The 144,179-nt window shown below is 39.7% G+C and overlaps 4 protein-coding genes, 2 long non-coding RNA genes and 1 pseudogene across 11 annotated transcripts; 6 read left to right on the top strand and 1 right to left on the bottom strand.

The window, feature by feature from the left end:
• The first annotated feature begins 7,324 nt into the window (after nucleotides 1-7,324).
• On the top strand, nucleotides 7,325-9,474 carry LOC137180580 (uncharacterized). Its single transcript, XR_010928005.1, has 2 exons — nucleotides 7,325-7,471; nucleotides 8,858-9,474. It is a non-coding gene; the product is annotated as an uncharacterized lncRNA (long non-coding RNA).
• Nucleotides 9,475-11,425: 1,951 nt separating this feature from the next.
• Nucleotides 11,426-48,123, top strand: hhip (hedgehog interacting protein). 3 transcript variants are annotated; one of them, XM_067584947.1, is made up of 13 exons: nucleotides 11,426-12,188; nucleotides 16,166-16,358; nucleotides 21,301-21,442; nucleotides 23,779-23,980; nucleotides 30,747-30,898; nucleotides 32,412-32,585; nucleotides 33,388-33,531; nucleotides 33,683-33,801; nucleotides 35,184-35,307; nucleotides 36,212-36,357; nucleotides 37,714-37,795; nucleotides 45,011-45,156; nucleotides 45,420-48,123. In XM_067584947.1, exons 1-13 carry the CDS (start codon nucleotides 11,919-11,921, stop codon nucleotides 45,614-45,616), a joined length of 2,091 nt encoding a protein of 696 aa, XP_067441048.1. In that variant the 5' UTR covers nucleotides 11,426-11,918; the 3' UTR covers nucleotides 45,617-48,123. The 3 variants fall into 3 exon arrangements, with proteins under 3 accessions (XP_067441048.1, XP_067441049.1, XP_067441050.1); XM_067584948.1 differs by lacking the exon at nucleotides 11,426-12,188 and adding an exon at nucleotides 12,765-12,871; XM_067584949.1 differs by lacking the exon at nucleotides 11,426-12,188 and adding an exon at nucleotides 14,527-14,573.
• Nucleotides 38,581-57,587, bottom strand: LOC137179894 (uncharacterized). The gene is made up of 3 exons (XR_010927880.1): nucleotides 57,047-57,587; nucleotides 55,970-56,095; nucleotides 38,581-40,231 (listed from the first exon to the last, which is right to left on the bottom strand). It is a non-coding gene; the product is annotated as an uncharacterized lncRNA (long non-coding RNA).
• Nucleotides 57,588-64,778: 7,191 nt separating this feature from the next.
• Nucleotides 64,779-86,821, top strand: si:ch211-194g2.4 (nephronectin). 2 transcript variants are annotated; one of them, XM_067585965.1, is made up of 9 exons: nucleotides 64,779-65,514; nucleotides 66,681-66,820; nucleotides 72,962-73,141; nucleotides 81,369-81,493; nucleotides 82,245-82,337; nucleotides 82,468-82,590; nucleotides 83,098-83,220; nucleotides 85,265-85,399; nucleotides 86,153-86,821. In XM_067585965.1, exons 4-9 carry the CDS (start codon nucleotides 81,445-81,447, stop codon nucleotides 86,359-86,361), a joined length of 732 nt encoding a protein of 243 aa, XP_067442066.1. In that variant the 5' UTR covers nucleotides 64,779-65,514; nucleotides 66,681-66,820; nucleotides 72,962-73,141; nucleotides 81,369-81,444; the 3' UTR covers nucleotides 86,362-86,821. The 2 variants fall into 2 exon arrangements, with proteins under 2 accessions (XP_067442066.1, XP_067442065.1); XM_067585964.1 differs by lacking the exons at nucleotides 64,779-65,514; nucleotides 66,681-66,820; nucleotides 72,962-73,141 and having other exon boundaries at nucleotides 80,394-81,493.
• A 2,999-nt stretch (nucleotides 86,822-89,820) lies between these two features.
• Nucleotides 89,821-97,414, top strand: LOC137173425 (ATP-binding cassette sub-family E member 1-like; annotated as a pseudogene).
• Nucleotides 97,415-110,627: 13,213 nt separating this feature from the next.
• On the top strand, nucleotides 110,628-129,244 carry smad1 (SMAD family member 1). Of its 2 annotated transcripts, none has more exons than XM_067584951.1 (7): nucleotides 110,628-110,777; nucleotides 119,236-119,810; nucleotides 123,130-123,393; nucleotides 123,496-123,612; nucleotides 125,832-126,053; nucleotides 126,293-126,549; nucleotides 127,599-129,244. In XM_067584951.1, exons 2-7 carry the CDS (start codon nucleotides 119,411-119,413, stop codon nucleotides 127,740-127,742), a joined length of 1,404 nt encoding a protein of 467 aa, XP_067441052.1. In that variant the 5' UTR covers nucleotides 110,628-110,777; nucleotides 119,236-119,410; the 3' UTR covers nucleotides 127,743-129,244. The 2 variants fall into 2 exon arrangements, with proteins under 2 accessions (XP_067441052.1, XP_067441053.1); XM_067584952.1 differs by lacking the exon at nucleotides 110,628-110,777 and adding an exon at nucleotides 111,435-111,455.
• A 2,693-nt stretch (nucleotides 129,245-131,937) lies between these two features.
• On the top strand, nucleotides 131,938-143,707 carry mmaa (metabolism of cobalamin associated A). Of its 2 annotated transcripts, none has more exons than XM_067584957.1 (7): nucleotides 131,938-132,039; nucleotides 132,394-132,823; nucleotides 134,272-134,394; nucleotides 134,645-134,815; nucleotides 136,082-136,167; nucleotides 138,896-139,045; nucleotides 142,598-143,707. In XM_067584957.1, the coding sequence occupies exons 2-7, from the start codon at nucleotides 132,394-132,396 to the stop codon at nucleotides 142,889-142,891; spliced, it is 1,254 nt and encodes a 417-aa protein (XP_067441058.1). In that variant the 5' UTR covers nucleotides 131,938-132,039; the 3' UTR covers nucleotides 142,892-143,707. The 2 variants fall into 2 exon arrangements, with proteins under 2 accessions (XP_067441058.1, XP_067441057.1); XM_067584956.1 differs by having other exon boundaries at nucleotides 131,944-132,032.
• Nucleotides 143,708-144,179: the final 472 nt, after the last annotated feature.

Genomic DNA, 144,179 nt, shown 5'->3' on the forward strand with positions numbered 1-144,179 from the left:
TCATGAAGATGCATATGACACAAGTACACAGGTAACGAGGTAATACCAATTTCTAAAAAATACAGAGGGCAGTAAAAGAGAGAAGAGGAGAAAAAGAAGACAGCAAGCCAACATAAACAATTTCAAAACATATAAAAATGTGATGTATATTACATACAATACGTTTGTTAGGCCTTAAGGACACACAACAAAACCTCCAAAGGGTTGTGGTGCTGTTGCCAAGTACTTGCTCATGGGAGAATTGTTGGGTCTCAATAAATTGAATTGAATTTAAAGCTGCACTAATAACTCTTATTATTATAACAATGAGACAATTCAATATGTGCTCATTTTATGAACCTTCAGAGAATTATCACCCAAATTTTCAGTCCTCCTTGGATCTATGGAGTTTTTAAGCATCTTTCATATCATCATTTTATCCCTCAACTTTACTGTTTTGATTCAATATCAGTGTTTCCTGTCACTTCCTGTCAAGAGTTGGTGGAGACCAAAACAGAGGTAATAATAAAATATGAATATTGTACATACATTCATGAGATGGTCAAACAAAAAGTGGTGTGTTTAGCTTTTCCACTGCCAAAAAAAGTAGTCAACAAAAGTGGATTGATGCTGCTTTATCATAATCCTAATAATATGGTGTATTTATATAATCCTAATCACTACAGATCTTACTTGCTTCTTTCTGCATTGGGATATGGTCTGGATTCTGAGGCAAAAAACCCCCAAAAACTTTAAAGTCTGTGAAGTAATAAATGTCTTCTACTAATGGCTATTAGAGAGGCTGGAAATAAAGTGTTCAATTATTTCAAGGGACACAGGAGATGGGGTCTTTAGATTTATTAAAAACCTATGTACTCCATTTTTAATTTCAGCCCTTTAAACTTGAGACACTGACCTTTATTCACCTCTATCAGACACCAATATTGCAAACGCATCCATAGAAAAAAATCCCTTCCGCCATAAACCTGTAGGGTATTCTCTCTTTTAGTCATGGAGACCTTTGATTGACACAAGTACTAAAGTCCAAATTTCACAACAGGGATAATAAGATGACAATAGAGAAAAGATTATGTAGATAAGTAAATGATGCAAACGAGAAAGAAAGGACTCATTTGTCAATGAGGTTGATGGATGATTGATGTGTCCTGAAATGTATGTTGAAACTTATTTTTTCCAATACAGGCTACTAACTTAAAAGTGACTTCTAACAATTTAAAATCTCAGTATGAGTCAAAGTAATTGCTAAGTCATTTAGATTGATTACAGCCTGATCAGACCTTATAGATGTACAGTATTATTGGCATTTCTATCTATGAAACAATGACACTTGCCCGTTCGAGTGTTAAGCAAAGCAGTGTTGCAAATGTTCCTGCTGCTCAGTGCTCAGTTAGGACAGGACTACAGAATGACATCTCCTCCTTTGAATAACTGCCAAATTTTATTCATTGTCTAACAAAACAAATGCGGAACACTTGAACAGCACAGTGTAAAACCTGAAGCGAGTTCAAGAGTGTTTTAACATCACTGATGGGATCCAACCGCAACAGCACTGTCCAGTTGACCACACAAATATTTGGAGTACGCAGTGATACTTGGCAGTTTCCTTCTCCTTGAAACTGTATGCAAGCCACAGGTTGTGAAAGACTGGTAGGAAAAAATTCACTTTCCCATGGAAAGACAAGTGTTGAAATGCATCTGAATGTTGCACTGTGGTGTACAAATGATTTATTATCAATCTCTCCTCCTCTTGGTTTTTAAATCTCTATTGAGATTATTATTTGAGCGCTGGTTTATCTCACTAGCATTGTCTAGTTCGGTCAACTCTCCCCTGGATATCAGAATTCACTGAGCTCTTCTGGTGGGCCGAATATACCACAAGAACATAAAGGTTCAGTTCATTTAGCATCTTAATAAAAAACATGCCATATGGCTTCTATGTCTTGGCCTGTAAAATCATAACAACCTTACTAATCAAAGACATTGTGTCAAAGGAATACTGATTCCAGTTGCGGCCTAGTGTTGGCAAACCACCCCATTTCCTTCTTTATATTCCTCTGCCAAAGGCTGAATAAAACCTCAGCATTTTACAATGTATTACCAGACTGTACATCTATGAGCATCAACGTCAAACACCTGCTCATACAGGCCACTATTCAGCTAACAACCTTGCTGTTCGCAATTATGTCAGCATTTGTACTAAAAACAGGCCCCTATATGAAAGGGTAGGTTTACCCATATTACAAAAAACATATTTTCTTCTTTACCACTAGTGGTATCAAGCCTTGCAGATAGTTTTGGTTCTATTTGTCGAGGTTTTGAGATATAATTAGCTGAGATTTTTACATCCACCCCAGTTCAGTGAAGGTGAATGGAATTTTGTCCGTGATGCTCACGAATGTTTTTATTTTAAAAAATTAAATATTTGCAGAAAGCAATCTATCACATTCAGTCTGGTTCTGTCACACACTGGCAGGATACTGGTGGGACATTTTTGCCTGGTACACCAATAAGGCTTATGGGAAAGACATTAAGCCTAAACCTCCTACATTGCATCTGCCTGCAGCCATACAAGAATCTCTGATGCTCCAATTGATCACAGCCAAGAGACTCATTTTAATGGACTGGAAAATGCTCCACACACCCATGTTTTCAAAGGTGGATGCCTGAAATAGTTTTGATCATACAAAAGTTTATGAATACTAAATCTACCCAATTATTTGCCCATCTGGTCACAGGGAGTATAAACTGAAAGTTTGACACAGTATACATGTTGTTTGCCATTTTGTCGTGTGTGAATGTGTGTTTATACATGTTGCGAATATGAATTTTATCACGCTTTTTTACTTCTGTTTTCAAAATAGAATATATATAAAACATTCAACAGTAGTGTATCTTTCCAGAAATTCATTGCAGCTACTTTCTACTGAAGAAATCCCTATAAAACTACTAACTACTAGCAGTGTGCTCTGTGGATCATTCAGAGTAACAGGGACACTCATACATTAAGTTTTGTTTTTGTTTTTTGTTTTTAATTTTGGTTATAGTCTGTAGTCTTTCAGGCCAGGGACACGCACAGAATTTAAACTTCTGCTTATAGACTTGCTAAATAAAAGACGCCACTTTGCAGACAAAACAGTGCTTCTCTGACATGGAGAGGATGGATACGCAGCAGAGGGAAACATTTTATCAGAGCCTTTGTACATCTCAAGTCATGTAAGTATACTTAAAGTCCTTGGTGGTCCAATACTGCTATCAGCATCTGGAATGTAGCACAGTGGGGATTGCACCCAAAAAAGTTCTGTTCTGTGTCTTTGCAATTAGGCGAAGATAAACTTGGGTTTTGCGCTGTTCTGATTTATCCTTTGTTTCTTAAATTATTTACAAAATGATCTTTCCCACAAGAAAGTACAAACATGTAGCCTGTGTTTATGGTCACTGACTCTCCTTAAGTTGTTGTCTGCTTTAAATGGCTGCGAGGGGAGTATGAAGATAATGAAGCAGTGTTTATGTTCTCGAGTGTGTAGTGGTAATAGGCCTGCAACTGTTTGCATGTTGTGTGTTATTGTGCGAATGGGTCTACGAACATGTATGGAGGACATCTGCAGGTTTATGTGATGTAGCCTGTCCGTCCAAGTGTCAATATGACGGAGTGTTTGAGGAATGGGAGGGGGACATACAGTGGCAGACAGGGCAGTGACCCCATCGTCTGAGATGAACCCTGCTGAGAGAGGTCTGAGGCCTGGGACGCAACTGCTCAATCACACTCAGTGCATTTACATGCACTTTGGCAACTGGATTATGGTGACATATCTGCATTAACTTGATTTTTTTTAAGTTATTAAGATTTTTTTATTACTTATTATTACTTTATTAGGTTTAGAGAAAACTTAGAGAAACAAAAGAGAAAAAATTAAGAGAAAAAAATACCTAGATTTCACTTGAGAAACCAGACTTTTTTTTTTTTTTTGGTCACTTAATTGGGTTTCTAATATGTATTTTATGTGAGTGCATGTGTATGATGAAGATTTCAAGGATAATATTGCTGTGGCAGCAATGTGGCCGTCGTTATTTGTTGTGGTGCATCCTTGCATCCAAAATAATTAAATCCAAAATCCAACTAAAACTAAAATGGATATTTAATTAGTCTGAACAAGTCTGTTTCTACAGCTGACCTGTAAACTATTTGTAAAACTTAGACACACTTGCACAAAAAAGCAGAGCTATAGATCAGGTGTAGATTGATCACTGAACCCCAAATGGCTCCCAATGTGTGCACTTAAGAAAAGAAAAAAAGTTGTCAAACTGATACAATAGCTGATGAATGTATGCCACGTTTGGGTACAGAATGGTAAGGAAGGTACTTAGGAGAGAAATCGGATTACTGATTAGTTGCATATAAACACAGACTATATGTTATTTCAGTGTATTGAAACTCATTCTCTGACTTCTTTCTTCACCCTTAATTCTCTCAGTAACCTGTTTGCATGTAAATTTTGTGACTGACTCAAACCTGCAGTCAGTGGAGCCAACATGGAGACCACCTTCTGACACAACACTCACTCCGCTGCTAATGAGAACCTTAAGGCTGCGAGGAGCCAAAACACATCTGACTAACACCCAGTTGTGCATGACCAATTCTGAGACTTTGTAGCTATTAAAATGTTAGGTGATACATAAAGAATAATAATAGAGGCAAGGTGGAAATGCACCTGGACATAAATAATGAAACATGTTGATGTCACACTGAGTTTAGAGCAAGTGAGACTAACCAAAGCAGTAGCAAATCTGGTTTATTATAATTTTTAGGCTGTTGCATCAAAGCTACCACCAAATACCTTCCATGGCTAGTATGAACCAAAAGCACAAAGGGAACCACAGTTTGAATTACATTTAGGGAGGCAATATGAAAATGTATACTGTAATAACTGGGCAGTGTTTTCTAGCAGACGTACCTTGGACTAACTGAAAGGGATTAGAACAAAAACATCCTGACAGGAGAGGCTGGCACATTATAAAAATGACTCATGGTTGGTAATCAGATCCCAGACAAAGGGGAAGTTTTCACTTCGGCTTTTTGATATAAAAGAACAAGGGCCAGACGGGGAAATATTACTCTGAAATGAGACCTCAAAACAATTCCTTGGGACAATAAAACACAGTGGGTTCCCAAAAAGTGACCTTTGTACAGGAGGATGAAAGGGAAAAATCTCAAACTGATTCCACACCACACCTAAGTACCTTCACGGGAGCGTCTGTTCCATTCGCCTCTTTCCTTTTCTGTTGTAAAACGATCTCAACGCAAAGAGACTGTGTAAACTGGGATTGCACAATTGACCACAAGCCCTGGGAAAACCATATAATGTCCATTTTTGAGAGAAGTTGTACAGCGCTGCACTATCACCCCTACATACTCATGCTGAGGACCACCAGCACTACTTTTCCAAATAATGGAAGTAAAATACTTTCCATTTGCTTAATATAAATAAGGGTGGAATTGACTAATCTGTCCGGCGTGTGTGCTAGCCTTTTTGTTTGAATGATAAAAGTTCAATATACAGTATTTGGCAGTAAAGCAACACTGCAGGCAAGTCTCCTCAAATGGTATGTTCAAATTAAGAGTGAGAATTGATGCCTTCCATATTCACCAAGCCGACAAGAATTTGGAGCATAAACTTGCTGGTGTGGCCCTTAATAAAGGCACAAATTGTTTAGAAAGGGAGTGACACTGCTTAGATTATAAACATTTACAAAATAATGTCGTAACAAGCAAATCTAAAAAAGGGAAAACTGCATTAAAATGGCATGTTTTTGAAATCACATGATCTTCTTACCTTTCTGTATTTGAAAGAATAACATGGGTACAGCACACACTTTTAACGCTAAATATTTTTCAACTTGACTTCATCTGATCTGCCCAAAGGCAAGTGGATCAAGACAATGTAAACACAAAAAAGTAAAACTGATACCCAGCTAATGACACTGTGTGGCCCTCATTTATCATACGTTTTAGACAGTGCATTTAAAAAAAACAACATAGTCTTGCAGGTGCACATGTGCGTGCGTGCACACACACACACACACACTCCTCTGCCTGGCTTATTCAGATGCCATGAGACGCGAGGAGCACTCAATAGCTCGGGCCTACCTGATGGAGAGCCTGAGAGGCCAAGCAGGAACAGATGGGATGAGGACGGCGGGGTACTGGGAATGAGGGAGTAAAGGGAGGGAAAGAAGGGAGAGCATCGAGAGTCAGGGACCACCATCATTGCTGCCCACACCAGACTACACTTACCACCACCCGCCCGCTGCCCCCATCCCATCCCACCAAATTCATTTGCAGCTCAGTGATTCTCGACTGTAATGAATCTGCAATTTGCACACATATGTACGGTGCCTAACATGGTACTACTTTGGGATCTGTTTAACCCTGATGGAAACATTTACAAACAACTGACCACAAAGAGTCATCAATCTGCACATTAACCTCTTACTTGCCTTTGGGGGATTGTGCTATTCTCTATTATAGGGTTCAGAGAGGACCAAAGAAACTGAAACAGGGAGGACATGGAAATAGTCCCTTTCAAAGCAAACTACAGATGCAATTAGCCAAGTACTAACAGGACCTAACTATGGTCACTTCAATCCTTGTCGTCTCTCTGCTTCAAGATTAGAAAAAAAAAGCATGATCAAAGTGAAGTGAGAGATTTGAGACCCCTTGAAAGGTAGAATGACCACCTCTATGCTCGCTGAGTCTGAAACATCTGGGCAGGCATCTCTGTGAAGCAAATGACTGATCAGTTTCCTACATTTCCTGTAAGGAGCAGTGCAAGTCTGTGCTGCTGTATTTATCTCCCTGGAGCTATGTAATTGTAGTGGTGTGTATTTGTATGCATCAGGCATTGAGTATCATGTAAACAGTTACAGAAAACTTCGTCTTCTCAACTTGTGCAACCCGGTATGTGTCTCGTGCCACCGCGCCAGGGAGCCCTGGGTGGCTTCGGTTACTCATGCCATGTGTATCCAAACAAGGCCTAAGGACACTCCAGGGTGGTACAGAGGAAGGAGGGGCGAGGAAGCTAAAGGTGAGGTAGTGTGGTCCGATGGTTGAAGCCAGTGATTTAGAGGCTGTTGATACCGGGCAGACAGCCCAGGCTCTGTCACTGACTCACTGTAGATGACGCTGCGTAAGTCACTACACTTAAAATGTCCTCATGTGTTTAGATCTGTTCAAGTGGAAATCAGGCGCGCTCACACAGCTGGAAATCGCTACTGGATCTGATTTTCTTGTTTCTCTCTTGCTTTTCCCTGCAGATTTCATAAACAGATGGCAGAGGCTCATTAAGCTGTTGTCAGGACTATTAATGACATTGTGAACACTTTCCGAGCTCTGTATGCCTTGGGGCGTATGATTGCCAAAGCTGAGCCATTAAAGAAGGTGTGAGAGAAACACAATGCTGCTGTGTGCTTCAAGGTGAGGGATGGATGCCATGAAAGAAAAGTACACTCATGGTTGAATGGCTGTTAGCAGTGGGCTGACGTTAATGATTTCATGTTAGTGGTGGAGTTGAGAAAAATGGTATAATGTAATGTGAGTTTAGCACTGCAGAAGTGGAGTGTTAGAAGAATTTGGACTTGATCTGGCTTTGATCCAGCAATGCTACATTGCATGCATACATAGTGTATGCATTATATCTGTTACAATTGTATAGTAGAGTGGAATATACTGCAGTCATACTGTAGTACTGTCAGATAACACCTTCTTGATCCTTTCCTATGCAGGTTTACAAAATGTTAGTGTCAAACTCTTAACAAGACTAAGAGTCTACAGCCACGCTAACGGGTCTGGGAGGCTATATGAGGCAGCATGCTAACAGTGTGCACAATGACAATGCTAACATGCTGCTATTAAGCAGGTATAATATTTACCATATTCAACATATTTGTTTAGAGGGATATCATGCTAACACTTGCTAATTAGCACAAATCCCTTAGTACACCTGAGTCTGATAGAAACGTAATTAGTTTTCAGGTATTTGCTCCAGACGCGCCAGATGTTTTGTTACACAGAGCCATCTAAGAAGTTGTCCTTGGAAACTGAAAAGGGCAGGCAACTTCAAAAGATACTTGGCAGGTGATTGGTTGAACCATCTGTCTACCACCATCTTACCTTGCGAGGCAGCTGGATTCGCGGGATAACGAGATCACACGAGAATCCTCATAGGACACTGATTGGTCCGAACCACCGGTGCTTTGGACAAAAACGCATAAACTGAAGCCTGACAAGATGGATTGTCACATGATCTCATAATGTTTTGATCTCGTGAATCCAGCTGCCTCCCAAGGTAACCAAAGTATTGGACATATTGAAATTCTGACCTAATGATAGAGCAAGATGAAAAGTCAGGGGACCACCAAAGTGATTACAGTTAACTCTGAGGGAGGCATGAATGTATGTACGAAGTTTCATTGCAATCCATCCAATAGTTGTTGAGGAATTTCACTCAATGCTACAAATGTGAACCTCATGGTGGCGCTAGTAGAAAAGTCAGGGAAGTCATTAGTACTAAATTTCTTTGCAATCCATCCAGTAATTGTTGAGATATTTCAATCTGGACCAAAGTGGTTCAACAGACCAACATTGCGATGCATAGAGTCATGCCGCTAGCATGGCTGAACAGCCCTTCACTTGAACAAAATCAAAGATCGAATTTCTAATTCAAACATATTTAATAATCACAGCAAAATCACAATAGTAGAAAACAGACTGATTCTAATGTTTACAGCTATTTGGAAAAAGACATTCTGTTCTTTTCATTGATTATTACTGAGTTATATAAAAGTTATACTTTTCTTGCAGCTCTACAGATGAACCCTGCTGGACCCACAGCTAAGTGTTGGCCACCTCTAACAACAGTCGGAGACAACTTTAGGTGGACTTATGAACTGTGAGGTGTGAGGTAGTGGTTTCGCCTGCTTGGAATGGAAAAACTGAAAAGCACAAATGGAGTTCTGTCATCAGTCCTGTTGTGTATGCTCATGATTACGATACTGAGTTATGAGGCAAACAATGCAAAAAAACAGAATGGACAGAAAGAACAGAGTAAACTTTCAACATCTCCTCAGTCTGGGAAACAGCGGAGGCGGCAATGAGAGCTCGCAGAGCTCCAGACTCATGTTGTTGATCCTTATGTGGTCACACGCAAACCTAACCATCATCCTCTGGGATATCCTCTCAGAGGGTCAGACGCAGAGTGCATGAGAATTTCCCCACTGACCCTGCAGAAATAAAAGGGCAAAGCAGGTGATATCTATGCAGGGAATTATTATGCCTGTTATTACGTCTTAATATTTCATTTATATCAGCATTAGTTGCAAGCAGGATCCTTACAAGCCAAATTAAAGGAAAGGAAGCTTCAGCATTCACTTCTACACATAAAATATAATTCAGTAATAGTAATAAAACTATGAAATCAAGAGACTAAATTTGTTTTTAATAATGTAGAGAGCAAGTTTTGCAAGAGAAGACACTTTAAATGGCTGTTCACTTATTTCTTCATGTGTATGTATGTGTGTGTGTGTGTGTCTGCTCTGAGCCTGTGCCTCAGTAGGACTGTGTCAGCTTAGAACTGCGGTCTGTCGAACTGTGATTCTCTCTAATGGTCTATCTCTCTCAGCAGATGTACTCTTCTCTGCTCCACAGCTGCATCCCACATGTTTTCACGCTGTTCGACAATGCAGTTATATTCCTTCTCTCTGCTTGCAGCTCTTGTGTTGGTGGTGGCAGATTCCTTCTCTGCATATGGTCCTGTTCCTACCCTCCTTTACATCCAGAATACTGCAGTAGCACTTTGGCTATACTTGGTCCTGAAATGTCTCCAGTTGGGTAACGTAAAGAATGTAGAGGGTGGGGGGTCAGATCTGGCAGGGTCTGCCACGGCTTCATAGCACACACAGTCATTTCCATAATTGCCCACAATCAAACCAACCCCTCCTGGATTCCACCCGCTCCAGATTCCTGTAGATAAGCTGAGCTGGGGCTCTGGTGAGTGCTGGAGACCCCCAAGTAAGAACAGGTGCCGCTAATGTGACTGATTTCAGATTCTCTGAGTATCTAAAAAGGTGGTGGTGGTGCTGGTGGGGGGGGGTGGTGTTTGTCCAGTAATTACCATGGATGGACATTCCCTTTCGGATCGCTATCGAGTGATTTTTCTGAAGAAGGGAATGAAAGGAGGATTTGTCCCACATTTGGTTCGGTATTATCAGGAGACTTTAGCCAAATTAAGATGCCTTACAGTGTGTACTGTAGGGCAACAAGCTGCCGGGCATCGGGTAATTGTGATTGATTCACGTTGTAGCAGATTTTCCACATCTAATTCTTCATTCTGCGGCTACCAGAATAAACCTTTTAGACAATATTTAGAAACAAAGTCAAACAGCCATGACACAGTTTTGTGATGTAACATAATATTACCCATTTTCATAATTTTGGTGTCTCGAGGAAATCTCTGTTGCCTCTCTTAAAAGCTCAGCTATTTAAGAATAGAGAAAAACATATAGGAATGTAAATGTAGTGAGTAGGAAGTATTTAGATTCCTTACTTATATTACCACAGTGTAATAGCCTTACATTTAAATATTACCTAAAAGTACAGAAGTATTATCAAAAAAATGTACTTAAAACATACTCAATATGCAACACAATACCTTCATTACATAATGGTATTATTGTTATTAATGCATGGTTGCGTAAGAAGCATTTTGATTTTGTGTATAGTTATTCTAACTATTTTATATACTGTAAATCTATAAAAGGCATCATATCGTATAAGATTAGCCTACAACATGATTTGTATGTGAAATGTTAATCTGCATTGTAACTATAGTTGTCAAAATATGTAGGGGAGTAAAAAGTGATGTAATGGAAGTGGAATAGATATGGAAGACAACCACAACTAAATCTTATATTTATTGAATTCAGGTGAAGGTTACTGTATCATGTTTCCCTTATCCATTGTCAGCTCCCATTAAAAAATATGTTATATTTTGTTTACATCATAAATTTAAGAATGAAGTAGACTTGAGTAATAACTTTCTCAACTTTTTTTCAGTCGTTTGAGCCCCACAAGGAGACTCCCACTTGTCTGCGCTCTCGGGTGCTGCGCTCTTCCAGGTAAACGTCTACCTCGACGTGGACGCGACTGCTGGCCACATGCGCGCACCCGCGAAGTCATACGTCACCGTGCTCGCTCCTCTTCTCGCGCGCTGGTTAAAAAGAAGGAGGAAAGAGCACGAGAAAACATGTGAGCGCTCTGAGGACTTTAGTGAGAGAGAACTTTTATTTCTTATAGGCCTGTGTGTGAGTGTGTGTGTGCGTCTGTGTGTGTGTGTGTGTGAGTGTGTGTGTGTGTATTTTTTTTTTTTTTTTTTTTTTTTTTTTTTTTTTTTTTTGACTCCGTGCATGCACAAACCGCCTTGCTGCGCTCAAAAGGAATTACATCTGAAAGGAACGTCACGGCTCTTTTGCAGTTCATGGTGTTTTGGGGGTTTGACTTTTGGTGTTCATCAGGATAAATTGTGTTATTATTTTTGCTTTTATTTTATTTTTTTTCTATTTCCGAGTTTTATTGTATGATCAGAAGCAACAATAATTTATTTTTAAAACATATTTCTCAACAAAAGTGAATCAAATTTAAGACACCTGCTTTTGCAAACAGCATATTTGTAATTTTCTTGAAGTAATTGGCTTCTGGGTGGAAAAATATAGCCCCCAAATCAAAAATAGATATATTACATTGGAGGTTTACCCCACTTTTTTGAAATAGAGGGAGCAAATCCTGTGTCTTTTTTTTTTTTTTTTTTTTAGATTGTATTTTCATATATTTTGGTTAATTTTTTTAAGATTTTTTTTTTTTTTTAACAATGAAGCATTTGCAATTTGTGCTCGTCCTGGCCATCGCGGTCAACGTGTGGGAATGTGGAGACGCAAAATTCGGCGAGAGGGGAGAAATTAGCCCCAGGAGGAGAAGATGTTACGACGGAAGCTTGCCCAAGCGGCTGAAGAAAAGGGAGAGAAAAGTGTTGCTTGACGGCAGCAGCAGCGGAGAAGTTTGCCACAGGTTGTATCCTCGTGTGTCCTGCTGTCCCACCAGGAGAGCCGCCTATCAGATCCTGCACCGCAGGGACGCCAGGGTAGGTTAATGTCCATCCACCACGTTGCCTTTTCTTTTTTTTATACTTTAAATTAAAGGACTGGGTTTTTTACTGCCAAAACGCCTCGGGGGACGCATTTACAACCCGCGTGTATTGTCATTCTGCCTCTTAATGCCGACAGCTGAATTTGGGGATGGTCAGGAGAAATTGCCCTGGGCTACATTTAATTCTGCTTCCGAGAAAATGTGCTATTTTAACACTTCTAGAGGGTTCTCGTAACGTGTCCATGTAGTGGTATGAGATTTACCATAGCCTAGCCTATATGTTTTTTTTAAATTATCACCTATATCCCCCCTTTGTAAAAGAAACTGTCTGTTTATGTCTTTAATCTGTTAAAATGCCGCTAATCTTCTAATTACAGTTTATTTTGCCGGTAGCTATAAGGTCTGTCTTTCTTTTCCGTCAGGATCTACCTGTTTCTTTTCTTTTTTGTGCTTACCTGGTCTGAAATGAATTAAATTTTCAGTTTTCTCAGTTAAATTATGATTTTTCTTGGTGTCTTGCTTCACACAATCGGGTGCAACTGTAAATTCAGCGTGTCCAATGCGCTCCGGCGTTACCATGGTAATCACTCGCCGATTTACGTTACTTCTCGCAACAGCCAGCTACGCTGTCAGCGAAGAGGGTACTAGCTAAACCGTTGTACCGTTTTACCCGAAAAGGTAGGAGCTCGGTTGCACCTTATTTTGTTTTATCAACCATCGACCTTTTAACCACAGCTGGGAGCTGATAGTGAACTGTTTACACTCTTCTGTTTAACAGCCATTCACTCTCCGCAGTTTTGGGGAGTTAACGTACAGCAATTTGTCTGCCGAACGTATTTTAACGTTGAGGGGAAGAGTTCCACGAAATCGCGCTTTTACGTAACTTACCGTTAAGTGTTAAAATGTCAGTGTAGTTAGGGTTTTAAACCGCTATTGAGTTTCTGTGGGGAAGGGGGGCAAATAAAGGCAAAGAAGAAAGAAGGCAAAGAAAAAAGCGACTGTATGCACCAAACTTGTAGCGGATTCCGTTGGATCCTCACCGGGCCATTCTCATGTAAACCACTCCTCGAATCATTCAGTGGCTGGGTGGTATCTCACTTTGTGTTGCGACAAAAAAGCCATATTGCATCATTTAATTTGCTCAAGTCATGCAAATAAGAGGGGGGAAACTGAATAGGACGAACTCGACTTCTCCTCCTCCCCACTACACTGCCCACACACGGAGCCCTTTCTGATTATGGCAAAAGAATAACAACAACACCATTGTGTTTGTTGGTTTCACTAATGGGAGAAGCTGGAGAACATCACTCTCCCCCAGTCATCAGCCCTGTCCAAGTGTTAATGCCTTTGAGAGGGTGTGTGTCCTTCACTATATCCCCCTGCCAACCAACTTACACCTATTCCCTGAGGACAAGTGTTTTGTTAAAGCTTAGTGTTGCCTACATCAGTGCTCTCCCCCTCTCTCTCTATCTCTGACCATATGAGGTTTGCAGATAGTCACAGATTTCTTGCAATTGAATGACAAGTATTCTTTTCAAAGTGTAGGCATTGTGTATTAATATGTTTGTTCCGGCAATTTCGCTGGCAAAAGCCATTATGCAGATGCTATCATAGAAAGAAGTAATCCTGTAACAGCTGTTCTCCCCCACATGAAGTTATACATTGAATTGACAGGCTTGGTGTGAAGCCAGCTTTGGAAAATGCAATGTAAACATCCGAAATAGCCTGGGAATACGTTTAATGACAATTTTATTTTCTTACGCTTTTATAGCTCCATGTTTCTGATTATGACTCAGTTCTTGACCTGCTTTAAGCGTCTCCTCAGCAAGAGTGCCACAGCTGAGCCTCATTGCCGTTTTCTCCCTGCTTTTGAGGAACGTACTCACTGAGATTCAGCAAAAGACAACAAACAAAGGTCCACTTGTTCTGGTTTGGATGATGGCAACATTGGAGCCCATCCCAGCAACATATGGACACAGGGCATGGCTGAGAGCACACAAATGCTACTCTCTGTGGACCTTGTGCCAGCCCATGGCACACAGAATCAATGGGCAATTTAGAGCAGGAGGGCAGGCATGCCCACAACACTACATGGCATGAGTGTAGAGGGCACAGGGACAGAGGAACACACCATACATGCAGGGTCATAGCCAGCCTGGAGCTCCCTTTTTGAGGAAAACGTCAACAATTAGATAAAATATAGAACATGAATGTGATTCAGATCAGAGTTTAATTATAGAATCTCCAATGGGCTGGATTTTGTTTTCCCTTTTCATTTCACCTTTTATAATGCCTTTTGTGATGAGAGATTTATTATATATGTTAGTATACTTTTCAGGTCGACCCTCAAGGTTTTGCCAGAGGTTCTGCCACCTGTTGGGTAAATAAAACTCTGTATAACTTTTAAACAGAAAATCTTTTCCTCAGTTGCAGTTTGTTCTGCAGTCAGGGGGAAGTGTAAGGCATCCTTATGTTGGCCTTGGGTCCTCTGGTCTAATTGACTTCGACAGACTGCTAATTTGTTGATACCAGAGTGGGAATGATGTGCCTGTCTATCTCTAAATTGGTGTTTACACATGGACCTCACACAGAGCAAAGCACTACCAGCCTGCCTGCCTGCCTGGCTGCCCAAGCAGCACCACTCTTGACCTAAAACAGATTACATTGTGTTTTATTACAGCTAATTTGTTATGTAAATAATCCTGCTAATTTCTTTTGGATTAACTCTTTGTGTACTTTTGTGTAATGACCCCAAGTCAGGCTTTGAGGCTCTTATTTGGGTTCATTCATTTCATGCCCTGAGATCTGTCAGACATTGGGATTGTAATTTGACTTTAACAGTTTGTGAACTTGGGTAAGCAGACAGTGACTGACAGGATTTTGTTGTTTATTTCTCCGAACACACACGGTGATCCGATTGTAATGTTAAATGAGTGCTTTAAAGGATATAGAATTAAATGTGATTGAAACTGTATTTAGAGTAGGATAGAAAATGTTGTAGAAGCTGTGTTTTTTTTTCCGATTGTGTACACAAGATTGTAAAAACTCTAAAGAAATATTTTAGTGAGGAAATGAGTAAATAGTGAGAATTTGGAGTGCCTTTGCAGTGTGAATGGTGGCGCGCTCATGCAGATTGTGGCAGAGATGCTGTAGAATTTCACACTGTGCAAGTGACTGTTTGGCTCCCTCCTCTTCTTCAGACGCAATGAAAAAAACAAAATCACTTTGTGAACTATTCAGAAGGAGACCAAATTCTAACATTAACATTACAAAACTTTAACACATATCAACTCTTCAAATTCTGACTTCATGATAATGTTGACGTTTAACACAAGATGTGGCATGTAAGGTAATGTCCTGGGCAGTCAGAACTAGGTTTATGACATCCAGTCCTGCTTCACACCCTGTTGCCAAAAGAGTATCTTTATCTGCATGTGTCATATGGGAGAAAGGTGTTGTTAACATACAGTTGTTATCTGAATGTGTTGCCGTATCTAGATCACTGACTTTCTGTGTGATACCTGGGGTGGGATTGGCTAATTTAAGGCTGTTAAATGGGAGAGTCTGGTGAGAGTTGGAAAGTGCAATCTGGCAAATGTGTTTTTTATTATAGGAACAATCCAAACATTTAATTAAAACCACCCTTTTTACAAATCACACATGCATATCTAACATTTAAAAAGTTAGGTAAAAACCTTTAAGAGCTTTTATTTGTCTTAAAACGTAATTTGGACTCATTTGGAAAACATCTACTCATTTTGTATAGTTCTAGCTGTTGAAAATCTCAAACATGGACCCTAGAATCTAAACTCTCCCTACTCTACAGTGTAATGTTTATGATGTTGATATCACCAAATGTCCAGCTAATCCTAAACTACGTGTTGGCTTGCCTGTGCAATGTGAAGTAAAGGGCAAAAGTTAACAGCCCACCATTTTAATCAGGCATTGGCCCTTTTTGCGTGTGGTCTCCAGATTTTCTCCACCAATAACACCGAATGTGGACGTCTCCTGGAGGAGATCAAGTGTGCTCGCTGCTCCCCCAATGCCCAGGTGTTGTTCCACTCCTTGGACATGGATAAGATGCCACACAGGGAGCCAGACCTGCCACGGCTCTGCCAGGACTTCTGCCGCGAGTTCTACTACACCTGCAGGGGGCACATACCAGGTAATTACACAGATAATAATGAACATGAAGGTGATGTGAATTATAGCCCCTGTGTGGTTACTTGGTGATACGCAAGCAAACACACACGCACTAGACTAGAGGAAGTGAAAGTAAGCATATATTACACTTGCTCATTTCAGCCTCTCCTGCATTTGAAATGAATCTGACACGTCTGATTGTGATGAATTAAAATTCACCGCAGGCCTCATTTCTCATTGAGACACACGTAGAAGCTTTTTTTTCTGGCAGATTTTTGGACTTATGCAAGAACTGGTGCGTCAGTAGTCTGGTCTGAGAATATTTATTTATCCAACTCTTACCTCATCTGACCTCACCTCCATTTGTTGCTGAGCATGTCTTACCCGTTCGCTCGCTTGCTGCCTCACTCCTTGCTTTACTGTTGCACTTTAATGCATCAGTAAAATTCCTCACCACACACCGCCTATATAGACACAACACCATTTTGCTGATTAGACTCCATACTGGGTCTAACACACTGGTTCTAGCGATATTTGTGCTTTTTTGCGACGCAGTCTTCAAGTCTAGCTGTGTTTATGGCACCAGGTGCGGAAAGTTTTGTTCTCCTGTCTTTGTTTTGTTTGTTCGGATCATGTAAGTTTATTTTAATCAGCACAAATTTGCAAAACAACGGACTTTGTTGGAGGCCTTGAATGTAGTAACAATACACAGATTTGAGGCATACTGTATCCTGACATGTGAATGGAAAATATTAGATTTGCAATGGTGGGTAAGAAAACAAATTTCTCACAAGTATTAACAAAAGCAGGCCCAGTCTGACCAGTGTACCAAAGAACTGGAGCAAAATGAACTATTTTATGACCTGTTCCTGGATACTGCTCACCAGACTCAACTCCTGGGGTTGATTCTGTATTCGAGATGCATATGCACTCTAGCCGTGGTCTAGACATGACTACTCGGCACCTTGCCTTCCTCAGACATAAACTGTCACTCAAAAACCTGCCTCTAATTCTCTGCCACCAGTATGTTTTCATTGGGGTAGTAAGTTCACATGAATCTAAACATAGTTGAAGTGTTGCTTTACTGGACCCTGTCATCTATGAGTTCTAGTATGAGATGGCAGAATCGACTCCACAAGGGGGAAAAGAACTAATTGATGCAACAGTTTTCCTTGTGGATACGGTACTGTTAAATGATAGGAACCCTTCTGCCCCCTGAAAGCATTTGGTCCTCAGAAGAATTTCCTTTGAAGGGATGCAAGATCACAGGTACCTGTGCCTTCAGAGTGCATACCAAACATGATCAAACACTTTTTTGACTGTCTTTTCTCCTCCAGCCAAGTCTTCTTCCAATCTCTGTCGCCACAAACTGATTAGATCTGCTGAGATTCGCAAACAGAGAACAGTTTCAAACACACTTGTCTGCAACCCACCCACATGGTATGCTGCAGCTCAAGTCAAATATCAAACACATACATTCCATCTGAGTCCATCCTCGTCTGCATCTAATGGCCTGCTGGCATATCGTGTACAACACTTGAACTACAGTTGAAGTTGGCGAGAGCACAGACCACAGAGCATAGTAACAGGGAAGAAGAAGACTTGTCTGGAGTTACATTACTTGCTCATGAGCAGACACACATATGGGCTTAGGGAGTCAAACCAAAAAAGCTCAAGAGAGGAATCCAGAGAAGAATCCCCCCCCCCCCTCCCGTTCGCTGTCGTGCTCCCTCTCTTCACCCCCCCCCTTCACCCCCCCCACCACCCTCAGCCCTCCACAGATCAGCATATGTGGTGACGAATGACACATTTATTTTTCTACAAAGGTTGTGTGTATGTAAAACTGCTGAAGTGCATCAAGATGTCAAGTACTTTGGGTGGGCCACCCAGGTTGCCTTGGAAGATAACCAGATGGAAGTATAACTTTAGCGCTGGGGAGCCGGGAATATGGACAGAGTTCTGTCTCTCGCTCTCTCTCTCTCTCTCTCTCTCTATCTCTCTCTCTTCCCCTCCCTCTCCCTTTATCCCCCTCTCCTCCCTCTCTCTTTCTCTCTCGTCTTTTGTACGATTCTCTCTTCTCTTTTACTTTGTTCATGCTCTTTTAAAATTTCTTTTAGTGGGCGCAGTACAATAAAGACGGAACATATTTTCAATACCTCGCAAAACACATCTCTTATTAAATACAAACAGGTAAATTCAATTGAATTTTGTCGCATGGAGAACTTCTTCCGTAAGAGTTGTATGCATTTTTTGTATGAACAGTAGCAATCGTGTCTGCAGGTTAATCTTATGATGCGATGCAGTAACAGCAAACATTTCTAAAAAGTCCTAATTCTAAAGGACTGACCACAGGTATTAAAATGAAACAGTAGCCTTTACGGTATCCATAAATTTCGTCCTGCTCCCGTGAAACTTCCCACCGGCCCTTGATTAGGCCGTGTACTTAGCCCCCATTTCTCCATAAAGACATTTACTGGCTGGACTCTCACTTCTGCCTCCAGGCCTCCCACCTTCCCTGTACTCCTCTTCTTTCATATCTTCTTCCCCTGTTCACTCATCCCCCCACCCTGCACCCGAGGTCCCCAACCAGCATGGTTAAGATAACTGCAGACACAAGTGGGTGGGTGGTATAGCCAGAGCTGTGTGTGTGTGTGTGTATGTATGTGTGTGTTTCTATGTGTGTTTGATCTTCATGTTGTGTTTAGATGTTTGAGGGGATATCCTATCACCTCCAGTATTTGGTGCGGTCAGGTCTTGTGGTCGGTGTGTGGCAGGAGAGGGAGATGAAAGGAGGGACAGGGAGAGTCCTGTTTGTGTTTTTATCACTGGTGTATTTGCTATCCTCTGTCCTCTGAGGGTTTTACTAAAGGAAACAATATTGGCAAGATTGTTTTTAGGTCACAAAGGGCCGCTGAGATCCACTGCACACTTTGCTTTTTGCTGGGAATAATGTTGTGACTGTGCTGGCAGGAGGGCTGGCTGTGTGTGACTGCCGTGTTTATGCAGATCACTTTTTACTCTGGCATTGAAACACTTTAGGTAAAACCAGCAGGTCAAAAGGAAACAAGGAATGATGCGACGGCATTTTTAACTTGAGTTCACATGCTAAATCAGTCAGCATTTGGGAACATCATGTCTTCGCTTGGCAATGCAAGCAAATAATATCTCCCACCCTGAAAACATTTTGTTTATTTGTAATTACATGCCATATTTAACAGGTTGATTATTTCATTTCACATGCTGTGCCCATGTGCTGCTCAGTAATACAAAACAGTCCGACCTGTTTGAAGGATAGAACAAGTGCTTGGGTCTTATTTATTACAGATCAGTTAGAGCTCCTTATGAGCAAAGAATAATGAAATGTTTTAGCTACAGTGAGTTAAAACAGGGAAAAATGGTGTATCTCTCATTTTGTGTGCACATGGAGAATAAAATGAATACCCTTTGTCAATTTAAAACATTGTTGTACAAATTGCCTGCTAAAGTGACACCCCACTGGCTGTTTTGAGGTTATGAGATGTCATGAGATGAGATGTTAAATTTTGCTACCATTGCCACCATTATTTCATGTTTTGTGATCTTTTCAAGCAAATATGGTAGTTTGTGTTTGCTTTTTTGTCACATTCAGGATGTAATTTCATTACATGTAGAAAATATTTATCCCTCAGAGCTTGTATGTTAAACTGAGAGGCTTGCCTCTTTTCACATATAGGTCTAGATATCATTATTAGAAACATCAGTCAATATCAATTTTGTTTTTGGTGATAGTTTGACTGAGTTTGCGTTGGGGTGTGTTAAGGTTGTGTGAGCAAAACATCTGGACCAGCTGGATGATGGGAATATGATTTTATTCCTTGAAATAACAGTAAAAGAAATTAAACAAAAACAGTTTACAATGGATGTCCATAAACCACTCTGGTTGGCTTTTTTTGTACATTCAGTGTTTAGTTGCAGATCATAGGTTAAGGCTTTATGGTTCTTTTGTTTCAATCAATACATGTTTGTTACAATTCAGCGTAAATTTCACCCCAAAATTCACCGCCTTGGAGAATTACTGGTTGTACAGTAGCACAACACAGAATAAATACTTTTGGACAGTTAAAATGAGATGTCCATTTAAAAGGCTCTCATTGCTTTGTTTCTCAGATCTTGCCTGTTGAACTTATAATTGTGCCAAGGTATGTGTAGTTTATTCTAGCTGAAGTGTCTTTCTCAAGAACACTACATCGGGAATGTTTGCTGGCACATGGGCTCGCTAAACAACAAGACACCGAGCAAACTCACAAATGACCCATGAGCAAGTTGATATATGATGTTTTTAGTGTCAAGAGGAGATTACAGCTCTGATTTATAACCGATGACACAATACTACCTCATCTACTGACTGTTAAGCTGCTGAACAGACTTCAATGAAAGCTAGGCTCTGTGTCTTTTCTATAGGTATTAATTAAGGCTAGCGCACAAGCATCATTTCACAAACCAAAATAATGTCAGTGTAAATTAAAATTGAGAATGCAATGTTTTTTTTTCTCTCTGGAGGAGGCACAGTTCACTGCAGAGCCCTGTCTAATCTGTGATCCATTTGGTTTGGCCCACTTTCTCTTCACTTGTTCATTTCAGACCAGTCTAGCCAGGATTTGGTTTGGCTCATCAAGCATAACTCCAACCCTCCCCAACACAGAAGTACATCACATCCTTTCTCTCTTCCTCTGTCTCTCACTTACTTTTTCTTCCTCTCCTGCACACACACACGCATGCACGCACAAACAGTACAGCCACATGCACTGCCGAAATGTGCACACACAGAACTAGAACAGAAGTACCATAAAAAACTTTGAGAGAATGTTAAGTGGATATTCTTGCTGGCTACATGTGTCCAGTGTATGAAGTCTTTTTTTAAGTATGCTTTATCTACAGTAAGTATAAGACCCTCTGTCTATATCTTTATCTGTTTTGTTCGTTAGAACTGTTCCAAGCCGATGTGGATGAGTTCTGCCAATACTACGGGAGGAGAGATGCCAGTCTATGCTTTCCAGATTTTCAACGAAAGCAACCACAAGGGCAAGATTCCAACTACTTGGGAGATGAGAAAATAGAAGATATCAGGTTTGTAGCCGACTCTTACCATGTTTTATTCCATTTCGGTTTTGAGTTACACTATGGAATATGTGCATATTATTATTTTGAATAAGCTTTGGCTGGTTGTTAAATGTGTTTCTGCCAACTGAGGCAGAAACACACTTTTCAGGCTTCATTAGTACTCACAAGTTCAGATTTATGACATTCAATCGTGATTTTTATGTTTTTGTAGCAACAGGTGTAGCCTCAGTCACATGTGCCCTGTTCACTGGTCCATTTTGACATGGTCCATACTTTCAGACAGAAATGCCATGCCATCTCTCCTCTAATCCTAAAGTTTGTCCAGAGTGCTTTTGCTCAGCTTTGCTCAGATAATGAAAATGCTTATCCTGCGTCATTCTGGTTGCCTCCCTCACTGCAAAGGTCTTTACATCACAGAGGGCTTTGCCCTTTTGTCCATGGGGGGATGCCTTTCATCTGTTTTCCCTGAGGCAAGAAGACTAGGCAGCATGTGCACCTGAATAGCAGCAACCAACATTTAGTTAAATAACTTCCAAAAGTAGAGAGTCAGGGGCTGATTTGTCGCTTTTGCACCTTATTGTCTGAGAGGTTTACTTTGGTAAATCACAGTGAGCAGGACTTTCTTCCATTAGGAAAAGGAGAAAGTGCCAAAATTAAGTCACAGTTATTGGCTAACATTATGGACTTTGTTTTTAGGAATCAAGGCGCAGCCATGTGTTCTTTGCACAATGCACAGAGGGAACGGTCGTAAACTTTTTGGTATTTTCATGGCTGGTGGTGCATAGCTCACCCTGGGAGCACATAGAAAACAGGATAATAGGAAAAGTAAAAGTAAGAATCCATCATCATACATCAACAGTGGGTGTGTTACTTGGATAGTAGTTGTGGCCAGTCACATCAGCTTGTATCATCCTGCTTAATATCAATGCCCCTTGCTCCATGATCCACTGATTATATACTAGGTAATGGAGTTGAGAGTCCAGTACAGCTTCTCCTGAAAAGAAAATGAGATTGTTGTTGGGAGATGGAAAGTTGCAAATGTGAATTTAGAGCAGTCAAATGATATGAGAAATGAAATGAGATGATGAGAGATGAGTTTGCTCTTGCTAATTACCAAAAAACCACAGTGACCGGAGGGTTCTTTCCCGGTAGTGGTTCCCTTGAGGTTGGTCATGCGATCAAATGGCCCCAATTGGCCGTGTTCGAATGTGGGAGAACTGGCAGGGGGTCTGGATTGAGTCTCTACAGGTTTGTCTGGGCACCTCCAGAGTGAGCTATGTACATGGGTTTGTGTGGACCTCCTGCACTACTTTTGTCAGACACTTCAGAAAAGTCAGAGATTATGCACACAACGGGTGTCCTGACAATCTGGTATTTTTGGGTGAAGATGAGAAGATTGGTGGGAACCCTTTTTTTTAAAATATATTTTTCATTTTTACTGGCACTGAATAAAATATGTACGTGTCCAGTGGATCCTGAGGATGTTATAATTAGCAAAACCTCTGGCCGCACAGGAGTAAAGTGTAGAGTAGGAATATATGTGGAATTCTGAGTCATAACCAGCCAGATTGGTGTACAGAGAGGGCAGAGGTTTGTATGGTTAGTTTGCAACAGTATGGTGCTGTTGTACAAGATTTAATCAAGGGGATTTAATCTGGGGTAGAGATTTTGTCAATACAAGACTATCAGATTAGAGACTAAACAGTGAAAACACTGTTTACCTGGTGCCTTCCGATGGCTGTAGAGGGACATAATCAACAGAAAGCCTTCATACAGCACACAAGCTGTTGCGTTTGAAAGATGCATTGTGGTCTAAGCTAGATAGTAGATGGTGCAAAAAAATGTGTATCTTGATACTCAAATGGCAATGTGTTTGGATTGCCAGTGACATTCTTCCCTCTGTGCTTTTCCTCCCACCTTGGTGAACGACAAGTCACCAAATTAGTTCAAAAGCAAAGTTGAGAAAAAAGCTCATTGAGCCTTAGTAAAATGCATCACCTGACTGTAAAAAGGTAATGCAATGAAAGACTGAAAAAAAGAATGAAAGAAGAGCACCTGCTAGTTTTGTCAGTTGAGACAAATCTCAAGTACTTGATAACCTAGACAGGAGTAATATTTAATTAAATTAATTCAGATTTTTTTCAGATGGCTATCAATTAAGAAAGTGTCTGCCAATCATTGTCAGTGTCATAAAAAAGTAATTTTAGGTTAATCTTATTGCTGATTATTTTATGCTTCCTTCTTTATACTACTTCAAATTCTCCCATGCCCTTCTACCTTATAACTGGATTATTCACCACCACAATCAGTGTCTGACCTTTTGTATCTCCCATGTTACCCAGGAAACACAAACACAACTGCTACTGTGCCCAGGAGGTGTTGAGTGGTCTGAGGCAGCCGGTGGCTGTGGTGCACTGTGGGGATGGATCCCAGCGGCTCTTTGTCCTGGAGAGGGAGGGAATTGTCAGGATACTCACTCATGAGCTCCAGCTGCTCAAGGAGCCCTTCCTGGACATCCACAAGATAGTACAAAGCGGCCTGAAGGTAGGAATGAGAATGCCTTCATGTTGTTAACACTGGCAGGGTTAACAGTGTTGGAGGGGATAATATGGATAGAATTGGAGCACAGATGTAAATAGGAAAGAGAAAAAGAAAGAAACTTGGCTGACTGTATGACTGGTACTGTACATTTCTAGAATAAGGACTTAATGCAGTAGAACCTTAACACCAATCTCTACAACAGGATTGCTTTCACCTATGTGTTAAAGCTCTACCACATTAATACCTTATTCTAGAAAATGTACAATACCAGTGACCTATTTTGTTTGACTGAGAGGAACATCTCCAGCCAAGACAAATCCCTTAAAAGTGGTGCCTGCGCACTATTAGTATTGAATTGTATAATTACACCAAACAAGCAGTCATTCATCAAATGTGATCGCAGCTAATCATTACGCTATTATCTGCTAATTAACTGTACATACAGCACACATTGTGCTCACTGCTAATTTTCTGCTAATTCTCACAAGATGGGTTAATGGCTTTCTTAATCTCTCCCACATTGTTCCACACAGGATTCTAATATTCCACATGGTGACTTACCCAATACCGCACATGTTGACTGACTTTATACCTCACATGATGATTAGAATGACTCAGCCATGATTACATGTAGTAGCACCTCTTCAAGTGCCTCTCAGGTTTAAATTGTTACCTTGTCCACACTTTTTATTCACTTCACAAAGACAATGTTTTTTTTATCCAATGTCTACGATGTCTCTTTTGCTCCCTCAGTGTAAAGTAATGAGGGTTTAGTAACATATGTTGAGAGAGCGGCTGAAAATACTGATGTGTTTGTACTTCTGATAGGAATCAGTACTGTCTATCTGACCCCCTGCCATCATGAAAGTCTGCCTGCTAAAAGAGGGGACATGGGAGGATATTGGGGTGTCATTTAGAAATTGTTTATAATTGCTTAAAGGAATCTATCTGGGTATCTGACCTTGTTATTTTCCGGGTAATGTCTTGATGTTTATTTTTTATCCATAACCCTCACTGCATCTCAGATTTTGAATTTTATAATTGATCGGAAATTGTTCAGATGGCCCAAGGAGATGATGAAGCTGGGATGTTTGGGGGGCACACTCCCAGACAGGAAGTTTATCTATCACGCATGCCTCCTGCTCCTCCACTGACAAGACCCTTTGCTTACAAGGAGTCAAACGGAGCACAGCATTTGAATATGCAACTGCCCCCTGCGGGATGCTCTCCCCGCTCTGCTTTGCTCTCTTATCATCATTCAATCCCAACTGGTTGTGGATAAAGTGATCATTATGACAATTAGACGAGGCTCGATCCCCGGCAGGCCCCAGGAGTCCTATTCTGTGATGTTGGCTGCCAGAACGGGCTCCAAGCCACACGGGGTGGACAGGACCAGGGGAGGGCTAAGGTGTTTACTGGCAGCATCAACAGGATGGAGCTGCCTTTATACAGAGAGAGGAACCCAGGCCCTCAGGAGACAGGGTAGATAACGGGTTTATCATCAGCCCCATGCACATGCTTTGATTGTAATGTTCTGTGTTTCCTCCTGCTCTTCTATCCCCCTCCTTCCATGGATCCCCCCGGTGCCAATTAAGCTGAACTGCACAGAAACAATGCTGTGCTGTGGTGGTGTGGGCTCCTAGCTGCGCTGTGGGTGTTCGTCTCCTGAAATTCAATCTCTATACTCCAGTCCCCCCCACCCACCACGCACACACACACACACACACACACACACACACTACCCATGTCATCATCACAGTGGTTTCTCCAACTGGTTCACATTCGCACACCTCTAACACGATTGGTAAATTGTGGACAAACCTCCTGATTGGACAGAGGCTTGCTGCAGGATGCAGTTCAGAATTTTTGCATGTAACAGATTTTGACTGTTCTTATGAGAGCTTGACTAATAGTTTTGGGGTTTTTTTGAGTCAAATACCAATATGGATATTCTTTGTACATTTTTTTCACCAATTTTCAGGCACATAAAAAGAAAAAGAAAACGTTCTTGTCTGTGCCTCAAAATAGCAAATTATGGTCGTTTTGATTATGCTCAGATTTTATGGAAATCTCATGAGTTTGAGTACAAAATAGTACGTCTTTCATTCTACATGCCAAACAAACAAGCTTGTGGTTTAGGTAGTGTTCGACTCTCATATCCTTAGTTTCCATGTTTTATTGGAGAGCAGTGCCTCCAGCATACAAGAGTTACTGTATGTAAAGCTTTATAGAGTTGTAAGTGGCAAAGTTTTGAACATAATTAAACATGACAACAACTAGAATTATGCATGAACTTGTCTGGATTTGTTCTCAACGCAACCAGTTTTAAGATGCTATAGTTTGAAGCCAACAGTGATGCTTTTTGATTTAAAACCTCCTTATAGTCTGTGGTGTCTGGTGCTATTTGCAGACTCTGATGCTGAGCTGTAGCCTCTGTTCAAATAATGACGACATCTCGCACTGCAAAGCTTTAGAAAAGACACCCTGGAGTAGCGTGTGTGAAAGTGACAGTGAGTTTTATAAATGAAGACATCTGCGAGCAGTAATGCAAAGCTGACAGTCCACTGACATGTATTAGCCTTTGTAACAGGGCCCTGCAATAAAATATTTCACAGTTAAAACAAATAAGTCACAGCATGTTACTCTTTTTGTCCCTGCTCCGCTGACAGCTGCTCTGCATTCTCAGCGGCCATCAGAGGCTCAGGGCTGAAAATAAGTGGCCTTACTCATCTTTACTATTTACTCCGACTAGAGGCAACTCATGCTGATCTCACTATTATTCTCAAACAGTGGGATGTCTACTACTGAAAGCTGAAATCATCTTTCTATTAACTTTATGGCCAGATAATGGATTACGTTTGGATAGGAAAGAGTCTACTCTTGGGGTGGAAGGATTAATGTATTATGAGATTGTTGTGTGCTTTTCGCTGGATTTATATATCAACAGGTGGAGAGGCTGCACTGGAGATTTAACAGTACAATTTTCATTGCACAAGAGAAAAGTGAAACAAGAATACTACACAGGAGGCGTGTGTGAGGGAAGTGTGAGTGTAGATGCTTCAGGTAGTCTTTGAGTGAAGGGCGTAGACATTGTTTTGCTCCAATCAACTCATGTGGAATGTCTTTCGGTAGAGGAATGCCCACGAGCCAGAGAGGATCAAAAGGTTCAGGGCTAACAATGCATGAGCCAACACATGCGTCACTGGACTCAAAAGACAGCTGCCCCTGCAGAATTGGAAATCGTAGCGTTGTGTGTCACTGCCTCCACCACTCAGACAGGGTCAGCATTCCATGTAATGCACCGTGAGATGTGAGATAACAACCGCTCCTCATCCCTGCACCTCACTTTCCCAGCTTTCTGTGGAACGACGCCAAACCTTTGACAGTGCCAAAGCTGGAGCCCCAGAGAACAGAATTGGAGGGAAAAGAGGAATGCAGAGGCAGGTGTTTGTGAAAAATGAAGAGATAATACCTCATGAGAGATTCAATCAGAACCCCCTGCCTGGCTGTGGAAGAATGATGAATGATCATAATGATCATAAAAAAGACAAAGATGTTCAAGGGAAAATGGAGGGAATGTGTTTTAAGTTGACACAGCAGTCTGTACAGTTGGATAGATAGATAGAAACTTGGAGATGGCAGGCCCCTAAATCTAACTAAACCCACATCAAAAAGTAGCTTTGCCGCTGACAGTATGTGAAACCTGCAGTTTGTCCATTCTCTAAATTAGCTTGTTTGTACAGTACATTAGTTTTTGAGGCGTGCCAAGAATATCTTACCTACTGCAGCTTTGGCAGCAGTTTTACAATAATCAATGCTCAGGAGCCACAGGTTGGCACTTTGTCTTCTTTTAATCAACCATGGACTGGCTCTGCAGTGAAAGGCTTTCTGATGCAGTGTTTGTTTCTTATGGCTCTGGTGCCAGCTCTGCTGTTCGCCTGCTGCTGAAGGAGTTAGTCATTAGCAAGAGGGCTAATATTTCAGCTCATTTAAACACTGTGTATCTTGGTGGTCCCCTTTTGACTCCGGATCTAGGCCTTTTTGGAATTTGTTTTTTTTTTCTTTTTCGGGCATTTTTGCCTTTTATTGGACAGTCACAGTGACGTGGCAGACAGGAAACAAGAGAAGAGACATGGGTATGACATGCAACGAAGATCCCCAGCTAGAATCGAACTTAAGGGATGTGGATCACTGTATCCTCAAATCCAACATATGAATCCAGCATTTTAAGGTGAGGGCGAGAATTTCTCTCCCCAAGATGAAACCTTGTGACTTTCTTTGGCAAAGTGCAGTCACCTCTGCTCCGACTCACATCCAGCTGCACAGTGTGCTGCATCCTCTCCCACATAACTCCTGTTTTATTTGACTTCAATAATCTGACATTTAGTAGTATTCATAAATCTTTGCAGAGAAGCTCTGCCTTTTTGGGTGGAGATTTATTTGTCAACTTTCACAACATTTCACTTCATATTCAGATTGATTGAACCCGTGTGGCTTATCATGTGGGTTTCTGTTGTTGCTCATTGGTACTTCAAGTACATTCCTTTGCAAGGAGTCATGTCTTTTGCATTCGCATGTGGCCTGTGTCACTGCTGTTTTGACTGGGCCGGACCTGGCCCAGTCCAAACAGAACTGGGAGATCCAGTACACCAATTTATGATGTGTGTTACTTGGCCTGTCACATGGACTACACCTATCCAGAGCCCAAACCAAGACCTATTTTATTCTGAATTCCTTTGTAACTATTTTGAGAGGGAATTACGAGTGCACTGATGCACTGATCAGCCACTGATCGAAACTGGCCGATTTTCCGCCTGGTCGATTCCGCCAGTACGTTAACATGTAGACAAGAAACCTGATTATTGAGAGTAACCAGGCTATGTTACCTTACACGGATTATACTCAAAATCTCCATATATATGCACTTCTCCATAGTCAGGTTTCTCCCCCACCACGACCTCCCTCAGACGGTCACCATGCTGCAGCTGGCGCACCCATCTGCCAAAGAGAACAGGTCAGTCGGCCTCTTCACATAATCTCGGATAAAAATGGGAATTTCCCCGAGAGCTTTGCCAAACCCTGGGAAATCCCCAATTTCATTGTAGATAATTTTAACATAAAATTAAGCGTTCTTCAAGGAGCATGTAGAACATAAAGTTTTTACTCTCTCCAGCATTTCACAGTATGTTTTTATTGTATTTATCAGGTCAGTTTCCTTATTCGCTCTGTTCTTTTGCACATACCGCCGGTCAGAAATAGATTGTCTTCTGTGTGGGACTGTAAACTGTAAACTTCTGCATTTTAATTTCATTTGAAAAAGTAGAAAAAATGTCATAAGGTTATGGAACTTGGTACACTTTATTTTATTTTCATTTGGAGAAGTTGTTAAAGCTGTTTAGTGTTTTATATGCAGATCATTAAGTTTATTAAAAAACAGGTACATTTTTTAAATTAATTAATTAATTTGTTGTTGTAAACTGTTAAAATATATCAAACTAAAGAAAATCAGTATCAGCTGGGATCGGTATTGGCAGTTCAGGCTTTTTTAAAAATTGGCAATCAGAATTGGCCAAGAAAAATGCAATTGGTCCATCCCCAGAGGGAATACCTGACGGATGATGCAGCTGTGTTAATTGTGGACATGATGCTTGTTTGTTTGCCATGAGTAAGACATCATCTTCCCATGATGTTCTGTTTTCCTTTTTTAAACTTTCCTAGTGAAAAAAAAAGGAATCAAGGAAGAACATCAAGCTGTTTTGGAGGGATACAATCACATGGGGACCACGTTATAAACAGTCTTCACACCTAAGCCTAGCATTCTGTTCATTCTTTTGTCAAGAAAAAATAGTGAGGGAGAGTACAACATAAAAAAAAAGGGCCGACCTGGCTTGCTTTGCCTAGGGAATGAAATGCTATAGCTGATTATTACAGCTAACTATGATGGGAGGACCACCAGGGTAGTGACAACTGATGTAGCTGCCTCCGGGGTGAGACAAAGGTTTACATATTACACAAGCAATTTAGATGTTTTCTAAACATGTTGCCAAGACAGTGGGAGTTGGCAGCTCCTTCCTTGTTTAGGTTTTCATTTTTCCTTTTTTACGCTGTTTCCCCTCCCCCCTTCCAAGCCTCAAATTTTGCATGGATTTTGTGTAAACCAGGAAGGAACGAGGGGACAGGGAGCAAAAAGCACGGACTGAAGCACTCTGCACTTTTGTGCTCTCTATGAACTGTGAGTGAGCTAATAAATTCTTTCAGCCACTCAGCGTAGCATTCACGGATATCCCCCAAAGATTACACACACAAATCACTGCACAATGGAGGCCACCGGGAGGGCCTGGGCGTCACAGGGGCCCCCGACCCTGAGGACAAGCGCACATAACCAGGCTGCAGAGAAGACTGGGTAAAGGCGGGGGGTTGTAGAGGAGGTGCAGCTCTACCCAGAGTCAAATGCTTTATAATGGTTGGTAATGGTATATTCAAGGAGGTTGGTGAAGGTGTGAAGTGAAACAGGCGAGGGTAGAAAAAGAAAGAATGAGAGAATAGCAGGGGTGTGAAAGGGAATGTGATGGATAAATAAAAAAGGGGATTAGGGAGGTTGAAGAATTAAAGGAGGTAGGGGGTGATGGGTGTGTTGGGGTCTCATGTAGTGGTCTTGGTGATGATGAAGATGGCCGAGGGGGGTGATTCCAACCCCACACAGCCAAGCAGAAGCTGAGGAGGGACATAATTAACTCCTGGATCTTTTGTGTTTCTCATCTGACTGCAGGGTGGAGATGAAAGAGGCCTGCTAAGCCTGGCATTCCACCCCAATTACAAGAAGAATGGCAAGCTCTACGTCTCCTACACCACCAACCAAGAGCGCTGGGCCATAGGACCACACGACCACATTCTCCGTGTGGTTGAATACACCGTTTCAAGGTAATGGGAGAAGTGTGTGCCAAATCTACCTTAAATATAGGTTGCTTACTGCCTGAAAGGACACCAAAACCTCAGCTGCCTCACAGTCTACATAGCAACTTATTTATTTACCACTGTGGATTATCATAGCCTGGCCATGCATGTCTTCATACAAAGCCTACTTGTTTAAACAAGATTATTTTAAGGTATCTTTATTTAAAAAAAATACAAGGCAGTTTATAATGTCATCAGTTGTGATTAGAAGTGTTGTATGAAAATTGGTGAAAATCCCCACATTTTCAAAAGAAGCTTTAATTTGTATATTTATTGCTGAATACTTAAAATGATGTATGTTGTAAAAATTGTAAGCTTTTTTTTAATGTAATAAGATAAAATGTATAAAAATAGGACAAAACAGAAACTTCCTGATCATGAAATGCTGAAGGGATTGATTCTATCATTGACTATTAAAAGCCAACAACACTGATTTGACATATTTTTGTCAGTAGACACAGATACAGATACAGTATACACAATAAAAAGCTTGAAGGGCACACAAAGGATTTAGAAAGTAGGTCACACGTCTCACCAAACTAACTTTCTGTGTGTAGTGTTTTGCTGAATATGCTATGGTCATTCATTATGATGAAACCCTGTGATGAAAGCAGTGTTTTGCCTTTTGCTGTGTAGATACTTCACACTACTTTCACAATGACCTGTGATTAAGAGAACAATCTTTTCTCACGAACGTGTTTAAATGACACATTTTAATTTGCATAATCACAGGTGTATGTTTGATTTAATGATCTAATCTCAATTATAGTCTTGGCATGCAGTCTTGGTGACTGCAGCATATAGTCTGTAATTTGAGGGTCCAATAGAGAAATGACAGTATTTGAGTAGAGTATTTTTTTGTCTTTGGCAAGCTCCTTTTTTAAAAAATTGCAGGACTTTAAACACCCTACCCAAAACAACACATCATGAAATATTTGTTGCTGATACTGTGAAGCCAAATCCTCACTTTGCACTAGAAAATTGTGCAACATTTGGAAGTCTGTGTTACATCTCCCACCCACTGTATTTGCTTTAGATTTAGACTCAACGTCTTCAGACAACAAACTTTTAAAATTATTGGATTTGATTTGGTATGTCATGTCAGCGTTTATTGCCGTTACCATGGTATCATCCCACTAACAGAATTATTCTTTAAAGCAATTAAAGACAATCATTGTGTCCTCATTTATAAAATCATGTCTACACTGCATATTTCAAAACATTACACCACATTTTTTTAGTGGCGCTTAACCTAATCAACATACTTTTGAGCCAACTCTGGGCCACACAAAAGCCACTTACCAAGACCATACTACAATGAATATCTTTGAATATTTATATGAGACTGTATGGAAGCATATACTGTAGGTGTAGAAATGTTCTAGATATTTTTGATAAATATAAGTCTTTTTGTAGTGTAGCCACTATAATTTTTGCGCCCCAGTAACAGAAAGTCAGTGACAATGATGTGTTTCTTCAGGAAAAACCCAAACCAAGTGGACACCAGGACGGTCCGGGTGCTAATGGAAGTGGCAGAGCTGCACAGGAAACATCTAGGCGGTCAACTTCTGTTCAGCCCTGATGGCCTGTTGCACATCGTCCTGGGAGATGGCATGATCACTCTGGATGATATGGAGGAGATGGATGGACTCAGGTGAGATAAGAGGTCAAAGAATTGTGGTTTAGATGACCAAGCAGGGTTTCCGCCAGAAAAGTTGTTACTGGTGATACACGGTGTTCAGGCTGATAAACCAATTACATTTCTTGCTTTTTTTATAGAAATAAAACCCATTTAGTTCATTTTTGCGTATCAGTGCCCACGTTCATCAAAAAAAACCTAACTAACTACTACATACGCTACACTGAGAGTGTCTGCTCCGTGACTGTCCACAGCAGCAGCACAGTCGCAGCACAGAGTAGCAGAGAGAGACTTCTGTCCTCCCGCCTGCTCTCTGCTGTAAACACACGTAGCTGCTAGTGAGCAGCTGCTCTCATGCCTCCCCGGGTCTCTGTGCTTGTTTTCGGCAGAAACTCTCCTGCTCTCTGCCTACTCAGTCTGCTCTCAGCGTGTCTCTCTCCGGATGGCAGGCAGGTTATGCCGGTTCTGGTTCTAAGCAGCAGTCGTCCTCTGGCTCGTCCCCACGTCTGTGTACGCTGCAGACCAGTGTCGCCGCAGCCCTACCGTCACACACACACAAGCTCTCTCTCTCGACCTCACACTCGCTATGCACTGAGCTATTCCATAAAGGAGCTATACTACTTTTATAACACATTTTAGTTTAGAAAACATCTTAAAATACATTAAAAAAAAAAAATCCCCAATGCTTAAGCCCAACAGGAGGTCAACTCAGACACTGTCGGAAACCCTGCCAAGTGCTGTTGTGTGCCCCAAGATTGAATCCTTTCCTAGCTCCTACCATTGTGAAGGTGTATTTTGTTTGTGTGTTTGAATGCAGTGATTTCACAGGGTCCGTCCTAAGGGTCGATGTGGACACGGACTGCTGCACATCACCCTATTCCATACCACGGAACAATCCATACTTCAACAGCACCAACCAGCCACCTGAAATCTTTGCCCATGGATTACATGACCCAGGCAGGTGAGTCGAACACTTGATGGGACACTTCAACGGCATCACACTGAAGAGATAAACACAGTATTTACTATTTCTGAAAAAAAAGGCTACTACACCTGATTGAAAATTACTTCTAGTTCCCCTATATTAATTCCTGGCATTATGTATTCTGTAGGTGTGCAGTGGATCGGCTTCAGACAGACAATGGGAGTCTCCTGATCCTCTGTACAGATGCCAGTGGCAAGAACTCATCAGCAGGAAGAATATTGGAGATTACAAAGGGAAAAGATTACGGTGAGTTATTCTGTTTTTCCTTAAGTTTTTTCCAAAAATGCTGATGACTTTTTTGTATTTGAGTTCATTATTTTGTGCTGTTAATACAGCTCATGATATAAATAAATTAGTGTATCCTTTGCCTGAGACTTTTTTTTTGATGGAATTACGTCTCAAGAAAAAAATGAAAATACATCAACCTCTTGTCTAACCTTTCATATTTATTCTGCTGAAAATGACATCTGTTTTTACAAATGCCTTTCATTTTGTAAGAACATGGTGTTTTGGCAACAAGTTTAGAAACACACTGGGTTGAATGCAGAGACAGTGAAGGTTAAATGTAAAAATGATGTGATCTAGAACGATTCCCCCTTGTAGAGTGTGGATTTGCCAGGGGAATGTGAGATTGTGTCCACAAGTAAGATTTAAAGCTGTCAACAACAATAACTGTCTAGATGATGGTTTAGCATTGTTGAAAACACAGCTGAGAGGGGTTCTTGTTCGTCTCACATTGAGAATATAATCGATACCAGCAACGCCTTGACGATGCTTACCCTGCTTCTCTTCACAAAGAAAAAATTACAGCTATTTGTTTCAAATTACTTAATTTCAAGTTATCTTTGCCACATTGAGTGTTGCTTTAGTAACCCCAATTTATCCTTCAACCTTGATCTCTCACTCCAATTTAATCAATGCGCCTCTTCCTGTCAGAGATTCATGCTCCTCCTGGCCTGATGCCTGATTTAGCCAGTTACCCAAACTCTAAAGTGATAACAGTTGGGAAATGAGCACACCAAGTCTTGGATCATAAATTTTTAAAGGCCTCAAACCTCCATTCATGTTTCCCTTTGCCAAGGCAACTGTAATCCAGAAAACATGCCGTATTGCCTCAACATCACACTTACGAATAAAAGAAAAATACATTCTAGTTTTGATAGAGACATTTGAAGGTCCAAGTTGGCTGCCATGAAAGAAGTCTTCAATTATATTGCTGCCCCATTTAAGTCAAGATTCACTCTGTTCTCCTTTTTACTTATTGAAGTGAGTCTAGCTAATAGGAACCACACAACCATTACGTGGAATGGACTCATGACAAAATGAAGTAAACATTAATAGTTTTTTTTTTTATTCCAGTGCAAACAAAACAACACTTATTACTGTTGGAATAAAATATAATACACCCTTAAGTAAAGATGGTAGCAACCTTTGTAGGATGCAGATTGATGCATATACTGATTATTACATTATCTCATCTCAGTGAGATGGAATAGATTGCTTCTATGAAAACACATTTTCTGCTAGTGATGCATGCATGCAGAATATGGTAGCACCACTGTATGACTGGCAGGCAGCAGGACTGAAAGCAATATAAATCAGACCTTTGTCTCCTTGTCCCTCTGTAGAAAATGAGCCTTCTGTCTATGACCTGCAGTCCAGTGGAGGAGCACCACCTGTGGGGGGCTTTATCTACAGGGGCTGCCAGTCTAGAAGACTGTATGGCAGTTATGTATTTGGAGATAAAAACGGGTAAGTACAACCAATGTACTCCACACAGTGCTGATTAACGATGTAACAAAAAAATTAAGTTACTACATGTTGTGAAATCTAGACTCCCTACATAGTTGGATGTCAGAAAGCTGTACACATTGCAGTGGCTTCATTCTTTTGACGTTCAAGTACAGTCGATTTATGAGTTATTAGAACCATCCTCAGTCTTATCGAGATCAACATGACTCTTCCTTCTCTTCTCACACTGAAAAATCTGTCCCTAGCGTGGGCTTATGCCAAAGTAAACACAAAGTTCCATCCACGTGGGGGAAAACAAGTTTTATGTTACTGTCACCACTACGGCTCAGCCCAAACTGTGTAAATGGAGATTAGACATCCTGCCCTGTGCTGTTCACACTTTTCTTTGGTTTGTAATTCATCCTACTTTGCTGATGTCAAACACTGACGCTTGAGTAAACAAAGGAAGTAAATAGTTGGGGGGGGAGTACAATATCAGGAGTTGGCACTGCGTTTAAAACAATGTGTGGTCGGTTAATTCTGTGCCTCATTACAATTTGGGGGCATATTGTTGTGGCTAAGTGAAGGCTCCGGGATGATGTTTGTTTTGAAACTAAAAGCCGAGGTCTTAAATAACACCATGTGGGACATGGGGTGGAAAAGGAAGATGGGTCAGTGAACCATGTAACAGGAAGTAAAAGTTGTCCTTGTTTCCAGATCTCAACTTTGACTTAGCCAATTAAGCTGCAAATAAACGGCATTGTATGTCTCATTTGTACAATGAATTATAAATGTAAGAAATGTGCATATAATGTATTGTAGATAACATACAGTATTATATAATAGTCTATATTAGATATACAGACAAAGCAATGGTCGCAGTAATTGAACATTAAGTTTATCCTGTGTGTTTTGTTTGTCTCAGTAACCTGCGGATCCTCCAAAAGTCTTCATTATCAACATCAGCAGCTGGTGAACAGTGGCTGGAGAAAGCTCTATGTCTGGGCTCAGTTGGTTCCTGTGGCTCTATGCTTGTGGGACACATCTTGGGATTCGGAGAAGATGAACTGGGTTAGTAGGGTGATGATAGACAGATAAATCTCGGATTTTCAATCTGGCCTTCTCTGTCTTTTCTCTCTTCCTTTGTTGTTCTAATTTCACTATATCCACATGAGTGACATCTGTGTGTTAATATATTATCTGAAGGCACATTGAGGTTTTTCAAAATGAACCTTTGAAAGCTTGTTGACTCCAAATGACAGATGTCAAAACTATGGAAAAATCATGGCTTACGGTCATTGTGTTGTATATTTAACAATGCTACATTATTTACATCAAACCTCCATGTGAGGAATTTCCCAGTTGGTTATTTAACAAGATGTTTGTAATGTTTTACACGAACAGTAGGTGATGCATAGAAACAAGATAGAAAATCTTGGAAATTGCCACTCTGAGCCAACAGGAAGTTCCACTCAAACTACAGGGAAACTAATAACTCTGCGACTCTACGTCAATGGCACATTCCCAACAGGATATTAAATAGTGTGTACTTCCTTTTGGATTAATTGTCATTTCCATAAGATAGCACTGATACTCCAAAGACCCACCCCTGCGTATTGGGCCACCTACAAGGCAGTGTTTTGCATGGGTAGTGAGATGTGTTACTGTTTACCTGTGGGACTGCAGCATTAAGATAAGGTGGGGTGAGCTGAGGTGAGCACACTAATAAGATACAGAACATTTTTACCAGTTGGACCCCCACCAGACACTCACAGAATTATTAACTGTCAGCTCTGATGTTTCTGATTTAAAATGAACATGTGATGTGGATCACTCACACAGCCATCAGAAATGTTTGATCACGCTTCTTGCCAGGTCTTGGAGTTATTATTTGAAGAGGTATTTAAAGATTGCTGCATTTGATCATGATTTGCAAGTGGTGCAAGAATCGTGGAGGGGTGGGCGTGTGTCCCAAAGTATGGGCCCCACAGACACATGTTTACAATTTGTCCCCTTATGGAATTTTCTTGCGGGCTTGTTCCTCATTAAATTATCCGCCTGGTTCCCAGTCATGAGTATCCAATTGTCCCATTAAACTCTTTCTTAAGGTTCTTTGGCAAGTGCAGCATTGCAGAAGCTTTAGCTACACTCACTCTCCTCTCATCTTCATGTCCTCTTATCTCTCCTCTCCTCTCCTGCTGTGTCTTCTTGTCTCCTTTTCTCCTCTCTTGTCTTCGCCCCTCTTGTCTCTACTCCTTTCCTCTCCTCAGTCCAACTGCACATGCATTGCATGGACTTGTGGTGTAATTGCACTCATTTGTGTCCTCAAGCACAAAGGTTAATCACTGGGACATATGCAACATATTAAAAAGTATAATGCAAATCATGCAGATGGATCACTTCCATGTGACTATTCCTCTTTTTCAGGTGAAGTTTACATACTAGCGAGCAGTAAAAGCATGGCGCAGTCACACAGTGGGAAGCTCTACAAGCTGGTGGACCCCAAAAGGTACAAGAAGTTCAATAAGTACAATTCTTTTTTTTTTTCTTGGGGGGTGGTTTGTTTCACATTTTGAAAGGGGCTTTGAGTAAGCCATGTTCTGTCAGCCATCATATTTTTGTTGACGGCTTTGGTACATAGTTGGGTCTCAGTTCAGTAAGTAAATGATCCATCAGTACTTGTACATGCCATCTAATGAGACTCAAGCAAACTAGAGCCCGCCATCCCTAATTCCATGTTGGTTTTGTTTTATGGTTCATGTAACCATGGATCTATGGTTACAGTCACAGCAGTGATGTCTTTTCTGTTTTCATTCTTTCAAATGTCCCTTCACTCACATTTAAAATATCACTCTGACCAGAACCTTTGTGCTCGTAAACAAGATGTCATATGACCACCTGCCTCCGCCAAAACAAATGCTGAGCAATAACTGGAGAATAAGCATGACATTTCAAAATCTTAGTGTAAAGTTATGTTAACAGCAACACTGACTAGCTGGCCGTGTTCACTCTGGTAACGTTTGCCTGCTGGTTATTTTCGGAACATTTGACAGCAGGGTTTATTCTGCTGAGAGTAAGAAAAACACATTGGCACCTGTTATCAAGTACAGCAACTTCCACTTACTTTATTTAAGCACATGTAGAAACACAAGCACATGTACATATGTATGTGTGTGTATATATATATATATATATATATATATATATATATATATATATATATATATATATGCGCATTTATTTGTCATCATATGGAGCAGAGTTCAACAACTCTGCAGCACACACATATCACTCTGAGTGGTGCAATCCAGTTTATTTCTTAATTAATTGATGCTGAAAAACTGGAATGTGTGGGGAACATGCGCGTGTGTGCAACTTCATAATTCAAATGTTTGTGTGTATGTCTGTGTCTTTGTGTCATAATCCTTACCATATGCATCACAGTATTAGAAATCATTAGGATAGTGATCAATCTATAATCTGTTTGTGCAAAACCAAGTACACATGAAAAACATTTGTCATTTAAGAGGAGAAAATATTCACGTAGGGCATGATTTCATCCCACACGATACAGGAGGGATGTATAAGCATTTGTATCTGATATATTACCCCTGCAAACATAAGCAGACTGTAATTCAAATCAATTAATTCAAAAGGTTCAAACTGAACCCCCTATGATCTGCCTTTTTTTCTTATTAGCACTGTTAAAGTTGATCCTGCAGGGTTAAGCTCTGCTCAGGTCAATAAGTGAGTCGTTCCAAACTTTGAACCACCAAATGCACAAAAGAAGAGTCCCAAATGAATAATATTTCTTTAGGCTAGGTCAGATTTCATTAAGAAAGGCAGATAAAGTGGGAGAAGCAGACTCAGAGAGAGAGAGAGAGAGAGACTTGCATGTCTCAGAGTCAATAGAAATATATCCGCAGCTGATTATTCCTGGGTGACGACAGTGCCACCCAAGCAATAGCACAATTAATTACACCACAGATGTTTCAAGGGGGCCCTGGTGGCTCACTCCATATTTATGTTTTCTGGCATGGCCGCTGGACGCATTTCTCCCAAAGAACAATTCTTTCCACCATCAACTGGACTTGTTTAGTCTGTGCGGACCCTGTGGTGTTGGAGTCTTGACTCCTAATACACTCTGGCTTCGTTATTAGGATCTTGTTACAGGGAGGATGGAGAGGGGGTGACAGGGGGAGTAAATGGGGTAGCTAACGTGTCTGACCTCAGCACGTTATCAAGTCTGGTGGTCCTTCCCTTCTTTTCCCTTCCATACTGTGGGGACATCTGGACCCTAAAGCTCTCTCAGACAGAGATTTGTTTGAGAGTATGGTGGTTTATGTGGTCCAGTATAGCATCTAGCACTGTGTTTTGATCAACCGTGTGTTTAGGAACATAGAGGGGAAAGGAGGAACTGTTAGGGAGAGCGGGTAAAGGCTTACAGGGAAACATCAGCCATAAAATCCCTCAGCAGTGTTTGTGTAAACATGTCCTGGCCAGATGACTTCATTTCTAGGTATTTGTTTGTCAGTTGGAGTACCCCTCCAATAATAAATAGGCCACCATGCAATTTGAAACATGCTGAATGTGTGTGATGTGTGTGTGTGAGGATGTGAGGAAAACAAAAAGAGAGACGGAATGCAAGAAGGGACTTGTTTGTGGTTTAACAATGTGATAGAAATGTTTCCAGTCATATTTCAATCAATCAATCAAGTTTATTTGTCACATGTAATCATATAAGGCACAATCACAGGGAAATGTAATCCCGCCATTTCCTTCAATTTGTGCATTATAGATGTGGAATAGTAATAAATATATAGTATGTGTATGATTGTGGGGGGGCAGTCTTAGGCAGTGACCTCATTTAGGATCTTAGTGCCCGTAGGGTAGAAGCTCTTCCTGAGCCTCTCAGTGCTGGCCTGGTTTATCTGGTACCTTCTTCCTGTAGCAATGAGAAAAGGCCATTATCCAGGTGGTTGGGATCCTTAATGATTGTCCTAGCCTGATTCTCATAGTGCCTGTTATAAATATCCTTTAGGCTGGTTAGAGCACCAAATATTGTATGTTCAGCCTAACAAACCACTCTTTGCAGGGCCTCGCAGTCCTGTTCGGTGCTGTTTCTGTACCAGTTCTCTATATAGTGACCATGAGATGCAGCTGAAAGCTCTGAATTATTTGTAAGTGGACCTTTGAGTGATCAAATATGCACATATATTGTATCCAATCTAAATATTTTCATGTCTAATTGAGATCAAATATAATATTGAAGATTTTATATCTTAGTTGCTTATCCTCTCTTGTTCTACAATGATCTTACCTCCTATGTAAGCCTTACAACATAATTTAAAAAAAACAACAATTTAGCAATACAGTAGCTCTTAAAGTACATGAAACTTTATTGTGATTGTGGTTTGCTCTGGTCATATACTGTCGGCAGATATTCAACCTTTAAATCCCACTGAGTCTGCATTTAAGAGCATAATTATTTAGACAGTGTGAGCATTGTATTTACATAAGAAACCCCTTACTTTTTTGGAAAAGAAACATACTAACAAAGATATTGTGATACAGCACAACACAGGGATTCATTTTAGCCCCTCTGTGTATATACAGTATCTCAAGGGAGCCATATTGTAAAGTTACATGTTTATCATGTCATAATTCAAAGGGCACATGTTGCCCTCCATCAGCCATGCTCTTACAGTTGGTCCTTGGCAACAGCTTAGTTGTAACATATAGAGCCAGACCTCCTGCTGATTTCTGGTGTAAAATGTGATTTGCCTTTCTGTTTGTTACAGCCCCTTTCCACACAGAAGAAGCGAAAGCTGTATTATGAAGGGCTTTTCACACGTTTGGGTTTTGTCAGCTGCAGGCTGGACTGATTGAATTACAGTGAGCAGAGACCTTAAAAAGACACAGTGAACTTCGAATAGGGTCCTGGGACCTCCTTTATGAACTGCATTAGCAATGGAAGTCACAAATCACTGGATGTGCAGGGGAAGCAGGCTGCGGGTGCTCATTTGCGGATATATTTATCTGTATGTGTGCCTCTCTGTGTTTTGTGTGTACAGATATAAACTGTGTGGGTGGTGGGTAAACGCAAACATGCACATCTGTGAGCCTGTGTGAGCGTGTGGTACGCTAGCTCCCAGCACGCTGCAGAAAAAAAAAAAAGCCTTTTCTTTATTTTCCTATCCCTCCTAAATCTTCCTACATCTCTGCTGTGGTCCTCCCCTTGACAAAGCTGCTTGCCAGTCCCACTGAATAGCCCTGGCTCCTACAATACACAGTAAATTTCTTGCACAATTAAAACAAGGAATGAAGCTACAAAAGAAGCCCCCAAACAATGGAGTCGGATGACAAAACAGCAAAAGAGACCACACTGGGCCGTTTGATTAAGCCATTGTTAGGGTGCACAATGTACACCACTCCACAACCCTTTTCTCACATATACCTCATGTCAATCAAACAGGCCCTGCGAGCCAACAAGCTAAACACACACACACACACACACACTAACAAACATAATAATCAAACAGATCAGGAACAAATTTGAGGCAATGCGTCCTCACTGCTCTTATGGCGCAGACTTGAATGGACGTCAGTGTAATTGTTCATCTGATGTGAGGACAGAAATGGAAGGCAGTTTTTAACCTGCATTTATATTCCTAGTTCTCACTTTTAGCTCACTTTCTACTCATTTTCATCTCAGTCAGGACAGTCTGTAGTTTATTCAAGTATCTGATTATCATTATCATCATCATCATCATCATCTCGCCCTCTGTCCATGTAACAACCTCATGTGTGAGCGCTGTTGCCCTTCTCCCACTCCCTCGCTCTCACACATACACCACCCCTCCCAAAGTTGATAAATTCCCACAGTGGCTGTTGACCCAGCTGCCTTTGTCAAGTGGCGCTACCAGCAGGTGCTGTTTTCACAGCCACCCTGGCAGTCGTACAGACTGTTTAGTAGCGCTGCTGACCCCTGCCTGCTATTAACAGTGTTAGCTACAGACCCCCCAATCCTCCAGGGACTCTTACTCTTTCTCTCTCTCCCTCTCTTTCTGTTTGCTTCCCTCCTTCGCTTCTTTTTTAACTACATGCAGCCTGCAACAACAAAAGCCAGCAAGGATGGAGTCTGGAGTTGGGTGCTGATGGGAGCATGGGAATCAACCCCCCACCCACCCACCCACCACCCTCCATCCTCCAAATTTAGAGCAACTTTAAAGCACACACACACACACACACAGTCACAGTATTGTCACATTGCACTGCCATCAGTCAATGTGTCTGTCAGAACTTATGCAACACATTTTCAAATTAGGAAGTTTCAAATAAATACAATTAATGTTCAAAATCATAGTTGCAGTTATTTATCAACTGACAGGCTGAAATCCGTATATTTTTTGACACTCACACCTGTACAGTAGGTAAAATAAATATAATATTTACTGAAATAATAAAGCCAGATGACAATGACGGCAACAAGAACAGGTGAGACTCTACAAACCCAATAAACATTCCTCCATAGCAGAATACTAATTGAGTGTCCACAACCAAGAGTAAATGCACAGTCAACTTAGTTACCCAGATGGATTTAACATGGTATATAAATTTTAAAAAACTTGTTTGATTTCAGTTTTAATATAAAAAAAATATCCCCTGGTTGTGGATCTTAAACTAAAATCTAGTTTTGGTCTCCACTCCAGATTGACCATTTGCTCTCCAGCCATGATTGATGACGCCTGTTCTCATGGACTAAGCATTACGTGTATTCATACTCACACACACTGACCTCACTACTCATGACTCTCAGTCCTAATACCAGCATCAGTCCGCGGGAGTCCAGTTACCATGCCTGTGTGTAAAAGTGTATGCACATGCTCTCAATGTCCTTCAATGTCCAGCAAATAGTGTTGCCTCATTAGCTTTCTACTTCACTACACAACAGAAATGTTTACGAATCCGTATATCTCTCTTTCTCCGTCTCTCTTTTTCACACACACATACACACACACACACAGAGACACCAGTGTGTGTGGGCCAGTGGGCAATAGGCGCTAACAGACGCTTCACATTTGAACTTGATTACGCACTCCCTGTATTATTTCCAGATTTGTAGAGCGTGATATGAAATAATTCTGTTTCAGCCCATTTGCTGATGTGCGTGTCTGGATGTTTGTCTTAATATGGAATAATCACAATATGTCTGTGTGGTGTTCAGACATTACACATATGGTGTGGAGATGTTTGTGTGTGTCTGCATTTTCCAAATCATGTTTATATCTGAAGGAGCCTTGTTTTAACCCAACGTGTTTTTTGTTCTTCAAGAATTTAAGGAAAATACCACACTTGACACGGGAACTGTCCTGGCTGTACAGTATAAATCCATTTTAACAATTGAGAATTGATTCTATGAATTGACAATATACAGAAAATCTGCCAATACGTTAATGACAAATTATTCGAGAATCTAAATATTGGAAAGTCTAAAATTATAGAGATAAACACACATTTCTAACTATTTACATAGATTAAAAAAATGTATATACATTACTGCGTACAACAGAAGATTTCTTGGTCTTCTTGTTGTACCATTCAAGAATAGCTTTACATGACATTAACCACGTGATGTTAGACGTAGTTTAGATAGAACATATTTCCTACAGTACTGCCATGAATCATAATATTGTATTACTGTGTGCCTCAGCCAACAAGAGTTGGATGAAGGTTTTGTTTTTGCCCAGGTCCAGCTTTTTGTTTGCCTGTTAGAGGAATATTTTTTAAAAAGTTTTGAATGGATTTGCACGAAACTTTTTGGAAACTGCGGCAATTTGGCAAATAAAAACTGATGTGTTTGTTGGTGGGTGTGACTTCTCACTGAAAGGCTCAAACTTTTTAACAGACATACGAAGAAAGAAACCATCCATTAATAGCCCAATCAAACAACCTGGATACACTGGAGAACTCATTTCTGTTTTGGACATAACCAGCCTGCCAATTTCTCCATTTGGCACAGCAGCTGACCGCAGAACAAATACAGTGCTGATTAGCCATGTAGTGCAAGTGGCCAAAATTCTGAAAAGTAGGAAGAATTTGAACAGGCACATCTCAAACCACATGACACGCAGACTTCCAAACATTAAGTTCTCTATAACTACACACCTTTACACCACACTCTGCTGGCCTTTGATTAAAAAGAGAGGAAAAAAAACAACCCTGTTTACATCGGTAATTATTTCCAGTAAAGTCATTATTATTGGACGTAAACTCAACATTTAACCTAATTTAAAATAATGAGGCCATGACTTAACCCTGCGACCTTAGAGCCAAAGACTTTCATTTTTTTGTATTTGCTCCTCATTAGCTACTGGAGTTGAAAACAAGTCATCTAAGGGATGTATTTTAATATTTTCAGAATTATTACCATGATGTGTTTTGTGTTATGTTTGATATATGAGAGCTAATATTCAAAATCATGTCAATACATTTTAAAACAGAGATCTTCAAATGATAGTCCCTAAATAGATTCATTTGTAAGATTGTTATAGTGTCATGATTACTCAGTATCATTACCGTAATGGGGTGTGATTGTGTTGAAAGCCAGTAAGCAATAATATTAAATTAATTCCTCGCCCTGCTTTCTGTAATTCGTTAGCATGTCATGTGATGCTTGTGTCCCCCCCACATACTGACTTTCCCTCCTTCTAACAACTGTTAGAACCAACCCTAAGGAGTGCCAGCGTCAGGTGGAGCCTCCAGAGCTGCTGATGACCGCTTGTTCCAGACACTGTAAGAACGGACACTGCACTCCTACTGGCAAGTGCTGCTGTAGCCCCGGCTGGGAGGGACCCTTCTGCAGAGTTGGTGAGTACTTGTTGGCAGATTTGCATCTGCTGCTTTCAGAATAATATCATCTGGACAAACATTAGTGTGTTGTTCCTTTCCAGATGTTAAATGAGGTTTAGTAATACACAATATGCACAGTAGGCATGCCGAAATTTTCCTTATAAATCATCAAAAACTCATTTGATCTTTTGTGGCTTTAATTCAGAATGAAACAGCTTCCACTCATCTTTCTCTTACTTTGTTTTTGACCACCTCTGTTTTCCTCTCTTGTCTCTTTGTAGCCAAATGTGAACCAGGCTGCCGCAACGGAGGAGTGTGTATGGAGCCCAACAAGTGCCTGTGTAAGAGCGGCTACTCCGGCGCCCAGTGTGAGAAGAGTGAGCGGGGTATGCCCAACGACCAGGAGAAAGACGGCATACTGGACCACATCATTGACATGACCTCGTACCTCCTAGACCTGACCAGCTATATCGTATAGGGGTGCGCAGAGGGGGGCTGCTCCCTGCCGTCATCCTCAAGTTGACACAAATCTACCTACCACCACCAGCAGACTCTAACGAGGTGTCCTTAATCTCCCTCACGCCCACACAGGCATGTACACACACACACACACACACACACATACACACATATAAACACACAACTACACACAGGATCTGCTTTTCATCCACATCACCATACCGAACTCTTCCTCTTTCGCCTATAAGCTACTTGCTCCTGAGCACCAGGCCTGGCATCCAAGCCGTGTTCACATTTCAGAGAGACCTGCAGGCGGCAGCGAGGTGACTGACAAGCACGGCCAAGTTATGGAAGTTCCACTAAGACATTTCCTCTCTCGTTCAGAAAACGCCCGCATGCGGCTGACTCCACATTTAGACCTCCCCCACCACCCCCCCACTCCTGGTGAGCCACCAGAGGACACTCCACAGGAACAGACCCATTTTAACCCAAGACTTTCAGGGGCTATCTGTTGCCTTACTTTAAGACCCTCCCACCCCCCAATAAATGGAGTTTGAGGCATTTCAGCTGAGACAGTTGATTGTTCAGGGGTGATCTAAAGGATTCAAAATTGTAAGGAGTGGTTGACGAGCTCAAGATCCAATTTGTGCCCATGGTCTTTTCCATTTTAAAACCTACATACACAGACTTTGAAGGAACCTCAGGCTCAGTTATAAAATGCTGAGAGGTCACTCTGAGAAATCGTGGGTCACATAGAGCCTGCAGTGCTTTCTGCTATACTATCCGTAAGACGCAAATACAAGAGATAAACCATGTTGATGTTGTATTTAGTTTGTGGGCACATTGTCATAAAAAGCTGTAACAGTATACAAGTATGTATACTTCGTTTTGCAACACTCACTTGCTATCAATGTACAGAAACAACAGCAGACTGTTATCGACACAGAAATAGGAATAACTGAGTGAGAAAGTTTTACTGTCAAAGCCAGTTTCATACAATCTGAATGGAGTTGTTGACTCCAATGCACTGTATTCCTTTGTTTTTCTTTCATTCACTTTATTATTCAAAATGAATTTTAAACATTTATTGAAACACAGTGAGAGTAGTTTCATATTCACACACACACACACACACACATACACACACACATACACCACACTAGCACAGGTATGGTTTAACAAACTCCTGTCATTGCGTCACACACTGAAACTGAAGCCGAACTCAAAACTACAAAGGGAAGAGAAAGTGCGGTGATGTATATTTCCAATAGAGCTTACCTAAGTACTACTTAGCATTGCAAAAAAAACTATAGCATTACTATTGTTATCATAGAGGAGGGTTTATTTTTTTAAGCGTAATAATATATGGGAGAGAATGGTGTTTATAGAAAGCAGTTTTACACTAAGCTTGTCAGTTCATGTCATTTCATGTTCTTGTACTTATACATATGCAGCTTTTGCCTCTGTTAAGAAAAACACGTGAGGAAGTTTTTTTTTTTTTTAAATCTACTTTTTTTTCCCAGTGTCAAAGTAATGCATGTCTGTGCCTGCATAAAGTAATTCAAAGCAGTTGGCTGAGTCCATCTAATTCTTTTCTCTGACGTGATTTCATTACCATTGTCAGAATTGTGTCTCTGTTTTGAGATGATCAAAGATTCTGTCAGGCCACCAAGTTACTGTGGAAGCAGTTCACAGTCAAAAGGCAGATCTTATCTGTTGAGAGCAGATTTAAGGTTAACCCGAGGACCTGTCTAATGGAGATAAGTTTGAAAAAAAAAAAAAATTCAATATTTGAAGGTTAAACTCTTATGAGCATCTGACTCTTGAAATGTAGTCAGAAAAAAGGTTAAACAGAGACAGGGATCGTCTGGAGCCACATTAATGTGTTGTGTCTTTTCAGATGCCAGACTGAAGTTCATAGAGACGCAGCACATAAACACACATGCCCATACTCACTTCAACTAATTACTCATCTTATTAAGAACTCTACATTTGTTCAAATTCCAAAAAAATGAGTCTTGACAGAACCATCAATTGTTGTGTTTAACAGTTTTGAAGGCAAACAGTTGCGGTTTTGCTTTCTCTCGACACTTGGTTTGAAAAAAAAACAAAAAAAAAACAGATTTTCATGTGTCATGGTTAATTGAAGTTCAGTGTCCGTCAAGATGTATTTGTTGTTCATCTCCGGCCTCGCTCATGTTTGCTGAAATAAATCAACTCTACCTGGTCTAAATGAGTCAAAATGGAATTCATGCTGTAAAATGGAAAATTATAATTTTTTTTTAGCACTTAATGTGAAAGTTGCATTGTAGCTGCTGAGACGGCGTGGTGTGAATAGAATAACCATTTTCATTATTTAAGTAGTTACACAAATAAAATAATTATTTAAGTTCTCTATGTTGTTTTTACCATTGTACTGTATGTGACATTTTTTTTATTCCTGTATTGTAAATAAAACTAGGGATAACTTTGTTTCTCTTCAGAAATATCAATATGTCTATTAAAATTTATAGCATGTCTGAAATACTTGTGTCTCTTTTGTTGTGGTGTTTACAGTCTGTTGAGCAAGAACATTTTATTATAGGAGCAGATGCTGTGTGCAAAATAATGACCTCAAAATATAATTTTGGGGAGGAAAGTTGCAAAAATTAAAGAATATTTAGTTTTTATTTACATACTCTGCATGTAAATCATGTTGAAAATAAAGTAATAAAAAGTATATCCCAGCAATGGGAAGCGCTGCCACGTATTAGCAGCTATTTCTGTTAGCATGGATGAACTGGAGTTACCTCCGCAGCCAGGCCGGGCCAAGCCAAAGAGCTGTTCTGATGGAGGAGGAGGCTGCAGCAGGAGAGCTTAAATGTGCCCATATAGAGACCTGCCAGACGGCTGGACTTGAAAGCAAATGAATGAAGGATGTGCAACGCCTGGCTTGATGTTAAGAGAGGAAAGCTATGATGTTTTCTGGCAAAAGAGCTGAAAGTTTGCTACTTTTCTGAAAAGAAACCAGAGGAACATTTTGTGGAAGACTAACCAACAGGGCTCTTTGCCAACGCTAGAAGCCTAGAAAAAAAAAATAGTGTTACGCACACAAAAAAACTATTAAAAGACAACTAGCAATTAGTGTCGACTTAGAACATAAAACGTCTTATCAAAGAAAAAAACTCAAATATGTGCAAAGTATAAATATATGTTTAGTTTGGCTGCTGCAGCCCTGTTCCCCACTGCCTTAGTCCAATAAATTAAACACTTTCTGTTATCGTACCTGTTTTGTGGCAAGTGGAAGCAGCTTGACGTCCTCCCAACAATATCATATACATGTTATGAATTTATTAATAATTTTGTCATCCTCTTTTTTTCTGTACTGTAATTTTGATATCTGGTCTATTCTGTACACACAACATCTACTGTATGTCTGCCCGTCCTGGAATAAGGATCCCTCTGTTGCTCATGATTTTTCTTCCATTTTTTCCCCATTAAAGGACTAGTTCAAAATTTTTCAAGTCAGTCTTAAAATAATATTCAGGAGCCCAAATGAACACCTGAATATCGCTGTAATCATTCCTCCTGTTCATACTGGCCCTTAAGAGATCCCCTCCCAATGCACCGACAGTGATGGGGGAGAAAACAGACAGCCCTCCCTCCATGCAAAAATGTATTTAAGTTTCTCTGAAGCTTTGAAAGTTTGAAGGTTTAAAAGAGGAGTGAAGGAGGTCATCTACGTCAAAGTAGAAAAACTATCTCTCAACAGCGGAGGAGGTTTACGACACGACACCGCGTATCGCCCACCTACAATACTGTCCTTTCATCCCTTCCCAGGAGACTTAACAACCATATACACTTGGCCTCACATGACTCCGTTGACTCTTAACGACTGTCGTTACACCAGCCAGGAGCACTAACGATCAAATGGTATCAATGACCTTGATAACGACCACAGAGATGAAAGACCTAGGACTCCCCGCTAGTCAGTTAGAACTGAAGAAGCCCCTTGGATGAGGGGTGAAACATCCTCACGTATCTTCAACCAAGTCCAGGGGCCCTCAATTCAACCCTCTTTGGACAACCATGACCTGGATGACTGAGAATACTCACAAATATCTGAAGCTAATAGGAAGCTCCAGCCGTCCAAATTAAGTCTTATCAAGTGGATATCTTTCAACGTTAACAAGACCAACGTTTTTAATGAGAAACACTGTCCAGGGAAACACAAAGAGGGAATTTTAATCTAAAAAGACTGAAACTCTGGAAGATATACACTTTATTTGATTAACTCGGACGGCTGAAGCCTCATATAAGCTTCAAAAAACTTTTAAATACATTTGACTTGACTTTAAGTCGGCAGATAATTTCAGAAAAATTTGGTCTTGGCAGGTATGTGTATGTAGGTCTCCACTCAGGATCCACATACTTACAAGATTTTAGCTAATGAAGACTGTGGGATATGAGGGTCAAAAGATGAACTGTGAAACTCATTGTTTTAAAATGTTTACAACAACACGGCATACAGGGAGTTACATTTGTTGTGTGTTGTTTTATAGCTACTTGCATCAATTAGCTAATCACAATGTTGGCCGAGTCAGTTTTTGGAAGCACAGCATGGTATTGTAGACTATTTTACAGACTGCATAGATGGATGGTAATTAAATCTATAGACACCCTCTAGTCGTGGCCCCATACTGGGAATTTTCTCATTTCTGGTAAGTCAGCTGCAACATTTCCACTGATGGTTTTTCCTCCAGCCAGGTAAAAAGAGTAAAGAGAAGGATGTTGAGAAAATGTTTGAGTTAAACTTGCGCCAACGTGGCCATGAGCCCAGGGTTTTCCCTTTACTGTTGCTTGAATGGAAAAGCTGCCTGCAGAGTTGACAGTGAGGAGAGAGCCGAGTGATGGCTGTTATGTCGTCATGCAGCGTCATGGCATCGCTCAAAGTTCAAGCCGAACATTCCTCATTTGAAGTGGAAATTCTCTCCTCTGTGCCTTTTTTTTTCGGAAGTACACAAACACATTCATGCGTGGAGGCACACACGCAAGAGCCACTGCTGATGGCAATATTAATTTCCTTCTCAAAATACCAATGAGGCTTTGTGTTGTATAATGATAGTGAGCGGAGACCACCCACCTCACTCTGGTCTCCCTCACACACACACACACACGCACACACACACACACACACACACAAGTGCACACGCTGCCATATTTAGAGTAATGCAATACTAAGTTGTCTATGCTCTGTTCAGATCCAATCAAAATTGCATGAAGTGGAACTGTCCAATAGTGCTGCGAGGTCCAGCGTATATTTGAGTTTATACACTATCTGTGGCATGAATCATTACTTTTCATTTGGAATAGTTTTCTTTTTCCTTCCCAAAGGGCCCTTGTCTGGCTATCTTTCCCAAACAGTGTAACCCAGTACTTTGAATAAACATGAGGAGCCTGTATACCAAATATTTGTAGGACTGAGATGGCTGGAAGTGCATGCTATAATATTGTATACATGACTGAAAGAGTCAGCACAAGCAATACTTATAGGGTAACAGGAGGAGGCCGACGGAGCAGGAAAAAACAATAGTCCTGTGATTAAAAAGAGGCACGTCATTCTTTTTCTCCTCATCCGGACGAAAGTGAACAATTCATTATTCTGTGTTTACTTGTGTTTCTATTCTGTAGTAACTTATTACTGCAGGTCCTCCAATAGCTGCTCTGTCTTGGGACTATCACCGTCTAGTGCCATAGAAATAAAACAATGAAAAGATGAATTAATGCACATAATGAGTCATCTGGGATCAGTGCAAAAAATATGAACAGGTGAAACTGTTGTTCCAGAGGTGGCCAATCAATACCATGAAAACATCATACAGATTATCTTTATTCAGGATTTATTTACATTATTCAAGTTTAATGGACGCTTGAAAAAGTATTTCTTAAATTTTAATCCATTATGCTTTGGTTTGACAAAGACATGTTGATATTTAATTTTATAATTGTGCTTTTGGATTTTTCTAACTTAAAGTATTACAACTTGGATCTTAGTTTTGTAGATTTGGCCATTATTTCTATCTGTTGTGATAACATCGTACTCATAGTGACGCATCACATCAACAAAGTCCCACAGCGGAAACTCGCAAACTCTCCAAACTAAGCTTGATCATCTTAACTTGATCGAGCATCATCTAGGAGTTAAACACGAAAGAGAGTGGCTGAAATGTCCATATTTATCTCTCATTGCACCGAAAAACGGAGGCACAATTAGGGCTTTATGATAGGTCAAAGTTGAAAGAGGAAGTAACTGTGATGAATGTTTACAACCAACAGTTTCAGTAAAATGTTCTCATTCACTTTCTCTTCCAAATAAATTTAGTAAACCCGGAGGTTTGTTTACAACCTATATAATAGTCTGACTGCTCGTGTTTCTTGCCCTGTTGGACTCCTTTTTGCAATGACGCAGTGTTCCCACATCTCAGCAATTATACAGTTATTAATGCAGACTGGAGGGATGGGAAAAACTATAAAAATGAGACCCAAGTTGTAAAAACAAAAAAAACAAAAAAACAAGAAAAGGAAACAGAATTATCATTTAATAACTGAATTGTTCATGCTGCTGTGTCCTTAATAAAGTCTCAATTGAATTGAACTGAATGATACGTTTTGAACACCTTCGCTAGTTTTCATTCAAGCTCGATGTGACGAACTTGAGATGTTTTCACCAGAATCCTCAAAATGTCTTTTAATATGAGACCTTTTGCAAGATTCTGACTTAATGCTTGGTGAATCTTTTAGAATTTTCTATTTGTACTTCATACTTTGCTGAGTTCATGCTTGCTTCACGCAGATGTAGCTCTATCTGTGTTAAGAGAGAACGGTAAAGTCACCAGAATTCTTCGGCAATGAGAAATAAGTCAGTGTTTAGGTGCCTTTAGACTGCAGACTACAGTAAGCACATGAAGGTAAAACATAACATACTGTACGAGTGCAGGTACAATATGGTGACTTACGCAGTGGAAAAAACATATATAATTCTATCCAGCCATACATGGAAACTTGAAATACCCGGAGTTGGCAAGAAAATGTGTTTTAATTGCCTAATTGCTTAATAGCCTTAACAAGGTTTTATAAATGTAATATGACGTAAATAAATTTGATTTGGGGTAGACCCTCGAATAAAGCAAGAACAGCTAAATTATTTTAAATGTGAGCTACCATGTTCCCATAGATTTTCTTTTACTACCACTAAAAAAAGACGTCTTTTTCCACTGTTTTCCTGTTGTCTGGCAGTCCTCCTTTATCAAACCCATATTACAATCCATTATTCTAACTGCTGACTCTACTGACTAACTACTTGATTTTCCCGATACCACCCATGTCCTCCAGCGACAGCTTTTTGGGAACGTCTCCTGATGCTCACTGTGATTGTGACATCCCCCTCAAGTCTCGTTTGAGTCTCCCTGCACCATGAATAACTGTTTCCACTGTGATCTAACTGTCCATTACCACCTCACCACAATACCACAAAACTGTGGAAATCACTGTTAAATGTATGTTGTACTTTGATGTCACGTGTTAACAGATGAGGTCATGATGTCTTGTCAGTAAAGGATCCTAACTGGGGAGCAACTTTGATTAATCTTGTGCATTAACATCTGTGTTTGTCCATATTGGCACCGGTCTCTTGAGATTTTGGACATAAATTGTGGCCCCCTCCAGGTTTCAACATATTGATTTATGTGAGAATATTGGATCTGGACTGTGTAAACATTTGTGGTGGTTGTTTCAGTGAGTCTGTTAACTGCATTTTTATATGTGTACATCTGTGTGCAAGTCAATCCCCCCGGTTGTATATCTGGTTTTGTCACACCCCTAATTGCGTAGTGTATTCTGTGACCTCATGTGTTTACTCTGGGCTGCCTCAGTGAGTACTACTGCTGAAACGCACGACCGAGGCAGCTGAAATCTCATATTCCCTGGCCGATCACTTACTAATGAAGACACACTTTCCAGCCAGCTTGCTGCTGCTGCCTTTTCCTCCTACCTCACTGAACTCTCAGCTTATCACATAACAAAACAAACCGCACTCGCCGACCACCTTGGAGGAGGTTTGGCTGGGTTTATGCAAGGATGTTGAATTTTGTCAGCTTTTGTTATTAGCTTAGACATTTTTTGTCATCACACTTGGCCTTTTTCACACCTACATGATCTCATATTTCACAATTCATCTCAAAACCTTCGTTTTTAACACTAATCGCCCATCCTAAAGCCTTTCTTTACACCAGCTTTAGTATTCGTCCTCATGCTCCTCTCTTTTCATCTCTCTGTCCACTCTTCATTCCATCACTCCCTCTCCCCTTTCCTCTCTCTCTCTGCTCCTGGATTCAGAGCTTGTTTACTCTCCCGGACCACAGCACTGACTCGCATCCATGAAATGATGCAATTAAGGTTCCCACTGGGGCTCAATCTGTCATGTGAACACATGCAAAACCCCCACAGAGTGCTGAGAGCAGGACTCTGAGTGTCGGTCGACAGGTAAGACTGACGGCGGTGAGCGGTGGTGGTTAAAAAATGAGAGGGGGGGGGGGGTTGGTTGGTCTGATGTCTTGTAGTGCAGAAGCAGCAAAATGTAACACAGAAAATTTGGAAATGTGTGCATCCACACAGCACAGATCAAGACAGAAAATGTCAGGTGTGTGTGAGTGTCTGGGTTTCTGAGTGCACTCACGTCATACCAAAACTCCTATTTTTTACTTGTATTTGTATATTTGGTTATTTTTTATTGTGTATATTTCAACCAGGCAAGGCTAAATGAAGTAGTTATTAGGAAATGAATGTATTTGATATAGTGCACACAATAGGAAAAGAGATACAGTATGTGAGGAGTCAGATCAAACCCCATTGTGACGCGTGCCACAAGTCGTAAAGGAATATCTCCCCAATGAAATCTAGACATTGGTGGTGGTGAAAGAGTGGACGTGATGTGTGAGCTCACTGTAAGGATTCACTGAACAGTAGGTTGTGATGGAGGTGAATGGGGTGGAGGTGGAGGTGCATCGCGCTGACACTGAAATTACAGCTGACAGCAGCAGAAAAAGGAACAGACTTTAAAGTTTGACAGCAAAGAGATGACTGGCTCACAGAGGTCACGATCTGATTGAAGTGAAAAGTGTGAACGCCCTCAGTCAGCTGAAGGAGTTGGAAACGGGAAAGGAAAAAAAAATCAAGTCAAGTCAATAGAGTAAGCATAAAAGAGAGTAAAACTTTCTCTGAGCTTCTTATGTATGAAATTGCTGTCATCCCATTGACAATTTCATTCAAATTTTGCCATCATACTGGTTCTTATCCTTTGATTTCACTGGAAGCTGTTTGTGGGATACTTAAATAATAATCAGCAGATTAATCGATACTAAAAAAAACAACTGTTAGTTGCAGGCCTAATCTCACATGAGTAGTGCCATTAAAACGAGAAATGAAAACTAAAACATAATGGCCTGATTTATTTTAGAGGCAACAATTATTAAAGAACCCCGGGCACTTCTAAAAATTCTAGTTAACAGCTACACCCATAAAGCTGAACGACAACACTTACTACTCACCCTTAATTGCCCTTACTACCGGCACTGTGTGTTTATGGAAAAAGTAACCATATAATTCCATTAGCAGCACAATTACTTTCAGAGTCTCAAAAAGTGCCTTAACAACAACAAATACAAGCAAAAAAAATCAATAAATAAAAAATAAGGAAATAAAAAAAAAGTTTAAGGAGTCAAAAGTACATAAAAATCCCCAATCATAATGTGATTGTTTAAAGTAAACAATCACAAACAGTGCAAATTGTTAGGTGAGGTAGATGAGGCAATGGAACAATGTAAAAAAGAACGCTCAGCAAAAACCTATGTTTCGCATAAACCCACTGTAAGCCTGTAGGAAACATACTGAGCATATGGATGGACAAAGCAAAAGTGGATCATGCTTTTCGAAGTTTATATGGAAATTGGCATCCATTGTAACAGAAAAATCCATCATGTATAGGAACAAAGCTTACAAGGTCTTTGATGCCAATAGATTTTCACAAGAGGCCTTTAAATTATTGTAATTTCTCTTTGTCAAAAAAGAACTTAATTAATAACAGACCTACAGAGGCAGATCCATATGTTTACCGTTATAGCTCATATGTGCCTTCAAACGTGTTGCTTGGTTCACTCTTTCAACAGGTAATTTTCAGTAGGAACTGTTTCAGTGGTTCACAATCATCAAGACACATTAGTATTTTCTGGATAGAGGTGAACATGTGAATGAGTTTCATAGGAAAGTCCAAATGCAATGCGTACATTAAGCCAAACAATAGTACTAATGCATCAGCCAACCTGGGGAGAACACTCACAACAATTTCATCCTCGACTATGACAGAGACGCTCTCAGGGCTGAAGTGTACCACACCAGTAGTGTTGTCAGTGACCACAGTGAGGAGAGCAACAGGGCTGTCAGCCATATCTGGCTTGCCTTCCCACTGCAAAATGCAAACAATACAATTAGGATAGTTACAGAAGCAAGGCTGCAAGTCATACACTGTCTGCTTATCTGTGCTCACCACACACTTAACGGATAAACTTGTGTTTTTTCATGTCTGTCTTGAAACACTTGCATGTCAATATGTATATTGAGTTACTGGTGGCCGTAATCATTCTTCCTGTCCATACTGGCTGTGTAACCCGCAAAAATCCACAGCATCAGGCTGCCGGAGGTGATCCGCTGCCACTCTAGCCAGTGTGTTTGTGTCCACCGGGTACATAAAATGCTTTGCTATCTTTATGTGCAGAGTCTCCCTGGATTGGAGGACCAACTCCACAGTCCTTGTTCTGTGTAAAACATACATTCTTAAATTGAGGAGAAGCGCTAAATAGTTACTTTAGTGGAGCTCTCTGCTTAGCAACACAAGACTAAAGAGCAGGAATGCAACCATCTGTTATTTTTCACACAATTTTACCATTCTGTTTCCATCCCTTCCGTATATTTTCCTGACTTTTAATGGCTCAGCAGCTCCAGTCCAGCGCAATATGACTGAAGCAGCCAGATATTAGCTATTACGGCTACAGAAACAATCTTGTGAAAAAAAGTTTAAAAGCTTCATCAAAAATCTTCCACTGATTTTTTATCACACACTCAATCACTGATCTTTTTGTTGAGCTGACAACATCAGGATATTTTGCATTTCCTCACATATGCATTCCTCTTTCATTCAATATTGCATGTACAATAGCAGAAAACTGTTTTGTTTGTGCTCCAGTCCTTTATAGACATGAGTAACGCACATCAAAACAGCCTTACTAAAGGTCAGTTCAGATCAATGATTCGCAACGAGAAGAAAAGGCTTTCAAATGTTGCAGAGAAAATTGCAGTGGGGTGAATTGGTTAGTTGCAGAGAGTCTAAAGCCGTTGCCTGAGGTCACAAAAGACCTACCTTGTCAAATTGCCAAGTGCAGTTTAAGAACGTAAGGACGTAACCATCTCTCTTCAGCTAATCAGGAAACAGCACAGGCCAATGCAAAAACATGATGGATTTCTTTTGGAGGAGAGGGAGGACCAGCTCATCCAACTTTTTGAAGAACAGCATTCAAATTACAAATTGTAGCTCAAAAACGTACTCCAGTGAAATAAACAAAAACAACACCCTTCGCTCGATTGCAAGTGTCCTGGGTGGGCAAGTTACATCTTGTTCTTTTTCATTTACGTTAAGCTAATGTTGTGAGTTAAGTTAGCTAACGTTAACAAACAAAACACTGTCACTGTCATCCATTTCTTTCCGTTTGTAGAATGTTTACAATCAGACGTCAGGGATTCTTTTGCCAGTTGCATCCAGTCTCGCTCTGATTCATTGATCTGAACTGGCCTTTAGCGGCACTCCATGCAAATCAGATGAACCACGGCTGGGCTCATTAACATGTCAAGTCTTAGTAAATACCCCACTAAATTAAAAAAAATTGCAGTGACACAAAGGTTTGCGACAGGCTTCATGAATAGGCAGTATTTCCTTGCTGAGCTGTGGTTGAGGAATACGTCACTGTAATCACACGTAGGTTTGTTGCCAAGACAAAACACCAACAATAAATCTATACAGGACTGCCAGAACAGACCTATTTTTTGACATTTTATAAACCATACCATTTTGTCTCCATTACACTTTGTATTTCTTTCCATACTTATCATTTGTTTGTTTAGCTTAATGTTTAGTTTAGTTGTTTAGTTTAATATCTAGCATTGCTGTCACATACTATGCTTGGTTTTGTTTGTGTTTAGCATTGTTTTGTTACATTTACATCTGCATTTATGGTTTAATGGAGACAGACAAGTTAATTTATTGTTTATTGATTTAAGATTTGAGTTTCTTGAGTTATAGATTAGCTTGGGTTGTAACTTACCATATACCCACCATGCTTTCAGGAGACAAAAGGAGGAGGCACTGAAGCACTTCCTGCTTTTAAGCTCTCGCTGACATCACCAGTGATGTCATAGGTTAGACCAAGTATGGGGGGATTTTTTTATTTAGTTAAATGGTGGGTTTAGTTTAGTTTAGTTAATTGGTTTTGTATTTATGTTATTTGTACTTCTTTTGGTTTATGGTAATCACTATGCTGTGGTTGATGTGTGTGTGTAAACGCTATTAACTGACACAAGTGACATTATCATATACCAGTTGTTGGTATAAGGGAGGTCATGTTTAAAGTAAAAGTTGTTGGTTTGAAAAATAGCTGAACAGAAAGAGGATGTCAGTGTAGCTGTGTTAAGGTAAGTTTGAATTTTATTTTTTTTATTTTTTCATTTAATTTTTTGGAGAAACTTGTTTTTGGTTACAGTGGTCAGAGTAAATCACCTTTTTTTAGTCATTCAACAAGTCTCTAAGTCTGTCTCTCATCACCTTTCTTGACACTCTGGCAAAGCTTCACAGGTAAAACTTTATTTCACAATAAAGCAGCAAATAATTGTAGAAAGTCAGAAAGTGTTGCAGAAGTTTCATTTAGAAACTTTGTTTGAAAGCCAAAACATGTGTCTTCTTAGGAGATGTATGTTATTACTTTTCTTTTTTCTATAATATTCCAGTGACTTTATCTATTTTTTTTTTTAAAATTAATATTTATAATGTGGGAAGAATGATCCAATGATGTATGAAAGTTGGAAACTCAACAACTACAAGTTCTAAAGTATTCATACTTTATGGACAGGTGTTCCATGTTGAAATGCTTAAACCTGCAGTGCGGAACTTTTACATACAAATGAACATCCGTTATATTCAAGCCCTTGCCAAATAAGTTCACACAATGCTGATTAAGCCTATCACCGCCAGATAAATCTCTCTGTATTTCCCAGTATACCGGTGTTTTTAATCTGGTGTGGGGTTTGACATTCCCGCGCTAGCTGGATGAATGCATACTGCACATGCTCTATGAACAGAACAAGGGCACAAGAGACTTCCGGCTAACTTCTGGTTATCTCTCTGCTAACTTGAATGGGGATAAAATAATTTAATGGTGCAGCTCTTCAAGAGTTTCCAAATGTTATTGGACCAAATGGATCAAATTCTGACAGAGACAGAGCGGGCAGTGGTGCCTATGATGTAAGCACGTGTCAACAGTGTTATTGTAATTACTCTCACCGCCAGAAGGGGTAGACAAAAGTAGCTTTAACATATCAAAACATGGTACCAATAGTGCTAGCATGTGGGCAGTTATTACGTGCTGTACGTTTTGACTAATAACTCATGAACTGTGAGACTTAGCAAAACAATATTTGCACCATGTGTTCCTTGGGTGATACTGATTTGACTGATATAGGCCACGCCCATTTGCACCCATGAAATGTTTCCACCATTTTGGATTTTTGGTAAATACATTTATTGCTTCTTTTGGCACACATTTCATCTAATCTTCACCAAACGTAGTACATACCATATTTAGATGATCCTGAATAAAACTAATGAGTTTGTTATTGGGTATCACTTACTGTTTGTCTGTAATTGGTTATCAAAACTTCAAAGGCGTGGCCTGATGTACTTAACAGGCCATAACTCTTCAATACAAAATTTGATTGCAACCAAATTTTGACATGTTGTATATACAGCCACATTGCACAAGTATGTGACATTTCATACAATTCTGCACACAGGGGGTGCTACAGTAACAATATAACATGATATTCTACAATTATGTAGAATGAAACTTAATGAAACTTGGTACACAAGGCATATTGAAGCATGGTACCGATAGCCCCACCTTGTGGCCATTAATAAAACACCACCATACTATTTATTAACTGCCATGTCTCTTAAATGTAATACTCCATGGCAACCAAATTCAGCAAAGTTGTACAGATGATCTACATAGATAATCGATGATGAGCACAGTAGATAGGCCCATCACTAAGGTCTATCTCCTCCAAGAAGCTGAATGAGGAAGTGGGGCAGTGGTTAACACCGTCCTTCTCCGGGGGCCATGTGCTAGTTACCTCTGGCCCCCAAGGTAAATGGTACATCAAGTAGGAAATGAGAAGATGGCTTGCATTTGTTGTTTTCCCTCCAATCATTCACATATATTTATTCATTACAATTTGTATTCTATTTAAACTCTTTTTAATGCACAGATTGAAGGAACTGACGGATTGATTGATTGATAAAAGAATATTTTTACTACTTCATCTTAACTCTATATTGTGTTGTTTTTTTTAATCATTAACTACCTGTCTTTTCAGCCACATTTGCCAGTTTCTTTATTTGATTTTTTAAAAAACAACCTTGATTTTGCATCACATCTCTGTCCCCTCAGTGAACGAGTCGGTGTGCCTTGTTTAAGTATGAAGTATTTGGTAATATCTATTTCCTAGTTGTGCATATTTCCTGGGGTGCATTTCCCCAGGTGGCGTAGTTGGTCTTCTATTTCATTCACAAGTCAAATATAGTTCTTTCCCCCTCTTGCCGCCACAAATTGATAGTTTGTGGTCTAGAAGATCGCAGGATAAGGTAATGTCTGAATCTTTTTTTTTTTTTTTAAATCTTAACAAAAGGATTTATGAACATGTTATGTCATGATTGTCAGTAAAACAAAACATGATAAATAATTACTGGCTGTGTGGAATTTTGCAGATTCTGATCAACAAAATCATGAGAAGTTGTTTTTTTCTCCTTTTTTTACATCAATACTGCAGTCTTCCTGTGTGGTGGGTATCACCTCAGACAATATACTGTAGTATCTGTATTTATAATGGTTACGAAATACTGAAACTACTGAAAAGTCAAAAAATAAGCAGGCTGAAATTTAACTCCAAAATTAAAGTATCTCAAACTAAATAAATCAGAGACAATGGTGACTGAGTTTAGACTTTCAGCTTAAATATCTGTTGAAGATTCATTCGCTCATTACTCAAGGTAGCCTCCTCACTGCCCAACTTCTTCCTCAGTCTCAGTCAGTAAGGAAAGCCGTTTAGTTTTCTACTCTAGTTCCATCTCATCAATCATTGGGTTGGTCTCTTTTTCTGTGACCGTGTTCTACACGGATGTAGCACCATCTGTGTGTTTTGGGGAGTAGCAGCTGTTTTGCAGGTAGTTAGCCATCGCAGTTTTCTGTGCTGTCTCTTTCTGTGCTCGTTGAAATACACCATGTCGTATTATCACACTATGCCTGGGGTCAGTTGTAGCAGAGCAGTCACATATCCGCATTATGTGTTGGGGGGGAGAGAAAAGTAAAAAAGGAGAAAAGTTGCTAAAAGGCATAGCTAAAGTCTCCCCTTCAGTCTCTATAGTCATCAGCCGATTACACTCCCCACTCTTCACAGAATGCTTCTTATTCTCCGCCATGGCTTTTTACTACCTACGTAGATGCGCTTCTTGACTGCGCATTTTTGTTGGCCATTATGGGTTTCTTCTAATTCATTCAGTCCTGAAATCAATGTTTCATTTTCTGACTTAACCTTTCATCCTAAATTCTACTATGTATTTAAACAAAATGTGCTTGTTTCATTATTATTGCTCACACTGAGGCCCCTTTCTGTTCTTTTAGTTTAGTTTAGTTTTTATTTTTATTTCATGCCAAACATTTGCCCCATCCCACTTGGGATTACAAGACACCACTATTTTACAAAACATACATCTTCTGATATTGCATATACAAAGCATGTGGGAAAAGGACAAGAAAGGAAACACAAACAAAATAAAAACAAAACAAAACAAAACTCCCTAATGAACTGTACACATGAATCTACAGATTATCTTGATAAAGAGCTTTTTTCCTTTTCTTCTCCCAGGCTTTCTCCAGATAACTAATTAATTTATATTTATATGTTTCATATGTAAAGACTGAGCCAACTCAGTTATTGTGCATACAAAATGAGTATCTATTTTTATCTTACTAAACAAAGCATCACACAGTTCACAATAAAAAGGACAGTAGAAGACAAAATGGAAGTCATTTTCTGTATCAATTAGACAGCACATAGGACAAAACCACTCCTCTTCTTCTAGACTAACCCTGCTGTCCAGTTTCAACAGTCAGAGGAAAAACACCAGATCTCAGCTGGGCACATAGAGATCTTTGCTTTATAGACAAATTATATGCAACATGATTTCCATTAAGCATTCCAAGCATACCATTTTCAGTTTTTATCATTGTAAAAATATGCAGTTTTTGTTTATTCCATATATCATCAGCTCACTGCCCTTTGTCCTTGGCAAACACAGATTCTCTAAACAAACCAATGTTGAGCTTTTCGTCATTAAAAAAAAAGCCTCACCAAACACAGAGTTGCAGAACATCGTGCATGCATCTCTTGACCAAGAACCAATAATTAGTTTATCCCAGATAAATATTTGTCTTGTCTACCTACTTTCTTCCATATCAAGTAACCGATTCCATAACTGAACTATACATACAGTATCTTCCATCAAGCCTCACGATTCCCACTATAGCCACCTTTGGTGCATACTTGTGCACACCCAGAAAATATCTCATAGCACTGTTTTGAACTGATTCACACATAGAGATATTTCTAAGGCCTCTGAACCTGGCAGTATGACAGGACAAACACAAGCTTGAAACAGTTTAGAAGATGTTTGGAAACTCGTATCCTTCAAATTTTTACTTTTACCAATGGTTCCTGCTTTCAGCAAGAACCTTAACACCTTTTATGAAATTCATATGCTCATCAATATAGAAACCGAAATATTTATGTGTCTGCATAATTCAGATTATGTGATCCAACTTTAAACTGGTAAGTACTGCAGGTAAATGAGAGTTTTCTAAAGTGAATTATTAGGGCCTGAATAAGAAAGTGCTAGGGGCCCAAACGGTCCCTGGCACAGAAAGTGTGAGGAACCTATTCTTTTTATAGATATTATTATTATTCTTGAACACCATTGCATTTTTGAGGGGCTTGGGATGTGCGAGGTGTGAGGGCCCATTCATCACTGCTTGCAGCTTTGATAACAGTTTCCTTTTTGTTACAGTTTTTCACGATTGCCAAGAACCAGTTCTTGAAATTACATTTCATTTCCCAGAACTCTAAACACAAATGCGTAACCGCACACTCATCTTCACAAATTTCAAACTTCCATGTCAAAACCAAACACTCCACTCAAGACCATTTAATCTTACATCTAAACCAAACTTTGCCTTCACACATTACACAAAAACCATCATGCAAAATAGCCATTACACACTGGTGAGATCAATTTAAAACACTACCATAAAAACCTGTTACTACAATGAATGAAGGCATTTATGGTTTTCACCTAGAACAACCTCTTTACATGATGAACACAATATAAAGACACAACACTTGTATAGAGTTTCAAAATTTGTAATTCCTCAATGTACTGTGGTAAATTAATCTGAAACTGAGTGAAAAAGTAAATGTACTGTAAAAATATGCAACTGATAAAGAATGTGGAATACAGTAAAATAATTTCCATGCATTTACAAATATTGACCAATGAAAAAAAAAACAGTTTGTACATAAAGAAAGTCTCAGGTCCATTGTTCCAAAACAAGTGAACTGACCCGTGGCCCTGTTATCTATCTATCTTGAGGTTCTGATTGGTGTGTGAACAGTTTTGATTTTTAGTGTTTCCACCTGGAGAGTTGTGTGTTAATTGGGTTCCAGCTGTGATGACTTGAGTTAATGATATTGAATGCCAGCGCTTTCAAAATGAGCACATGAGTGAAAACAGGGGAATAGTGTTTATAGTTTTGGGAAATGGGTCTGTCTTTTGCTAGATGGCGTCATGGTTTGGGATGTTTACTTAATAGGTCCAGTATAGTGTGAAAGCAATTGAGAAAAACTGTAATAAATAGTCTCCATTTTTTTTTACCACTTGTTCGTGTAAAAGAGCATCTGCTGCATTTTGTCTTTGGATGGCGATAGTAAAACTATGTCATCTGCATACAGAAGAATACTTATCATTTCCCTTCCACACCTTAGCCCACAATTTAAAGTTTTAATTCTGCCAAATCATTTATATAACTTGCAATCCAATCTTACACATGCTATGGTCTCGCTGTAGAGAGTTTTTAGAGCCCTGTAGAATTTTCCATTCACCCCATGCTCAACAAGTCTGTAAGCTAAAAGATCCATATTGATCATATCAAAAGCCTTCTTGCAGTAAATAAAACATGCATATGTTGACTTGTTTTCACTAATTCTATTTGTTATAATTATAGACATGATCAAGACATGACCTTGACTTACGAAACCCTGCTCTTCCACGAGAAGCCGTTCTTTCTCTAAAAACAACATGAGCCTCTCATTAAGTATAGTGGAATACAGCTTGTAAACTGTGCTCATTAGGCTGATCCCTCTTTAATTTAATGGCACCCTCGGGTCCTCACTTTGGGATTTTAGTATTGGATTTATAATAGATTTAAGCCACATAGGTGGTATTTGCCAGATTCAAAACATGTTTTAAATAATTCGCACAAAAATATCAAATAATTTGGGTGATTTTAGTATCTCATTTGGTATCATTTCAACTCCAGTTGCTTTTCCCAATTTTGCTTTGTTGATAGCCATTTGAACTTCATTACGAGTAAAACCCTTATTAAGGTCCCTTTACACAATATTCCTCTTCTAATATTTGGTTCTCTATTATATTTTTCCTCAAACAAAGTCTCCCTGGAGAAGAGATCTTTAAAGTCTCTCTCCCACCTATTAATTACCTCAGACAACCCCAGCATCTCCATGGGTATTTTCCAAACCCACCTTGGACCCAATTTATTAATTTCAGACCAAAATCTCTTGGGATTTGATGTTCGAATTTTCTTCAAGTTTAATACCTGTCCTCAACCAGCTTTATGCATAGACTGCCATAATGCTTTTGACTCCTTATTCCAATATGTTTTCTTATTAAATAACTTCCTTTCAGGATAATGGCTGTCTCTAGCTTTATTGCCAACGTCTATTTCTTCTTTAATCAATTTGCAAAAGCTACTATACCAGTTATCTAGATTTTCTTGTTCTCTAAAACAGAATTGTAAATCATTCTTCATTTTAAAGAATGTTGATTGTTGTAAACCAAAAGATAAGAGGTTAGCTAGTAAAGTCCTGCTGACTATCTTTATTGTGGGAGAAATTAACATCTCCTCTCCTTATATTTCCATGTTAACATTTTTAAAGCTCAAAGAATTCTGACCCATCACCTCCTCTCTTTTTAACGCCTGATAGTTATCCCATGACTAAATCCTGGTTTATTCATAACCTAAGGCAAGTGCTTCTTAAATGAGGTCTAAGCCTCTCTCTCTTGTCTTCTCTCCCTCTCTCCGTACTTTCTCCTCCTTGTTCTCTCTTTTCTCTCAGGCGTCTCTTTATTGGACCATCACCCATCCTGGAACCGCTCTGCTTCCCTGGCTGTCGGTGCCATTTCCAGAGGTTTTGGATCTGGTTCCTCATCCTGTAGGTGTTTCAGCCTCACCTCATGTTTCTCTCTCTCTCTGTCCTGTGTGAATGATGTCTTGTGTGTCTCTCCCTTCCATGTGAATGATGTTTTCGATTCTGTACACACAACATATATTGCATGTCTGTCCGTCCTGGGAGATGGGTCCCTCCTCTGTTGCTCTCCCTGAGGTTTCTTCCATTTTTTTCCTGTTAAAAGGGGTTTTTTAGGGAGTTTTTCCTTATTTGAATTGAGGGTCTAAGGACAGAGGATGTTGTATTGCTGTACAGATTGTAAAACCCCTTGAGGCAAATTTGTGATATCAGGCTATACAAATAAAATTGATTTGAATTGACTTCTGCAGTACTCAGGCCACTCCCTCGGGATAGGAGCTGCTACTTCTGCAGCTTGCAGGGAATTTCATCCTCTTCTCTCTGACAAATGGGCCACTGGTCATCTTCAGCATACTCCACATACATTCTACCTGACTCTGATTTCATTCTCTCCGCTAAGAAAATCCCTCAAGCCCTAAGACTCATGGGATCTTGCATGTAGCTGGTGGTGGTTTCTCATTTATGATTTCATGACATTAATCAATTTCTCATCCATGTTTGGCCTCCGACAGCCTTTATTGCTATCTCTACCCTTTTTTACATATCTTAATTCCTAACAACTGTTCATGTAGGTGAATCACTTCTATTGCTAATTACATTTAGTGTGTATGTGTCTGGTACATTGTTTCATGATATTCTCATCTCCTCTCAGAGATGAATCATCCTTGGCATGGTGAGAATGCTTTCATTTATTTTGGGGGATCCTGTCCAATCTTCATAAGGACCTACACTTACGAAGATGCGTCATATCAACAAAATCTAATCGCCAAAATTTCTGCGTTACTTACAACAAACATTGTTATTCATTTTAAATTGTGTTTTTTCCTTATTGAAATGAAGCTTTGGTGTAAGTTCAATAAGGGAGATCTCTATCATCACACTCTTTTTGTTGCTTTTTCCTTCTGTTCTATTTCTCCATCACTTCCACTTTCCCACACTGTCAAAATCCCTTCATTCACAATTCTGACATTGCCACACCTGACCAATGATCTTTCTTGCCGTATTCCTCTTGCCAATCAGACTCTTAGTGCTGCTCTTTAAATATCATTGCAATTCTGCACTCTGTCTTTCAGACTTACTATTGTGCAACCCACCTCCTCCCCATCACCACCATGACATCCATGTTGTCCATCTTGGAGCAGCAGTTTCCTCCATCAGTAGAGCCTGAGAGCAGCACCAGCATGCTCCACTGGGCCCTGTGAAAGGATGCCAGGTTAGTGTGAAATGCAGCCTGAGGGACTGTGTGTGTTTTTTCCTTTGTTTTTTGTCCTTTTCCTTTTTTGCGCCTGTGTTCCATCAAAGTCGCACGGTTTTCATGCCCTCAAGTCAATGCTGAATGAACCTGAGAACAAAAACAAGCATTACTTTTGTATGAATCTTTTTTTTAAAACATGGACTTACTTTAAAAACTCTAGAAAAATGTTTGAATGTTCAGGTCAAAGGTCAAATTGTCTCTTTAAACCACTGTGGTGACATCAACACTGCTTGCTGTGAATTTTCAAAACTGTTCCAAACCACAGTGATGAAATTGTGCAAAAAAACCTTTTGTCTGGTTAATTTACATGATGGAGGCTATTGTGTGTCTTTTTAAACATGTGATGTATGTCAGAGGAGTCAGATGGTTTTCTCTCTGATCAACATTAAAACAATTCAAACCATGATAGTTATGTACATTACTCACTTACTGCCCATTGTTACACTTATGACTTTTATATAACCTCACCCATAGGTGGCGCTACAATATTAAAAGAAATTGCTGCTGGAGCAGCAGCTAGTAGCAGCAGCTGCAGCTGGCAGTCTCACCAGCTAGCAGCAATCACATGCATTTTCTTCAAGAAATGCACATTCTAGTTGCACCTGTATTCTTCTTTCCAGATTGAACTCCTTTACAGAGAGAAACGAGGCTAACAGTCACGCCAGCAGATACGTGAAGCTGTTAGTATTTGGCTATAAACCAAATTATTGGACAAATTAAAATTTTTGACCTGATGATGGCGCTGCATGAAAAGTCAGGGCATTACAAAGTTATTAAAATTTCTCCTGAGGGGGACATGAAAGTCTGTAGCAAATTTCATGGCAATCCGTCCAATGGTTGTGGAAAAATCTCACTCTGAACCAAAACTGTCAACATACTAGTGACGCCAGAGGAAAAGTCAGAGGATCACCAAAGTCAGTAGGATTCATCGTCTGGAAAACTCAATTGTCTGCACACAATTTCATGGCACTCCATCCAATAATTGCTGAAATATTTCAGCCTGGACCGACCAAACATTGCCATTCATAGATTCATAGGGACCCACAACTTTCTACAAAAGCAATAAAAGTGTGAGTGAAATCTGTGTTTGTATTTATGCTTGGGTGGTGGCGTACAAGATAAAGCATGAAAGTCCAGCAATTGTATATAATTTTGAATGTATCACATATTTCTCTGTGTTTGTGTGTGTGTGTGTGTGTGTGTGTGTGTGCGTGTGTGTGTGTGTGTGTCTGATATGAACGTGCATGTGGCTGTCAAAAACAACACATCAGTCTTTGTCTGCCTCCCCTCTCTATGATCCTCAGCCGGGCTAGGTAAACAACTGATGTCGGCTGGAATGGACCACCTAGGTATAAGTTTCCATGTGGGAGTATCTCCTCAAAGCAAAGCAAGAAAATTTTCCGAAACACATTAAAAAGAGTTATGCAAATGGTTTACGGCAGCGCTCGTGTGGCTGTATTGTTGTATTAATCTGTATACACTGTGGCTCATCTTGGCAGGGCCCTTTGTTTGCCTTCACTCTTAATCTGCAGGGCTCATCTCAAGCTTACATCACTCAGAGTCAACAGAGAGACATCCGCCGCAGCCTTACTGCTAACACTAGAGCTAACACTGGGGTCAAATACTGTGTGTGTTTGTGTGTCCGTGCCGGAGTGTGTGTCGACCAGAGAGACCAAGAAAAGCCAAAAAAGGTCAGCAAGTTGACAACAAGTGTTCAATGATGTCACAGGCACCTGATCATAATGTGCTTATATTCTGTATCTCGCCTTTGCAAAAGATATGACCCTCAAATTTTCACTTTGTAAGCTTTCATGCATTTTCTGATGACCATGTTCTGATACATATTTGCTCTTCAAACACTGACTGGCAGGGGCCCAACCAGAAAGTGAGAAATGAAGAGTGAAAGAAAAAGAAAGTAAGGCACAGTTGGTTTTCTCTGCTTGCAAAGATGTGGTTTATCCTGACTGGAACGGGGCCATAGCTTGCATCAGCCTTCTGTCCATGTGTCCGTGTGTCTGTGTGTCCCGGCCAGTGAACTCTGCCAGATGCCTGCCGCCTTGTTATCAGTACAGGCACGGCCCGTTCTGCTGCGCCGTGTGGGCCAAACAGTTTATCACACACCACTAACAAGAGGTTGGGGTCTTGCACAAGGGATAGCGCACACACACATAGATACACCAACCAGAGAGAGAAAATCCTACATGAACACACATGCATGGAGACAAACGCACACCTTTGCATGAACTGTAGATCTTCCAGTAACTGTTTTCCCACCGCAGCGTGCATCTTAAATATTGTCCAAAATTGACTCTTTGTCTGCTGATTTGTTAATTCCCTAAATTCCTATAACAAGAATCACAACTTACTTAAAGTGGCTAAAATCAGTATTTTCATATTAACAATATATCACATTCCTACTTGGATTTTAAATGGGTCACTCGTAGTAATGAGCCTACAAAAAATTATCACCTGACTCCTGCCGTTTACCTCAGCTGTAAGAACCTTTATAGCACCTTTCAGCTCATTGTTTTGGTTTTATGGCCCCCAAGTTTACTGTTTTCGGTCGCCCTCAATGCTCTCAGTGTTGTTTTCGGATAGTAGGCAGCCGTTGTCAAGGAAAAAGCTCAGATAAACCCAATTAACCAATGTATGCTACCTGCCCAACACCAAACCAGACAAAGTTAGCAACTAGCTAGTGAACATAGTGTAGCGTTTAGCAGCTAAAGAGCCAGACATTACCCGCAGCATTTAGTGAGGAGCAAAAGAGAGCTAAAAGGAAAGTGAATATTGGACTTACAGACTAAATAGATGCAAGTGTTGCTCGTCATTGACTATATGTGGAAATAGGCAATTATTAGCTCATAAGTTCACCAGATAAACTTGAAAGGTGATAATAAGACAGTGACCCCAAGTCAGTGATCCCCCAAAAAACCCTGTTAATGCAAGTTTAAGTCAATTTAAAGGAATAGTTTGACATTTTGGGAAATATTAATAACAGTATCACTTTCATGTCTTTGTGCTAAAGCCAGGAGGTGATGAGCTTTATTTAGCATAAAGACTGGAAAAAGGAGGAAATAGCTAGCCTGGTTCAAAATATGCCTCTAGAGCTTTCCAAACAACACGTTTGATCTATTTTTTAGACAGTACATGAATATAAATGTAAATACAACAATTTGAGATTTTAGGGTTAGCAATGTGCTGTAATTATTTCGTGACGGACAACAATTTATCCATCTGCGCAACACTTGTGCGGTGTCTCTGCTGGTTGCCTCAATCTCACTGTGATTACAAGATTGTGCATGTTGTCTGCCAAGAGATAGTTATAGCAACTTCGCCTGAAACCACATTGACATTTTTATTTTTCTGTGTATGGATTAAACAAATGAGATGCATTGCGTTAATTACTGAGCTTTAAAAGGGTTGGTAGGCGTATTTTTGAGCTCCGTCTTTATGCTAAGCTAAGCTAATCAACTCCTGATTCGCTTAACACTTACTTCACAGGCTCACATCAAAAACTTGCTGAGAAACAAACTCCGCAAGAAAGCATATAATTGTATTTCCCATAATGTTAAACTATTCCTTTAAGGTTTTATGTTTAATTAAGGAAAGCTTTTTAATGACTCAACAATTAAAATAAGAAGAAAATCTTCTCTTAACTTGTCTAATGAATCAACATTTATTGTAGAACAAAAAGGCAAAGCAAGGCTTGGTAAACAAAAAAATCTGATTGTTTATGGCTGTGCTAAAACAACAAATTGCAACAGTGTGTGGCCTCTCAGTCAAACCCTCACACAATCACACAAATGCACCCCGATAAGTCCAACTCCAGCGTCAGAGCGCACTCTACAAAATGAATCATAAATAAATCAAGTCAGTGTTATTCCAGAAATGGAGGATTACAGAGTAAACATGCCCGTCTCCTCAGTGAAATATTGGTCTGAATAAGAAACATTGCCCATTTGCTCCTCAGAAAATATTGCCCATTCATTCTCATCACTGCCACATAAGGCAAAAACACATATGGTGTATAATTTTCTGTGGTGATGCCCTGGTGTCTTTTGCATGGTGTTCTGTGGTGCTGCCTTGCCATTGCCAAAGCCCTAATCCTCATTTTGGTACAGAGACTGCCTGTGGTGGTGGTGTACTGTGTGCATCCTAATCTCTCCAAAGCTCTGTGTCTAATGGATGCACTGCCTCTCTGTACACTGTGTACTTCCAGTTTAGCTATAGCCTAACAGGCATGGCAAAGTGGTGACAGGAAGAGGTTGTTACACAAACAGACTGGGAAGGATGAAGGAAGGAAGGAAGGAAGGAAGGAAGGAAGGAAGGAAGGAAATGCTCAGTCTGCAACTTGCAACCATGTAAACTATAAGTACATTCACAACAAAATGCAGTTTGACTGAAAAATCAGCCTGATCATAAAAAACAAGCATTTTTTTTTTATTCATGTGTTGACAAACATTACTGATGTAAACAAACATGTCATAGGTTTAGAGAATATTAATTACTGAGATTTTGTTGATTGTCTGTCGTCAAGACATCTTACACGAATCATGTAAGACCTGTCAATCAATTTGGCAGCGATAGCAGGCTCCAGTTTTGTGTTTTGAATTGTGATGTTGCTTCAACTGACAATTACTTTATTGTCAGTTAATCTCTCTGTTTCTCTTTCTATTTTACAAATCAATCAATTAATATTTAGCCTTAATATTTTTTAAAAGGCAGTGAAAAATGCCTATTGCAGTTTCTAACATTCCTAAGTGACATCTTCAAATTGTCTGACCAACAGTCCAAAACTCAGTTGTATTAAATTTACAATCATATAAAACAGAGAAATCACATATTTGAGAGACTGGAACCAACAAATGTTTGGCATTTTTGGTTGATACTTGATGTTGTGTTCCTTTTGCGGGCCTGTAAAGGAAGACGTAGGTGCATTCATGGCACAAACAACCTCCTTAAATATTTTGGATACTGCTTCAACTGCAATTTCTAGGTCTGTGTATCCTGTGCTGCTCCTCAGGCTCACTCTTCAGCTCCATCACACAGATGCCACTGCAACCTGAATGCTTTTAGGCATGGCTCCAGGGATGGAAGTGTAGGTCTGTTGGTCAGTCCACCACTGAAATATCTCCACAACTATTGGATGGATTGCCATTAAATTTTGTACAGACATTTACAGCCCCCAGAGGATGAATCCTATCATCTTTGGTGACCCTGTGACGTTTCCTTTATAGCCACCATGAGGTTGACATTTTTTAGTTTTGAGCAAAATGTCCCAACATCCATTGTATGGATTGCCATGACATTTGGTACAAACATTCATGCCCCTATCAGGATGAACTGTAATAACTTTGGTGATCCCCTGACCTTTCATTTAGCATCATCAGTAGAGCAAAACTATAATTATTGGTTTGTAACCGAATACCTGCTAAACTAATGACATTCCCATTAGTCACAGTTGTACTTTGTGTTTAGTGGTAACTAGCAAATCTTAGCATGCTAATGCGCTAAACAATGGTGAACATGGTAAACAGTATACTTGCTTAACATCAGTAAGTAAACATTATCGTTGTGAGCATGTTATCATGCTGACGTTAGCATTTAGCTCAAAGCACCACTGTGCCAAACTACACATGACTGTAGACTTGTTGTCTTATCCTGTTTAAAATCATTTCAGCTGTTCCACAGTGATTTTATGTGTTTACAGAATTTTCTCAGTTCCAGTGAGACAAATCACATGTCATAAAACTAAGTCACTTGATCCTGTTTGAAATGTTTGAATTGTTTTTTCAAACAGATAGCATTATGACGGAAACATTGAAATTATTTCACCACACTGTCATAAACTTGACTTGCAAATAGAAAAACAAGATGACTCAAACAAGAAGACTCAATACTAAATATTGACACTAAACAGCTTGAGATCCATCCTTGCCTTTAGTAGGCCAGTTTATATGTGTAAATGTACATATGTTCCTGCACATGAAGGGTCAGAATGATGTTGCTGCAGTGTAGAGAAGTTGCTGCACCTGCATGCAGGTGATCATCATCATGTTGATAGATGGCGTAAGACTTCCTCCCTATTTTTCCCCTCAGATCTGTTACATTGTCCTCCTGCCACAGCCGTCCCTGCTGTCCTCATCAGGCCCTCGCAGGTGTCCCGTCTGGTGACCTCATACCCGACCTCTAGCCTTTAACCCCTCACACCTGGGCGACTCCTTTGCATACCCTTTCTGAACTCTGACCCCAGACTGTCCATCATCTTGAGGTCACCTGGTAAGAACATTAACCAAAAAACTATAGTCGCTCAGTGGCGATGAAACTCTCAGCTAGGCCACCCATAAATCAGAGAAACACCCTCAAACAATCATGACACATAACTTTTTAGTAAAGTTTGATTATCTCATACTTCTTACAGGAATCCTGAAATACACATGCAAGTAGTTGTTTTTTTTACATACATACAACGACACGAACATGATCATATATCTCTTGATCACTATTTTGCTCTTTTGTCTTTAAGAGCAGGTTTAAAAGTGTTGCATAATGTCGTTTTCTTGCCTAGAACTGGAGAAAAACATGCATATGTGAATACCATCTTACATAAATACTCTTACATACATTCATACTGTATACTTGCATGTATATTAGAACCAGATGTACTTTTGCACTTTTCCATGTGCACTTAAACATATGCATATGAATATATGAATGCAGAAAAGGAAGTAGTATTTATACAATATCTTTATCTTACATACCATACTACACACAGTATACTGTACATTTCCCGTTATGAAAAGTCAAAAAGCAGAAAACTTTTTCCTCACTTGTTTACTTTTGCACTCTAGAGAGTAGGAAAAAAGTGTCACACACTCTGGCTCCATATGCCTTTTCTCTTTTATTTATTTATTTACTTTTGCACTCTACCATTTCATGTTGGGCAGCTCCTGTGCTTTGAGCAGCTGCCTGCAGTTTTATATGAAGTGGCATTGTTTTGGTTTTGTCAATTCAGATAACTGAAAGTTATCCCACTCTGCATCGTGTTGCTCAATGTTGCTTCTCAGTGTTACCTGTAAGATATAATAACAGGGAGTAATTTGTTTCAGTGTTAATATGAAATTACAGCTTATCTTTAAAAAGTTTTTATTGTACCTCTAACCACAACTGTGTTTTGTTGCACCGTTTACTTCACTTAAAGTGATGTTGAGGTGTGCTGACACACCCAGGAGTACACCTCTACATCACAGCAGTAAGGTGAGATGTTAAACCACAGCAAAAACATGATTTTCAGGGGTTGTTCATTTTCTCTTCAAATAAAACAGTTTACATCAGCTTAATTTAATCTTCTAGTAATTTCCTAGCCCGACTAAATAAATGATTTTTTGCTCTGGAAACTGGTCTTCTTACCTTTTTAGAACAGACAGAATCAACAGACAGAAATTTTATTTTGAGTTGATTTCCCTGATTTAGTCTTCTTTCATTTTTCATTCTCTTTTTGGGCATCTACATACATATCCAACAGCTTTTGTATATATCAGAGGGGTCATGATAACTGTTTAAACCCAGTGATGACCAAATTATGTGGTATTAAAGACTTGTCAAATAGACTTTTTTTGGCTCTCACCTCACAAGTGCCAATGATAGTTTTTAAATATTTCTGCTTGTATTTCTTTTGTGTTATTTTCATTTTCTTGTACCTATAGCAGGATGATGAAATCCAGGAAACACAAACTCATTCAGCGGTTTTGGGGGGTACAAACAATGTACATTTTTATTGTAATTTGAAAACTTGTTGTCCCTGTAAGACAACAATTCATTCTTAAAATTTACCGATTTGTGTTCACAGTAAGATGTAGGTACAGTATCTTCCCATTTTTTCCCAACTAGATAGAAAAAACAAACTACACTCAAAATCTAAAAACATGTCTATTTCACTGTAGTTGTCTGTATGAATTAATTTCTTACCTATAGGTGGTTTAAATCTTTATATTTTACTTTACTTACTTACTTTTTTTCACAGATTATTGTGGAATAAATTTCCATAAATCTTTATATTTTGGGGCAAATAGACCCTGTAAAGCATTTTGTGACTCCAGCAGAAGTTTGTTTCATCACCAAACTGTATGAATACGACACCAACAGGCGCTAGATCACACTACACTACACTATACACTAAAACCTCCAGTGTTGATTTTGGACGCACACTTTTGACAGTTTGGTCCAGTGAAACCGTTAGTGGCAGTCTTAAACTCCAAAATGATGATCAGCAATTATAAAATTAAGTTTAATTTGATTTTCTATCGCAGTGGTGGTCTTTCATCCCGAGGGGGGGATCTGAAAACCATTTCTTGAATGTCCATGAAGAAAATCTAAAAATGTATCTGAATTGTCACATAGCGCACCCACATGTCACTACTACATAAGAAAAAGTACAATTTAATGCGAGCAGAAGTGCTGCCTGTACATTCTGTATGATTGACCACCAACACTGTTCCAGGAATCTTGTTTTCACATGGGAGGATTCACTCCAACCTCATCATTTATGACGGATATGTTATATTTTTTGAGCAGGTGGGGGTGGGGAACGGGCTTTAAATGACATCTGATCTCTTTGTGGGGCTTCCCTTTTCAAGTCGAGGAATCAAAGACCACCAATGTGTTACACCTATAATGTGGTCAGGAGAGGAGGAGGAGGACAAGGAGGATCTGCAGATTTGGCACAGACACACACTTGAAATCTTGATCCGCTCCCACCGAGTCCATGTTGGCAGATGGAAAAGAGCACAGCACAACTCTCTGATCAACCCCTGCACTTGCCACACACTGTGCTAGCACTGACAACGTTTATCATTCTGCTTTACTGTTGATGGCCACTTTCCTTTTTTTTTCTCCATTTTCTCCTCACTCCCTTCCCCTTTGGCAGGATTAAGTTTAATTGTATCGTATATGACAGATACGGAGTGAGGTTTGGCACTAATTCAAGGCAGACCGTGCACAGGCATTTTATGGTTTCTTTCCACCTCACTTACTGATGTGTGGTGGTGACACATTTGACAAAAACCATCCAAGGCTGAGGGCTGGGTGGGGAGCTGTGTGTGTGTGTGTGCGTGTGTGTGTGTGTGTGTGTGTATGTGTGTGTGTGTGTGTGTGTGTGTGTGTGTGTGTGTGCGTGTGTGTGTGTGTAGAGAGAGAGAGAGAAAGACAGAGTTGAAAATGAACTGAGACATGACTTTTACACACACCAATTTTCAATTTTCAGTCAGCCTCAACCACACCTTCCCTTCTGCCGTCCAGCACCTCATACGGTCACATTTTTCTAAAAGTACAATTGTTTGAATCTGAAAACTGTGTGGTTTGTGCAGTTTGAATGCATCTACGCTATGGTCTACTCTGCAGTGGTGGCACCCTGGGGCCACCTACCCGCAGTAATCTCATAATTAGCCAAATGGGTTTTGTAGAACCTGCCAAATATGTGCCATTTGTTGTTCTGGGGTCAGACAAATTGAGGTGTCAATTGAGAGCAGAAAAATCTGGTTTGTTGTAAACTGACAAAACATGCAGAATAATGTTGGGCCTCGGTGGGAAAAGGTATAATCAGTTTGATCTGGGCCTGAACTTTTTTTTAACAGCTGATGTTCATTCATCAGAAAGATTTGTGTGTTAAAGCAGGGTGTGTACGTGTGTGTGTGTGGGTGTGTGGGTGTGTGTGTGATTCCTGGTGAGTGGACCACCAGGCGCCCAGACATGGACTCCGCCTTTGAGCTTAATACAACTGATTGCACTCTGATCAGTGCTGGTAATAGTTAAGGCTTCAAAGGCACTACCTCTGAGGCTGCCAGCACTTATTTCCGACCCTGAGATTGCAGTCTCAGCCTTTGAAAAACACTTAGTCTCAAAATAGTCTTTGTGTGTATTTCTTAACGCTTTTTGTGATTAATATTTGTTTATATAATATATATATATTTCACCTTTAATACTGTAAGTTTTAGAACTGTAAATAACATGCTAACAATGGCAAAGAAAACATAAGTTCATTTAATAGTTAAAGCTGCAGTAATAAATGTTTTTATATTAACAATTTATATAAAAATAATTACTGGTAGCGGGATAGGTGTCTGTCATAGTGATGAACCCACAGAGAATTATCAGCTCACTCTGCATTTTAGCATCTTTCAGCTCATTGTTTTGGTTTAAGGCCCTGAAAGTGTACCGTTTTGGTTCACTCTCATCTCTTTCATCAGTGTTTTCCAATAGGCAGCTGTTTGCACCAAAAAAGCTCTGATGAACCCATTATAAGCTACCTGCACAGCACCAAACAGCAGACAGACAAAGTCAGCATATAACTAGGGGAACATAGTGGAGCATTTAATAACTAAAGACACAGATATTTCCCTCAGGTGTTGGTAACAGAGTAAGCTCTGTTTTGGTCTATTGGTCAAGTTCAGTATTAACAAGAAATGATTGCGGGCCCCACCTGAAACCCAGCAGACTGATCTAGCTTTCTGCAGTCACTCTATTCATCATCATCCATCCACTCATTGCTCATGAAACTGGGTGGTCGTAGCTGGACCTGGCATCCACCTCGTACACTATAAGCTCAGTGTTGGTTTCAGTTCATTTAAGTTAACAAATAGATGCAGACAGAAACTAAACCAAAGTACTTCAGGGATGAGGGTTATCATTCATTGTTCATCACAAGCTCAACAAAAAGATGCTTTCTGTCTACCGCATGTTACTCTCATGCATCGATATCTCATACCAGACAAGACACAACCAACCAAACAAAAATATCAAATGACAACCTGTGACCGTCAGAAAAACTAACAGAAGGTTAAATTTGGTTTTATTCCAGAAGCCATAAAACTTGTGCACAGCAAGAAATTGTCAGTTTATGTTGTTTATAGATTGATAAATGCACTTCTTGCACTTTTTGACACAATGTGTCTTTGCAGTGTTGCCACTTGGGTCTTTTAACTTTTTTTGCATTTTTCTTTTAATCGTTACAAATCATATTTTGTATTTTTAAATTGTTTTCATATGTGTGAATGAATTGTTTTGTGTTTGCAAACCTGAGTGCCTAGAATTGTCTCTTGAGGGACAAATACAATACTCTGAATTTAAAGGTGCAGTTTGTAGAATTTAGTGGCATCTAGTGGAACGGACTTGGCAGAAATGGAATATAATATTCATAATTCTAATTCATATTAATTAGTGTTTAATCACCTGAAAAAATGGTCAAAGCAGACCCACCAAGAGCCGGGTTCTGCTTGAGGTTTCTTCCCGTTAAAGGGGAGTTTTTCCGTACCGCTGCTGCCAAGTGCTTTCTCATGGGGGAATTGTTGGATCTCTGTAAATTAAAGAGTACAGTCTAGACCTGCTCTATGTTAAAAGTGCCCTGAGATGACTTTTGTTGTGATTTGGTGCTATATAAATAAAATTGAAAATTGAATTGAATTGAAAAATAAGAATTGTTGTGTTTTCATTGTCTTAGAATGAGCCCTTTATATCTACAAAGGGAGTGGGTCCTCTTCCACGGAGGCAGTCATGTTGCATCACCATGTTTCTACAGTAACCCAGAATGGACAAACCAAACACTGGACCTCTCATGTTTCTCACGGGTTTCGCGGCCACCAAAGGTTCTCCTACACACATGGAAGGGGAGGGTGAGGGTAGATGTATTCATTTGGTTGCAATCTGCAACCTCACCACTAGATGCCACTAAATCTTAAACACTGGTCCTTTAATTGTTTAGTTAACTGCCGTGTCCAAGGCCAAACTGTCAAGCTCAACTTTTAATCCAACTTGCATTACAAGTCCGAAAAGTGTTTAGAATAATGGAGGTTTTGAACATTTTCCAATCACATGGCAACTGAGCAAACTCCATCTATGGATCACTCTACAGAACAAGCAAGAAAGATTTGTTTTGTCAACCAATATTATAATTCACTTTTTTGTTGTTGTTGTTTGTTTTTTGCATGCTCATACTTCCACTCTTCTTCTGTCTTTCTCTTCTTGTTTTCCTCTCTGCCTCTCTATTGTCTGTCCCTCTCTCTGCTTTGAATGCAGGTAAGCTCACACCTCTTACGCTCAGCACCCTACAATTACAGCATGGGAGCCCCCCACACAGCTCCACTCCTCAAACAAACACACTCATACACACTTGAATGCCCTTTGGCACTGAAGACGCCTCGAGAATAGCTTTTTTAAAAACACATACAGTACACATCTCAAAACAATTGTTCTCGTCTGACGGAGAAAAAGGTTTCGGAGGATAGTGGCAGCTAATATGTGTTTAAAGGGCAATAATAAAAACTGTGGTGGAAGAAAATGATTGAAATGAGACGACGGGTCTTTGTGGTGACGGTGCATTTCATTACGCTTTCCCTGGCTCATCATCAAGAAAGGTAAGAGTCCAAATTATTGAGATTTGTAGAAGTGAATCTGATTTTTGTGATAAAAAATCTGAATTATTGATATTTATGAAGTAATCTATCTTTTTAAAGCAATATAGGATACTTTTTTTCCTAAGAGCAATTAAGTGCTGACTTTAGTCAACTTCTTAAAGATAGTAAGGGTTGTGTATCTCTTGCTCACACACACTGTTGGTGACCTCTGTCAGTACAGTGTGAGTGCATGAAACAAACTTAACTGGCCTGTGTCTAATCATTTAATATCCTCTTATTGCAGTGTGGGTGTGAGGAAATTTAACAGCAGCTATGAGTGAAGCTTGCTCAGTGGTTCTGTAGAACATGTAGTTTATTACACTTTTGTTTATGACAGCAGATTTTAATGAGGGAGAAATGATTGCTGCTTAGAATATAATACGCTCTTTAAGACTTTTCCTGTGAATGCATGGAAATAAGGAAGGTGTTTCATAAGTAGTTACAGTATATAGCGGCATTAAATGGGCTCCAGTGTGCTCTAAAGATCCAGGAATAAACTGTTGTATGGACTTGGTTATGATATTTTGTAATCAAAGATGTTGAAGAGGGTAAATCCACCAGAAGGAAATTTAGGATGGCAAAAATTAATCACCCTCGTTAAACCTGAAACATTTTCTAAGGAAACTCTACACGTGCTTGCTGCTTAAAATATGCAGTTGGAACATTTGGATGAAATGCTGAAATAGTTGAAGTTGTAATTGAAGTGGCAGTCAAAATGCAAACACCAAAAGTAGTTGCAGTTGACATAGAAGTGCTGAAAGAAGTTGAAGTTTAAATGTAAGAACTGACAACAGTTAAAATGTCTGTACAAGTGTAAAATTTATTTTTATTTTAAATGTCCTACTTGAGCTGAACCTCGTCAAGGAAAAGGAAGGACGTTTCTAAGGAAAAGTGTAAATAAACAACAAGTGTCCAGAAGGAGAAGCAGAAGAATAATAAAAATATCAATGAGTGTGTATTGCTGAATGCAAGCACACTAATAAAAAGAAACCTTTTCTTGTGGCTCTGTTACATTGACAGACCGAGTCAAATTTCATTTTTGTGCCAGCAGCAGTTGGTTTCAGTTAAACATGCTGTTGCTAGTAGCAGCCGCTACTAAGCAACAGTTCGGTGGCAGTTTAACTGACACCGTTACATTGAGTCAGATCTGTGACTTAGCAAAAATTGACAATTATCCTTTATTCACTCCCTAAAAGCCCTTGTTGGAGCATTATCTGTATCTGTTGCCTTTTTTTATTTTAGCTGTTTAGTGATTGTTGATTTATTCATCTAGTTTTCCTGAGTTCACTGCTAACCAAGCTAGCTGTCTGAGGCTAATGTATCAGCTAATGTAACATTCTAGGTTACTGTTGGACTTACTGTTATGTATTTTACTGTTTTACAGTGTTTCACTCTTGTGGAACTCAGTGAGTATGTTTACTAGATTAATTACTGTGTTATTCTTCCTTTGGGGATTTAATGTTATTCTTTTACTGGTGAGACTTTATTTTTTCCAGGCATAACAAATCACTCCCTTGCTCACTCATTTACTACTCCCTGTTTAATAGACACTCAATAGTTTACTCAATGGAGAGCAGTAAATTGAGACACTTACTATTCATCATCATTTCGTGTCATTACAAACAGCCATAGATTCACACAATAGTAATTTTTGCATCTATAAAACTTGTCATGTTACATTGTGGGATTATTAGGAGGACATAGCCTATATCTTATTTAACAGCTCTTTTGTGAATCCTTATTACTGTTCTAACTCATTTTTACAGCACCTTTGTTCTAATTCTTGTTAAAGGTTATCTCATCTTTTGCTGGTTTGCAATCACTATCACTCAATTTGTTGCTCAAACTTCAAAGGCCAACTGTTGTTGTTAAGCTTTATTGTAAGTGTGTTTAGCTTGCTGCATAGCTACAGGCATAGCGAGGGCAAAAGAATACCTCTAAGCTTTTCTAATACTAAAGAGTACAACCTTCTTCCAGGACATCAGACTTTGGATTCTGTGCTGAAATTGAAGCCCTGAAGGCTTGATGGTGCTTAATGATCTGATAACCTTTTGTCCCAGCTTCCACAGGTCAGTGGAGGATGCGTTGGAGCACACTGGCGGTCGTGCACAGCTGGGGCTCTGCAGCTATGGTCAGATGACTTCCTGTTGTTTGGGATGGAGGAATGTTAATGGCATTTGTCAGCGTAAGTCACTCTGCGATTCAGTGACAGCACAACTACAATGACACATTAGCCAGAGTTCACAGGTTATCAGTCCGGCATCTTGGAGAAACAACAAACAGTAGGAAATAAGTGTGAAAAAGTTTGACTCTTGTATCTCTGGTTTGTCTGTTCTTTGCATTATTTTCATTTTTTATTTATCTTTTAATGAAATGAACAACAACTACATACATTTTGTAAAGTGCTGTACTTCCATAAGGGCAGAGTACCTCCATTTTATTTATTATTTTACTTTTATTGTACTTTTCACTGTGCTACATTTAGTTACTTTAGTAACATTTTTAGGTATTCATATGTTCCATTATGATTCTTCCTCAACTCCTATAGGAAAATATTGTACTTTTAATTTTATAAATTATGTGATAATTAACACATGAGCTTTTGAAATATGTCATATTATAGATTGAACTATCCAATATTATATAAAGTAAAAGTAAAATTAGCTCTACCTCAGCTAAAACATGAAAACACTGCTTACATGTTAATGCATCAGAACAACTGATTCAATAGCTTAATATATAATAATATAACACTCTGAAAGGGTTCCTTCTGCATAATGAGTGCGTTTACTTAAGGTAAAATTTTAAATGCAGGAGCTTTTCTTACAATGAAGTGTTGTTACAATGAACATTTTCTTCCACCACTGATCATCATACACCAGTGCACAGTTGTTATTGATGTTAGTAGGTTATATCATGTCCGTTGTCCCCCACAGCGGTGTGCAAGAAGTCATGCGTATATGGACAATGTGTGGGACCTGACAAATGTTTATGCTCCAGAGGGTACAAAGGACGGCAGTGTGATGAAGGTACACTACAATACACAAAGCGTTGTCAGTCTTATGTTTCTAATTTTTTAACCATTACCTGTGTTCCCCTGCATCATTTGCCACAAGGATTCCTTTCTGCGGCTTGAATAATGTTTCATATTGACTCCAGATGTGAATGAGTGCGGTTTCCTGGAGAGACCGTGTTCCCAGCGCTGCATGAATACACACGGTAGCTATCGCTGTTACTGTGAACCTGGATACACGCTCAGTGCAGACGGATACACCTGCAGCGGTGAGTAATTTCCTCTTTAAACAGAACATTTTAAAACTTACAGTTTGGTATCTAAGAACCCAAATGAAGAAAATCTGTAGACTGACAGATGATATTTGTGATGTTGGAGTAGTTTTCCACACAGTCTATCTGCCATCTTCATACCATAATAGGAGGTTAAAGTATCTGAGGGCTTGGTACTCAGTTTACCCACCTTTTTAGGCTAACATAAATGTTTATGACAGCAATTCACAGTTTATATTAGAGTAAGTGATATCATAACAAAGTGTATAGAGGGTATTTCAAGGGCAAATTAATCAGGGATTTATCTAAGATACTGGTTATTGTGGTGTAGTGTTAGGTCAAAGAGAATGATCACCGTTATAGCTTCATCACTTGTCCCAGTGTTACAGAGAACAAGGCTGGACTCATATGTTATGTGTGTGGTGGCATGAGGTGTGTGTATTCTCTCTCAGTGGTGATCCAGTGGCCCATTTCTCAGCCAGTGTTTCCCTGTCTGTCTTCCAGGAGAGGCCGCATGTTTCTCCCTGCGCTGCCAGTTTGGTTGCCAGATGGAAAGAGGGGGAGCAGCAGTGCGCTGTCTGTGTCCCCCCGGCCTCCACCTGGCCGCTGACAACAAGACCTGTGAAGGTAGTTCTTCAGAAACACCCCTCAGCTTATCATTATGAACCACTGTAAAAAGAGATGCCTCACGTGTTTAGATTTAGCACATTTCCATTGTTGTTCTTAGCCTGATAGTCAGAGTGAACTGCCATTTATATTCACTTTATTATTTTGTCTCACACTGTGTTCATGTTTGAAGGAGGTGGTCATTTCACCTAAATACAAAAGGAAGCAAGCATCCATCCCCCTGACATCATTTTTCAGTCATCATGGAAGCTGTGGTAGTGGTTATCTTAAAGCTGGTCCAATCAATATTCTTATATTAACAATAGATCAAATAACAAAAACAAAAACAGAGCTAAACATTGAGTGAATATTAGACTTACATCCTTCTGGTGGCCAGAAACACGACTATATGAATGATAATGTTGCTACATGTCTGCTGGAGGTGTGTCTGCTAACAAGTTTGCCATATCAACTAAGAAGGTATAATACGTCTATGTTGTGTTTAAAGCTTGTTTACACTGCCCCCAGTGGCCAAAAATATCATTTAAACCTATTATTTAAAAATATCATTTAAACCTAATATCAGTTAAACCTGCAGGTTTAACAAAGACTGAACTTCACTGTCTAATCATAAAATCATCATAGAATCTCTTCTGTGGCTTAATTTGTATTCGTATTCCTTAATTTCGAACATATTAGAGCAAAGAGCTGTGAAGCAGGACATTGCGCTCGCTGCTGCAGGTTTTTTAAAATGGTTGTTGTTAAATACTATGAAAAAGGCGAGTGTTCTCGACCAGCCAGCGTCATTCAGTGCTGCAAACCCAACCCAGATACTTCCTGCGCTAACCACGAGAGCACAAAGTTTCTCTTTTTGCTTTTCACCTCTTTTTTAAATTGTGTGTTGCTCCAACCATTATGCTTTGCCAAATCTTTTCTTTATGACTTTATTTGTAAAGAAGGTGAAGCTTCACCATTCATCTACCTACAGCTTACTTACCACCAATGGCACCTCTCCGCTGGGTCTGTCCACCCAATGGTGAAAAGCCTTTAATTACCTAATGAAGAGAAAAACATACTCAGCTCTAATAAAGCACTGGCCGCAGACACCTCCTGTCCTGTAATGAAGCGAGCCTTCCCCCGGTCTCACGGCCGTTCAGGAGACATTCTCACACTGTGGGAGAGCTTTTGGTGGGAACAATTTAGCTTTCAAGCATGTGCATTCACCGATGCACAACTGTATTTTAAATAGTTCTGAGTTTGAGTGCATCTGTACATTTACCAGAGATAGACCAAGTTGCCAGTTTATTAGGGACGAATGAGAAATTCAAATGCAGTTCAATACAGCAGTCTATTGCCACTGATATATATGAGGATGGGGAAAAAAAGATAACAGCATTTATTGCAGGGCTATTTTGTGCTTGTTTTTATGTACGTCCACATTTTAGTTTTGTACTGTTTTGAACTTCATTTTACTGTATTATTATCTGTAATGTGTGCTGCTGTTTGAGCCAGGACCCCACAAAAAAAGAGACTCCCTGACCTTAAGAGGCTATGCTGATAAAATAAAGGTTAAACTAAATCTTAATAATAATACTAATATACTACTAATAATAATATACTAATAAAATAGATGTACCTGGGTATGTCTGGCAATTCTGTCTGACTTGAGAAAGTTCTTGAAAGAGAAGAGAATCATTTATGTCTGTGTTGTTATAAAAAAAAAGGTAGTTCAAAAGAGGAACATGAGGGACCTAACACCTGAGGTGAAACATTTGTGTGTTTGGGTCATCCTTGTTTTTGAACAGCAGTGCACCTTTCAAAGCTTCAGTACAAAGAGGTGGCTGCAAGGTCAAGGTACTCATTTGTGCCTCTCGTGTCTTTTTGAAGGTAATTATTGTTTTGAACAAGAAACATTAAAGCACCATGTCATCCGGGTTAGGTGTGTGTGTGTGTGTGTGTGTTTGTGTGTGTGTGTGGGCAGATAGATTTGTACTGACTACTTCTGCAGGTGACCTGTGCAATGAAATGTGATGCTGATGTTACACATGTATGTGTCGTGTTGCAGATGTAGATGAGTGTCAGCGGGATGCTGATGTGTGTCCACCACGCCGGACCTGCAGGAACACTTTCGGCAGCTTTTTCTGTGCGTGTCAAGATGGCTTTGTGATGGGGACACTCCAGGGCTCAGTGCAATGTCGAGGTAAAAAAACAAAAGAAAAAACACTCCTAATCATTTCTAATTACATTAATATGACTTCAATATGCAGTCGACCACTTTTTGCGAAGCAGATGGTCACGTTTCTCATAAAATCCATCATAAAATCCTGTGGTATATGTGACAATGTGTTTTGTGTTTATGAATGTACAGGTATGCATGAGGTTTTTTTTTCTCAACACTTGCCTTTATTTAACAGTAGAGATAGACAGGAGACACAAGAAAGAGCAGAGGGACTCAAAGCAGGGACATGGCGACTACATGGTTTACGTCAACAAGGCCACAGGGTCGCCCATGTTGGAGATTGTTTTGCGGCATCCAGATCTGCTCCATGTCAGCACTGAAAAATGACTAAATGGATCACAGCACAGCCACACATGTTCTCCTCATCTGTGTTAATTGGCAGAGAGAGGGATCATGTGAAGATGTGCTTTGGCAGCGGAGATCTAGAGACCATGTTTATTTGATGAGCACTCATAGCTCACCCACTCAGCTGTGGGCTCACCCACATGCTGTTTTTGTTTTCATCCATGTGATGAGCATTGCAAAATTATCTCTCGAGCAGGTTTGAAACAGACACTCTCCACGCTGATCTCATATGACTTAGCTGTGGAGCAGCCTCAGCATACCTTCTTGCTGTAATGTAACCAATCCCCTACTTGCTCTGACATAAAAAAGACTCTGACATGTATTCGTCATTACGAAACATTTCAAACCTCCTTCTCCTCTTCTCCACAGATAAGGATGAATGTTTAACCGGGTCTCACCAGTGCAGCCGCCATGCTCAGTGTGTCAACACAGATGGTTCCTACACCTGTCAGTGTTTGGAGGACTACTTCGGCAACGGACGCACCTGCTGGCCCAGGAGAGCCCCACAGTCCAAGGCTGTCATGTATTTCAATTACAAACTCTCCAAAAGGACCAAGCCCATACGACCTTCATCTTAGTGCAACTTCTCACAACCTTCATGGTTCAAACCATGAGTGACACATGCAACATTAGAGGGTAATTTAAGAGGTATTCGGTTAAAAAAAAACAACCTTTTCAGGACAAAACATGTTGTAATGTCAAGTATTTTGTTAAGTAATGTAAAGAATTTTCAACACAACTGGAAAGCTTGTGTCCATCTACAGTTATAGCTGTTATTTCTCCAGTCAACAGTCAGCGAGGCAAAACCTGGAACGATCCCAGCATCACTGGCTGCTTGTGTGATGTCTGTTGAAGAAACCCTTCATTTAACAAATGTACTGTAACAGGACCACACTCTGTACTTTGCTTGAGTGCTACAGCCCAAACGGACGGTGATGACAAGGGGTTTTCCTTGCGCTGGCAACAACAGTGTCACAAAGACACCACCCGTGTTATTCCTACTTCGCCAAAGAAAACACTAAACAAAATTTGCCAATATTGCTTGTGCATCATCAGTAATTTATTAAATATTCTCTTAACTGCAAGTCTTTCATGAAAAATGAAGTTTTGTGTGACCACATCAGAATTTGTTAATAAAAGGCTGACCTCTGCTGGATAGATAAGATACTGAATCTCTCTGCTACCTTCAAACTGAACACTGACATTCGGTGAAACAAAATGCTGTAAAACAATATTTACTACTTTCTACAACAATATGATATGTCAGTAAATGGTCGATATGATGTTAGTTTCCTGAATTTCTTGTTTAAATCAATTAAAAAAGAAGACAAACTTTAAATAGTCACTTCGGGGGCATTTTCAGGCAAAAACAGATGGATGTTTTCATACCTCACTGTTTATCTTCTGCCCTCTTCTTCTGTTTTGCCACAGGGAATGTTTTCAGACCTAGGAAGTCACACGCAGGGCAGACTACCACACAGCAAGAGAGCATAGACAGGTCAGACCAACCAAATACCAAGAATCTTTGTCTGTCAGCAGCTGTCTGGAAACCTCTTCCTGCGTTCAGAGAGCGCAAGAATGGAAATTGAAGTTCGTTTTTGATGTTTTTCTCAGGTCAATTTCACGTTTCCTTCCGAACGATTAAGATCGTTCGGAAGGAAAGAGAGAGGGAATTGCAATACTTGAAGATAATAACTGTAATGATAGGAGATGATGGTAGGGGGCACTATGTGTTGTGTCAGGGTCTCAGTTGTAGTCCTGGAGGCTTTGGAGCGCTGAGAGAGTCGGGCTTGCAGTGAGAACAAGCAGCTGCTGCCTGCTGAAGGGCCCTGCCACTGACCCTATTCATCCCAACAGCAGGTGTCACATCAAGTCCCCGCCTCACCCTCACGCACACACATTCACACATGGGCTCCACACACACACATATACAGCCATGCGCAAAATCACAGAGCCTCGTGCACGTAGATGCACACACTTACACACAGATGAGTGTGTGTGAGTGAGTGAGGGGGGACCTGGAACTACTTACAGAGAACAAAGAGGGAAATCAGGAAAAAATGCAGCCTCTTCGAATAAATCTCACCACAATGCTGAGAAAAATCCCCAACCTCACCCCCAGAAACGCAAGAAAAACCTGGTTTCTCTCTTTCAAAGCAGTCAAAAGTGTCTTACAAAAGCAGAAATAGAAAACATTTTAGATAAAAGGAACCAGGCCCCCTTTCTGAAATGGACCTCACACCAAGTTGTGTGTAATTCCTACCAGAAACTGGTTTATTTACCAAAAAATAATAAGACTTAATGCCAAAGCACTTAGGCTACAAATAAAGGACAACAAGTGGTGGGTACACTGAAGGGGGCGAGGGAGAAAAAGAAGCACGACGCCGGGGTGGAAATTTTCCCTTTTCTTGTGCTTGTTATTTTCTGTTCCTCTGTTTACATGACACACCAGATTTCGCATGGAGGAGTAGCTACGGGAACAGTGGCGCTAGAGCAGTGCAGAATGGCCTCCACAAAATAAAAGAAAACAATAAACATGTCAGAGGAATTTGGACATCTGCAGTGACACAAGCTCTCACACCGAGGCCATGGCAATTTCACATATCAAAGCGCTGCTCCTCGGCTTTCTTTATATAAAGCAAAATCAACATTTATCCTGAGAAAGTGAGCAATGATGCTGACAAGTGCATAGAGCCAATGACAATACAATAGCAAAGATGCTAGGAACAACCATGCCACCCACGTTGCTGAAAGACCGTGCTTTCAAACACCACCACTGAACTGTAAAACCACTAAAACCCCTGTCTTGCCCGTACTGTCCTTTTCACTTTAGCTTGAAATAAGCCAGTCTTTTCTCCCTGCGCTCCATCAGAGGAGGCTTTTCCACGGCTAATTCTGGTATTATGTTCCTATTGGAGCCACATCTCCTCTGACACACAGTCACTATGAAGAGGAACACAGTGCAGTGTTTCCATGAATGGATTAAAATTATAAATGCTGACCAATCCCACTCGAGGGGAATGAGCCAAAGCTTGAACTCATGGCGTAAAATTATAAATCTTGTTAGGGAGCCATTTTCTCTTGCTTGCTTCTGCCTACAAAATGTGCAGCAGAGTAGAGAGTGTGACAGCTCACTGCCTACAGCAATCTTCCAAGATTTCTTTTATACACTGTTGAACTGAACTAAAATGAGCTGAACTAAATAAAGCTGATCTTATTGGTTCTGTTGCTGTATCATTCCCGGTATTCATGAATCTGCACCAAAAAAGGACAGAAAGAAACGAACTAGGCTCATTTGTTTCAGTTTAGAAATGAAAATAGAATCACATCGCAGCAGCTTAACTAACCCACTATACTCAATTTTGCCACGGGGATAATTAAAGCTTCCTGTTATCTTAAACCCAGCAGTGTCCTCTCAGTCACTTTTAAATCACATTATGTGGGGTAAATACATGTGAGTCACTCTCTTGTGTGACCCCGGGAAAAAAGCCCATGTGCACCCGCGCTTTGTTGTAATTTCCATTCATACTAATACAGTCCTGATGAATGTTCTGCTATGTGGTGGGTAGTATGTGTGTGTGTGTGTGTGTGTGTGTGTGTGTGTGTTGTGAGGCTAAAGGAAAACCTGATGTGGAAATATCCGTAAGACCTCAAACGTCTTAAAAAGTTAACTCCCAGACACCCTTGTTCAAGCATGCGCACACCCACACACACACACACACACACTTTCATTCAAATGGATTGAGCTGCAGTGTATCAGTGACCTTAATTCATGTTTCAAATCCACATGACGACTTTGAACTCTGTTTGAACAGTAATAAGTTGCCCTCTTTTCCTCTCCTTTCTTCTGCCTGCATCTATCCTCTCTGCAAGGTATGTAAAACAACTGGAACAGCCACATCATAACATGAAAGCGGAGATTTGACCTGACCGGAATTCACTGTGCCTAAATCATTCTTAATATGAGAGCTGAGCAGCCTTGTTCAGGGGATTATCCTCGATGAAACAGGAAAGATTTCCCGCTAATCTATATAGGAATGCCCACTCTGGAGAAGGTGAAGGGAAGTGGCCCTGACCAAAGGTTTCTCTTGAAAGCCAACACACTTCATTATTTTTTTGCGCCACAATTAGATCACAACTGTTGAGAAAATCAAGATATTTCTTCAAGATATTTCATTTAAAATATGTGTTTCTTCCAAGGTATGGAAAGAAGAGTTTGCTAGGGATGAAATGATTAGTCAATTAATCAATTTGAGTTATCGATTACCAAACATTTCCTGGTTCCAGCATCTTAAAAGTGAGCATTTGTTTCTTATCATAAACAGAATATTTGAATTCTGTTTTGGGCTGTTGGTTAGACAAAACAAACAATAACATAATAATATAACAAGATTTTATAGTGGGATCTGGGAAAATTGAAATCAATATGTGGACTTATGTGATATCTTGGTCCAGTGCACAAAACCTGGGCACAACATGAGGACTATTTGACACTTTTTGGAGCAATTCCACCATCTTGGCTGGGGGGTTTTTGGAGGTATGTTCACTTTTTCGTTCATTACACCAGGCACCACTACCCACTTTGACGAATTTCCGAACTGTTAACTTTCATTAGCACAAGGAGAAACGTGAAGGAGAAAAAGAGTGAAGAGGTGAGAAGGAATCAATCACACAAATATTAAAGCAGCACCAGTCAATATTTTTATATTAACAATGGATGAATTACTACGTGTAATGTGAACAGTGTCACCTGTCTCAGCTCTACAGATGGCTTCAGCATCTTTCAGCTCATTGTTTTAGTTTTACGACCTGTAACTCTCCTATTTTAGTTCACTCTAACCGCTCTAATCATGTTTCCAGCTACAGCTGTTTCCAGCAAAATAAACCAACAGTAACCTACCTACCCAGCACCAAACACCACAGTTACAAAATTAGTGACTAACAGGTGAACGTAATGGAGCATTTAACCGCTAAGGAGCCAGCATTCAGGAGTTGATGGAGACCAAACCAGAGCTAAAAGGAGAGTGAATATTGGACTTACATTCATCAGGTGACCAGAGACACAACTCTAAATGAATGCTTTTATTGCTTTGTGTCCGCTGGATGTGTAAATAAACATGTTACCCATAACTTTTATAGGTCAATGTTGTATTTACAGCTTGTTCCGCTACCCCTAAGTGGTAAGAAAGTCAATTAAGACTCCTTTAAGTCAGCATAGGAAAAGGACAAAAGTGATGCATTTTGAAATGGTGTTCAGTAACTTAAATCAAATGTTTTGAAGAGGGCAACTTTTAGAGTTACAGGCAAGGGTTGGAGGGCTGGGATGTATATGAGTTTGAAAGTGAGCATGTGCCTGAATGCATGTGTGCATATAAAGTTCTGGCAAGAAGAGGGATGGGCACAGTTTTAATTAGTGCCGTACTAGAAGCTGGAACAGTGGAATCGTTGTGGGAAAGGCCACAACAGCTGCAGTGGCTGTTTCCTGGCTATTTAACAGAGTTCTCACTCCCACCATGCACCCTCCCACCTATCCCTGTTTCTCGCTCTTTCTCTTCCACTCCTGTGCTAGTTCAGGTGTCTGGGGCAGCTAAGGAAGCACTGGGTGGCACCCACCCAGACTCGCCATGCTGGCAGCGGCCACTATGTTGAGGAATGTATGAGAGGGTTGCTGGCAAGCTCACTGCTTGGCAGGTTGTCCGGCAGGGGAATCACTCAGTGAGAGCAGACTGAAGCCAATTCCCTGTCAGTGGCCGGTGATCTCACAAGGGCAGTAGTCGGGGAACATAGACATAGACACAGAGACGGACTGTAGTCATGCTGTGTAATACCTTCCCATTCACTCTGCCTAGCCGCCGCCCCACCCTGCCCATGGGGACACACTCTAAATTTTCAGAGTGGAACCGAGAAATGAAAACAGTGTGTTCCGCTAAAAACTTCAATGGGTGGAAATTGTTTCATTACTGTAGTGCTCAAATTGCATGTTCATGTACTTGATTTGATGTCCAACTTAACTGTTCTGACAGCGCAGAACCCAATCATGGTACAAGATGATTCGATGTTTACACTATCTAGACACAAACCTATTTTGCAATTTAGTTAATTGCTGGCCCATCTTTCATCTGACACTGCAAAGGAACAGTGTGTTGCTCAAGAAGCTTCCCCATTTCCCGCTCCATTTCTATACCCACACAAGCCAGGCCAAACCGAACCTCAATTTCCACTTAAGCTAAACTTGAGGAGGAACCGACAACCCCAAAACCTCACCTCAACCTGACCGCACTGCAGCCGCTGCTGGCAGTCTCCTCCATTGCTGAGATGTTATGAACCATTGGTTGAGTTATTGTTTTACTTTAGGCTTTACTCCGTCTATTTTGGCACCATAGAAATCAACACTGACCTCCATGTTAACTTCATGAATTACTGGCAAACCATTTCAGTTTTAAACATGTTCTCAAAAAAATTTAGTCTATTTTGACGGAAAAGTTTAAATAATTTGACATGAAATGTTTCTTGAAGCCGGAGCGAGAGTCTGATTTTCCATCCAAATGCACCAGTGTTTAGTTGTGAGTCAGGTGCTGCCAAGGGACTCTCAAAGGCTCCTTTGACTTACCTTTTTGGAGGATGGTGACTTTTTGTAGTGCAACACTGACATCTTATGGACAACTAGAAGACACGCACACAAAAAGGAATGGTCTAAAAAGTGGAAAAGATTCAATTTTTCAAAGTGAACATTTTGAGTGGGCAATAATACCTGTGGGTAAAGGATGATAAAGGATCAAAAAGGTAAAGGAGATTAAATGCAGGGCAGTTTGTGCCAATGGTTTGTAACCAGACTTCAGTGAAATTGGTCTATATTCATTCACAAATACATTAAAGAAAATGCTCATCACTGCAAATACTTTTACTCTAAACATTTTACTTTTACTCTTCAGTGAAATATCTAGAAAAATGAAAACTACCGTATATCAACACCAGACCAACAAGGCAAACATTCAACTGAGAAATGTGCATATTTACACAGTAACAAGTACATTATGCCAAAAACAAGGACATTAAAACTGTTTCTTTTGTGCTATGGATACAAAAAGGGATCAGAGGTCGTTGAGTAGTAGAGGTATTAGTGGTAGTAGATATGTATAAAACAAGGTTCCTTTTTATTCTGTCAAGAGTAACTGAGAGTAAGACATGTTGGTTGACTTTCTGATTCTCTTTGGATGAAGGAGCTGGAAAAAATAATTCCTTCCCTAGAATTTAAAATAGTCTTTTCTGGACCAAGACTTTCTAATTACAAATGACTCTTTGACACAGATTCTAAGTTGCTGTTGACCAGCAAAACAAGCTGAAGCACCATCAATTTCACATTTAGGCTACATAAGGTACTGTGCAAAAGTTTTAAGCACACATGTTTTGATTCTTATCCATCATGCAGTACCATCTGAGAGCCATCTGATCAGTCCCAAATTCATTCTGCAGCATGACAACCACCCCAAACATACAGCCAGAGACGTAAAGAACTATCTTCACCTACAAGAAGAACAAGGAGTCCTGCAACAGATGGTTTGGCCCCCGCAGAGCCCCGATCTCAACATCATTAAGTCAGTCTGGGATTACATGACAAGACAGAAGCAACTGAGACGCCTAAATCCACAGAAGAACTGTGGCAATTTCTCCAACATGCTTCAAACATTCTTTAACAAGTATCTTGAGAAACTGAACCGTGCTGTTATAAGGGCCAAGCGTGGTCGCACCAAATATTGATTTGATTATTTTTTCTGTTTACTGCACTTTGTATGAAAGTGCCCACAACTTTTGCACAGTACTGTATATGACTCATTCACTGTTATTATCTTCTCATCTTTTTTCTTCAAAACTGGCAGTTTTCAACAAATATTGTTGGTGCTTGCAGCAGTGTGGTCCACCAGTCATGCTTTCATCACATAAACCCCTGTCATCCTTCAAACATGTGATATTAATCACTGCATTTATAAGCCATGGAAATTCTTTAGGCGACTGATGCAGGGGTTTCTTGTCAGTAAGCAAATCATTGCACATATGGCCTTTCTTCTGACTGTCATCAAACTTTTTCACAGACTGAAAACACTCACTCGCTTTAGATGAAAAGAAAACACATAATGTTTGTTTGATTTGACCATATGTACATCACAGGATTCCTCAGGGGAAAAACAACATTCCTATTTGAATCAATACAGTTTATAAATTTGAATTTGAGTGTACATCAGCTTACAAGTATTACATTAGCTGCTTTTTGTGTTACAAGGGGAGTGTGTCTGCCATCCCTGGTAACAAAACAGTCTGTAAACAGCTAGGTATGTAGTGTCTCAACACTGTTGTCAAGCCATTTCTTTTTTTTTCCCCTGACTCTTTTGTATCTTACTGTTCCTTAACTTATGTTACACACATTAAATCCCAATAATCGGCATTGAAAGCATCTCTTTACATTATCTTGCCATGTAGCATAGTTGTTGCCACAATTTCATTAAGAAAACTTATAAACACATTTGATATTTTGTTGCACATGGAGTCGGTTATTTTTTAGTCATTTGCAGAGACCCATTCATGCAGAAGTCATTATTTTGACAGTGGTTGGAACTTCCAGATTTTTCCTTCTGTTTCTCATTATATTTGTTTATAACACGTAGCAGCGCTTTATTTGTGCTGTTAGCTCTGTTAACTCTCTCTTACAGAGATGCTGGTGTGGCTGTCGACTTGACTCGTTTAGATATATCCATATAGATTGTCGCATTGTTCTTGATATACACCTGTTGTGTTTATTACTTCAATCTCAAGCTGCTTTTTTAAGATCGTTTTATTCGTTTTAATTAGTTTTTAACTAATTGATTGATTTGACAATCAGGCATCTGAATTAGCTTTGTTCTTATCACTGAGTTGGTGTCTTCTGAGGTTGTCAGTGGTGTATAACTTCAGACTTTCCTTTTTATTCCTCAGCTTCATGTTTGTTGAGCAGTTCAGTTACCTCGATATGAAACAGTGGTTAAAAGCTGCCGTCAACACTTGGTCCCTTAGATCACCTCAGATAGGCCAGTGGTACAACCATGGAAACAACTCTTACTCATTGTCTGGTTGTTAGTGGGATGTTAACTGTAATGACGGAAAGGAGGAAGAATTTAAAATATTTCCTGGTGTGAAATATTCTTCCCTTACAGATATATCATAGAGGTGCAGGATGACCTAAGTGTCCTGGACTACCTGTCCGACTTCATCTGCTTCCTCTACGGATTGCCCAGCACATATGGAATGGTCACCATGCCTTTCAGCATCAGGAATAGTCCTGTACTGTAACATCCATCTGTTGACTGTTTTTGTGTGTAAGTGCTATGGCCAATGACCCTTTGAAATTAGATGCTTTGTATTCTAAAAGATAGAAAACCTCACCGACCTCATCAAAACTGTCATTGACCTGCATGTGTTTCCCAAATAAAGCTTGACCAATACTAGATTTTTTTTAAGACAAATATGCATGATTCATGATAAGATAATCCTTTAAATGTGGTTATGAAAAGATTATGAATGAAATATGTTCTAAGCTGCACTTTTTACAGTCTGAAAAATAAACTTGTTAGTTTTCCCTAGTGGACACACGCCAACATGTCTTTAGCATTTCGGTACTTTTTCTTGAGCCCACATACTCTGATATATCTGTGATATGGTCAAATCTGCCAATAATATTGGCCATGCTGATATATATATGGGTCAGGCCCTAGTCCCAAATTTATAGTTATTTGTGATACTTAAATTTATAGCTGGCCCAGTGATAAGTGTCATTAATTGTGTTGTGTATAAAACAGAAACTAGGTAGATCAGCTTTTATTTAATCTAGAATATATAACTTGGTTTTAAAAAAAGAAAATTTTACTCTTTTTTTAATGTTAAACCTAAACATGGTTGTGATAAAGTCTAAGAGGTTGAAGGCATACAGTGTGTGTGTCATAAAGTTCCTGTAGGGAAAAAATGCAACCACAACTCCAATTTCTCCAGACTATCTCAATGTGGGGTCACCAGTTTCATGAGCATGTGATAAAAAGTGTGGTTAATATGTACAATATGCCATTATTAACACACAAACAGTGGTGTGTCCATAGCAGCACAAATAGAATAGAATAGTTCTGTTTTTCCTTCACTTCTAAGGCATCAACATCTTCCTTTACGGCTATATTCCTGCAGAGACTTTGAGTTTCAGAGAGACCTTGCTTGTGCTCAAAGCAACTGAAACGACCAGTGATGAGGTGATGTCAAAAAGTTGTGACTTCTCCCTGGTGATCAGTGAGGAGAGATCTCAGATTCTGAAATCATGGTCATGCTTGGAGGGAACGGTAATGTTTGTGTGTGCACATACTGTGGTATTCTGGTGTTGAAGTTTGTCATTTATGCCGTAAAGCTCTAATTGGATTCTGGCAGGACGTCTGACACCAGATGAAGGAGGTATGATTGCCTGGAGTTTTCCTTTTTAACTCTGCCTTTTGTGCTGAGTGATGCCTTTGGCAGTTTAACTGTGACTATTTGAAAAGAAATACAATTTAATCATTTTTATATGAAAACCCAGGAGAGGCGCAGTTTCATAACGTCACCTACAAACCCCAGAGAATTAGACTCAAATTCAAAGTAGATTCTCAGCCTGGCAGTCGAAATTTAAACCACTTTTCTCAACACATGAGAACAAATATTTTACCATTAATTCAATTTCCCATCCTTCACCTTTACCCAGAGTCTACTTTTCTGCATTCTTGTGTGTGTGATGGCTGTAGGTCCAAAACCTCTCAGGTGGTGAACTGCAGAGGGCAGCCTTTGCTTAGTTAAACCTGCTGGTACCTGATAGATGAGCCCACTGCCTGTTTGTTAGGTTTCCAGGCTCATCAAATGTAGAGCGTTGCTCTAAATTGGTTTCCCCTGAGTGAATAAAGGTAAATAAATAAATAAATAAAATCAAACATTAGACAGATGGGACAACCTCTGTGAGTGGATAGTGATGATGATGATGATGAAAAAAAAAACCCTAAGCACATTATTATTTTTTTCATAGATTCATCTTCTGTGCCAAGAAAACTGCCTTTGTGGTGGAACACAGCTTCATTATGGCCACCTATAAGGGAGACCTTGTCATTGTGTTTGATGGTATTGAGTTACAAATAACCAGCAGGAAAACACTTATGGGCCATTTGGCACATTTAAATTCATATTTTACTGCACAACATTACCATTAACATTCCCTTTCAGACTTTGACTTTGACAGTATTTCAGTCTTTTTCCCCCCACTTGTGACAAATAACTTTTTAATAGAACAGATGAAGAACTAAGATTTGGAGACTTAATAAAAGTGATGAAAATGTGAATGTGTTTACATGAACTTTGATATAATTTGCCTTTTGTAAACTCCTACAGGGATATTTGAGCCAAAAATTGCTCACTCTAAAATATACATATTGCTCTAACCTGCTACAAACTGTAATAAATATAATGAGAGAAGAAATGTACAATATCATTAAAGTAGGATAATTAACATGTAGTTTAAATTGTTTTTAGACACAGATCCTAATTTCAGGGATGAACAAGTTCTTATTTGAGCTTGAGGCCACATTCAACCCAAATTGTTGACCAAATATCAACAAGATTAATTGGTATGGAAAGCTTGCCTAAGTTAATTTCAATTTACAAACCAGCAATCACATTTTTCTCTCTCATTTAAACACAATCTGTACCTTCTTTCATAGGATGTAGAGAAGAAGGAGAGTGGAGGGAGTCCTGGCTTTGACATCCGGTAACAAGTTTTCCATATTAGAGTAGTTCCTGTTTCTCACTCAGCTTCTCAAGTGTCTCAGATGAATGAACATACAGTTGGTGCAACTGTGGAAATCTATCATATCTAATAATCGTCACCCTTGTTTGACGTAATCAAGTGAGCTAGTGCTGAAACAACATGATAAATCTTGAGCATCACTGAGGATCACGCTGGGAAACCCTGCCTGAAGACCTTGTTTGTGCAATGGACCAGCATGCACACACTTATGCACACATACACTACTTTATGATCCGAAGAACTGTTCAGTCTGTCAGTTTAAAGAGAATATCATCAACAAAGAAAAACTCTTTATCGTGGTTTGTTCATTTGAGAGTTGAGTATAGATGTTATCAAAAAAAGAGGGAGCTTACAATTTATAAATGAGTTATGCACTGAATTTGTCTCATTATGCTTGTTACAGTGATTTTTACAGTAGCATGGATATTTACTTAAATTTTATCTTTTACGATAATGTCACACAGTTTATCAAAGTGACATTTTCAAGCTGACATTCTCAGCAGTGGAAAAATTAATGTTTTTAATTAGTGTTTTCAATCAGAGGCTCCTTCAGCTCCACTGCAATAAGGACTGTTACAGGAGGTCATTCCTGCCCACCGCAACAGCCATCTACAATGACTCCCCTCTGTGCTGAGAGGGGAGACTCCTCCACTGGGTGGCAATACACAATTTTACATTTAATTTGCACATCAATAGCAATATCTTGCCTTAAAGTTTACAATTCTATTTTTATTCTACTTTTTTATTCTACTTATTTTTATTGTGTAGAACTTGACTTGACTTTTTGTCAAAAAGTACTACTACTCTCTCTCTCTCTTTCTCTCTCTCTCTCTCTCTAAGAAAGTACTCCATCCATCCATTCATCTATCTATCTATCTATCTATCTATCTATCTATCTATCTATGATACTGAAAAGGTTTTAACTTTTTGACCAAATCTTTTACTGACCACTTTCTACCACTAGGTGGTGCTCAGAATCTACTTTTAGATCAGCTTCTCTTCTTTATCAGAGGAAGATTGTGTCTGTTAACTTGATATTTTTTCATTTCTGTGGAAAAATGGTAACAAATAAGAATTGTTAAAGCCTACACCAAATAAAAGCTTATTCATAAAAAGTTTGTAATTGATTTATGTTGAATTATTGATGAAAGACTTGCATGCTTGAAGAGAGTGAAAAATTAACCACATCCTTGTATTAACTCATGTTATGTGCATTTAACCATCCTTGGGATTTGATATGTCAAATATAAAAAAACAAACAAATAATAATACACATTAAATTCCTATTCTTACTAAGGTGTGTTTTTATTTGTTTTGTTTGCACATTTTTTTATTTTAGAAAAATAGGGTTTGATTTGTACACAAGGAAATATAACACATGTAAAATATCACTTGTACCTACAAATACTGAAAAGTAAACAAACACTTGTGCGGGAGAGGCAGGAAGCTAAAAGCTTATACAGAGACCCCTCCTAAAAACTCAAGACATGATAAACAGGATAACAGTTAATATAAATAGAGAGAAAGGCTACTGCAAAATGGAGAAAAAATATATAAATATAAAAAAATATATTTGCACAGTTATTTCTCATTCCAGTTGATGAACAGTCAACACTTTGTACTTTGGAAGTTATGTCATGTTGCATAATGAGTTTAAATGTGGCTTTGTGCTCTCATCAAATCACAATGCTGATGCACCTTTTATAGTAACTCATTTTTGTTTATAATGATACTAGGTTCTAGTAACTAGGTTCTACCAGGTAGCTTCTTTTAATACCATAAAACAAACTATCATTTATTTTTGTTTTGAAAAGATTTTAATGACATTTAGTATCCTACATTCCTCACAAAGTGTGGAAAAAAAATCTAGTCCTGAGAACTCTTGTGGATTCATGAGGAGCAGGTTTTGGAAAGGTGTATCAGCCGGCAGCAAACTGAGCAGCCGACTGTTGCTCTGATGTCCTGAAAGGCAGGACTGTTGTAAATGCCCATGATCGATGGGTCTCCCCCCAAGGGCAGAGTCTTTAAACTGAGGATGGAGGGGTGGGGGTGGGGAGAGAAGAAGGGTGGTGCACTTAGCCGGCTGAAAGCAACACATGACACCACGCTCACACATGAGCAAAGCCTCAGTTCGTTTACTCAGGAATGAACTGAATGAGAGTTGAGAGCAGAGATTATCTAATAAGGTTGGGCAGTTAAGTGAGCTTGTTCTGTCAATGTCTGATCCTGTTCAAGTCCTTATAAAATTTATCAATCCCTCTGTCCCCGTTAAACACACACACACACACACACACACACACACACACACACACACACACACACACACACACACACATACACACACATATATGTCCTGATCACATGACAACAGCAACCAGGGATCAATTAAAGATTGGTGACATCATGACAGTGTCTGGGCACAGTTTCTGTCCCCAATGCCCCAAATGAGGAGGGAATTCCCATGTTGGCCATATGTAGCCTTTGCTTCACTTCATTTACTGCTTATTCACCTGCAGTAGTTTGAGTTTTAAATAATCGTCAGCTCAGAAAATTGCAGCAACATTTATGTCATATTGTATCATGATACTGGAGAAGACCAAAGGCCTGTTCACCATCCTTAGTTAGAGTTAGAGAAGCTAAATGTTGTTATGTATTTATGTGTACTAAAACATTTCACCCATCTCTTTTCTGTTAATAAAGATATAGAATAGCAGCTCTTCTCCTTTTAATTTAACAAAAATGTTCTACATTTTCCCAAATATTTCAACAAATACACACTCAAACATACCAACAATCAAAAATGCAAAAAGACAAGGCATTCATAATTCATACAGGAAAGAGCCTGTATAGGCACAGTGATGCTTTGAGCTAAATGCTAAAATCAACATGCTCACAATGACAATGCTAACACGCTGATGCGTAACAGGTATGTTTACTGTATGTTCACCGTCTTAGTTTAATGTGTTAGCATGCTAACATTTGCTAATTAGCACCAAACACAAAGTACAGTTGAGGCTGCTGGGAATGTCATTAGCTTTACAGGTATTTGCTAATAAACCAAAGAATATGACTATGCGAGGGGGTCACCAAGGTGATTATAATTCATCCTGAGGGGAACATGGATATCTGAACCAAATTGCACAGCATCCAATTGACATGACATGTCACTAGAAACTAAAAATGTCAACCTCATGATGGTGCTAGAGGAAAAGTCATTAGGATTTATCATTCATTAATGTCTGTTCAAAATTTCATAGCAATCCATCAAATAGATATTTCAGTCAAACAGACCAGCACTGCCATAGAACCATGCCAGCAGTGTGAAGAAAAAGTTTTTAAAAAATAGATATATAAGCTAACAAGTACAAGAAAAAAAACCCATTTTGATTTCCAAAATTTCACTATCAGAGAATTTTCTTTTTTGTGTTGTTTAGGGTTACATTCTGCTCGAAAGAATTAACCTTACACATGTAAGATTAGGCAGCCAAAACCTTTGTCCAGTGACCTTTAACAATCATAGACAATTAAATAAAATTGCTCCTCTGTGAACAAAGATGTTGAATATTGGCATTAAATCAATTTAACAGAGTTGGAGTTATATACAATCACATTATCAATTTACAACTCCTCTCCTTTCTATATGACATTTGCCCTCAAATGTCCTTGCGGTTTACCCACAAGCGTAATCATTTTTGTTGCAAACAATCAGTCATCAGCTTTGTTTGAGGAGCGGTCTATTTTTGCCCTGCAGATCTGTCTTTAGAGGCCAAACCAGGAAGAGGTGATGTCATGATGGCTATCGCTTACAATGCTCCAGCCAGCTGCAGATGTACAGACCCCCCTCTCTCCTGAGGTATGACCTCAGCCATGGGTGTACAGAGGGAACATCTGCTTGATGATCTGGTCAGCAGGATGCAGATTTGATCTGACGCAAGACATTACACCAGAGAGACGTTTCTTATATGATTTAGAGGAGCATATTTGTGATTAGACCTCATCTAGCTATGATTGCTGTCTTGAAATAGGTCAGAAACAAGGAGAGCAGTTAAAGGATGTGCATTTGTGTCATCAATCAGATCCCCTCTCTCTCTCTGTCTCTCTGTCTCTCTCTCTCTTGAGTACTGGGGCCCCAAAAACCTGTGTAACTCTAACAACTGTGTCTGGGAAGATCAGGACTATTTGCCTTTGAAATCTGTATTAAACCAGCCAAAGACATGACCTTTACAGATATCATGGCTGGCATTTGGCAAGACCATGAAGGTTTTATTGTTACACAGAGAAACGGACAACATGGAAATGCCTTTGGCAAGAAGATCCAGAAAAATATTTTATATACTGCTCGAAAATCTGACCCTGACATTTTTCAACAGTGTTAGATGACTCAGTATCTGTTCACTCCAAGGATGACCCAGACTACTGTGCAGAGGTGCTACAGCATATTCTTCAGACATTTTCAATGTAGTTCATTGATGCTTAACTGACATCAAAGCAAGTCTCTCTTATAGACCCAAATCTAAAGAAACAAATCAAATGTTTGAAATATCTGAGTGAACATTGTTTATCTCATTCCCCAACTTACAAACTTCTGAACTGTCCATGCATTGATTTAACCTCATCCATGTAGTATCTTTCCACCATTGTAAGTCACCAACAATATGGTGCTTAATATGTTCAGAAATTGAGATGTGGATTGTCTTGATTCCAAAGAATCATCACCACCAGTCTGGAAATCAATGGCTTGGCTTTAAACTAAGTATTTAAAGTTGCTGCATATCTTTTCTCACTGTGTTTGTTTGCTCAATGTTTTTAACACTACATAAACATATGATTTCTACTGACATTTAGAATATATAATGTAAGAGTTTTTCCAAAAATCTTTGTTTCAAGCCTTTGGTATTGCTTTAAACCATTATCAGGGGCTGGTAGATCGAGTAAACAACTTTAATTCCTTAGAAGCGTCTTTACTTGTTTACATGATGTTGAGAGCTTTGCATTTTGATATTTGTCAGTGTTCAATCATAAAAACAGTAAAGGCCTGTATTTTCATCAGTCTAACTGATGCAACGGAGCAATCATCTGGCACATCAGGTATTTATTAGCTGTTTTTTCTGACACTACACATGCTCCTAATGATGGTTTTAAAGTCATGCCAAAAACTTGAGACTGTAAATATGCTGTCTCTGTCCTTTTGGAGTAACTCTGCTTATATTAATGGCTCTGTGGTGGCTCTGGCTCTACCCTGAGACCTTTGAATTTGCTTTATTAGCATGACCATCATAAAGTATAGTATTACCAAAGCATATTGTGCATGGCTTACAATGTAAATATCATAATTCAGAAGTCTTTCCTATGTCTTTTACTGTTTGATGAAGGCAAAACTGACAAAAGGTTGTCTTTAAAAACTGTAATAAAATTGCTTTAGCAGGTAACAACAAGCCTTTGCTGAGCAGCTGAGCTCAGAAGGATCTTCAAAGGTATAACATGTCAAGCACAGATTCATTTATCAAAGAGAAACACCCAGGACTGGTCGCCAATCCGTCACAGGACTAAGGAAGAATACCTGTGGGCAAGATAGGGGTGTCATAATTCTTTTGACTTGCATGTCTTTGCAAGAGGAGAGGACATTCACACAAACACAGATAATACCAGATATTTCTTCTCAGCTTTTGAGAGTGCACCTGTATAGTGAAGGACAGCTGACCAAGATACAGGTGCATTGCCATGTGTCTACCCTGAACAAGCGTCAGCAGTTGGTTAAGTTCAACATGTCACCACCCCCCTTGCGCAAAATGTGCCACGACTGCTTTGACTGACAGCTGTGCTATCTAGGGTTAACTGTCCCATCTAACAAGTGACTGTGACAGCTGCTGTTAGACACCCCCCAACACACACACACACACTCAAACACTTCTTCGCAATAAACCAAGCAAGGGTAGCTGGGCAGACCACCCTCCATAGCAAGACCAGGGAATCTCTTTGCTGGGGATGAGGAGACTGTGTGTGTGTGTGTGTGTGTGTGTGTGTGTGTGAGGATGTAGGGGTGTAATAAGGGGGGTTGTAGATGTAGTCCTCAAGGGAATCTCATTTTACACAGTGGCTTTAGATTAGAAACACAGCATTGTCTGTTGAGAGGGCCAGTGATCAAACCTCCAAAAGACCTGTGAGAACAATCAATCAAGTCAGATAAAATGAGAGAAAGTGTCTGATAAGGTGAATATCTGACTTATCAATGAACCTCACTGCATGTAAATGATCATACCTTGACCTTAAAATGGCAAAGCTGTGCGCAAGTAGGACTTAATGCTGTGTCACCCTCTGATTGGTGCATCCTCTGTCTCTGTGCAATGAAGGTAGAGGAGGTAAATCGAGAGCCCCTGGAGACAGCATTCAAATATTACCACCCCAGACATTATTTCTAGAAGGACTTGCAAAAAGCCGCGCCAAACGAACCACCCGTTTGAAATGTGAGCCAGTCTGATGCACTGCTGCCATACCTCGCATTGCTGCAAAAAATTCGATGGGCCTGCCAAGAGCCCTCGGATGGCGAAATGAATTGCATGTGTGAAGGAGTGTCATCTAAACACGTGTGTCAGTCATCGTTAAGCATTTCAACCCCCGTGCTAATTCATGGAGGTCTATGGAGTTAATGTTGTAATCAATCCTAACCCATGAGTCCACTCTTCCTGCGTCTGGCTAGAGACAGGCAGCGCTCCAAGGTTTCTAAATGGCTCCCGCTCCTCATGAACCCTGACCTAATAAAGCCTACTACTATGTGGCTCAAATGTTAATGTCCTGTCTACACATTTTGCAGGCAACATATTGGCCTTGTAGTTCTTGCCCCGTTTTGGGTTGAGGGAGCAGAGAAGTATTTGACTATTTCAAGAGTTGGAGCTCTTCTTTTAGATGAGGCAATTCGCCCTCCATGCCCTCCAGTATAATATCTGCATTAGACAGTAAAACAGGACTTACTGTGAAAGAAATATTGAGGCAACGGGATACAAAATGAAATTTGAGGATGAAGGGTCATTTTTGACCTTTGGAAACAGAACATGTAACAAAATAATCTAAGCTTTTCAGAGCTTTCAACCAAAATGAAAAATAAATGAAATGTTTTAGCCACAGTATGACCCCTTGCTGCTATTGAATATGTGATTGAAACTGGTACCAGTCTTCATTCTTTAAACTAAGCTAACCAGCTCCAAGCCAACCATATTTATACATGAGAGTGGTATCGATCTTCTAACCTCTAACCCTCTGCAAGAAAGTAAATAAGTATGTTTCCCAAAATGTCAAACTATTCCTTTAATATACTGTATGTTTGCACTTCGTTTAAGATTTAGTTTATTGTCATTTTCTTGTGTATTTGCATACACCAAAAACCAAAATGCTGTTCCTCCCAGCCCATAGCAGTGCAACAACAGAGAGGATAAAGATATACTGTATATCTAAAAATTCAACAAAACAAAACAAAAAAACCTAAAAAAAGAACGAGCAATTAGCAGCACAGTGCATAAGAGTGCATTTAGAGAGAAAAGTACATGTCTCAGTTGGATGTAGACAGCTCTTGCATGTCAACAAGTGACCAGCACTGACGGGGGAGTTATATAATCCATTTTGCTGTCCAGAGAACATTAGGCAACATGATTGTTGGAACTGTTGGTTTGTATGAGTTAACAGTTAGCCTAGCTTGCACTCCTCCGCGATTTCACTGCTTCCACATCCTGTCGCACCGCTTTCGATGTTTCCTCTCTGGTGCAGCTCCAGGCAAGGCCGTGGTCTCCTTTGGGCCCACTGGGCATAGCAGACCAAGCGCACTCAGCTGATTTAGATCCCAGCCAGTATTTCTTGTAGCAAAAGTGTTACAAATGTACAAAACAAACTGATGATCATAGAAATATTTCTCTTGCACTCCACATGATGACACAGACATAGACGTGGACATGGACAAAAACACTGCATTGGCAGAACTAGGAGAGGCTGCTGCAAACGTTGTTGCGCCGCCATCACACCAGTTCATGGAAAGAAAGAAGGTTGAAGGTTATTTTGCAAAATGTCCCACTTTTTAGGTCCAAGTTTGAGATTGTATTCAGCAGCCCATCTCCGGTGCAGCCACTCTCTCTTATTCCAGAAATTGAAGGGAATATTATCATTGTTTTTCTCCAGATTGTAATTTCACTACGCTGTTTAATCAGTATGTACTATATCTTGTCCATCCTGAAGAAGGAAAAAAGGATCCGTCCTCTGTTGCTGAGTTTTCTTCCTTTTTCTCCCCATTGTGTGTTTTATTGTTTTATTTAGGGTTTTACAAGAGTCTAATGATAGAGGGGTGTCAGATATTGTACAGATTGTAAAGCCCTCTAAGGCAAATGTGTCATTTGTGATTTTTGTTCTTTTTATGTAAATAAGAAGAAAAGAAATCAGTTGCTGATTTGGGATTATGATTAAAAGGAAAATGGTGGCACATTAGAAGCTGATTAATGGTGCATTGCTCTGTTGTTATGAACCATGCTGATGATAATTCAATCATGGCAAATGCTGACTAGACTCAATTAGAGTAGATTAATGGTTTACACACTTGGGTCCAATGAGGTTTGAATATAACCTTTCTTTCTTCACAATCCTTTTCCTACAAAATGTGTTGCATTTTTTATAGTTATCACAGTGCAGTGACTATTTATGATCTCTTGCAGGTTGGAATCCAGGGTGCAAAATTAACTTTTTTGTCTACTAAATGGCTGGGGAATGTTCAAATTTTAGCAGCCACTCAATAGATTACCATTGTTTTTTTGGCTGGTGAGTGAAGCAAATTTACCCGCCACGACTTGCATATTTTACCAGCATTTGGCTGGTGGTTGGTGCTAATTTTGTACCCTGTTTGAATCCCATGAAAACTTTCAGTAGTGTCCAGCTAAGGCAGATGCAATGCATATATGCATGGCGTGGGAAAAGGTTCATGTTGCCAAGCTGCAGCTGGGACATACACTGCACCTTGAAGCCCCAAAGTTCAGATAAATGGATGAAAAGCTAAAGTCTGCCACATTCTTGTAATATGTTTACACTCAGTTGCAGTTTATTTAGTACACTAAGTTAAACCTAATATAGTCTAATACAACAGACCTACAATAAATCCTGTTTATTTACCTATATGACGTTTATAATGTTCTATTCTAGTATAGGTCACTTATTATTTAGTTTAAGAAAGGTGTTAATTCAACTTTACGGTAATTTTGGAGGCTGTAGTTCGTGGTGCTGTTGAACTGACATTTTATCAGTTTGATACATTGATATATTATTTATATAAATGAAGGTAGACTAAATATTAGAAACACATCTCAGTACTGGCAACTGGGTGCAGTGTGTATCATCTTATGCAATGAAACAGGAAATCCTATATTTGTGATGAACTTTTTTTAGATCCTGAGAGTCATGATAACTCCCTCTGCTATACTATTAGTTACTGCTATGCTTCAGACACTCATGAAGTGACATGTTCATCCACTAGTGAGTGTGTTAGACAGCAGAGAGATGGGAGGGATCTGACCCCTCTGTTGGCCTTTTCTCTTCTCCATCAGTGGTTGATGTCCCACTGTGTGATGGCTCAACAATGGGGATTGTCATCTGATAGCATCCACATTGACTTCTTACCACTACAGAGCAAGACCAATGTAAGGATAGGAAACAACAGCAACTTCTCTGTGTCTGTTCAATGTATGTATGAGCACATTATTTGTGTTTGCCAGTTATATTTCACTTTACCAGGAAAGCAATATTAATTTTAGCATGAATCATCAAAATGGGATATAGCCATTGCAAATACATCAAATAATTTGTGTAAAATTTAATTTGCTTCCTGTTAGACATTTCAGAAATCCATGTATTTGCTTTGTGCCTGGTTTTATGCGGCACATAGAGAAGATGGCTGACACTCTTCATCTGTGTAATCAAATTTACAAGCAAATGTTTGAGCATCTGTGTGGCCTTGACGCTACCTCTTCCAGTGGCTCCCAAATCAGGGTCTATGAGACGGTGGGGGTTTGCGGGATCCACAGCAAAATGGGAAAAAATTTAATGAGGCTTTTATTACACTTTATACAGCAAAATGCAAGAAGGTAAGGATGAATGTTTGTGGTCTTCACGGTTCAGTATTTTGCACAAGATCTCAGTTTAAGTTCTTTTAAGCAAAATATCCCTTACAAAAAACAGTGGTGGAGGACATATTCAGATCCTTTAATTAAGTAAAAAATAGCAATACAGCTGTGTAAAGATACCCCATTACAAATACAAGTCTTTCATTCACAATTTTACTTGAGTATGAAAGTATTAACAGCAAAATATAGTTAAGTATCAGAAGTAAGAGTAATCTAACTAGATGGCTTCTTTCAGTGTTATATGTATTATTGTATAACTGGATTATCATCACTGATGCATTAACACAAAGGCAGCATTTTACTGTTGCAGCTGGTCAAAGAAGAATAAATAAATCACTCTACAACAGTGCATCATATTTTATAAGCTGAGCATATATTTTGTATGTAAAATCTTGATGTGCAAAGTTACTAGAGTAGCTGTAAAATAAATATAGTTGAGTAAAAGGTACAATATTTCCCTCTGAAGTGGTGTATAATGTACTAAAGCTGGGCCTTAGCTACCATTGAGGACACAGACGTCATGTCTTTGGTCGTATTTTTTGGGACTTTGGGGGTTTTAATGAATTTAGGGGTTTACATTCTGCAGTTGTGAATCGGGTTTTTGGGGAGTTATTTAGTTTTTAGGCAAAAGAACTAAATAAATTAAATCAAATTCAAAGGACTTTAGTATAAATTACATAGCCTACCTGGCAGTGTAGATAAGGTTTAAACAACATTTAATTGTAATGTATGGAAATACAATTCACAGTAGTGAGGTACAGTAGCTTTAATTACCGCAAAAAAATGTACAAAGTTGGTGCAGATGAAAATTTCTTCTGTGTGTAGGGTAGTCTTTGGGGAACTAAAACTCATGACCTCAGCATTACTTAAATTCTGGCTACAGCACTGGTATAAATAAACTCAAGTTAAGTACTTTAAATTGTACTGAAGTACTTGAGTATTTCAGTAAATCCTTTTTACTTTTCATCAATAATGGAAAATAGCCTACTGTTACAGTTCCCCAATGTACAGTACAGTTTACCAATGTTGAAACCAGTGGATGCTGCAGATATCAGTAAAACTATCTTTATTAGTAATTAAGATAATATTACAGCTTTAATACACTGTTATTATGAGATAAAACTGTCATTAAGCCTGATAAGACTCTGTATAAACTCAGTAGGTCTACAAATGTCTGTGGTCTAATGAATGTGTATTGAATCCTTATTATGAAAAAGTTTAGAGGCGCTTTCCTTCTATTCCTACTCATCAGCATCATCACCACCATCATCATCATCATCACCGCCCCTCCCTCCTCCTCCTCCTCGCACTGTTTTTTTTTTTTTATTCACGTGCAGCTCGCTCCCGCCTCACTCAGACATTCTGTCGCCAGCGCCGTGACGTCACCTGCGCCGGGAGCCTCCTCCGCTCTGAACGGTTTCCCTCCGCGTGTCCTCGGGATAATCTAGTCCCCCTCACCGCGGCAACCCTGAACTTGACTAATGAACTCGCAAAATGCTGCAAGACGGTTTATTGTGTTTTGTATGTCACCAGTAGAGATTTTTTTTTTTAAAAAAGAGTTCTTTGAATTGATCCGACGTGTCTTTGTCTATGCAATTACAGTTTGACTGAGCTAATTTCTGTAATATTCACCATGAGGATTTAATGCCTGTCCTGCTCAATCAATATGAGTATTTTATTGTACTTAGAGGCCCTATGGTATTTTAACTTGCATAATGTTTTGAGTGGAAATCTATTTTCACCTTAAAAACTGACATTAGTTTCCCAATTTTAGTTATCAATCTTGTGATTTCCTTTTTGCAACAGATAATTCACTTCTTCATCTCTGTTTTGATCAGATAAAATATAACTTCCTCATCACAAAGTAGCCTATCTTGAATTTCTCTTAAGTGTGCCTCACAATATTTCTCATGTACATGGGTGGTCTGATTTAGCTCACTTCTGAGGAAATGACACTTTGTGTCCTCTGCTGCTGTCCTGCCTGAGGGCTATTTTCATGCATTAGCATGCAATATTAATGAGATGGTTTGAAGAACTGTCAAAGTTTCACTCTTGACATTGCACAATTACGCCCTTATACCCACCAGAGGAAAAGTGTACATCAGGTCTGAGCTGGTTGTGTGTGTGTCTGTGTATATTGTCTTGAGGTGAGATGTTGGGATGATGGCATGTATAAGCATGCTCTCCTGCTTATCCTGCTCTTTGACACTTTTGTTCCCCTGACAACATAAATAGTGCTTATCACATAACAATCAAAGCAAGAGTGGAACTGAGAGGCAGGCTTAACACAGTGCAGTTCAGAAGTTCACAATCAGATAAAACCACAGACTTGCCTGTCAAAACTTTTGCAAGAACTGCTTTTAGAGCAAGTGAATGTTTCTACAGCGGCCATGTACAGTAGAATTGAGTAGCTTTATAGCTTGTAAGTATTTTGAAAGGAAAGTCCAGTAATCAAGGTCTCCTCTTAGCAGCCCACATTTAAGATTTTTTTTTTGATGATACTGGGAAATTACCAGGGTGAAACATTTGATCAAAAAAGTTCTTGAGATTACTTCATTGTGCAATAATACAGAAAAACGCAACCTCTAAAACCTGTCCCACATTTTGCTGGTATGTTCTGGGAGCCTCATGTTGAGAAAGATTCCCCTCTCTGCATTCTTTCTCTCTAAAATGCATCAACCAGACAACATTTCACCCCCTTCAACAGGCAACAAACTCTGACATCTGAAAAGAAACTCTCAGCTGGTGAGGACCTCTTCTATTTTAGCGAGAAAACCGCATTGTTTTACAGTTACATAATCCATTTCCACACAGTGACTGAAGATGTTAGATGTGTAAAAAGTAGGTCTTGTTATTGTCGGGGGCTGCATCCCGCGGCGTGATACTGGCGCTCAGCGGAGGGTGAGACGGCCCCGCGACTCACTGACGCCAGGCCGAGCAGACCCAAGACAGGCAGGGAGAGCACACGCAGGAGGAGACACAGAAAGAGAGAGCTGCAGTGAAAGAAAAAAAGGTACTGTAAACTTTTCAGGTTTTCAACCCTTTCAAAACGCTAAATGGAAAGTTTCTTTATCTGTAAATTCACTCTTTGTGGTGTGCACGAGCTCCGTTTGCAGAGAAGTAGACCCCAACGGTTCTCAACTCAACAGTGTCAGTTGGCAGTTTCAAACTTTTTTTTTCCTCTTTTACTCACAGTATCAGACTGAAATTGCAAATTCAGCCACATTTTAGACACAAGTTCTCTTTTAAATTGAATATTTGGGGTGTTTTTTAAAAATAACTATAGTAATGTGCAATAATGTAGGCTATCTTACTGTGTATTACAGAAAAACTGCCAGTTTCCATAGTAACATTGTTTAAGTGCTGCATTTACGCGTTAAAAAACACCACTAATTTGGGTTAAATCACTCAATAGCAGCTATCAGTATAAGCACTTGTAAGTATAAACTTTATAGTGACTTTTCAGCAAGAAATAAAGGTTATCCTGCTGTAATTCAACACATGGTATAGGCCTTTTTGGTTTATTAGGCTACAAGATGTAGATTAATAAGTGGTATTTTGGTGTAATACCCCTTTTCTTCATAACTGATCCATTGTTTTGTCTTTAAAATGTCAAGAAATTGTGAAAAAGATGTCCAGTTTACTATCACATGTGAGCTGCAAATCTTCATATTTAAGAAGCTGGGACAAGGTAATGCTAGGACTTCATGCTCAAAAATGACTTAAATGATTAATCATTACCAAAATTTGCAGATTAGTTTCCCGTGCATCCACTAATCGATGAACTGACTAGTTATTTCAGCTCTTCAGCTCTTTCAGATCATATTTTTATGTCACTAGATCAGTGGATAATGTATGCAGTGTAGTACAGCACGCTGGTTACAAATCCTCACATGCCATCCTTTTACCAAAATGACATTTTTAGCTTTTCATTATCTTATAGTCTTCTGGCTGATGCAGACTTAAATGCAGCTATTTCAGCTACACCGGTGTGCTCCACATGTGTGCTGTGTGTGGTTTTAGTTATATCAATGTGTTTATGAATTTGTGTGTGTTTGAGTATGTGAGACAGGGAGAAAGAAAGAGAAAGAGAGAGGGAGAGAGTGAGACCTACAGCAGCTAAGGCTAGATCTCCTGACATTATTGAAGATGACATATCAGATTACCCAAAGGACAGGAATTTGTCCTTGTCCATGATTTACCTCAATTGTTTTATCATCTTGCTTTCTCGGGGTGTGCAGCTTTAAATTCTGTTTGGAAATTAAACAAATGGTTTTTGCAGGATTGAAATGGCTGGGTTAGTTTTGCTTCAGGGTGAAGCCTCTTTAATAAATTGTAATGCAGATATGCCAGATGCTTTTATCAGGTTCATACCCTTCTTTATACTTACAAAACACTGCATTTACATGTATTTGCCTCCACATACCTAACATATCAAACATTACAGTGTTATTACTATCTATCTATCTATCTATCTATGATCATGGCAAAGGCAAAAAACTGCTAAACTACAAGGTGTAAATATAGGTTAGCTGCATTCCTGTATCCAGAGAGTCAGTCACAACAGTAGTGAGCAACGTCAAAACCCTCCCGTGTGTCTGTACGGCCTGGACAACATACCCTGCCATGTGTCGGGGTGAAGTGTCCACCCTAACACAACACTAACCCAACACTGAGTGCCAAGCATGGTTGAGATAGCTGCTTGAACCCCCATGTGTTTGCTAGTTATGTCTGCAGTCATGTGTGGACTGGTGTGTCTGGGACACAAAGAATCTGATCCCAGTTCAGCCCTTTAAAGTCATCGCTTGTGCCCTAAAGTGTAGGACAATGCTCACCACAATTTGGTGGCAGGAGGTTTTTCTGGTGTTTTCTGTGTCGTGCTCAGGAGTAGTGTGATGGCTGGATTACACTCACTTGTATGCAAGTGTCATCTTTTCCAGGTCAGAGCTGTGAGTGTGCGTGTGTGTTTGTGAGGAAAACTGACCCTGATGAGTTTAAGGAGCCTCTCAGGTCAATGCCATGTCTAGTCACTAAGGGCAGCCCCTCATGTCTGAGAGTGTAGTTATTTCAAGCATTGCTCTTAGACTGTTGTATATTGACATTTGCTTGCCACTAGGGCTGGGTATTTAGCTAAGCACTTTTCTGGCTTTACTGCCTGAAACGTGTCCTAAGTAGAGTCCAGTGGATACATATTCCTGGCTGATATTATTGGTCAATATAAGCTTATTGTATATATACTATCACTGTTAACAAGAAATGCAGTACAGAAAATCCAAACATATGTATGTTTGAGATAGTTTAGAACCAGTGTCGCTAATACAAGTTTGTCCACCAGAGAGCACTGACAACTTCATTTTTTAAACTGTAAAACGTCTCATTTAGAACATAAAGTACATTGGTCAAAATGCTGTAAATTAATTAATACAAATTTAAGGGATTCTCATCAAAATTTGGCTCTTCTCTTGTATGCAGGACAGAGTACAAAAAACTGTCAGTAACTGAAAGCTGGTGTTGGATGTCTGGTGTGATTTATTGTCATGTTTACGTGTTCTATATATCGTATAGTTCTTGACTAATTGACTAATTTTAGCCTTTTTAATTCAGGCAAAGTGCTTGTGATTAGACAACATTTGAGGCCTATTTTGTTTAATTAAAAAAAAATTCAAACAATGACCAGTCCTAACGCTCACTTGTTTGTACACCTGCCAAGAGATTTCAGCACATTGCAACATGAGAAATTATAAACAAATAGGCAAAACATAAGCAAATGAAGAAATATCTTCACTACTCATGCATCCTTTAGAAAAAAAAACCAAAACGTAGCAAATAAATAAGACACAAGTAAATTAAGAAACTCATTCACCAGGTTGACAAAATATCGTATCCTAAAAAAACACACTGCAAATACAGAAAACACAATCAAATACTGAAATGCTACAAGTTGTACAGAGGGGGACATTGAAAATCGTTTTAAAAAGTTGACTATTTGCCAATAATGTTCGAAAATGAGCTAACAAAATGTGTTCTTCATTTGCCTCTGTTTTCTGATTTTTGCAGTGAATTGACCTCTCTGAGCCTCCGTAGGTTTGGATGAAACAAGCATCAATCGTTTGCCTCAAATCATATTGCTACAGATGCCACTCTGAGGGTGCTTTGAGACAACAAGTCTCAAAGCTGCAGTGCTATGATTTGTATTTGTGTAAAAGCATATATTGCATCCTCATAGTGCCACTATTTACTCAGTTAAGACCCTTGAAGGCACTTAATTCGAGAAGTGCTCTGTGAAGAGACAAGATACACAGCATGAGCGTTCTCCGTTTCTTTCTCAAAAACACCCACTCTGTCTTAGATCTCTGGCTTTGCCGTCACTCTCACTTTCCTCCTCTCTTTTTCTCTCGGCATCATTTCCCTCTCTCCATCCCTTTTCCTCTTTATCTATCACTCTCTCTCTTCCTGCACTCCTCTGTTTATAGCCAGTGACTCCATTGAGCGGGGGCTAATGGAGGCCCCATCCAGGACCCTGCTGATAAATAATGTAGCTTCTTTATAATGCCCTGTCCCCAGGGAGGGTCCAGAGAGCATCATTACTGCCTCCTCATCCTACACAGCCCAGGCCTAAATTGATTAACAGACACTGGAGCGGTGCAAAATGATCCATGGGGCTAGTGTAGTGGCTAACAGCTCGCACCAGGTGGTTCAAACCCTCCGCCTGTCAGTGTCGCATGATCCCACTCTGTGCTCCCATTAGCCTCAGTCTCTGTCCGGTGGGCTAACTGATGGGCATAACAAGCTACCGCTAACACAATAGCGAGAGAGCATTGCTCGGACTCGGCTGTAGGGAATGTCAGAGTGGTTTTTATGGGGCTGTTGTGTAAATGATGGTGTGTGTTTCAGTTTTTATAGGGAGGAGAGCAGCGGCCGAGGCCACTGCAGGCATCTATGTGACTCTTCATTGACTGTGTGAGACATGGGTGATGAGGCTCAGCGGTTGATGTCTACATATAGATAATTGAACTCACAGTGTCTTCTAATCAGTGAAGAAATTGTCAGTAGGAATCAATTAGTGACCAGTGGAGACACAATCCTTTTGTCTAATGGAAAAGTGCTACAAGCTTGTTGGGAGTGTTTTCCAATATCTTTCAAACGAACAATGATGGGCCAGAATTTTGAATAAATGGTTTTCATTTTGTGGTTTTAATTAGTCCTTAATGGATTCATTGTTTATCAAGCAAAAATGCCCAATATTCTGTGTTTTTAGCCTCTCAATTGTGATTATTCCGACATTTTATAGACAAAAACAATGAAGTGATTAATCAAGAAAATAATCTGCAGATTAATCGAATGAAAATGATCCTCAGTTGTAGCCCTATAACATTTTAAAAGTGTGTCTTCTTATCTTAAATGACAAACAGGTTTTGTTGAAAAACTTGTTTATGTTTGTTAAACAACAAAAGATGTGATAATCCATTGATTGTTGAAGTCATCTAAAGTCTGTTTTATATCACTGTAAATGGAACATCTTTAGGTTTTGGACTACTGCTTCAACAAAACAAGTAATTTGAAGACATCGTTTTGGGCTTCAGGAAATTGTGATTGACATTTTTCAGTACTTTCTGGCATTTTGTGGATGCGAAAATAGTTGATAGATGAATCATTAATTAAATAGAGTTCAGTTTCTGCCCTAATTTGATCAGATCTGAGATAAATATATTGTTTTCAGAATAGGTTTTGATGTGATAGCTCTAAAATATTTCAGATAATCTTTTGGAAAGTTGTAGCAGAAAACATTATGGCAAACGTCCTGGTCTATACATAGGTATAGGAAGAGGGAGGCACAATGGTGTCTTTATATTTTGACTGCGTCCCAGACAACACTAAACTAGCATTGTCCAAAGAACCAACACAAAGCCATATCAGGCCCTTTAAGCATGCAGTCAGGCCAGCAGACAGATATTACTAACTGTAAGAGTTGGAAATGTCTGAGAGATATGGTCTCCAACTGCAGCAGAATGACAGCAGAGGATTGTGAAGCTTGCTCCAGATGTTACAGCGCAGTACTTTCTGGAATCTTCCATCTGAAATGGATTAAAGGTTGTCTTTCTGCAGCTAGTCCTGAACTTGTGCTGATAGTGCTGGCTGTCACTGAGAGGCCATCAAAGCAGCTCTGTGGCTGGATGTGGATCAAAAAGACTCCCCTGCATGTCTGGGTGGTGACCCTGCTACCAAGATGTTATTGCTGTTTTTGCCTTTTGAACTTTATGTTGTATTGTTATTTTCCGTGCTCAGCTCTTAAGCACATATTATGCTCTCTGTGAAGATGTGCTGAGTCCGTTTTACATCAGACACAGACAAGGTCATAATGTAGAGCGATACATCAGCTTTCGCAGATGTCCAAATAACAACAATAAAAAGAATACTTTGTATATGAAGTTTGAGTCAACAATCCAATGATCCAGCAATTGTCTTGGCACAGACTGAAATGTTTGCGTAGCTGTCACATTTCAAAAGCTGACATTTAATTTCAGGTCAGATATGTAATGTTGTTTAAAGCTGAAGTTATTATTATATCAAATAGCCAATCTACACAAAATTAATCTGCATCTGTTGATCATTTTTATACATTTGTACCTCAGCTCTTTCTGAGTTACTGTTCTCTAACACTCGATTCTCTTGCCTCGCTTGTAAGTCGTTTTGGATGAAAGTGTCTGCCAAATCACAAAATGTAAATGTAAAATAATTGATAAACTGTCATTTTTCAAGCAAAAATGACAAAAATGTCTATGTCCCAGCTTCTCAAATGTGAGGATTTGCTGCTTTTTCTCGTTTTAGTAAACAAAATATATTTGGACTGTTGGTTGGACAATTCAAGCAATTTGAATATGTCCCTTTGGGCTCTTGATTGCCATTTTTCATTATTGTGTGATGTTGTTTCTTTGTATCTTTGTTGTATAGATCAAACTATGAGTGAATGAATTGAGAAAATAATCACCAGATTAATTGAAAATGAAAAAAAATCGTTAGTTGAAGCCATAATCTGGTTTACTTTTACTCTGTGATGATATAGTTCCTGGTTTGAATAAAACTTTGCAAATGTATGCTATTGAATTTAGGTCTTGTATGACTGGTTTCTAAGGTTTTTAATGATATTTAACAGTGAAAACATTTGGAGGCTTCTTGGTATCTGTACCAAAACTCAGCTACCATATCTGCACTAATATTGAACATTTTTAAATAAAACCCAGCCCTGATACTTTGTACATGAATTTAGAGGCAACATCACAGAAATATGGCTAAACAGGTTAGAACAGATTCTTCATCCATGACATTTTTGACCCATGCTCCTTCACTCTTAACAGTTTCGCTGCAAAGAAAGGAGTGTTCATGGTGTAGAGAGAACAAGAAAGGAAGATAAAAGTCAGGGGTGGGAAGTTTAGGAAACTCCCTTTTTTCCTTTCCCACCCTGCACCTGTGGAAAAACCTGCAGGTCTCAGCAAAAGGAAGTGATGTTGCTGCTGTGCTAGTGATGACAGATATGAAGACATAACTACACAGCGTGTTTCCTGTCTCTCTGATGGCGGAGAATAGGATTCTTAATGTGCTAGCAGGGTGTGATATCGTAGTGAGATCTTGAGACATGTTTGCCTTTGATCTTACACACACAAACACACTCACATAGACACACCCTAGTTTGCCCGTATGTCCCCTCTCTCTTGTGTTAGAAGTTCAACGTCACTTTTTAGATGAGCCAATGTGATTCAGGGGCCAAGCTAAGTATAGGTGCAAGTTGCCGCTTTCCTGTCAGTGTTGTTGGCAATAGTAAGTGACCAGGGCCTCCACAACACACGCACACACACACACGTTGTAAACAGCACCTGTTCTCATCAAACTTCCCTGCCTGTTTGTCAGTATGATGTAGCCTACACATGCAGTAGCCGACAAAGATAGAAATCGCTATTCATCCCTTAATCTGAAGGGCCAAGAATAACTCCTGAGCAGTCTTAATGATGTATTTGTTCTTGCTCGTAGGAAATCCAATATACTGCAGGCTTTACTGTCAGAGAGTGATGCATCCTCATCTGTGAGTCAGTAGGGATGAAAAGGTGGTGGATTTCTGACATGCCGTTTATTTGATTCTGGCCTTGCATCTGCACATTTATGCGCTGCCAAAGCTCAACCATAACTACGTTTTTATCTCCCTAATTGCATTCAGGAAAACTTGAAAAGAAGATAGAACTAGGAGAGCTCAATGCCCTGTTGTTTTCCCTTTTAAAAGCTAGAATGTGTGCACCTCCTGGCTACTGAATTGCTCCTGTGGGACCCGAGTGAATGGGCACATTTATCCTGGGGTCCACACACGCACTTCCTTTTTATTGTCCCGAATGTTGCCAGATTCCTGCCCCAAACCAGTGTTTGTTGGTTAGTAGTGTTGAAGCTTTGTAGAACATTTGCCTCGGCAGGCCACTCATTAAAAGTCTCCTTCTTCTGAAAACTGAAAGACGGGCTTTTCAAATCTCACGTGTATTCAGAGCTGTCAGAAAAACTCTTTTTCTGCTTTAACTGCTTCCAACACATGTAAGAGAACAACGAGGAGAATTTTAAAATCTCTTCCTCTTTTCGTTCTGTAGTTGACTCGGTTAAAATAAGGAGTTGGTGATATGGATAAAATATCATGGTATATGTAACTCAATATTGCAATATCAATTGTTGTGGCTTAGATAGTGGAGCGGGTGTCCATTGATTGCAGGGCTGGTGGTTTGATCCCCAGCTCCCCCCTGTCCATTTGTCAAAGTGTCCTTGGGCAAGATGCTGAACCCCAAATTGCTCACAATGGTCAGGCCAGCGCCTTACATGACAACTCTGCTGCCATTGGTGTGTGAGTATGTGTGTCAGTGGATAAATGAGAGGCAAATAGTGAAGTGCTTTGTCTCTTAAGGTATATAAGCAATTGTCACATTAATCAATGATAAAAATAATATTAAGAAGTAGCTGATGGATTGATAGAGCTGCAATAGAGCTGTTAAAATGTCTGCAAAGTGAATCAGGTGTTTAACATGTACGCCAAATTCCTCAACAGTTTTCCCTATAGACTGTGTAGGCTGCATGCTGTATATGAAGTCCTTTGCTGTAAATGACATTAGTAAGTGGTGGTAATTTGACAAGCCATACGGACAGGAAGCTATCTGGAGAATGTGTGGTTTGGGCTGACATTCACAGGTGGGCGTCCGTTATGACTCCTCTGCCAGTTTCTTAGAAGCCATAGCAGACATAGCCATGACAGTTATGACGGTGACATCATTAGCCCCCCGAATCGTCACTCTGGGTGAGACATTGCTGCTCATAAAGCAAAGGAGGTTAGGAAGAAGTTAATGTACTCAGCAGCGAGCCAGACTGATGTGCAGAAGTTTGTTTGAAATCTCTGATGGAAGACATTTTTACTGTTAGAAGCTAATCTACTTCTTCTTTTCTTCTAGCAAAAGACCTGATCTGACGTGCTGGAAGCTGAGGAATAACTGAAACTCCTAAAAAGACAAACAAACATTCAAATAATATTTCACCCTTTGTCCTCTTAAAACTGGACTGTCCTCCACCTGCTGCTCTAACTTCTTTTGAACTGAAAGGAGAGGGGAGGAGGGCGTCTTGTCCATCATGAACGTCACCTCACTCTTCTCCTTCACCAGCCCAGCGGTGAAACGGCTGCTGGGCTGGAAGCAGGGAGACGAGGAAGAGAAATGGGCGGAAAAGGCAGTGGATGCTCTGGTTAAGAAACTGAAAAAGAAGAAGGGAGCCATGGAGGAACTGGAGAGGGCTCTCAGCTGCCCAGGTCAGCCCAGTAACTGTGTGACAATCCCCCGATCTCTGGACGGACGGCTGCAGGTGTCCCACAGGAAAGGTCTGCCGCATGTCATTTATTGTCGGGTGTGGCGCTGGCCTGACCTGCAGTCCCACCATGAGCTGAAGGCCCTGGAGTGCTGCGAGTACCCGTTTGGCTCCAAACAGAAGGATGTGTGTATCAACCCCTACCACTACAAACGTGTGGACAGTCCAGGTGAGTGATATGTTCCTGATATAATTAACGGTGCACCAATCCGACGCGCCGGATCGTATTCTCTAATAATAGTAACTGTTGATACCCCAAGTTGAGGTATCAGAATCAGTATCGGAAAAGAAAAAGTTGGATTGGTGCAGCCCTAGGAATTATGACACAGATGCTGAAACGGTGTAAAATTAAATTCTGCAGACGGAATCTCTGAATTGGTGGCTTAGTGGTTAAGAAACATACCATGTACGGTGATCGTACCTAGTTCGATTCCAGCAGGCATATTTTCCCTTTTAAAACATGCCAAAAAAAACTGAACTGAAACTTATATTTCAATGACTTTCTGCTAAAAAAAGACTATTAGTCCTTCCCTGAAATCCCTGTCTTTTCCTTTCTGGTAATTTCTTCTGCACACGGTCAGTTACTCTACTCCTCCATCTCTTATCTTGCTGTTGTCTGTCTGTTTAAAACGAAAAGCAACACCACCACATACATTTCATTCACGAGATTTATTTGAGAAATTTGACCTTACCAGGAGAGGATGTTAAATCCAGGGTCAAGAGATTTTAGTGTACTGCTTCCCGTAGTGTAGATGCAAGACAAATCAAACACTATTTGGCCTCTTACTAAACAGAAAATGAGGGTCAGCTGACAAGATAGAAACAGCTGTGTGCCGGGTGCTAGAGTAAAGGGCTAAGTGTGTGTGTGTGTGTGAGCAGGAAATTCCATCCGGGGAGAATGAGGGCTTTGTTTTGGGCATGCTCTGTACTGCTGGATTTTTTTTTAACATTTATGCACACATTTACCACACTCAGACACACACACACACTCTCACATTTGCACGCACGTTACGAAAACGAGGATACACACACACAGACACACAAACCCATGACCACACGCACAGTTTCTCTGGAACAGGAAGCCAGTCACCCACACACAATGGGAGGAAAGAGTTGTTGCCTGCCTTGCACACTTTTTGTTTTAGCAGCGGGTGGAAGACTGAAGGCTGAGGTGATTCAACCCCAGAGCACCTGTCTATCCATGCTACCCCCCTGCACTTCTCCTCTAACCCCACACACACACACAAACCACACATCCTGTCAATCTCCCTTGACTATTCTACCAAACACCACAGCTGTCCGCCTGCTCTACATATAACCTTTGAAATAAACTGCTACATTGATGCATTGGCCTGCTGCAGCACACATGGGCTACCTGCAGGAACACTGACAGCGGCGCGGGCCCCATCTAAAATTTCAGCACAAGCTTTATTTATCTGGGCAGGTATTTATAGACACAAGTGGAGCGTATCTCTGTGGTTTGTATGTACTGCACCTGAATAGCCCTCACATCAGCCAGGATATTTACCCCAAGTGATGAATTCCTCAAGATTGGCTCGCCTCAAAATCTGAGAGTCTGGGCCAAATACTGCTGGCTAAGACCAACAGGCTGGAAGCTGACATTTGGAAAATGCAGGGACATCTGCGCCCTGAACGTAGAATGATGGAGAGTGCCAGAAAGAGATTTCTGTATTATACTACAATTAAAGAACTCAGTACTTATTGAGTTTGTGTCTTTATGTTTGCATGCGTGTGTGTAATTGTGATTGTCTAGTGGTGAAAAGATTTGTTTTATAAACAAAGATGAATATGTAAATTTCTTCATTAAAACCCAATTGGAAAATTGTGGTGTTACATCAGCTAAGTTACATAACCCCTGAAATAATGAGAAAAAGACAGTCAAGGAAATATGTAAGAAACAAAATACAATAAAACCCATCAGTAATTAACTTAAATACTGCACATTTAAACATGTTTTTTGAGCTGTACACTTAATTAGATGTCTGTGCTTTGATGAAACACATTAATGCTGGTGTTAATATTGACATTGACACCAAATTTATAAAAATCGGCGTTTCATTGGTTGAAAATGGTTCAACCTGTCATCTACTATTTAAAATCAGCCTTGAAAAGGCGGGGCCAATGCTGACATAGAATGGACCATTTGGGAGTTCATGAAACTTATTCTCTACATCATGAAAATTATATGAACAGTAGAAAGTTAACAGTCACCTCCCCCAGCCCCCACCCAGTGTGAGTCTGTGAAACAGTGCAGCCCGTCCACGCCCGTTTTCAAATATATGCTGATTGAGACCGTTTTAGTTTCAGCAGCCAACAGCAGCACTGCCCTGCTGGAGGAAATCTCTCCGTCTTCTAAAACTGTCTTCATGTGAAAAAAAAAACAAGTTAAACACAGACAGCACTGTTTGTCTTTCTCTCACTATCACTATTATTATTATTATTATTATTATTATTATTATTATTATTATTATTATTATTATCATTATTATCATCATCATCATCATCATTCTTCTCTGGCCAGTGGATGTCACTGAGCAACTCCTGCCCTCCTGCCTCACACATCCACGCCCCACTCCCCCCCTCTCACGGGGGAGACACAATATACAGTGATAACGGCACATATTTTAATAATAATGGTGACAGCGACACTACATGAGCATGGGTAACCAGGGTAACTTGGCTAAGTTGGCGGGCATAAATCCATGTGCATGCTACCCGCAAGCTACAGCGAAGTGGTGCACTGCCAAAATGTTCCGGGTGGAACTCAAGCACTAGAATTTATATTGTTGCGCATTTCAGAGTGAGTGGATTATTAAACTATTTTGACTGTAATTGTTTGAATCAAGGAGCATACCGAAGCGAGGAAAGTCGCGTACCAAACCAAACATCCTGTACCGAACGGTTTGGGATGAACCGTTACACCCCTAACAATGATAGTGCTACATTAATACACGGCACATTAGTGCAAGTCATGAAACAAAAAATCAAATCGAATATCTGTCGATTTTGTATTGTTGGATAGACCAAAGAAAAGCAATCAGAGGTTGTCACCTTGGACCCTGGCAAATTATGATGGGCATTCTTCATTATTTTCTGACATTATATAGACTAAAGGGTTATTTGATTAGTTAAAACATAAATACAGATCAATCAATAATGAAAATAATTGTATAATTGTGTTTTCAGAATTTTGGAGTTAGCAGTATTACCTGCATTCAGGCTGACCTCTAGAGATTCAAAGATAAAGTCAACACAGTCAATATCATCTATGGGGTCAAACAATATGATATGATTTTCAAAAGCCTGATACTTTTTTCTTTACTAACTGTTACAAGAATATGAAACTGAAAAAAGCATGAACTTATTCGTGAAGTACAGTTTTATTTGACTAAAAGGATTGGTTGGAGAGTTTCTGAGGCATTGAAGCGCTTTCTGTTTTAACCATTTTTGTCTGTCTTTGTCCTCAGTGCTGCCCCCTGTGTTGGTACCAAGGAACAGTGAGTTTAATGCCAAGCATACGATGTTGCCTCGCTTCCGCAATCCTCTACAACAGAATGAGCCGCACATGCCACAGAATGCCACCTTCCCAGAATCCTTTCCTCAGGCCAACACAATGCCTTTCCCCAATTCGCCGGGAAACAGCTACCCAAACTCGCCGGGAAGCGGCAGCAACGTCACCTTCCCTCATTCACCATCCAGCTCCGAGCCCAGCAGTCCATTCCAGATGCCAGGTAAGATCTGTAGTTATTATCTTCCACTTCCCTCCTCTTCCTCCATACTGAACTACAACAATTAATTTCTCTGCTCTTTGTTCTGCCTCCTCCCTGATGCAGAGACTCCCCCTCCTGCCTACATGCCCCCAGAGGAGCAGATGACTCAAGATTGCCCCCAGCCAATGGACACCAACCTCATGGCACCACCCTTGCCCTTAGAGAGTAACAACCGGGCAGGTAACCATGGCAGTAACTATCTCAAATACACAAATGTCCTTGTGTTCACAGTGATATCATCCACATAAAGCTGTCTGCACCTGCTCTCCTTGATCTGCAGGTGCAAATTTCTGGGAAACCTTGTTGTTTTTAAAGTTTTATTCTCTCCTGTGGTCAAACTCCAAACTCATGAAAATAAAAACCTCAGTTGCGTTTGTATACCATGTCCTGACAGATAAAACCTGAACAGTGTGCTAGTTTACAGTGAGGCTCTGTGGGTGTGAGCGCAGGGGAAGCTCAAAGCCTCAGCAAATTAAGCCAGGCCTCAGAACAGTTTTATGAGGCCTATAAAAGCCAGGGCTTATGTCATCTCTGCTGGTGGTAATGACTTGAAACTCGTTAACGATAAGATTCACTAATTACCTCCAACTTTCAGATCTGAAATGTGGTGCAATAATTGCTGCTATCTCGACTCTGTGGTTTTGCTTTTATTGTACTAGACAGACACATCTGAACCCTGCATTCATGAATTCGTAATAGACCCTAAAATGGACATGTACTGGATACAAGGGCCATCCGATTTAAAGGGAAATTCCGTAATTCTTGTAGTGTTAGCCATATATTCTATCAGTAATAATAAGAATGCAGTCACCAAGTTATTTTCTGAGAACTTGGAACAGCATCACTAAAAGTCTGGTTGAGTAAGGTTTCAAACAAAAGCCCAAATTAGCCAAACATATTTCCAAGAGAAAAGAAACACAAATGGTAAATTTAACTGTCCTTTGTAAGCATCCATCACAGTTTACAGACCTATGCACAGTTTTCATGTGCAGTGAGGGATTGTTTCAAGTGTGCTCACTTTAAAGTTTTATCTCTAGATAAAGTAATTTAGATAAGTGGTTCTAAGCATTGTTGCTTGTGACCTCTTAATAACAAAGCAATGTTTACTTTGGACTCTTCATCACAATGTGCATGTCTGTGAGTTGCGAGCAGTGCAGTCAAAGAGTGATTTTCCCTCCTCAGAATTTTAGAGGCCTTAAAATGTAAACTATTAGTATTATAGTATTTCATAAGAAAATACTGTGAAAGCCAACAACTTTGTTTAGAAAAATTGTGTTTTTCCTCAATTTATACTCTGGTACATCATCTTGTGACCCTTTGTTGGGGTCGAGATCCACTGAGAGGGAACGTCTGATACAGATATTCTGGTTAAACTGTTGGCTTGTTTACAACCTGTCCCATTGCTTGCTTGTATTTTTTTCACTTTAGGTTAGGGTTATATATCATTGTAGCAGTTATTTTGGTGAGCATGAAGTTATAACAGATAGAAACAATGACCTAAACAACAGAAATAAGACCCACGTTGTAATAAACCAAAATGTTCCTTCAATGGTTAAATTTTCAGGAAAAATAGTAAGAGGCTGCTGTAGGTTACACACCATGCAGATGTTTGCAGTGTAATTATTCTCACTTCACATTGGAATAACAGCTGCCAGAAAGTTTGTTTTCCACCCCTTACACACAAAATATTTGTACTTCTGTATCATCATACACTCAAGGACCAAAAATTGTGCCCACACATGGTGACAGCATTTGCGGGAAGAGCTGTTGAAATGTTTGCTGGAAGTGGGAGTTTGGGGAGTTTTTAATTTCTTTTCCACAAGCTGCATCCTGTACAGAGGAGCTGGTTTCTATTGTAGGCCAGCTCTGGGAAGGGGACAGACAAAACACACCTGCTAGCCAGTGCCACGCTACAGAGGAAGTTCAGGAGAAGTATGCGCTTAGATAAACACGATTTATTCCTCTCTCAGAGAGGGTGAGGCCAGCTGGCACTGCCTCATCCGAGATACCAGGCACACAGGGCATGGCCAGGCACCTTCTATTGACTGTTTGACTGCTCAATAAAGGTTGGCACACAGACCACAGACAGTCTGCATGCTTTGGGATGCATCTGCACCGATTTTGGTCAGCATAAATCTACACAAATTTTGCCAGTGGGTCTTATATGTTTATTCAGATCTCTATTATGGGCTACATGGGACAATTTGGAAGAAATAACTGTCCGGATGAGTAAGATTTATAGCTGTGCCTCTACTGGCATCATTGGCTCCTGGCAGCTTGTCTGCACAGGAGTCAGCACAGAGGAGTCTTAAATGTGCATTAAATGTGTCTGTGTCTGTCTGTGCATGTACATTGTGCTCAGCTCACTCCTGTGACCTGTTAATGTGTTTCCTGTGCAGATGTGCAGCCTGTGGCCTATGAGGAACCCAAGCACTGGTGCTCTATTGTTTACTACGAGCTCAACAATCGTGTCGGAGAGGCGTTCCAGGCTTCCTCCACCAGCGTGCTCGTTGACGGTTTCACAGATCCCTCCAATAACCGCAACCGATTCTGCCTCGGCCTGCTCTCCAACGTGAACCGCAACTCCACCATTGAGAACACCCGGCGGCACATCGGCAAAGGTGCAGTATGCAAAGTTTGTCAATGTCTGCAATGCACTGACTGTCAACAGACAAGACTAAATCAATTAATGTTGTCAATAGATGTTGGGATTGGGATCTAGAGTAGAACAAAACAATAACAACAAATTGAGTAAACATTTTAGTGTATTGATTTTAGATTGACCACACTAATTTTTTGGGGGCCTTTGCTTTTGTCATTGAAAGTAACCATCGCTTTATCCTCTGCTGCTTCTTCTTAGGTGTCCATTTGTATTACGTTGGTGGTGAGGTGTACGCAGAATGTCTGAGTGATAGCAGTATCTTCGTCCAGAGTCGTAACTGTAACTACCACCACGGCTTCCATCCCACAACTGTGTGTAAGATTCCCAGCGGCTGCAGCCTGAAGATTTTCAACAACCAGGAGTTTGCTGAACTGCTGGCCCAGTCTGTTAACCACGGCTTTGAGGCTGTTTATGAGCTCACCAAGATGTGTACCATCCGTATGAGCTTTGTTAAGGTAGGTTTTCAGATTTAAAGGAGAGGAAAGAACAGTATTGATTTTTTTGGACTGCCTAATATTGATATATAACTTAGTACACTTGGCATCAACTGACTATGAGTTGAGTTTTACAGTTGAGTCATTTTTAATTCTTAAAATCAACTTCTTTGTTGTTCGGGCTCTCAGCTTGTAGAAATTCAATTATTTTGATTATTAAACACTAGTGAAAATTGGATTTCAAAGATCAGTAACACAAAATCTCAATTTTAATCAACATCTGCAGACTGACTATCATGATGCATACAATGAACAGCTCATTTGAGTTTCCTCAAACGTTCCTCTTTTCCCTTTACTACTGGATGCATTTTCTATTTACTATTCTAATCACAAGATTATATGTTACGATGTAAAGTGCAGCAAACAGTATTTTCTGAGATTAAAATTTACAACTTTTGGATGCTTGAGGATGTAAAATCAGGTTGAAAATACTGTAAGTTTAAACCAATCTGCTCCATTTGAAATGGTATGTTTCCTTAAAATCTCTAAAAACCACACTTCAACACTTGAGTCCCTCAACCTTTAGCACTATGTTGATTGTTGCACTACTTTGTTGTTTCTTATGCACTTGTCTACTTATAGTCGTTTCTTACTCTAATAATTGGTCAGCTACTTTGTACTGCGGCTGTTTTTGAGTCACTGTCCTTTAATGCTTGATTGTCTTGCCTTGCTTGTATGTCGCTTTGGATAAAAGCGTTTGCCAAATGACAAAATGTAAAAACAGTGAGTCTTGTCTGTTGTTAGTACCCAACATCAGCTACCACTACTTTGCTGTCTGTAAAAATGTCTTTCTTTTAAAACCCGTTTGACATTCTGAGTTGTTTATAAACATCAGCCTAAACATGGAACATCTTGATACAGAGTCAAGTATTTACATGGACTAAAGTAAAACTTGGTATTAATATTTGTCAGTCCAAATAATAAAAGAATCAACAAACAACAAATCAGGTGAAAGAAAAACATTTGTGTCCCGATTCTTATACTAAGCCATGTTTTTCCATTTGTTCCAGGGCTGGGGAGCAGAGTACCACCGCCAAGATGTGACCAGCACACCCTGCTGGATTGAGATTCACCTGCATGGTCCCCTGCAGTGGTTGGATAAGGTGCTAACCCAGATGGGTTCCCCCCACAACCCTATATCCTCTGTGTCCTAGGCTTCACTGTCCTCAGCCCTGTGGCTGTCCATACCCCAGCATTTTGGTCTAAGTAGCAAGAATAGGGGCTAGCTGGTCCCAGACTGGCTTGTGTTTCAGCCAATCTGCTTTTTCTGGTAACTGATGAGGTTTTGACTGAAACACAAGCTGATCTTGGACCCGTAAGGCTGGGCGGGTTGTTAAATGGATTGGTTTGTTCTCTACTTGAAGGACGTCTGAATTGGGCACATTTACAGACTGGGAGAGGAGTAAGCAAAGTGAGCGTGATGCAACTGGAAGATACTTGATCTTTGTGACCAACTGTAATAATTAGACCATCACACTCATCATGATGCAAGTATCTTGCTCCCACAATTTCTCTTTTTCATTGTTCTATTATTCTGACTCATGGTGACTAGTTTGCATCTAAATATTCCCTCGGAAATCCAGATATACATGTGTAGTTACAATAATTATGGGACATTCCAGGTCACCAAAATTGCAGTCGGCTGCTCTCTACTGTCTGACTGCAATGAAGTTGGCATGAAATGTACTTATGATATGTACAAAGTTAGCAGGGACTTGGAGGATGACCAGTATGACTGAAAAATTTTAATCATCTCCAGATACTTAAATAAGTATGCTGTTTCCTCAAAGTGTTCTTTTTTAAGGTAGAGCTAAATGAATTAAAGCAGTGCAAAGTTACTATAACATCAAAATGAAATCCCATATCACAAATCATGAAAAATAATACGAGGGAAAAAATTAGGGGGAGTATGAGAGTTTAGGGTGGGGTTTAGTGTGGGGCATGGCACTAAAAGGGCATTTCAGACAAAAAAAGACTAATGTTTAAATGTTGCTCATCTTGTTTTACACTTGTGTTTCAAATGAATTTTAAAGAAAAAAAGACTAGTGTTTAGATATATTCACTACTAGAATATGTGCTGTGCAGTCTGGTTTTGCAAAGCATAGTTTGGTTAGTGTAGTGCTACACATTTAAGACTGGTAGCTGAACACCAAGCAGAGGCAAGTACAAGTGCAGCTTAATTAGTCCCTTACTGTATACACTACAGCGAAATCAAATGTGTCAAGTACGGAGTCACATTGAGGACATAAATATTTCAGTGACTGTGCTTCATTCTCTTACTACATTGACTGAGCAAAACTTGTTAAATGACTGTTATGGGAAGATGTTGAGCATTCAAATTTTAATTGTTGACTGAGAAATCAGTTACTGATGTCCCAATATGATTTTTTTTAATAAAATGCAGATATTGCCATTCAGTTCTTTTATGCTTTGAGCAATCTTACTTGCTATTAAACTGTTATACTCTTTACATTCTTTTTGTATTTTTGAACTTGTTTTCTGTTTTGTTTGTCTGCACTTTCACCTCTTTGTTTTGTTTTGTTTTTCTCCTTTTTTTTTTTTTTCCTGTTTTTGCTCAGTAAAACTCCCAGAAAAGCAGTTTTATTCCATGAATATCAAGTCTCTACTGGAAGATTCAAATAAATTTGTTTCATTACTTGCAACATGTCTGTCTCTTTTATGAACAGTCAGGGCATGTTTGTGTGTGTGCGTGTTAGTGTGTCATTGTGTGTGTGTTTAATTATAGGCCACCCATGCTAAGAAAATATGCTTCATGGCATTGTCAGGGATTTTCAAAAACATCAACCAAACTCTTAGTGTCTGTGTGTGTGTGTCTAGAGGAAGACCTTCAATTAGGGAGGCACAACAATTACAAGTGCATCTGAAAGCCAACTGCACTAATGTTAAGCGTAATTGCTTTTTCCAGTAAATGGCATGAAAATACATGAAATAATGTGTTTTCCCTTGTTTTATGGGACACATTGTGACAGGCCTGGCACAGTTACAACCAGCTTCCAGGAAGCTCCCTTGGAAATCACTGACTGAAATGTGTGTTTATGCGTGCAGGAGTTTCATTTGACTGTACATGACTTGGGTGGCATGGTTGCACGGAGGTTAGTACTGCGGCCTCCCAAGAGTTTGCATGTTTCTCCCAAATTCCACAGACAGGCACGTCAGGTGGACTGGAAATTCAGGATGTCTATGACTTAAGATGTCAGTGAGTGTTCGTCTACCCCGAGTGTTACAGGCCTGCGATGTACTGGCAGTCTATCCAAGCTGTCTCATTGCCCAATGTTCTGTGTATCATAGAAGTGGTTCAATCTATCTGTTCTGTTTCTCTATTTAACTAAACAGCAATAGGTGGATGGAGAAAGTGTATGATATACTATATATAAAAACTGCCAGTACAAGCAGTATAGAACCAAAGGATCTCTTTCCTTAAAGGGCGGGTTCACAATTTTTCAATTCTGTCTTAAAACAATAGTCTGGTGCCCAAATGAACACTGGTATAAGGTTTTTCCTGCTGTATATCCTTCTTCCTGTTCACACTGGCCATTAACAGCTCTCCTCTTAATGTGTTTCCAATGTAAGTGATGGGGGACAAAATCCGCAGTCCTACTTCTGTGCAAAAATGTATTTAAAAGTTCATTTGAAACAAATATGAAGCTTCAGCTGTCCAAATTAGTCAAATCAAGTCAAATCAATCTTTCAAAGTTACAGTCGTTAGTATCAAATTCCCTCTTTCTGTTACCATCCTTCCTCTGCAGCTCAACAGGGAAAGAAAGGGAAGGAATTTTATACTAAAAAGACTAACTTTTGAGGACATCTGCTTGATTAAACCAACTCAGAGTGCTGAAGCCTCATATAGACTTCAGAAAAACTTTTAAATAAATATTTGCAAAAAACATGGACTGTGGATTCTGTCCCACATCACTTACAGTGTAAGCACAGGATGGGATCTTTTAATGACCAGTATTAGCAGGAGGAACGATTACAGCGAGAAAAACCTCTTGTCATGTACATATGGGCATCTCACTATTGTTTTAAGACACATAAAGATGTCTGTGTGTATACAGTTTTTGTGTATTCTTGTTGGCTGTACGTATTCTTATTTTATTTGGGGTTTTTTTGTTGTTGTTGTTGGCTTCTTTCTGTCTCACAAGACAATGGAATATGCGCCAAGGATTAGTCTGTGGTTGAGTTGCAGCACCTGCTGTGGCTGAACAGCCCAATTCTCCAGTGGCGGTCTCTGTTGCAGTTTCTCCAGGTGTAGTCTGTGTCTGACTCTGCGGGTGCTGATTCTTCAGATTTGTTTTTACTGTAATATTTAAACTCTAACTTCTAGTGTTTTACTAAATATATGCTAATGTAGGCCTATGAATTTCTTATTGTTTTATTGTCTATAATATCCAAGAGCCTAACAACAAAGTTCTTAACAATTACACCGTTTGAGTGTAATTGTTTAAGTAGCTTTGACTATGAAAGGCCTCTCTAAAAAAAAAAAAAGCTTCATGTGTTTAAAGAATATAACCAATGAAACAATGAGGATAAACAAGTGTTGACAATTAGAAATTCAAAAAGCATGATAAAGTCAAACTTTACACCAAACATTCATTAATGTTACAAGAACCAATTCTGGATTACCTACTGGGCAAAGCATACCAGACACCCCCGAAGGCCCCAGAAGGCAGGTTTACTGTGTGGCAGTTGTGTTGTGGTAATTTGATTAACTGTAATGTTGTTTGGAAATACAGAAATATGCACCACTAAAGCACAATGTCAACTGACACAATAATGACCTTGACAACTGGGTCCTACTTTATCACCCCATCTTGAAGCCCTTTGTTGAAATATAGCTTTAAGACCTGAATTATTTAAAATTGTCTTGCATGGTGCATATTCCTAAATTAATTTGTGTTAAACTTCCACACAGCCAACCCAAGGCTATGTAATATTACTATATAGGAATGTGAGAGTTAACAGGGGCCCAACTGCTCATTTTTGGACAAAAAGTCAGTGGAAATGTTCAATGAGGGAAAGCACACATTTGCTACCCGCAAATAGGCTACAATTTAGCAATTTGAGAAACACAACAAAATATCATCAAGCATTCAAAGGAGCCAGCTTGTTTTTTTTCAGATGTGATGCAAAAATTGACCTCTGCTGCCATCTGCTGGCTGAAGTTGTCCACTGTCATCAATTTGTTTTTATTTGCGGCGTTCATTTTATCCACATCTTGTAATATTGAGTTTATTTTACATGTTTGATATATGCCGTTACGTTTTGTTCATATCTTTATTTTTAGAGTTTAGAAGATATTTTTTTATTGTGTAAATGTATGACGGAAGTATTTGTGGGGGGCGGTGCCATACGTCAGCGGAAACAGGAAGAGAATGAATGAAACAACCGTGGACCATGTAACCTGTAACACCTCCGTTCAGCTGGTACGAGGTCAGCGTGAATTGTCGTTTCAAACTTCATTAACATTTTTGTCTAAATTGTTTATTAGGTTTATCTTTGACAACTGTATACACTTACAGTACGGGCTAACATTGCATTGACGTAAGTTAACGGCGGCGGTAACGTTCAGTGGAACGTAGTAACCGTTAAAACGGTCAACGGCAAGTTTTGTAACTTTGCTGTTAGTGTTTAGTTTTGTCGCCGCTAACAATGAATGTTTTAGCTTGAAAAACGGTCAAGTCTTCCTTTTTGTCCGTTACCTAAATCCTAAAACATTGTAGCTAGCGTCAATGAGTTTAAAAAATCACAATTGCCTCACTGTTTTTCTCCTGTTTATCCTCCCAGATGCCCCTTATGTACCACAAGATGGGGCGGTTTAGCTTCTCTCTCCTCCGCCACATCACCTCCCTTCCCTCTTCACTCACTGTCCCTTCAGCCGCCAGGACATGCTGCCTCCATCAACGGGTCTTCACTGGTTCCCACCCCTGTCACCAGAGTACAGTTCCGGGTCACAGCTACCAGCACAGGAGAGGTGTGAGCACAGCCCTCAGCCAGCACATACAGGACCTGAGTGGGCCTGAGCAGAGGCTGCTGAATAAACTCTATGAGGGGCTGATAGGAGGACAGCGGGCATCTCTGGCCGAGTCCATCACCTTGGTGGAAACCCAGCATCCCAGGAAGAAAGAACTGGCCCAGGTGCTGCTGCAGAGGGTGCTGGCCTACAGGAGGGAGCAGGAGAGTCGTAACGGGGGGAAGCCGGTGGCCTTTAGAGTAGGTGTGTGGTCTGGGTTTCTGTATTCATCTGGGTTTGAGAGAGAAGACAAGGCCAAGGGAACGATATTTCATTATGTGTGAACTGGGGATGTTTTTCTTCCCTTAAATATCCCTCCCAGACATATATTAAGACATGTAGAAATACTCTGCTTGGAGCAATAATATTGTCTGATATTGAAATCCTTAAAAAGGCATCCACTCCTTCTCCCTCATTAAAAATTCCAGAATCTATGAATGTGCAAATATATTTCATTTCAAAAGTTGAACTGCTGGACACAAGATGTCTCCTACTTCACTGAAAAGTCAGTTCTCAGTGTGTGTGCAGTGGAGGCTTCAAGTTTCCACATCACACTTGTATAAGTTGAATACTGGACCACAATTGGCTTTAAAGGACCAGTGTGTAAGATTTAGTGGCAACTAGCGGTGAGGTTGCAGTTAGCAAACAACAGAATCCCTCCTTCACTCCCCCTCCCTTTCCAAGCGTGCAGCAGAACCATTGATTATATATAAATATAGATGTCATGACAGCTCCCCAAAAGTGAAACCAAAATATCTTGATTGCCTCCTGGTGGCTGGCTGCAGTATAGGTCCTGCCCCCTCCACGTTAGCAGACATGGGCCAATCTAAAAAGTCAGAGTACACGTCAAGTAAATGTTTCCCAAAGAAGTTTTCTTTTCATTTTATGTCATTGTTATCAAACTGATGCTTGTTAAAGTGCTCGTTTTTCTAATAAGTTTGTTTTTAATTTGTTATTTAATGATATAAAAAGGGAGAGTGACATCGTGATTGACAGCTGTGACATCTGCACTCAAACCTCTGTCAGATGGGGGGACAGCTGATGGGTTGTGTCCCACAGGCCGTAATCCTGCTGCTTGACTCTACTGCTAGACTCTGGCTCCAAATAATGTTACACAAGCAAGATGGCATCTCCTGGAAGGGAGATATTTTGGCTTCACTTTTGCATAGTGGTAGTAAGTGGAGACGCGTCATCCATACTTGTACACAGTCAATGAGGAGAACCTACAGTGGCCACGAAAAATGCGAAAGGCTCTCTAGAGCCAGTGTTTGGGTTGTCCATTCTGGGCTACTGTTTAAACATGGTGGTGCAACACAAGTTTACATGTGAAATATGTGTTTATCAGACTGCATTGGTTATGATGCTGTTGGTACACATGGTATTTGATTTATTTACCGCACAGGGCCGTCAGTTCAAGTCAGCATAAGCATCATGTTTGTGTTCTGATTTTAAATGGAGTAGAAATCCCCAAATATGGGCAACAGAAATTTGTTGAACTATAACATTACAAACCATACTGTATGATTGTGATTTTGCTGAAAGTAAATGTATGATAATGTTGAATTATTGCCCAGCCCTATGTAAAAAAAAAACAAACGAAACAGTTTTTTGTGCCATTTGTTGCTGATTTGATCTCTTTGCTTATTTCTCAGGTCTGTCCGGTCCTCCAGGAGCAGGGAAGTCGTCCTTCATCGAAGTTGTGGGGAAGATGTTAACAGGACGTGGACATAAAGTATCGGTGCTGGCTGTTGACCCGTCCTCCTGCACTACAGGAGGTAGCATCTGCGACACAGATCGTCAACATACGATACTGATGAACATTTGTTATTGGGATAATGGTGCTTTACAACGCACAATGGGAAATTGTAATTTGTTTTGTAAAAAAATATTTTATAGTTCTAGTGATTACTTAGCTGCCTATGTTCTGATTAGGCTGAAATCATTGTACAATCAACAACAGCACTATAACTGCTAACAAATGTCATTTAATTTATGCTGCAAACTGGAACATCGCTCTTGTTGCAGGCTCTCTGTTGGGTGACAAGACTCGTATGACTGAACTCTCCAGGGACATGAATGCTTTCATCAGGCCATCGCCAGCCTCTGGAACACTTGGTGGAGTCACCAGAACAACCAACGAGGCCATTGTTCTCTGTGAAGGGGCAGGATATGACATTGTCCTTGTAGAGACTGTTGGTAAGACATGCTGGACTGATTTACATGTGTATCTCAAAATTAACTTTCACTACTGCTATATTTACTCAGCAGGCTCAAATTTTATTTTTAACCTCTTCCACTCCCCGAGGATTTTGATATTACAGTCTTTCAGAGGCTGTTGCGGGCTTAGTTTTAAAGTGATACTGGTATCATATGAAACTAGGCGACCTAAGGCATCCATTGGTACCAACTATGTCATGCTAGTGGGAAGGGGGCTTAATAACGCTCCAAAGTTAGGCTAAATTTTGGCAAGGGAAAAACTGGCATGGCCATTTTCAAAGGGTTCCCTTGACCTCTCACCTCAAGACATCAAATGAAAATATGTTCTATGGGTACCCACGAGTCTCTCAATTACAGACATGCCCACTTTATGCTAATCCCATGAGGTTTTTGGCAAATGCAATGCAGTTTTTTGCCTGCAGTATAAATGTGTTATTTTTGCCTATTCTAAAAATGATGTATTTGAATATTTCTGCATACTGGAGTCCCTAAACAGACTTGGAATTGCATAAATTTGGTATGACTGGAAAGCTAAGACTCTTGTGGATTCAATGAGCCCAATCGCATTAATGTGTGATGATGTTAGTCCCCATAGGAGCCATTTCATTGTAGTGTGACCATTTTTTGAAACTTGACCTCACTGTATAAAATGAGCTATTGTGACCTTTAGGATAATCACAGCCTCATGAAACTTTACAACCACAAACTAGAGACCTAAGTATAAATGTAAAAAAAATGTTTTTCTACAACCCTCCAACTTTTTTTGCATTCATCAAAATAAGCCAAAACTAGTTTTAGCACTTCCTTAAGAAAAAAGAAAAAGTAAAACATTTACAAAATTTTGTTTTAAATTAGGAAGTATCTGATCAAATAATTAAGACATTAAGAGTAAGAATCTCAGCAAGTATGCATAGTAAGTAATTCATTCATCTAATTCTAATTCACCAGAAACTTTGACCCAGAGGCTAAATTCGCCTTCACTGTGTTTGTGGAAGCTCATGATTATTCAAAAGCATTTATAAACATGTTTTTAAACATTTTTTACTTTTCTCCTGTCATACTGATAAATCAGATTTGCCCTACACAGGCGAACCTGCACTGTAACTCTCTAAGATACATTAAAAGACGTAGCAGTTAATTGTGGATTTATCACAGTTGTTTTTCTTACGGTTTTTTGGTGGTCATCATCACATCTTATCATATTGCTGGTCAGAAGTGACGGTTAAATCTGTCTTTCTTTTCCAGGTGTGGGCCAGTCGGAGTTTGCAGTGGCTGACATGGTTGACATGTTTGTGTTGCTGATTCCACCAGCAGGGGGCGATGAACTGCAGGTCAGTGAAAAACATCAGCAGCAACAAGCCCATCAGCTCCAGGGGTCTCATTTATAAAACAGTGCATAGGATCCATACTAAAAGTGTACATGTGCAGAAAAGGTGAAAATAGCGTGCACCAAAAAATAATCAGATTTATAAAACTACGCGTATGCACAAATGCATATATTTTTCCCTTTATAAATCACAATCCACCTCATCTCCAGCCCTTTACACGCCCACATGCAACCATGAATGGTCGACACAAAAGTATTCATGAATATTAATGTACATGTGTTTCTTTCACTGGACCAATAAGTCTGTCTGTCTTGAGAGGCCTGACCAATCAGTGTCGAGAGTCAGTGTATCGGCCCTCTCGCTTGTCACTTGTGCTCTGGCAGCTGCAGAGGAACAGCCATGAACTTCTACTGTTTTATTTCCCCCTTTTTGGACTTCTTGAAGTTATGTGTTTAACCCAAAACAACCATATACAACTTCAATAAACATGTGGATTGTAAAGTCAGACAGTTCTGGTTAAGTTCTTACCACACCCTGCAGCGGGCCAGTTCCTAGTTTACCAGTTTTAAGTAGTTTTAACACCACACATTCAATATCTACAATACAATAAACACTGGATTCATTTATATTTACTCCAAAATCCAGCATACAGGTGATTCTCTAATTTACACAATCCATATATGAGTGCAGGTGGTGAAGATGTGCCGATGAGGTGACTGGAGGAGGCAAAGTGTGTGTGGCAGCCACTGTGGTGTCTCCAGTGCGTTCTGTGCGTCTGACAGCACATTCATGTGTTCACTGTGGTGATTTTACACACAAAAACTAAATGACAACTAAAATTATATGATACTTAGGTGATATATGCACAGTATTAGAAGATATTATTAGAAATTTAATAGCGCTCTGTTCTGAAATTATTTTTAAGTTACGTTTGTTTAAGTTAAGTTATTTGATGTCATCTTGGATTTCTACAACTATATATATTCACATTTTCGGGGAATGACAAGCCAGACTTTCCAGAATCCTGCCACCTGCCACATCCTGACATCATTCATTTCAGCAGCAGCTGCTCCACAGCTGACCCTCTCCCCCGTTCTTTGGGGGTGAAGGGGATGTGATGGTGAGACAGTGCTGATGAAATGTTGAGCGGACTTTGATTTAAGATTTGAGTTGGCTTATATCTTTTCAAATTGAAAGGTGCTTATGGAGTAGTTATGGCTCACTACAAGTGCAAGTACAGATAACACTGCTGGTTTGAATGTTTATGATAACGTGGATCTATAGTTAACGTTTGATACGAAGTGAAATTAAATGTGTGTGAGGATCATTATACAGCTTGACTTCAATTCACCACCTCACCATCTGTGTCCAATTTCTCCTGTCTTCAGAATGTTTTTGCGCATGGGTCAGAGTATATGTTCAGGTGCGCACCCATCAAGTTTTTTATAGATTACAACTTTTGTGTGGGGAGTGACGTATACCTCTTTCAAGCTCTGTTATGTGCGTACGCAACTGTTAAAAATGAGGCCGCAGATCTCATTGCATCTATTTGGAACTGGAAGGAGATTATTAGATGTGCTTTGTTTAATAATGCTCAAGTCTTATCTGGCAGGTTAGGTTGTTGGTTCTAACAGTGGTTAGAACAAAACTACATTTAATGCAGTTTACTGTAAATTATTCCTTGTTACTTTGCTCCTGTTGTCCTTAGTATATCCTGTAATTAGGTCTGGGCATATAGGAGCAGTACATTATGCAAACTTGAGATTTGTTTATTTCTGCACAATCTAGTTGTTAGTTTGAGTTTACGAAGTAAAAACTAATTTTGATTTCACCTTCTACTTTCTTACATTACAGATTCACTTAGAGTAAACTGATGTCCTAATCTTCATTTTTTAACTACATAAATTTATATTCACAAAGAAGGAACTGATATCTAGAAATACAAGTATATACAAGTATTCATGCATGTAAACATAAGTATGTTGGCAAAATGTGTTAATTAATTAATTAGTTAAATGAATCCCCTAATTAGCCTAACTCATTATGATTAATATTATGGTGATTTATAGTGGTGCATTAGACAGCACAAGTGGTATTTGTTTTAATTATTTTGATTAAATCTTAAATGAAACATATTGCTATAGAAACATTAAAATGAATCATACTAATACACAAACAATAAACCTTTTTTTTTATTCAGATTGCAAGTACAGTATCCTCAACAACACAGACAATTACAGTAGTTTAAACTATATCCTGCAGGTCACAACACCATGTGACATATAGATGTTCAATTGCACTGAGATTCGACATACTGCGTGACTCAAGTGTGCAAAAAAACCCCATCTTAATAGAAAGCAGCACAAGCATTGACAGCTGTAGTTATAATTGAAGTAGCTACTTTACTGGATACAAAAACCTGAACTGAAACTGCATTTCAACAGGTGAAAGGCACTTTTTAGGATTACTTTTTTATATGAGCTCAATTACTTTCTTTGTTTGCATCAGACAGAAGCTGACGTCAGTGAGGGATGGGTACAAAGTAACAATAACAGATTGTATTGCTTCCTGCTTTATAGTAAACTGGCAGCAGCAGCCAACCATCACTCCATCCATCCATCTCTCTGCAGGCAGATCCCTCAGCAGATTAGACGTCTAGACATCAGATTTATTTACAGTGTTTTTGAGAAGTTAATTAGCCCCCCTCCCTAATGCCAAAATCTTTCTCCAGGGTATCAAGAGGGGCATCATCGAGAGGGCCGATTTGGTGGTGGTGACGAAATCGGATGGAGACCTGGTGGTGCCGGCCAGAAGGATCCAGACTGAATACACCAGCGCACTCAAGCTGCTCAGGAGAAGCTCCAAGTCCTGGAACCCAAAGGTGTGTGTGTATGTGTGTAAGATAATGACTGTGTGTGTGTGTGTGTGTGTGTGTGTGTGTGTGTGTGTGTATAGATAGCGTGATGAGAGAGAAAGCCAGAAATAGAATGATTAGGACTTAAAAAAATAAAAAAATAAAAAGGATAATTGACAAATGTTCAACATTTGACCCATTGGGCAGCCACAGAGCAAGTATTACTACTCCGTGGACCCAACAAGACATCCCACAGAGAGGTCAGCTAACCCAGGAGTAGGGAGGGGGAGGAGGATGATAATGATGATGATGGTGATGATGTCATAGCATTATGGTTCCAGTACTGCAGTGTCTCACCCCTCCCCGCACATCCCAGCTCACCCGCCTGCCTGCCTGCCTGCCTGCCTGCCTGCCTGCCTGCCTGCCTGGCCTTGTCCCTTTGTTTTCCCAGCCCAATGCAGCATCTGCCCACTGGGCAAGCTGCCAGGCAACACCCCCATCCCCACCTTCCCATCCCCACCTCCCCCCACCGCTGCTCTGAATACTCGGCTGCTGCGTCATGCATTTTGCTTATTAGAAGCCCCAACACTCACATTAAAGCTGATAGGCTGCTCTCATAGTCTCCCTCTCTGTATTACCTTTGCTATCCTGCCCTTTTTTGCGTCTGTCTGTTTGGCCTAAAGTACCGTAATCTGTGATTTATGCTCGCATTGTCTCTCGTCTTCAACAGTCTGCCTTTTGTCTTCCTCGCTCTGCATGAAAACATAAATGACACTTTTACTAACAATCTGCAGATCATTTTCTCAATTAACAGATTAATCATTCGGCTGATAAAATGTCAGAAATGTCTATCAAAATATCTATCAAGAATTCCTCTTCAAATACCTCGTTTTATTCGACCAACAGTGCAAAATCCAAAGAGATTCATTTTACAATGACTTAAAACATAGAAAAGTCTCACATCATCACATTTGAAGCACAGATTGTTTGGGGTTTTTTCTTAAAAAAAAAACATCTCCTTCTCTTCTGTGGCTTGAATTGTAACTCAAGTGTAAGTCACTTTTGATAAAAACCACTGCCAATGAATAAATATACATGTTTTAAAAAACCCTAAAAGGGATTAATTTGTTACCAAAATAGTTTGCTGATTTTTTTTTGTCAGTCGACTAATTGTTTCAGCTTTACTAACAATATGGATCCTCAGTTATCAATGTCATTTACCCGTCACCAATCATCAAAGTTAACCTTGAGTATGAGTAGTTCTTTATTCATGTCTTGGTCTTAAAGTGGCACTTTACAATTTTACATGTCAAAGTGTATTTAGGGTAATACTACTCAGCTTGTGAAAACAGTTGAGTAGTGTCCGTGACACTGAAGGTACTGAGAAAATTACTCAATAGACATCACTTTTACTCAATTAAAATCTCACATCAAGACTTATTTATTCTCAAAGGGATTTTTAAGATGTTTCATCTCCCAGAAGGTTCAGGTAAGGCAATATGTATTTTGTTATTTTTTTTACTTACCCTTTAAAAGAAGATAATTAGCGAACATGCAGTTCAGTTAGTCTCTCAAAGTTTGATTTCCTGTTTTTGCATCAGATTTGAATCCAGTCCTTGTAAAGTGATTATCTTCATGATGTAATTAGATGATTCATAATTGGCTGTTGATCACAGGCCTCCAATATTTACCCGGCTGTCAAATTCAACTTTGCCAATTGCCAGTTGATGCAAATTATCTCCCAATGATACGTGTAATTTCATTACACTGCCTGGAGATTGTGAAGGATCTGTGAGATTTATTTTACATCAACACTGTAGTCCTATCTCTAGCACTTCCTCTAAACTCCCCTTGCTCCTCTTTATTCACAGCGTGTAATGAAGTGATAAATAACAGAAGGTTAACTGTTATATAAGCAATTTCATGAGTCCTAAATGCACATCTGACTGCCCTAACTTTTTTTTTATTCCTTTTAATCTGAGGCACTTTCACTTTTGTGTCTGCTTTGAGTTTGAACATTACCCTGAATTTCATCATGTGCTCTTGAATCTGCAGCAAGCTCAGAAAAGAGACATGAAGTCACTTATTGAAGTACTAAACACATAAAGTGACATTTATCCCCAGGATGCTTGTGTGAACAAGGTGTTATACCCACACTGTTTGTGAAGTGACATGACAGCTTCTTTCAGGACTGAGGTGCACTGCAGATAATTCTTAAATATATTAAAGTCCCATAGAAAGGAAAAGGAACAGCAACTCTAGAATTAAGTGCTACAGATTACATTAAAACAAATATTTTATTTATTTTTAAAAATAGTTTAATGCACGGAGACATGGTGTATGTCAAAGGTTTTTTTTAGAGAAGAAACCCACACAGTTTGTCATGTGATGTTTGACGTATTTATTTCAATAGTTGTGTTCAACTTATGATCATTATCATTATTGATTCATTAAGGATCTATCAATTATTTTCTCAATTAATCATTGAATCATTTGGTCTATAGAATACCACCAAATGGCAAAAAATTTGCATCATGAGTCCGAGGTGACGTTGTCAAATGTCAAAAGATATTTAATTTACCATCATAGAAGACGAAGAAAATCAAAACTATTCACTTTGCCAGTTGTCCAGGAATGATAGGAACATACATTTTAGAGTGGAGGGGGCTTAAAAGGATAATTAAAACCATTAATCATTATCAAAATAGCCGGCTTTAATTTACTAGCAATTAGTCATTTCAGGTCTAGTTTATTTTTTTATTTATTGAAGACGATGTGCATCAATTAACACTGACATTAAAAACATGAATGTGAGTGTGAACAAACCCTAGTTTGTACCCGTTTTCACTACTCAACTAAAGCATTTTACATAGTGAAGTTGGAATGAAAATAAGAAGAAAAAAATGTAATGCAGCATTTTGTTCTCTCTTGAACAAGTATAAAACACCAGATCACTCATGAGTAAGTCTTTATTTTAAGATTTTCGTGGCATTTTTGCCTTCATTGGACAACTGACAGTACAGACAGGAAAAAGGGGAGAAAGAGGGGGGGTTATGACATGGAACAGAGGTCCGCGGCTGGAATTGTACCAGGGAGGCTGTGGTTATGTGTCATGTGTCACCAGGACAATTTTAACCACATTTTACATTTTTTTGTATTTCAAAAATGCTCTTTGCAGTTCACTTCATTATTTACAAGGGTTTGTTTTTGCTGCTCATGTAGAGGTTTGCTGCTCTCACAGAAAAGTCCAATTTTTCCTGGATGTGAATAGGACAATACTGTCACCTCTCCTCTGGCAGCTGCTGTTGTTTTCCTTAAGGGTAAAGGGTCCATGAGTTAAATGAAGTGGCTCAAAGGAGGATTCCCATTCCACACTGATCTTAAATATGAGACAGATGTACATATACCATTTAAAACTTTTCATAATGATATAAGTATGGCAGACGGAACATCTTTCGGTGCCTTTGGTGACACCTTCGGGCTAAAAAGCTGCCCAGAGAGCAGCCTGGTTGGTGGAAAAAGAGACGTTTTGAATTCACACATGCATCCCGCACCCCTCCCCCCTAACTCCCTCCTCAGGTGGTGCGCGCCTCCTCTCACACCGGTGAGGGCATCCCAGAGCTCTGGGCCAAGATGGAGTCATACCGGGAAGCCATGTTGGCCAGTGGTGACCTACAGGGCCGGCGGAGGGCCCAGCAGAAGGTTTGGATGTGGAGTTTGATCCAGGAGAACGTCCTCTCCCATTTCCAGAATCACCCCAGTGTCAGAGAGGCTCTACCACACCTCGAGGAGAGGGTGACTAGAGGAGCCATCTCCCCTGGCCTGGCTTCTGATCTGCTTCTCAAAGCCTTCGTATCATCATCGTCATCATAGTTATCACTGGGACTGCTCTTTTGGAGGAGGATGGATGGACGCCTTGTTGCTGATCAGGGCCACTTGGTGCCAAATAAAGCAGGACAGAGTGAGAATCTGTGACCTTGATTCTGAGGTTTGTGCAAAAGGAAGCAGTCTTGCTCTTTTTACACTGAATCTGAAATTCAAATTACCTAAGATAGAAGTCACCCCTCCACAGAAGCTCCAGCCTGCTTTTAACCAAATCAGGACAGGGCAATTGTCACTTTTCTCCTACAGCTTCAGGACACATTCACATTTGGACTGTAGACATCAAAATTAAACTTTTCAATTGTGAGGAAGTCGTCAAACATTGCTGTGAGATTTGAAATGTTTTGCTGTCAGCAGTTTGTCATTCTAAAGCAGATATTGGGACTGTCCTCTTGGACAAGAACACTGCAGACAATCATGAACAGTTTTAGAGTGATAAGCTCAAAACATCGGAAGGATTGTAAAGTCCACGTTGTTACACTTTGAAAATGGTTTGCACAATACCCATCACTTTTACTTCAAGGGTCATTAGAGGGTGAAGCTGTGACATGTTCATACCATAAATATTGACAAATTACTGTAGTTGGAGTATGATCTGTGGTGAGCAGTTTTCACTGGCACTTCTGCCCACCACTCACACTCATGGATTATTAATACACACTACTTTTAACTCAAAAGGAAAAGTGGTAATGGGAGGAACAGGTTAAGAGAAGTAGGGTTTATATGGTCTCTTATTCTTGTTTCTCTTGTTAAACTGCTATGGACATTGCTCTAATAACAAATAAAAATTTTCCTTGGAAAAGCAAATGGACTTTGAAAGTTTGTTTTATCTTCTCTTTTTGTTTCTGAGTGGAATAATTAAAATATAAAATATAAAAAGAATGATATGATTCAGAAATGTAAGTGGATAAGTGAATAACATTAAATCTGTCAGTACAGTTGGCTGGGATTTTCTCTCGCCTTGTGTTTGTCTATGATATGAAAAAGAGGGAGTGATTAATGTAACCTCTATGAATATTGGTCCAGAGATTTGTCAAAGATGTGATAAAAAATTTTTTCTCATTCTGGAGCCAGAAATGTCGGTGCTACGTATCCTCAGACTGAGTCAGCCGCACGGTTGCTTCTAATCCAGGCAAAATATTAAAAAAATATTTTCAGGATTTATTTCATAATGCACTGCACTCCTGGACACCACCAGAGATCAAAAGGCAAAGCCACACACTCATAACTGCTGTGCAGCTACTTTATTAATTTAAACAGAGAGACTGCTGTCTTAAGG

This window comes from Thunnus thynnus, chromosome 3, assembly GCF_963924715.1.
Source record: "Thunnus thynnus chromosome 3, fThuThy2.1, whole genome shotgun sequence".
NCBI lineage: Eukaryota > Metazoa > Chordata > Actinopteri > Scombriformes > Scombridae > Thunnus > Thunnus thynnus.

Excerpts from the sequence above, each read along its gene's own strand:
- mmaa (XM_067584956.1), top strand. The coding sequence starts at position 131,982 with ATGAATGAAACAACCGTGGACCATGTAACCTGTAACACCTCCGTTCAG. Across the intron at positions 132,033-132,393 it reads GTAACACCTCCGTTCAGCTG|ATGCCCCTTATGTACCACAA; the intron begins GTACGAGGTCAG and ends TTATCCTCCCAG. Across the intron at positions 134,816-136,081 it reads TGTCCTTGTAGAGACTGTTG|GTGTGGGCCAGTCGGAGTTT; the intron begins GTAAGACATGCT and ends TTTCTTTTCCAG.
- smad1 (XM_067584951.1), top strand. The coding sequence starts at position 119,411 with ATGAACGTCACCTCACTCTTCTCCTTCACCAGCCCAGCGGTGAAACGG. Across the intron at positions 123,394-123,495 it reads CAGTCCATTCCAGATGCCAG|AGACTCCCCCTCCTGCCTAC; the intron begins GTAAGATCTGTA and ends TCCCTGATGCAG. Across the intron at positions 123,613-125,831 it reads AGAGAGTAACAACCGGGCAG|ATGTGCAGCCTGTGGCCTAT; the intron begins GTAACCATGGCA and ends TTTCCTGTGCAG.
- hhip (XM_067584947.1), top strand. The coding sequence starts at position 11,919 with ATGAAGCATTTGCAATTTGTGCTCGTCCTGGCCATCGCGGTCAACGTG. Across the intron at positions 33,802-35,183 it reads TACAAAGGGAAAAGATTACG|AAAATGAGCCTTCTGTCTAT; the intron begins GTGAGTTATTCT and ends GTCCCTCTGTAG. Across the intron at positions 37,796-45,010 it reads AAGCTGGTGGACCCCAAAAG|AACCAACCCTAAGGAGTGCC; the intron begins GTACAAGAAGTT and ends AACAACTGTTAG.
- si:ch211-194g2.4 (XM_067585964.1), top strand. The coding sequence starts at position 81,334 with ATGGTGCTTAATGATCTGATAACCTTTTGTCCCAGCTTCCACAGGTCA. Across the intron at positions 82,591-83,097 it reads AGACGGATACACCTGCAGCG|GAGAGGCCGCATGTTTCTCC; the intron begins GTGAGTAATTTC and ends TCTGTCTTCCAG. Across the intron at positions 85,400-86,152 it reads GGGCTCAGTGCAATGTCGAG|ATAAGGATGAATGTTTAACC; the intron begins GTAAAAAAACAA and ends TCTTCTCCACAG.